General features: G+C 41.1%; 5 protein-coding genes across 5 annotated transcripts; 3 read left to right on the top strand and 2 right to left on the bottom strand.

Moving 5' to 3' along the window:
- The first annotated feature begins 9,474 nt into the window (after positions 1–9,474).
- On the top strand, positions 9,475–12,036 carry LOC137283752 (toll-like receptor 4). Its single transcript, XM_067815422.1, has one exon. It carries the CDS (start codon positions 9,475–9,477, stop codon positions 12,034–12,036), a length of 2,562 nt encoding a protein of 853 aa, XP_067671523.1.
- Positions 12,037–43,489: 31,453 nt separating this feature from the next.
- Positions 43,490–46,161, bottom strand: LOC137283240 (toll-like receptor 4). Its single transcript, XM_067814668.1, has one exon. The coding sequence runs from the start codon at positions 46,159–46,161 to the stop codon at positions 43,657–43,659; it is 2,505 nt and encodes an 834-aa protein (XP_067670769.1). The 3' UTR covers positions 43,490–43,656.
- An 8,122-nt stretch (positions 46,162–54,283) lies between these two features.
- Positions 54,284–62,219, bottom strand: LOC137284911 (toll-like receptor 4). The gene is made up of 2 exons (XM_067816956.1): positions 62,163–62,219; positions 54,284–57,235 (listed from the first exon to the last, which is right to left on the bottom strand). Exon 2 carries the CDS (start codon positions 57,213–57,215, stop codon positions 54,699–54,701), a length of 2,517 nt encoding a protein of 838 aa, XP_067673057.1. The 5' UTR covers positions 57,216–57,235; positions 62,163–62,219; the 3' UTR covers positions 54,284–54,698.
- An 8,304-nt stretch (positions 62,220–70,523) lies between these two features.
- On the top strand, positions 70,524–75,084 carry LOC137284912 (uncharacterized). The gene is made up of 3 exons (XM_067816958.1): positions 70,524–70,713; positions 72,543–72,695; positions 74,292–75,084. The coding sequence occupies exons 1-3, from the start codon at positions 70,524–70,526 to the stop codon at positions 74,558–74,560; spliced, it is 612 nt and encodes a 203-aa protein (XP_067673059.1). The 3' UTR covers positions 74,561–75,084.
- Positions 75,085–83,597: 8,513 nt separating this feature from the next.
- Positions 83,598–143,781, top strand: LOC137283922 (probable chitinase 10). The gene is made up of 38 exons (XM_067815597.1): positions 83,598–83,836; positions 90,323–90,371; positions 90,809–90,857; positions 91,160–91,352; positions 92,142–92,397; positions 92,876–93,000; positions 93,870–93,993; positions 95,059–95,244; positions 96,459–96,578; positions 96,909–97,039; positions 97,772–97,809; positions 98,540–99,718; positions 100,235–100,300; positions 101,363–101,737; positions 102,873–102,986; positions 104,024–104,241; positions 114,086–114,134; positions 116,231–116,423; positions 117,793–118,048; positions 118,899–119,023; positions 119,871–119,994; positions 120,580–120,765; positions 121,226–121,345; positions 122,097–122,236; positions 122,403–122,674; positions 123,158–123,336; positions 126,802–126,930; positions 127,145–127,199; positions 129,333–129,525; positions 130,697–130,952; positions 131,735–131,859; positions 132,649–132,772; positions 135,367–135,552; positions 136,784–136,903; positions 137,410–137,552; positions 138,944–139,020; positions 140,632–140,949; positions 143,557–143,781. Exons 3-38 carry the CDS (start codon positions 90,809–90,811, stop codon positions 143,733–143,735), a joined length of 6,723 nt encoding a protein of 2,240 aa, XP_067671698.1. The 5' UTR covers positions 83,598–83,836; positions 90,323–90,371; the 3' UTR covers positions 143,736–143,781.
- Positions 143,782–144,179: the final 398 nt, after the last annotated feature.

Raw genomic sequence — 144,179 nt, 5'->3', positions numbered from 1 at the left:
TAGTCCAGTTGGAGAGTAGTCGTATTGGGAGCTGTGGTTCCCTCCCATTACGACTACTCTCCAACTGGACTACTCATTAAATACACAAACTTAATGGACGACTGATTTCTAATTACTACCTGTCACCCCTATCATGCGACTCTTGGATCAGTTCATTTTCAACAAAAATATAAACACACGTGTAATCTCATGTTTATTTTACATACAACACATTACACATTTATCACACATTTATCACATAGCGCATTTAATTTGTCGCATAGCCAAAATAGTCATCACTGAATGTTGCTAGGTACAGGTATATCATGTGCACAGTGTTCAGTCTAATTTCAGCAATCTTCCTGCAGCGTCCACGAACTCCAAGGGTGTCTTCTGGTTGTTCTGCAGCTGGGTCTTCAGGTTCTGCAGACGAGTGTCCAGTTGAACATACTTCCTCTTCCTGGGTGGAGGGTTGGCACCATGCATCATCTGAGCAAGCAGTCTTCTGTTTGAGGATTCCAAGGACTTGATGGTGGAGATGAAACTGAAGATGTTGGGATGACAGCGCTGCACAGTTTGGTTCAGGTGATGGTGCCAACCCTCTAGGTGGTTGTTTGTTCTCGGCCCTTCAGTGTTGTTGTGGTTCCAGACAGCAATGGGGAATCTAGCACCGAAGTCCACCCAGTTGTTCACGATGTAGTCTTTAAACTGCTCGCACTTGGCATGACCAATAGGGCCGTCATTCATGCAGTCCACCCACACATCTTGGACATTCCCTGCAGGCAACAGTGCCAGTGCAGCAGCACGGCGAACCAAACGTCCAACTTCAGGGTTGTCCTTATAGGCACGTACAAGTTCCAAGTCCTGCACCTTTCTCCAGACACACTGGGAGTAGTGGAAATAACAACCTCGGACTGCGGTGGTAGGAAACCCTGCGTGAATAGCCTGGTGCACAGGACGTCGGCGACGGTCTGGTAAGAGGCAAAACATGAGGGGAAACATCTTGCCGCCGGCCATGGAGTGGATGACATACAGCTGGTGCCACAGTCCTGGACAAGAATAGAAAGTGCCATCCATATACAGAATGTTCGCTTGTTGGGCCATCTCAAGTGTTTCATCCGTCGCAAATACAAGAATCTTGTCTTCTCTGCCACTGTTAACTGCCAGGAATCGGCGACCGTCTTTGGTGTTAGCCCAGGAACCCTCTATGTTGACCGATGCTAGGTCCTTTGGAAGTGCAGGCGTTGTCTTGCGTCGGTGACGATACAGTCCAGACTTCACAGAGCACAGGGGCGGGACAGTGGCGGCAGCTTCTACAGGGATGTTGTTGATTTCGTCGTTGTAGATTTGTTGAATTGCAGTCGTTTCTTCACGGGAGCGCTTGCGGAGGTTGCTGATCAACTTCATTGATGTCTCATCTTCTGGTGGGTGGTTGTGTGCTCCTGTAACAGTACGAATGAATTCGCCAACTGTAGAGATGTTTCCTTTGCATCCAGTCTGAGCACATCTCCAGTAGACTGCAGTATCTCCAGTGCGGTTCAGCTTGTATCTATAGCTCTGATGTATAACATGCCGGGCTCCTCTCTGTGATATCACAAACTCTGCTCTCTGAACATTCGCCATAGTTATAACATGAAATTTCCATTCCAATCTTATATAGTTAAGTTTTGAAAAACTGAGACGTTGAGACATTTAACTCTCTACTACCTCTTGCTACTACTCCTTTGTTTTGCATTGAAGCTTGTTTGTTTGTTTATACAAGAATACTTTGATCAGTTCTTTTAAGGATCATCACAAACACAACTTTAAAGATGCAATCAGATAAAACTAATGTTTGTATAAACAAATAGCTGATCAAACAAGTGAGGACTATCAATCCGTCCTGTTTCCTGGTTATTTAATTATTTTTTTTTAAATGTTATGTTCTTTACTTAACTAAGTCAGTGGAATGAGTCCATTATTATAAAGGGTGCCTAATTGAAATGAGTATTTCAACAGTAGTCGAGTTGGGAAGTAGTCCAGTTGGAGAGTAGTCGTATTGGGAGCTGTGGTTCCCTCCCATTACGACTACTCTCCAACTGGACTACTCATTAAATACACAAACTTAATGGACGACTGATTTCTAATTACTACCTGTCACCCCTATCATGCGACTCTTGGATCAGTTCATTTTCAACAAAAATATAAACACACGTGTAATCTCATGTTTATTTTACATACAACACATTACACATTTATCACACATTTATCACATAGCGCATTTAATTTGTCGCATAGCCAAAATAGTCATCACTGAATGTTGCTAGGTACAGGTATATCATGTGCACAGTGTTCAGTCTAATTTCAGCAATCTTCCTGCAGCGTCCACGAACTCCAAGGGTGTCTTCTGGTTGTTCTGCAGCTGGGTCTTCAGGTTCTGCAGACGAGTGTCCAGTTGAACATACTTCCTCTTCCTGGGTGGAGGGTTGGCACCATGCATCATCTGAGCAAGCAGTCTTCTGTTTGAGGATTCCAAGGACTTGATGGTGGAGATGAAACTGAAGATGTTGGGATGACAGCGCTGCACAGTTTGGTTCAGGTGATGGTGCCAACCCTCTAGGTGGTTGTTTGTTCTCGGCCCTTCAGTGTTGTTGTGGTTCCAGACAGCAATGGGGAATCTAGCACCGAAGTCCACCCAGTTGTTCACGATGTAGTCTTTAAACTGCTCGCACTTGGCATGACCAATAGGGCCGTCATTCATGCAGTCCACCCACACATCTTGGACATTCCCTGCAGGTAACAGTGCCAGTGCAGCAGCACGGCGAACCAAACGTCCAACTTCAGGGTTGTCCTTATAGGCACGTACAAGTTCCAAGTCCTGCACCTTTCTCCAGACACACTGGGAGTAGTGGAAATAACAACCTCGGACTGCGGTGGTAGGAAACCCTGCGTGAATAGCCTGGTGCACAGGACGTCGGCGACGGTCTGGTAAGAGGCAAAACATGAGGGGAAACATCTTGCCGCCGGCCATGGAGTGGATGACATACAGCTGGTGCCACAGTCCTGGACAAGAATAGAAAGTGCCATCCATATACAGAATGTTCGCTTGTTGGGCCATCTCAAGTGTTTCATCCGTCGCAAATACAAGAATCTTGTCTTCTCTGCCACTGTTAACTGCCAGGAATCGGCGACCGTCTTTGGTGTTAGCCCAGGAACCCTCTATGTTGACCGATGCTAGGTCCTTTGGAAGTGCAGGCGTTGTCTTGCGTCGGTGACGATACAGTCCAGACTTCACAGAGCACAGGGGCGGGACAGTGGCGGCAGCTTCTACAGGGATGTTGTTGATTTCGTCGTTGTAGATTTGTTGAATTGCAGTCGTTTCTTCACGGGAGCGCTTGCGGAGGTTGCTGATCAACTTCATTGATGTCTCATCTTCTGGTGGGTGGTTGTGTGCTCCTGTAACAGTACGAATGAATTCGCCAACTGTAGAGATGTTTCCTTTGCATCCAGTCTGAGCACATCTCCAGTAGACTGCAGTATCTCCAGTGCGGTTCAGCTTGTATCTATAGCTCTGATGTATAACATGCCGGGCTCCTCTCTGTGATATCACAAACTCTGCTCTCTGAACATTCGCCATAGTTATAACATGAAATTTCCATTCCAATCTTATATAGTTAAGTTTTGAAAAACTGAGACGTTGAGACATTTAACTCTCTACTACCTCTTGCTACTACTCCTTTGTTTTGCATTGAAGCTTGTTTGTTTGTTTATACAAGAATACTTTGATCAGTTCTTTTAAGGATCATCACAAACACAACTTTAAAGATGCAATCAGATAAAACTAATGTTTGTATAAACAAATAGCTGATCAAACAAGTGAGGACTATCAATCCGTCCTGTTTCCTGGTTATTTAATTATTTTTTTTTAAATGTTATGTTCTTTACTTAACTAAGTCAGTGGAATGAGTCCATTATTATAAAGGGTGCCTAATTGAAATGAGTATTTCAACAGTAGTCGAGTTGGGAAGTAGTCCAGTTGGAGAGTAGTCGTATTGGGAGGACACCGTTTACGCAGACACACAGGTCCCCGTGCGATCATAAAGAGTTTGTACATCGCTTGTTTGCTTCTTCTACAGATGACTGCGAAGTTCTGGGTTAGATCTTTAGTTACCCACGCTTGTTGTAAATGGGATCCGGTGGTCAGGCATGCAGATTTGGTTGACGCATCCCAATTGCCCGATCAGATTAACTCGATCATTTACACACCGCCACCATAGAGCTGATATATACTCTTAAAAAAGTAGGGGATCTTTTGGGACGGCATCTTTTGTAAAAATCTATTTTATCATTCGTTTCAATTTACACGTGTTTACATGTTTCTCCTTAACAGAAACCTGTTTTCAGTGTCTCGGAAATCTCCGAGAAAAGATAATGACAGCTATAACCGAAATTGAACTAGGTTCTTGTTAAGTCAGGAGGAAACATGAAAATACGTGTAAACACTTTAACATTGAAAGGAGAAACAATGATATTTGCAAAAAATGAAAAACGCTAGTGATAAGAGAGTTGTGTGAGTTTCCAGCCAGCAAGACTTCCTGAATCTGTTTGAGTCAGCTGACAGATCTTAAATATTATTCCTCGCACCCGTAACCTCTATGAATCTCTTTGTTCCGTGCCTGCATGGAGTGTGGACAGCATGTTTCACGTATAAACAGCCGTTCAGAAAGCTTGTCAAATAAACTAATCTTCCGATAATGAAAACGTTCTCTTGTGAACAAGGCCTGCGTTTCTCGTTACTGACGACAACTCCTGCTTCGGCCCACAGCCATATTTGAAGGGAAGTAACTGCGACAGGACTGTTGTGAAACATACGTAGAGGACATCCGTACCCGCTGTTAGGTACCCACATCGAGCTACCCCACCTGGGCCTTACCCTGGTTCTACAAAACATACGCTTTCTCTGTTTGTTTTTGTTTCATAAAGTTAAAATACAACAAACCTATGAGCACCGTATTCTAAGAAATTCGTGCATATATGGTGAACGCATTTACGTTAAAAAACACCTAAAGCCAAAGTTTTACAACTTAATATGCCAGTTTCACGACCGGTGTAAGAATGTTGCCTATCTGATTAACTTTCCACGTAGTCATCATTGGTATGTTATACGTGATCCAATACTCTTATATAGTTGTGCATCGATTTCCCAATTGAAACTACTATATAAGTTCACCTGAAATCTGTTGACATTGTCATGTGAATTCAGTATGAAACCAACAACGAAATCATTTCGCAGTGCTTTTAGAACGTCGTCAAATAGAACGCATCTTATATTTGGGGTTACACTTTCTCAATGGGGTACAGATTCTAGTACTTTTATTGGGTTTACTTGCGTCTAGGATTCGACCCTTCAGAATCAGGTACCTATCTCCACCACACAAGTCAGCCATCTAACCAACAACGAAATGTTGTACAGCTAAATATTATCTAAAAGCATGACCTTGGTGTGCAAAGTAATACAAACTATGAGGAAATGAGTATAACTGAAGGAATGAAACAAGACACCAGATGTCAGTGAGCGAGTGAGTTAAGGTTTACGAAGCACTCAATAATATTCCAGCTATATGGCGACGGTCTGTACATAATCGAATCTGGACCAGACAATCCAGTGATCAACATCATGATCTACGAAACTGGGATACGAGTCAGCGAGCCTGACCACCCGATCCCGTTAGTCGCCTCTTACGGCAAACAGAGTCGGCTTTTGTGGCAAGCATGGGTTGCTGAAGGCCTATTCTACCCCGGACCTTCATGGGTTCACAAGATGTACGTACAAACATTCAAACAAACAGCACATAATTTAGAAACATTCACAACCCTAAGCACCAGTGGTAATAGCAATTATCAGTGACCAGTGGCCAGGGTGGATATCCTGTTTGCAATAATAATGAGTAATCCATCATAATAAGGGAATTTGTTATGCGCCATTTTCCATCCGTCCCGGTCGCTGACTATAATCTGATTATTATTACCTCGGATAACACAATAAAGCTGTTTTAGAAGGCGTTGGAAGGTTCACAGTCTTATGACTTGTCAACCCGGTGTCCAGTTCCTGCTGACTGAACAGAGGCAATTTTGAACAAACTCACTTGCCTAAGGTGAGACCACACTAGTCCCTTGTGCTTCATTGTGGGGCAGGACGGAAGTCCCAGAAACTCTTAGAAGTCGAGTGGCGAGGGACTACTCCTAGAGTTGCGTTACTTCAAATAATTTGTAGAGGCGGCGTGGTAGCTCATTGATTACAGCGTTCGTTTGCCCCGCAGAAACTCTGGGTTCTATTCCTCATTTGGGTGTGAAGCCCATTTTTGGTGTCCCCCAAAGTGATATTGCTGGAATATTACGAATGGCAGAGTAAAACTATGCTCACTCACTCAAATGATTTGTGACCTGAACTCGCACCACAAGAATCTTCTGTACATAGCCATATTTCCATGGGATGTGAAATGGTGATTTTTTTGTTAAATGCTGCATTCAGCAATATTCCAGCTTAAAACAATCGAGTCTGGACAACCCAGTGATCAGCATCAGGAGCATCGAATCTCAAGTATGTCTTAGATGGACGTTTCCGCCAGCTCCAGAAGCCCGAGAGTCTTAAACGTAGTAACTAGCACGTCCATTGAACCTGAACAAAATATGTTAAAGCACAATATATACACTGTTATGCAATGCATTACATTGTCATTAAACAGTATTTGGAGAGAATGAGTAGTGACATTTAGCAACCGGGGTTGGTGGATACCTTCATTCAATGTCCATGCCTTACTTTTTTCAGTATGCAGAAAAATACAAAAGAAAGTATACACGTTTTTCAAGAAGTTATTATCAATGACCCAGAGTACCTAGACACACAAACATGATACAGTAGTGTTAACAACATCTGTACTCAACCTGAGCTAAAAGTCACACGCATACTACAAAAACACATGGCGTCAGACACTTTTACTTGCTGTCTTCCTCTTCTTGGTCTTTCCCGTGTCTGGCCTGTCTGCCTATAACGTTGCAATAGTCTAGAGACGCTATATTCACGAGGTGCACGTCAATGACAGAAATGTTTCATCATTCTCATGTTGCAACGCAAAACAAAAACGAGGAACTAAAACACTTGCTAATAACCTGAAATACTTCCCGAGTTAAATCCTTGTCACGTGTCACGTGTAACAGGCTACGTTTTCGGATTAGTCTCCTTCCCTTCCCCGGGGTCTTCGTCCAATGTGTGAGTGCATCTGCTTTCTGTGCAACAGCTCTCACAGTTTACTTTTAGCACAACTGAGACTAACAACGCATCTTTAAAGGTAAGACAATGTTTGTACCAGTTCCTAATACAAAAGAATGTAAAATTTATCTTTGATGAAGCATGTTGTTTTGACACTCGTAAACACTTACACAGCGATTTGCGTATGACGTATTGAGTTTGTTCAGCTTGACCTGAGCTACTCTATATATGCGTGACCCGGGAGGTTATTAAATAGAGGAGCAGAGAATATTACTAATGTTGCTTTCGTGCGAAACATGCACACGTGGAATCGTTGCAGAGCTAGTCCTGCAAAACAGAACTTTTGAAAAAAACAATCATGTCCTGGTTTAACTGGCTATTGGTTTTGCAGCCATATGCTATCTGGTTTGGTTCAATGACTTTACAACTTTACAGACGTCAGTTTCTTTCACGAGCCGATTCACTCTTGCTATCAGTCTCTACATCCAGCTGATACCGCTTGCTTGCTGCACAGAGGCCCGAATGAGAAACATTAAATAACCTGTAGTTTCTTTATTGAAGAAAGTTAAGACATTGCTGACGATGTCTCGACACTTCGACACTGAAATGTCAGGGGACGATATAGTTTCGGGTGTTCGGACATGTTGACAGTCAACTGACAAAGGGGCACCCATTCACAATAATAGACCCAACCAGCTGTGACACGGGCACGTAATGCATTAGTATTTACTTGATCTGGTCAAGCTGAACAACCCGTAATCCACATTGAACTTGGGAAAGGTATATTTAATAATAGTGTTGGGAATTTAAATTAAGGCAGCTATATGGGATTTGGGGGTTCTCCGTAGGCAATGTGTGTTGATTTCCAAATTGAAATATGTATTTATGTTTGTATGTATGTGTGCGTGCGCGTGCTGTTGGCATACATCTATATATGTAGGCAACTGTATTGCTATACCGTTAAATATGCGGAAGTTCCTCAAGCTAGATTTAGACACAGTTTCACATGCTGCAAACTTGGGAACCGGATACAGAATCAATTCATTTACTTTATCAGCACGCAGAACTATTTGTGATTGTGTTGTAATAGAAATTCACTAAAGAATCTGAGAACCACGGAGCGTTGAAGGTTCAACGATGTGTGACTAGACTATTAGTAAGCATATGTTCATGGCGGGTGCCACACTGACACCTGTGGGGCATGTTACGATCCTCTACTTTTTACGAACACCTGGTATCATCACTACTTAACAGTGAGTCATAATCCCATGCTTCGTCATCATATCGCATGGTGATAATCGCTGGATTGTCTGCTCCAGACTCGACTTTAGCAGAGATTTAGCGGATATTTCGCCAAAATTTAGAAATATTTGCACCCTCCTCTGCACTAATATTGAACTTTCGAAGTCGGACACATTCCAGCAACTATCCGGATTGGTTAAATCAGTCGTGATGAATTAAGCAAAGGTTACATCTCCTAAAAATACCAGGGAGAGTATCGAAACTTTCAATTCCAGTCTTCCTCTCCTTGTGTAGAAGCCATCTCCGTACTTAAATCCTGCAGTTAGTGCTCTGGCGACAGTCAAATGTGTTCTGCTCTGAATGCAGACTTCCTGTGCTCGTGTCCCAAAGTATTATCTGTTGGTTCTCGGTTGGAGACGTTTGCTTGAAAGCGGGCTTTATGTGGTTGAATAATAGTCGAAATGGTTCGGGGTAATATTAACGTGACAGAGAGGATCACAGATCCATAGACCGTCTCTGTAATTACATGCAATAAATCGGACGTGGACACAGTTGTTCTAACAGGGTTCTAACCGTACGGTCACTCTGTTCCTGTCGATGATCTTGAATGATGTGATCTCATGGTTGACCATTTCAGGCAGGTCTGTATCTTTAGATAAAACTGGGGGTAAAGGGTCTTGCCAGGGGGAAATATTAGGCTGTAAACATGGAATATAACTGAGAAAGTATAACTTGAAGGCATCTTGCAAACATACGGCATTCTGGATAAGTATGAACGAATGAAATTCAAAAAGTTTCCAGTTTGGAACAAACATAGACATTATTCCCAGTTTGTGATACTCTGCCACTTATTTCCTTTTGTCTTATGCTCTGTCACTTATTCCCCGTTATCTTATACTCTGTCACTTATTTCCTTGTATCTGCCTACGGTTGTTTTGCAAACAGGTAATACCATTACAAATTAAACGTTTGAAAGATGATTGATGAAATATCATTTGCAGGAAATGGATGGACTGCCGGTCTTCACACTGACAATGACGATATCGTTTGTGATGATGCATATCGTTCACGAAGATGAAGGATGCAAAAGGATAAATGTCACAATGGGATGTCCTGTATTTAACTGCTCTCACTTGCATCGTAACACAATACCCCGGTCTCTTCCAAGGGACACCTGTAAACTTTATCTCCAAGGAAACAAAATCACAGTACTACCTGCGGGTTCTATCAAACGGTACAGAAAGCTGACACTCTTGGACTTGTCGCAAAATAAGATTCATGAAATTCAGGAAGGAGCATTTGACGGAGCTGAGAAGTTGCTGACACTTTTCTTACATGATAATGCTCTGCACTTTACAAATTCTTACCCAAAGATATTTAAACCTCTTCGAAAATTAGAAAGGCTGACTCTTCATTGCAACAACTTATCCGATTATGCTGATGAAGTATTGAGCGACCTTACATCCTTGCGGCAGTTACAGATGGATGGGCTCAAAAACAGATCCTTTGGAGCTGGATATGGAAATCTCTCAAATCTCCACACGCTGACGTTTTCTGGTAGATGCAACATTCAATGGTTAACCAAGGACACTTTCAGGAATGTAACCCATTTACGAAAACTCAATGTTTCATCTTGCAACGTAACCACAGTAGAGGCGGATACACTAACACCCTTGAAGAACCTAACAACGCTGGATATATCTAAGAATCGAGCATTAAAACTAGAAGGTCTTGAAAATATAACAAATGGCTTAAAGGACACAGCCATTCGAAAACTGTTTGTCAATGAGATAATGAATACCCAAAAGATCTGCAACATCATTCGAGCAGAGCACATAAGGAATCTGCAGAATACATCAATTTTGGAAATACACGCAAATGATAACGGTCTTACCGGATTTGGTGAGAAAACGCTTGAGGTGTTGCCGCCGACACTAAAACGTACTTACCTTCTGTTTAATCGATTTTCATACGGTCCTTACCTACATGACCTCCAAAACCTACTTGGCCTTGAAGTGCTGATTTTGAATGGTAAACTTGATCCCTATCACATACTTCCCTTTGGGACATTTTCGCTTCGTCGGGCACTGCACATGAATTATAATCTTCGTGCATCCAACTTGAATGACATACAGGTAAAATGTGCTGATGCCTCTGACATCATTGACAATCAGGGGGATGGTTTCGTCCAAACCTTGTCCTCAGGACTGCGACGTTTTAGAACCAGTCATAAACATCTCCTTCATGTCCCACCCAATTTGACAAAGTTCGAATACACCTATTCTGAACTTTCATTCTGTATTTCAGAGATCCACTTTGGAGAAAATAACTTACAAATTATTAATGTGTCAAGCAATGTCCTCACAATATGGCAGGGACCTATATATGGTCTCCACAAGTTAACTCATTTATCTCTATCAAACAACATAGCTCAATCAGTCTCCACATACTTCTTTTCACAACTGCCACAACTCATTCACTTAGATATATCTTTAAATTATTTAGGACTAAGCATTGCAAATGATCGCAATGGAGAAATATTTGAGAACCTAACTAGGTTGAAATTCCTGAATTTGAGCCAAAATGGCATTGAGATTGTACCCAAACAGCTGTTTCGGGGACTCCGGTCGTTAAGCACTTTAGATTTGTCTATGAATAGAATCAATAATTTTCCATCTAGTATTGCTCACACTAGTCTCCTCAGTACGCTCATTTTAAACAAGAACGAAATGTTGAATATAAATACTAGGGACTTAACATTAGTCGAAAAAATCGTGAAAAATCGCAATTTCACCATAGATGTATCTGATAATCCATTTTCATGTGTTTGTCAACTTATCCCATTCCTTAATTGGCTGGGAACGACGTCAGTGAAAATTGAAAATTATGACCGTTGTAACTGTAGTTATGAAGGTTCCGCCATGAATATAGAAGTGCACCGAGTTGACATTATCCGTAAATTGTCTGAGACGTGTAGCACACATTCTGGTCTTACAATGGGTATTGTTCTGCTCCTTTTCTTTCTGACCTTAATCGTTATTGTTTCAGCTGTAGTATACCGATATCGGTGGAAGCTTTCTTACTTGTATTACGCCACCAGATTACGGTTCAAAGCAGATAAAGCCGATGAACTTGAATATGATTACGATGCATTTGTGTCCTTTGCTGATGAGGACAGATCGTTTGTTTTTGATGAACTAATTCCGTCCTTGGAGACAGGGAAAGGGTTACATCTGAACATTCACAATCGGGATTTCCTACCAGGGAGACCTATAGTCGAGAGTATTATTGACGCTATACAGCGAAGTCGAAAGACAATTTTGGTGTTGACCCCAGAGTTCTTGAAGAGTACGTGGTGCAGGTATGAGCTGGAAATGGCCACCATGGAACGTGTCACTACTGATAGAGACATCCTGGTGATCCTGGTAATGGGGCATATCCCCAAAAGTGATGTTCCACCTGAAATCTTTTACCATTTACACACAAATACGTATCTAGAATACCCGGATGATGGACAGACTGGCCAATTCTGGACGGCTTTGTCACATTCGATCACAACGACCTAAAGTGGACAATGTTTTGTTATCGTAGAATTTGTATCAGTATCACTTGAGGTAACTCAGAATAGGCCGCACTGTCAACATTAATTTATCTTGCTGACATGCTTCGCTCTGTGACGTTATGAGATCAAACTGAAAGAAAACAGCTGTGGGACTGAGGTGAGGTTTACTTGCTGTGTTAGTAATGAATTTCAATGAGCACATCATTTTGAAGTTTCTTGCCTAGTAATATAGTGAGCAAGAAAAACTAGAAATCCAGTTGTAGCCTGGGTGTCCTCTTGAAGGGGAATACGGGATGATATCTGACGCTCAGAATGTGCTAGAACGTAATGATCGTGTTCACGTGATCCAATCAAATCGCAACATTGACAATATGTCTGTTGGGGGATCAGGTCTGATGATAAATTGGAAAGAGATCATACTGATACACAATGTATTGGTAACTTTCTTTTGTATATCCGTATTTTAATGACTGGAGTCGTTGGAACAATGTGCTTGAGGTGTTTAAAAACCACTTGATTTGTTGTTGAGGATTGCAACAACAGATTGCACTTGCAACCATTGAGTATTAGGCCGCTGCATATTCAATAGAACTTTACGCGGCAAGTATCTTTGGTGTCATCAACAGGGCATAGCATCGGTGCCAGACGCTTTGAACAGCTATCCGGAGACATACTAGCCCCCGACAACGTTCCATTACGTAACGGAAAGACGGCTTTCTCCTGACGTTATCACTTTGACATGACAACAGGAAATAGATAATACTGATGTACAGTGTATCGTTAACTTTTTTGTACATCTGTATTTTAGTGACTGGAGTCTTTGGAACAATGACTGGGGTCTTTGGTCACGCGGTCGCGATCATATGCTGTAGAAGGTCGTAGGAGTTAACGTGCTTCCTCTACCTATACTAACTCATCCCAGAAGTCACTAAAGTAACCTAAGAATGGGAGTTAAGGTTAACCTTTGTAAAGGATGCTTCGCAAAAGGAGTCCCAGGTCACTGACGACCAAGAGTGGGCTCCAGTACATTTCAAAGTACTGGATGATAGTGACGGGGATGGTGAGGTGCGGTTGTCAATCGTAATCCCCTTTGGGATCGACGGAAGGCACACTTAAAATTCAACGCACATGAGACCACTTGCTGGTGCGATAGCACCGTACTTTGTCCCCAAGGGTGATAAGACATGATCCCATTGTACAAAGTTCGAGGATTAGGCCTTCACCAACCTGCTTGCCATAAAAGCTGACTATGCTTGTCGTAAGAGGCGACAAACGGAATTTGGTGGTCAGGCTGGCTGACTTCGCTGTCAACGGTTCCCATTTGCGCAGATTTATGCTCATGCTGTTAATCACTGGATTGTCTGGTCCAGACTCGATTATTTGCAGACCGCCTCCATATAGCTGGAATATTGCTGAGTGCGGCGTAAAATTAAACTCATTTACTCACTTTGTAACCTGTAGCACAGGTATACGTGTAAATAGCTTGTAACGAAATTCGGTTTTATTCTAATTAAATTATTGATTTTCGTTATTTTGTGTAATTATAGTATTTGTTTTCCTTCCAGTGAATTATTGTAAATCAAGATTTTTCTGCGTCATGATATTTTTGCCACTTGTCCAATTTTATTGTCAGAATGAAGTGCATCTGAAAGTTCTACCTACTGTTAATGTAATCACATATTAGAGACTCTTGAATCTAATCTCTAATCAATCTCAGTTGAGTACTTCCATGTACGCATAATCAGTGATGATGTTTTCACAACAGTGGTGCCTGTCCGGATTATCAGACGAAAGAGTTATTTACTAACATTTGTTCAAGTATCCATTGTTTGCCATGTGACGTGCGAGTACTAGTAATGCTAGTAATTGGGTCTTCCCCCAATGTGTTCTCTAGAACTGTTGTTGCAATTCATAAAATGAATGAATAATAAAGAGATAACGATACACGCTATTTGCTGAATGTTTATTCCGTATGACAGGCTAATTGCATCAGGATATTTTTGCGAGTTTGTCATTAATGGTTGTCCTCGTCAACAACATGTGTACAGTGGTATCAGTGTATTCCAGGAACTGAGATGTTCCCGCCAAACGTAACATCACCTATTAACACATGTACTCACCACAGAGAGAGAGAAAGAGAGAGAGTGAGAAAGAGAGAGACAGAGACAGACACACACACATCCTTTCCCACAGCAGTGCTAATACTTATTTCTCAGGATCGGTTTCGGTGACAATGGCATGTAATCTGATTGACTTGGTAGTAAAACGTGAAACAGGCGTGAAGCACAACCACAACCGAGATGCATGAGATGTTGTCTCGTCACAGGTCACCTAAAAGTTGTCAGGCAATACATAGTTTGTCGTCTCGTCACAGGTAGCCTATAAGGTGTCAGGTAATACATACGTCACATGTAGTCCGATGACCCATGTGCAATCGTAAGGTCTCCTGATAATGATGAAAATCATTTACATAGTATCCGTAAAGATCTGTTACTGCAGCCTCCACAAGCAGATAGTTGTTCAGGAAGATTTGTCCGCAGACACTCTCAATAATCACCTGCACATGCCATGTATCCGAGCTGAGACGATCATACACAGAGACTATCGTCGCGCAGATCATACACAGAGACTATCGTCGCGCAGATCATACACAGAAACTATCGTCGCGCAGACCATACACAGAGACTATCGTCGCGCAGATCCTATCGTCGCGCAGATCATACACAGAGACTATCGTCGCGCAGATCATACACAGAAGTTATCGTCGCGCAGATCATACACAGAGACTATCGTCGCGCAGATCATACACAGAGACTATCGTCGCGCAGGTCATACACAACGTTTACGATTGGTCCGCCAGATTCACGGCAAACCAGGATTGTCGTCAGTCTGGAGCAAGTTTAAACTTATGTTTCTTTGTTGTTACACGCTGCTCTCAGCATCACTCCAGCTGCATCTACGGGGGTATTAAAATCGAGCATCGTGAGCCAGTGATTGTTACCATAGTCATCGATAAACGCGATTGATGAGGCATACTAGTCACCATGCCAACCACCGTGTCCTGTTTGTGGCCCTCGAGGTGTAGAGAGCCAATCCAACCCTGCCATTACAAATATATGACCTTTTCGTCATGTATTCTAATGAAAGGACAGTAAAAGTGAGTATTCACAAGCTATACGGCGCTAGTTCACAAATGACGATTTCTATTCTATACTTCATCTTTTTTCAAATATTGTCGATTAAATAAACAACAACAAAAAAAAAAACAAAAAAAAAACAAACAACCCGGAATATTCTGAAATAGCCAAGGTCTTTCGGTCTCAGTTTCGAGGTGACATGGTAACATGAATGATAAGAAAACACTGCCTCTTCTTCCCAGACAGGCTGAGTGGCAGTCAGTTGAAAATTCGTTTTGAATTGGGGAATGTCCCCAAATCTTTGTTGTCTAGCGGCATGAAATCAAGACAAGATATAAGTCTTATGGATTCTGTTCTGGGTCTTTTCTAGGCTCAGGATAATGTTGTGTGAGAACAGTCATATCAAGTAATTCATACACATAGCATCACTACATGAATATAATAAGAGTGACCATTATTGAATATCTTCTTGTAGTTCTTGGTTAACGGGTATATGGAGATATATGTCATGCCTAGGGTATGATCTCATGTGTTGTATGTTATGGGAAAACCGCTTATCTGCTTTTTCCGGACTGAAGAGGGGACAACTTCCTGTTCACCAAATTCTTAAATCTGAGAACAAACTGTTGTTTTTCTTTCCGCTTGCTATGAAACAATGTGCCTTTTAACACGATTCCGGGATGGTAGGGTAGCCTAATGGTTAAAACGTTCGCTCGCTCGAAAACCGGGGTTCGATTCCCACATGGGTACAATGTGTGAAGCCCATTTCTGGCGTCCCCTCCGTTACATTGCTGGAGTATTGCCAAACGCAGCGTAAGACCGTACTCAGTCATGATTCCAGCTTCCCGAGACTACATATTGCCAATATTGTTACGAGATCGACAAGAAAAAGCAGACACCACCCAAAGAAACACATGCGAAGGCAAATCAAGTCTTCAACTGAATATACTCAGGTTTATTAAACGCCAGAGCGTCGTTTTATGACTTGAACAGTTGGATATTGCAAGACAGAAAAGGAATGTTTGCTTCTGCTGATTGTCTTGTGGTTACCCTTTTTGTCACTTTAAATCTTCTACCTGAAATCGAGGCAGTTGTTGTAGCAAAGTGTACCACAAAATCACGTCTCCTAGATTAACAATATTGCTTTATAAGACTGGGCTTTCTTTACATCCACAGAGGCAACTGGAGACAGGCGAAATAAATACCACTCTCAAAAACAGAAAGAATTTGCGTGATTTTGTTTTTATCTCAGAGGGGGGCCGAGTTCTGTACAAACATTTTATTTTTCATCGTTGTATACCACTTGACAAGCTCAAAGGAAAACGGTATTCCTTGATATATGGGGCATTGTCAATATCCGTAGTGAACAAATATATACTTAATTATCACTCTGCACTTCAGGACATACTTTCTAAAATGAAAGCAAATTTCATTTAATGTTTACTGAGAAAGCAGTACGTGAAATTCTGTACTGCCTCAAGATATCAAGTAATACAGCGTGTGTTGTGTCAATGAAAACATCACTGATCACACGGGGAAGTACTCCACTCCGAAAGTGAGTTCAAGATTAACGGCAAACTTTAATATGTGATATGTAACTGAATTATGTTTTGAGAATGCGCAAGTCGCGAAAATATCATAACGCAAAAAGTTTGTGATTTACAGTATTTGGGAGTAAAACATTATTTTAGACAAGAAATAGGCATCTCATTGGGCACCATCTGCGCATCCCTCTATGCGGATGTTTCCCAATGCACATGAATCAGAATGCCTTTTCGGGCTGGCAAAGGCAAATCAAGGCAGTTAAGCCAAGGCATTTAACTTATTATAAGCTTCAGGTATATCGGTAATCTAATTCATTCAACAACCAGACTCGATTATTTACAAACCGCTTTAATACAACTGCAATAGTGCTGAATGTTGCGTTAAACAGAAAAGGAAGTGCCCTTAATACAGTACAGTCGATTCTGTACAAGTGTAAACCAGATGCGTTTCGTTTGCTGCTCAGTATATAAACTTCAAGCCAATATGTTAGACCAAGAAGTTGCACAAATCATCATTTATAAGAAATACACTTAAAAAATGTTCAATGTATATCTGTTGTTCATTTTCATACTGAAAGAATGCAAAGAGATTGTCGAATTCAGACCCCTATGTCTGAGTAATAGCAACGAAACATGAACAAGTCTCATAAATGAACTTTTGCCAAACAGCATACGTATGAAAAATAATAAATGCAAACAGTTTAAATGGAAAATCGTTTATTTAATTAAACGACATAACAACAGAATCATTTCTGAAGAAAAAACCCAATAAATTCGCCACACCACTAGTCCCACTATTAGCCATATGCAAGCACTCATTCTAAAATGTGTCCAGCTGTTATTAAGCTGAAGTAGATAAAGGGTAGTTCGTATTACACCACCAAAAGCTTATATTGATTTAATGCTTAAGTTCAAACATGTTCAAAACTGAAAAAAATAAATATAAAATGGAAAACAAACTAGTGTGTAACCTCAATAGGATCCCTTGAATCAGTTGACTAAGAGACAGTTTCACATTTGTTTAGCGTCACATTGACAGATCTCATCAATGAGCAGGGATCGAATCTCGGACAAGACGGATTTTGTTTCATGTAAATTGTCCCATCACTGTACATAATGTCTGCGGCACACAAATGTTCAGGGTTGGCGGTGGTCGTCATTCTTAGAATCCTGTCGTCGTCACCGTCATTTATGATGACGAAAGGTTCCCCAGCGTCTGTCACCGCATATGCGGCTGGAATTACGATCTCTAGTCGTGATATAGGGATTGCAGGAACGGTTGAACTGCGGGCCAAATGTAGTATATCTTGTATTGTGTAGAATGTTCGCATGCTCTCGACAACAATCTGTTTTGGACTATCCACGATTACTCTCTCAGTGATAATACCTCCTCGGTGAACAGCGATAGTATGGATGTCAACGATGTTGTGGTCCTCACCTTCAGACGCTTCAATGTTTCTCACATCTGGTGAAATAGCAACATATTTTATTAATATTCTATACTATAAAAAATAAGAAATGCTTCACTCTCTTGTTATATGTTACACTTATCATCATAGCGGATATTTATGCCTTTATATCACTGTTGACACGTTCGTAGTTATGCACACCCGGATGCTTGGTTACTATATCATGGACAGTGGAGACAGTGGAGTTGCTGGTCTTCTCTATACATCTCCAGGACATCCAGGATGCTTGGTTACTACGTCATGGACAGTGGAGACAGTGGAGTTGCTGGTCTTCTCTATACATCTCCAGGACATCCAGGATGCTTGGTTACTATGTCATGGACAGTGGAGACAGTGGAGTTGCTGGTCTTCTCTATACATCTCCAGGACATCCAGGATGCTTGGTTACTACGTCATGGACAGTGGAGACAGTGGAGTTGCTGGTCTTCTCTATACATCTCCAGGACATCCAGGATGCTTGGTTACTATGTCATGGACAGTGGAGACAGTGGAGTTGCTGGTCTTCTCTATACATCTCCAGGACATCCAGGATGCTTGGTTACTATGTCATGGACAGTGGAGACAGTGAAGTTGCTGGTCTTCTCTATACATCTCCAGGACATCCAGGATGCTTGGTTACTATGTCATGGACAGTGGAGACAGTGGAGTTGCTGGTCTTCTCTATACATCTCCAGGACATCCAGGATGCTTGGTTACTATGTCATGGACAGTGGAGACAGTGGAGTTGCTGGTCTTCTCTATACATCTCCAGGACATCCAGGATGCTTGGTTACTATGTCATGGACAGTGGAGACAGTGGAGTTGCTGGTCTTCTCTATACATCTCCAGGACATCCAGGATGCTTGGTTACTACGTCATGGACAGTGGAGACAGTGGAGTTGCGGGTCTTCTCTATACATCTCCAGGACATCCAGGATGCTTGGTTACTACGTCATGGACAGTGGAGACAGTGGAGTTGCTGGTCTTCTCTATACATCTCCAGGACATCCAGGATGCTTGGTTACTATGTCATGGACAGTGGAGACAGTGGAGTTGCTGGTCTTCTCTATACATCTCCAGGACATCCAGGATGCTTGGTTACTACGTCATGGACAGTGGAGACAGTGGAGTTGCTGGTCTTCTCTATACATCTCCAGGACATCCAGGATGCTTGGTTACTATGTCATGGACAGTGGAGACAGTGGAGTTGCGGGTCTTCTCTATACATCTCCAGGACATCCAGGATGCTTGGTTACTATGTCATGGACAGTGGAGACAGTGGAGTTGCTGGTCTTCTCTATACATCTCCAGGACATCCAGGATGCTTGGTTACTACGTCATGGACAGTGGAGACAGTGGAGTTGCGGGTCTTCTCTATACATCTCCAGGACATCCAGGATGCTTGGTTACTATGTCATGGACAGTGGAGACAGTGGAGTTGCTGGTCTTCTCTATACATCTCCAGGACATCCAGGATGCTTGGTTACTACGTCATGGACAGTGGAGACAGTGGAGTTGCTGGTCTTCTCTATACATCTCCAGGACATCCAGGATGCTTGGTTACTACGTCATGGACAGTGGAGACAGTGGAGTTGCTGGTCTTCTCTATACATCTCCAGGACATCCAGGATGCTTGGTTACTACGTCATGGACAGTGGAGACAGTGGAGTTGCTGGTCTTCTCTATACATCTCCAGGACATCCAGGATGCTTGGTTACTATGTCATGGACAGTGGAGACAGTGGAGTTGCTGGTCTTCTCTATACATCTCCAGGACATCCAGGATGCTTGGTTACTATGTCATGGACAGTGGAGACAGTGGAGTTGCTGGTCTTCTCTATACATCTCCAGGACATCCAGGATGCTTGGTTACTACGTCATGGACAGTGGAGACAGTGGAGTTGCTGGTCTTCTCTATACATCTCCAGGACATCCAGGATGCTTGGTTACTACGTCATGGACAGTGGAGACAGTGGAGTTGCTGGTCTTCTCTATACATCTCCAGGACATCCAGGATGCTTGGTTACTATGTCATGGACAGTGGAGACAGTGGAGTTGCTGGTCTTCTCTATACATCTCCAGGACATCCAGGATGCTTGGTTACTACGTCATGGACAGTGGAGACAGTGGAGTTGCTGGTCTTCTCTATACATCTCCAGGACATCCAGGATGCTTGGTTACTACGTCATGGACAGTGGAGACAGTGGAGTTGCTGGTCTTCTCTATACATCTCCAGGACATCCAGGATGCTTGGTTACTACGTCATGGACAGTGGAGACAGTGAAGTTGCTGGTCTTCTCTATACATCTCCAGGACATCCAGGATGCTTGGTTACTATGTCATGGACAGTGGAGACAGTGGAGTTGCTGGTCTTCTCTATACATCTCCAGGACATCCAGGATGCTTGGTTACTATGTCATGGACAGTGGAGACAGTGGAGTTGCTGGTCTTCTCTATACATCTCCAGGACATCCAGGATGCTTGGTTACTATGTCATGGACAGTGGAGACAGTGGAGTTGCTGGTCTTCTCTATACATCTCCAGGACATCCAGGATGCTTGGTTACTATGTCATGGACAGTGGAGATAGTGGAGTTGCTGGTCTTCTCTATACATCTCCAGGACATCCAGGATGCTTGGTTACTACGTCATGGACAGTGGAGACAGTGGAGTTGTGGGTCTTCTCTATACATCTCCAGGACATCCAGGATGCTTGGTTACTATGTCATGGACAGTGGAGACAGTGGAGTTGCTGGTCTTCTCTATACATCTCCAGGACATCCAGGATGCTTGGTTACTATGTCATGGACAGTGGAGACAGTGGAGTTGCTGGTCTTCTCTATACATCTCCAGGACATCCAGGATGCTTGGTTACTATGTCATGGACAGTGGAGACAGTGGAGTTGCTGGTCTTCTCTATACATCTCCAGGACATCCAGGATGCTTGGTTACTACGTCATGGACAGTGGAGACAGTGAAGTTGCGGGTCTTCTCTATACATCTCCAGGACATCCAGGATGCTTGGTTACTATGTCATGGACAGTGGAGACAGTGGAGTTGCTGGTCTTCTCTATACATCTCCAGGACATCCAGGATGCTTGGTTACTATGTCGTGGACAGTGGAGACAGTTGAGTTGCAGGTCTTCTCTATACATCTCCAGTGTTCCGTTGTTCAAAACATCATTAAGATTAACTTTAAACACTGAGGTTAGAGTTACGTTCACCTTAAGGTAAAGATACGCCCGTTGCATAAAACAACCTTAGGGCAACCTAACCCGGACTTCAACCTTAGCCGTAACCTTAACTAAGGCTGAACTCTTCAGCGCTGGAGAAATAGAAGCGTCCCTATGCGTCCAGTTGACTCGTTCTGTCTATGTATACTCTCTGCTTTCACAAACGTCTCTCAGTCTCGTTGTATGAAATAAAAGCAGCCGCCATATTGGTTGTTTCGTGTAACGGGAGGCTAACCTTAGTAAGGCCGAAGGTTGTAATCTTAGAGATAAGGATGTTTTGAACGGAGATTAGGATATCCAGGATGTAGCATTTATCTAATGGTTCGTTCAGAACATGTACCCTGCGATACATAGATATCCGCCATCTGAAGTGGGAATGAACTTATTCTCTAACTGCATGTTTGTCATGAAAGTGATGTCATGAAGAAATAGAGAGAGAGAGAGAGAGAGAGAGAGAGAGAGAGACTCTGTGATGCGTGTGTGCGCGCATGCGTGCTTACGGGTCATACCGAAACAAGTCTCATTAACCTACTTTTCAGCCAGATCTCCTGGTTATCTGCCTCCTCCACTTTATCAAGCTAATATTTTTCATGTTTAACAAAATTTCTTCCTTTGTTCATCTGATATACAAAACGGTATTCCACATGAAAAGTTCTCAAGTATATTCCAGTCTTGATTTTCGCAATGTTCTCTACGTAAATGATACACAATAATTCCACAGCCAATCCGAATTCATGACTCTGCAATTGGATGCATCGAGACGTTTCCTAGAATTGAACACGTCCCTCTGGCCCTCAAAACCGTGCGCGGGTATTTCGCGCCCCTTAGACGTCAAGATCTATATTATGATTCACATATTATGACTTCCACAAAAATGATAAGTAGCCTTCATAGTTTAAGGACTTGATCTTCCTGTACTCTCCTGATAATGCGCCTTGATCCTCCAGAACTCGAGGTGCTCTACAGAATCAGCCTCTGATCTTGTCTTCTCAGTCTACAGTCCTTAGTTATGGAACTCTCTCTGCCATCTGAACTAAGAAACGCCAAATCCAAGAACCTGCTGAAGTCACTCCTTCAAACCTACCTCTCGCGCTCAGCATTGCAGTAGACTTTCAGGACTGTGTGTGTATATATGTAACAATAATAATGAGAGTACTTACACCTCGCGATACTCCACACAACAAAGGGCAAGCTCAAAACACTCACAATATTATTAGCCGGGATACTCCAAGCTGCCCAAGTTGGGCGCTAGGTTATGGCTAATGCAAACAGGTACCAATTTTCGACTGGGTGGCCAGAGGCAATTTTAAACAAACTTACTTGCCCAAGGCGTGACCTCATGCGTCACACGTTCTTTGCCGTGTGGCAGGAATGAAGTCTTAGAAACCATTAGGAGTCAAACGCGGTCACTCATCCAACGACTCTTCGCGCTCAACGTTACTTAACTTCTATTGATATGTTATTTGAGCTCTATACACAGGACAACATTCCGCCATAATACTTGATTTGTATTTAACTTTGTGATAACGCCAGTGTGAACCTGCTCATGGATACTGGGCCCTTCACAAATCAGTTATCATGATAGAATCCTGCTTGAACTCAGTATGTTGTTACAACTGGAATTTTCAGATAAATTCGTCATATTAGGAACGAAAGGAAATACAAATGACCCTGTTAATGAAACCATTTTATTCATACCATATATGTCTATAGGTGCAGCATAAACGGTTTCAGACAAAGTTAGAATACTTAAAATATGAAATTGTGGATCAACAGGATTTGTCAAGACATGCTTACCTATTAACGAGAACTGAGCAATTGTTTTTCAATATTAGTCAACTTTACACCTATTAGTTGGAAAATCGAATTGCTACTTGTACATCTTTTCATCCAACTTGTACATGTACAGTATGGTTCAAAATTATTGAGAATAGCTAAAGCATTTCATATTATTAAACGAGACCAAATCAGATAAAATTGAATGTATTGTGAAAGTGAACTGACCTTTTCATGTTGTGTAGGTAACAATTTAATATTTTATCAAGTCTCCTTGAGCTTCACGGCACAGTCTAAGACGGGTAGGCATACTTCCTATCAAAGAGGTTAGTGTCTCGTGAGTTATGCTGTCCCAGTATCGGACCACTTCTCTCTTCATGTCTTCAATTTTTGTCAACCCCTTTTGATTCACACATTCCTTCATCATCCCCCAAATGTTCTCAATGGGATTTAAGTCAGGACTATATGCAGGAAATGGTAATGCAGTCACATTTTTCTCCTGAAACCACTGCTTGGCATGTTTTGCGGTGTGTTTAGGATCATTATCTTGCTGCAAAATCCAGTCATTTCCATAAAACACATGTGCACTTGGAAGGAGAAAATTATCTAATATGTTAGTGTAGCGTTGACTTGTCAGATTTCCCTCAAACACACACAGCGGGGTCGTTCCTAATAAGGATATCCCTCCCCATACATGAAACTTTGGGCTGTATTTAGGTCGTCGATACAACGGTGCTGACGCAGACTTTGTCCATATTTTCACATTATTGGGACATACCCATATTGAGCTTTCATCAGTAAAAATCACATTTTCCCAGTCAAAGTTTTCATGTGCCAAACACCACTCAACACGCCTGTCTTTATGTTCTTGTTTCATGAGAGGAGAAGGAATTCCAGTCTTTTTCTCCCATCCAAGATCAATCAAATTTCTTCTAACTGTAGATTTTGATACAACTGTTGATCCCCTTTCTATCATTTCATACCTGATGTTGGAGATGCTTGCCCTTTGCTTTTTAGACGCTAACATTCCCAGCCGGACGCGATCTGAGAAGTCCAATTTTCTGGGTCTCCCTGCTCCTTTCTGGTGCCCAAAATCTACTCCCTCTTTAAAATTCTTCCTAATCCTATACACAGTAGAAAGAGGAGTTCCTGTTCTCTCTGCCAGTGTATTTACATCATCAATTCCTTGATTACACAACTCAAAAATCAACCTTCTTTTATCTTCAGCAGACATTGTTGACAGTGCTGAGGAAAATGACGTCTGCTACAAATTCAGGGGAGGTAACTCTAATTGTACTATACTCAGTAGGCCAAGAAGAGTTACCTCCCTTATACCATTACTTAGTTTTAAGTGTCAGTGAATCAGTTGAGGTGTTAGGATAGCTCAAAGTAAGAAGAAAAATTCTCAATAATTATGAACCAGACTATATATACTCTTGGGCCCCGAGGGACCAGTGAACAACCTATGTATCTTACCGAACACCTAAGTGTTAATATTGAAATGTTTGAGGTGCGGAAATTGGATCATATTAAGCATGAGCCACCCAAACGCCACCAGCAGGGAGTACCAAAAAAATTCGATCGGCACAGTGAGTGGGGTACATTGACTGGCTCAACCATTCAGAAAACGACATTTATGTATGAGGTAAGATAATGACATGTGTCAACCAAGTTAGCGAGCCTGCTCATCCCATCTAGTTTGTCGCCTCTGACGGTAAGTATGGGTCAAAAAGTGTGGGTTACATGAGATAAATGAGGATGAATGTCATATTTTATTCCAATGTCCACTTTATTTTGATGTCATACGCAGTTTCTCAGTCAAATGTAAAAATTATGTCACATTTTTAATTGTTTTTAATGTGATTGTGACAATTTACGTTTTATCATATCTGACGTTGAGATGTTCTATTTAGCTGACAAAGCACGCAAACTTTTAATACCAAAGCGGCAAGATATTTTATATCATGGCGAGTAGTCTTTTTAGAATTTGTAGTATATATTTATCCATTATTGCTTTTTATCATCATTAATTAATTGATCTGTATTTACATTGTACATATAATCTCTTGTAACCCTTAATGGACGGCCAGTAAAGGATGTTTTGTTTTATTGACGTGTCTGTTGATTTATATTGTACATACGAGGTGAGACTTTAATAAAGTATCTGTCTGTCTGTCTCGACATATGTTAGAATTTTCAACGTATTTCCAGCCCTGAAAGTACATTTTGAGCATTTTTCTGCCATAGCTATACTTGTAGGGCAGGACTGATTGCCACAAAGAAAGTCTGGCTATCATTTTCTTCCCATGAGGATGTTTTCCCAGCCCCCCAAAATGCAATAATGTAAATAATGTTACAGAGAATACTGTGCCGTGACGAAAGGTTTAAGAGTACCCTTTAAACAAGCAAACTAGAACAGACACAAGTTTAAAATATTCAGTAACATATCAAGCAAACACTGAGCAAGTTACAATGAATGACAACACAGATTTCAAGTGCAACACAGCGGAGTCACAAATCTAAAATTTTGGGTTACAAATATAACTTATTAACCCACAGTGATATTTCCAGTGCGAACAGTGTACTAATGGAAGCTTATTGACAATGGCAGCAGTTGAATAGACGAGGAGTAGTCTATACAATGGTGGTACGAGATCACTTTTGACACAAACCTCTGTAAAGCTTTATGTATTAAGTAAAGTTTTTATCAGGCCCTTGTCTCTTTCCGCTACTGTGTATACCACTTTTTGCTTGCCCCGCCAACTTCCTGGTCCCTATGACTACAAACTAACACTTCCTGGTCACTTGATTGTGTTGATCTTAAGCGAAACTATTTAATGTGCACCGCCTATGATTTCTTTCATTTTCATAACGAAGGCGTGCTGGTTTTGTGCTATGTGCTATCTATTGTGCTATGTATTTTTTTATCGTCTTTGTTGATGGTAGTGTTTTTACAAGACTTGGTTCAAATTTCGTGTTCCATTCTGTGATATTTTGCTAGTTTAGAGAGTACTAAACGAAACTTTTCCTCTGAGATTTTACTATAAAATTTGTAGGGTACTGTGAGTTTCAGCACCCCCCACCAAAATGCCCAACTTTTCAAGATTTTCCACGTAGACATTTGGTGCCCAAACAGACATAGAACAACCTTTTTGTATTTCTAGAAGAAATGGCAGTCGAAGCAACGTCTGTAAATATGGGCTTGCGAGTCGAGAAATGCGGTGGCATACCTCCTCCTATTGGAAAATACCAAGGGAAGCCATCTTCTACTGGACATTGCCTGAGTAGAATATTTATGCGGCAATCTCAGCAAAACAAATATCGAAACCCTGGAAGGTCTACCTACATTTGTGGATGTTTGGCTATCTTCAGCTAAAAGACTGTGTCTGTACAGAAGGAGCTGTGCATTGCACTATCAGAGAAATTCGACGTATCCCTCCTCATTCTCTAAAGATTGACATACTGTACTCGCTATTTTTTTTAAACTACAATAGATGCCATTCCTTTTTTCTCTGATAGTGCAACACACAGCTCCTTTTCTATAGCCACAGTCTTTTTTCTGAAGATAGCCGAACTTCCACAAATGTAGGTAGACCTTCCAGGATTGGTTCGACTGCCATTTTTTCTGGAAATGCAATACCTATGGGGGAACTAAATGTCTAATTGGAAAATCTCAAAACGTTTGGCATTTTGGTGGGAATTGCTGAAACTCCCATAACAAAGCCGTGCTGCTTTGCGGTCATAGTGACCAGGAAGTTGTCGGGACGAGCAAAAAGTGGTATACACACTAGTGGAAAGAGATAAGGGCCTGATAAAAAGCATTATTTAATAAATAAAGCTTTGCAGATCTTTTGTCAAAAGTGATCTCGTACCACCATTGTATATACCATTCAAGGACTCTCGGTCTTGACACGTTGATGTACGTGATGACGGTAGTAGTATAGGGAATGATAGTCCGAAAACACTTTTCAAAACCCCCTATAAAAAGCCTCATTTACTAAATGAGGCTTTGGTGGGACCCTTAGCTCTTGATACTATTGCCCCTACTACAAAGCCACGCCATCACGTTTACCGTGACTTGGCAGGCGGTAACACTGTGCCGTACGGTACGATCAATAATTCTTCTCTTACAAACCCCCTACCCGGCCCATCCCTCAAGTAGTACAAGTTAGGTTCGTCGGCTTTCATATCCACTTTATCTATGTTGTAAGTTTTGACCGACCATATAGGATCGGTGGCTCGCTTACGGCTATCACCCTCGTGTTCCCCAGGCTGGTACAGATACCTCACTAGGGCCCTATCCGGTATCTGTTTCTCCTTCCCACGCAATGGAGCGGCCGACTCTGCAACTATTGATTTTAGTTTGATAGCGTCTGCCGGTTTCTTACCGGTGAGACGGGTGACTTCATGGTTGATTGCCGACACCACCTCGGGTAACCTCGTGACCCATTCGGTCGATCGTTTTCCAGGGGTGGCCATCTCCCTAGCATACTGATGACCGAACAAGCGCTCAGCCAAAGTCCTATTAAATCTCTCAACTATAGCTTGACTGCGATGGGCTCCGGCCGTGCCACGCCTGACCTTCGTATCGTGTTTGGCTAGCAGTTGTGACACGGCACCCATGAACTCCCGTCCGGGGTCAACTTGCAGCTCTGTTGGCCACGTCAGCGGACTGCGTTTGTATATACGTTCGAATCCTCTGGCTACCTGGGCCGAATCTTTCGTGGTCAAGGGTTCGGCTTCCTTGTAACGACTGGCTACGTCCACTACGGTTAAGGCATACTTGTACCTCTTATCGTGGGGTAGGAACAGTAGGTCTGCCTGGTGAATGCTATTAGGTATGTTAATACCGAACCTCCTTCTAGGTACGTAGCGTGGTGCAGGCAAATAGATCTGCCACAAGGCTTGTTTTTCAAGCCACGCTTTGGCTTCCTCCGGGGGTACTCGCGCTAGTTTAGCTAGCTTATCTACTGCGCTAGCTCCTTTCCAGTACCCACGCGGGCTGTAGTAAATAGACTCAAATTTTTTCATGTCCATACGCGTATGTGTTTATACCATCAATAGCTATCCAACGTTTCGTGTCCATAGGCGATAGGGACGTCTTGTTTATAGTCAGTCCGTATATCTTGTGCCCATCACTTCTAAGTGTGTTCATTTTATGTCTAAAGGTACGGGTCTTGAACAGGGCTTCCTTGAATCTGACGTGTTTGATGTGTTGTTTCACCACATACTTCTTAACCCCCTTAGCCTTCCGGATCTCGCTATTGTCGGCTTTCAGTATGGAGTACATCTTAGGCCTCAAACCTATGTACTCGGCTATAGGCGTGCCAGCACACTCGTCCTTCATCTTACCTAGGACCTTTTTATTTACCGTACTGTGCATGGCATGGGTCTTAGGGTAGTCGCTGGTGTCGTATAAATCGATGTGTTTTTTCATGTCCTCGTACACGTCCTCGGTTCGAATCTCCATCAGCAGGGAATCCGTGTCAGTGTACAGCACTTCGCACCTGTCGCCGTATTGTTTCTTGAGCTCGTTGTAGTAAAAGTCGTACATCAGGTGTTTGGATAAATCTAGGATGCTCATCCCCACGTAAACAGGTCGGTTGAATTTTATGTGGCTTTTCTTCATGTGTAGGGCAGCCAGGTCGTCTGTGAATATCTTGCTACGGTTGAATGCCGGACTGGCTATCAATTTCCTGAGCTTGTCTTCCTCACTAGATCTAACCAGCTTCACGGTCACGCGTTTCCTCAGGTTCTCCATAGTCTTACCAAACACCGAGTTGTTCATGAGCTTGTAGAGATTTTTCTCGAAATCACTGGTGGCTTTTTTTCGTAGGTCTGTGTTCATTCTGATGTAGGGCTCCATCCATGGGCTCTGGTCAAACATGAGCACCCTGTGTATTTTGGCCAGCCTCATACCCAACGACAGGTACAGCTGTAGGTTGCGATAGTGAACGATGTACTTGGTCTTATTCATTAAGTTAGGCACGAGTTTTTCAACGTCTGTCACACGACCACCTGACAAGTTATGTTGGTACTCAGACATCCAGTCTGGGTTAACCCTCATACGTTCGGGTGCAAGGGGATAGCTGTTGTGCGATGCGTGTAATGCCTTGGGATACTCTAAGTCAACCTCGAGGATATAACCTTTGTTCGAATCTGGTGCAACCTCCATAACATCAACGTGGGGTACCCATTCGAATCCCCCTGTAGGTAGATACTGGCTCATGGCCCAGCCGTACAGGTTGTTTGCGTCGAGGTATAGAATGTGATTGGTTGGTTTGTTAGGATCGTAACCTTTCACGTATTGATTATTTGCTTTAGCGTATCGTTTGGATGCCATGGAAATCCCACCTCGCAAGCCTTTCTCAATGAATAGGTGCATGTCGTAATCTGTGAGCAATTCCAAATTAACTCCGGTCTTTCTAAGCAAGGCGTCCCACGACAGACCTGGGCTGGTGTAATACCATGCGGGGTCGAGTTTATACTGCTTTAAACAGGTCCGCCTGAACGTTTCAAACACGTCGGCTAACAGCAGTACATCTGTCCTCAAGTACAGGTCGTGATAATCACCCAGGTTCTTACAACCCAGTTTATTCCATACGTTAGTCGCGTGCGAGTAATCATCTCGTGAGACGGACGCCTCATTCAGCTTGCTATAAAAGCAGTCGATAGGAGGTAGTCTGGTCTCGGTGAACTTGACCCAACTATCCATGTACTCATATGGGTACACACCCTTCCTCATAAGCAGGGGTCTAGTCTCGGCGTCTGTGTATCGATCGGTGATAGGGAAGGTATTGTTAGCCTTGACCAGACTGTCGAGTGACGACAGGAGGAATTGAAACGAGTCAATGAACCTAAGTCCGTTTAAGCTGAAGGAGATGTATCTCTCCATGTTGTTGGGGATGCACGATATATTACCATCGATTTTCGCGATGGCCTGCATGATCAAGTGTGAGTCGTAGCCTCTCAAGTTGTGAAAGACAACGGGGATGTTTATTGTCTTAGGATTGATTTTAAGCTTGAGGTTGCACGCGTTGTGAGCGGCGCCTCTATACTTACCAGTTATGTGACAGTGATCTCTCACCGAATCACCGTTAAGCGGTGAGTCACACACGTGACACTTAGTGCTACTAGCGTGAGCTAGCCTGTCGGCTCGGGTCATACGCATGGGAGCGATTTTATACAATGCATTCCTAATAATTTTTTCTTCCTCCTGCAAACACTTTAGAAACCTTTCAGCCGCGTCAGGACCCCTATACACTACCGGAGCTTTCGTTTCCCCGTCACAACGGACGACGATGTATCCAAAACCGCAGGCTATATGCTCTTGTGTCTTGTGGGTGAAACTCCCACTGGGGGATGATTCCCCTACCACCAAGGCTTCGAAGTCGGCGTATATGATATAAGGCACAGACATTTGATTCTTGTGATTGTCGAATTTTAGGATATTTTCGCCTTCCTTAGGCATGTCGACTCGTATGGCCGTCTGCCCCACACCTTGGCAATCCTCCCGGTGGGATTCTAATAAATCGGCCCGACTGAAACCGTGTAGGCATCGTACACAAAAGTGTTTTTCCCCAACGTGTTTCGACTGGTCGTGCAACAACCGGCTGAGATTTTTTATCCACGTGTAGTGATACGTTTCACCTCGCTTGATCATGAATAAATTAATAACTTGGCGATCCTTCACCGGGCTGACCCTGTGTACTATTGTTGTGTTACCTTCGTGTCCAAAGACATTTATAGCCAGATTATTCTGTTTTTCTACTTTAGTGATCTGGGATATTGGGGTGGGTTCATCTATACCATCCCAGTTGAGCCCATCGTCCTGTGGATAATTAGAAGGCCTGTTCGGATTAGTGGCAGCTGGAAATAAGGCTGACCTGATAGCTAACCTCAGGCAATCGTTTCCTCTATTCTTAACGTTTACTATGGCTTGTTTGTTCTTATAGTAGGGAGGCAAGGCTAGGTATGACCCACCTCTGAACGGCACGTAGTTAGCTATATCTAGATAGACGTTATCGATTTTATCTACAGCCCACCCGGACCCCATGTGCGTGTAGCGTTCTAGGTATTCTCGTATCTGCTGAAAACTATTATCGATTGATGCGTCAATGGTCTCTGTATGTGTGACGACCTCTTGTTTGCCTCGGAAGTAAGGTTGAACATACTCAGTGACCCCTGTGGTGCCCTCCTTATCGAGCGACATTTTCACCGTGATCTGAAACTTGATACTTCCTAGGTTATTTAGTTCCTGGTTGACCTTATCAGCTATCAGAGGTTTGATATCTGTAATGTCTATGTTTCTATCAACGTGCATGCGCCAACTTCCCAAATAGTTGCCTACGGCGTGCTTAGTGCGCACGAACTGCAGGTCAACAGCTCTATTCTGTCGTAATAATTCTAAAAGCTGTGGTTTTCTCATACGGGAATACCCGCCTAAACCCAAATCGTGTGCCTCGGTTTTCAGTTGTTTTACAGTGGGTACGGGGGCATGTGATAACAATGCGACTAACCCGGCTCTCCTCAGTTTTGAATAACCCGTGTGTCCAAGCTGTTTTGCTTGAGCTTTTAATTGTTTTACCGTAGGAGGGGCTTCTAAACCTAATAATCTCAACAATGCTGACTTCCGCATTCGAGAATACCCGATAACACCTCTCTGTTTTGCGACCCTCTTGAGCTCGCTTACAGTAGACATCGTGTTTACACCTAAGAGAACTAATGTCTAATTGGTTCACAGTAAGGGGAGGTAACTCTTAAGTGGCTATCTTGAGCAGTCGCCTACGTTCTTTTATGTAGCCTTTTTTATTCTCGTATATGAGTTGATGTCTGACTACGTTCGCTCCGTGAGCTTTACATAAACAGTAGTGCCCTTTAACCCCGATACCACACACAGAACACGTGTAGTTAGGACTACCCATATGGAAACAACAGAACCCCTGATTCCTGCATTTCCTACCACAGGCCTCGGTCTTCCCCATAAGTATATATTCGCATCGGTATGGAGCGGGTCTCATGTTTACTTATATAGGTATTTTAGTTTAATTGCTTCGCAACCAACGCAGTAGCTGCTATACCCAACACTATGAAGCCCAGTTCACGATTCATTTGTCCCTTGGATGGTGTGTAGTACTGAGCGAGTGTGGGTTTATTGAGCGGTTCCAATTGTTTACCAGTTAGTAGGTAGTATTCTTTCATTGCTTCATCGACATCGTTGAATGTTTGAACGGCATGGTTTTCACGCTGTAGTTGTTCGTTAATAAAATCGATCCTCTGGAGGCGTTTTTTAGCGTACTCAGCCTGTGCTCTTTGTAATTTCTCAGTAGCGAGATCGTGTCGCTTCCTTTCTTCCTGTATTTCAGCCGCGTGATCATCTCGTAGTTTCGAGAAGAGGAAATTACTCCCGGAAAATGCCAGGGCATTCACTAACGCCCCACCGACCATCATAGCTATCGTAGCCATCCCTATATTTATTTCATTATATTATCAGGTATTATTCCTTGTTTTACTAGGATGTCTTTTGTGGCCATCGCCATACCAAGGTTCATTATGAGCATACCCATATCCTGCAGGTTGAAATCTAGCTTGATAGTTGGTTGTTTAAGCACCATTTTAGTCAACCGAGCGTACCCTACGGCTAGACTGGCTACCACTGTGGCGTGGTATGCGTCGTTGACGAACGTTTTCCCCTCAGACATTATGTATATGATATAAAATATTAAAATTATAACATGATATGCGGATCAATAGTGGGGCCTGCCGGCGGCGTGGGGGTATCCACCTCACGGTTAGGGTTTCCCTCACGTGTATATAACCACGAGATAGCCAAGGCAGCAGTTACACCTACAGCCAACAACAGTCGGGTTGGGTTGGTCACTTTATGTTGGTTACACCACCGTTTTTTACCGGCAGCTACTCTCTTAGGATTCTTCTGTCTGGTTACTGTTGAAGTGGTCTCCACCGTCACCTCGGGACTCACTGTTTGGGGTGTGGGGGGTACCACCACTGGGGTCTCCTCCTGTGCAGCATCCATCTATACTATTATTATTATTCTTTCTCTCAAATTGACAATGTTTTGCCGTGATAATCGCCGCCGTCACTGGAGCCAACAACATACCATATTTGTGGTACAGCCCGCAGCTGATAGAGCTCACGGCGTGTTCGATAAAAGGGTCTTTATCTAGGTCCTCCCACAGGTAAAGTCGGCGCTCTGGTGGAATGGGAAGGAAGTGTGATACAATACCGGTGTATATCTGGGTCATAGCCGATCCTATTGTCTTTGTCATTTCTGCTCCGAGCCGGGACTCGTATCTAGCGTACAGCTTATCGATTTCTTCGGCTGACATTTTGTGAATTTTATCCGGGGTGTAGTCTCCAAAGTAATGTTTGGCTTTGCCGCCAACAGCCAACGCCACCAGTTTCTCTCGCTTGGGGGAATCCCCCACACCCCCACTGGGGGAACCCTCCAACGACAATTGTTCGAGCAATTCCTCACACTCCATCTTATAATATAACAAGTAAGATTTAGTTTTAACTATATAATACCCGATGCAGACAAAACACAGAGAAATGAAGGTTAAGTTGCACACGACAAATACTTCAAATATCATAGCTATGCTTAGCATTTGCTTAGCTTTGCTTAGCTTTGCTTAGCTTTAGCTTAGCTTTGCTTAGTATACTCTATATGCTACTGGTTGGTCGGTCTTTAGTACGAGCTTAGCGTGTTTAGTTTCAGCGAGCTGTTTCTTCACCCGTTCCCGTTCTAATTTACTCATCACATCGTTCTCTCTCAAACACTCCTCGAACGAATCCCTGTCCTTGCAGTGAAATAAGGCCACCCATCGCGTCTGCTCCCTGAGGTCTTTCAACACCGAGTTGAACTTCTGCGTTAGCACCCAGACGCTGTGATTTGCATGCCGGCCGGAGAAGGCCAGGTACGATAGCATGTCTCTCTTTTTTGTTATCTCGCGATTAGCGCTGCAGTCGTCCAGTATGAACAGCGTCGGTTCCCCTTTAAATTTCTCGTGAAGAGCTTTCAACCAGTCCTGCAGGCGTGTTCCAGGGTTGATTTTGTGTACGTCCGGGTCCGTCATCACCCAAGGTCGCGCGTACGTTTTATTCATGCTCAGAGTAGGGCACATGATAACGATGTTATCGAACACATCCTTGTAGTAACCCTCCAACATATCCAACACGAAAACGGTCTTCCCACAGCCAGTCTGCCCGCATATGATAGCGCAGTGTGGGTCAGTGGGTAACCCCAGGGGGTCTCCCCCACTAGTAGATGGCTTGCACAAATCTCCCATTGTCTATATTAAGTTGCGCGTCCATAATAACGTACAGATATAATTTCAACTTACCAGCGGTTTGAGCCTTCTTATTAATCTGGATGGTTATCCCTTCGCTGCCGTTATCTATACGGCGCCCGCTACCGTGCAGTTTATCATCATCCGTGGATCGCATGTCCAACCATAGGGCGTACTTGGTGGTCAGGTATTCACCGATCTGCACGGAGCCGAGGTCCAGGTCCTTTGTTATGTAATCCCCCACTGGTAGCTTTTTTATCTCATCCCACTGCTGGTGTGGCCTCATACCATGACTGAACAGCTGGTTGGGCACGCCCTCGATGGTAACTTCCACCTTTTCAATCTCGGGGTTGAAAAACTTCTCGCTGTCCCTCCGGAATGGATCATAATCCTCCACGGGGACGACCAGGATACCTTTCATCGATCGCGCCGGCACGTTCAGGTTGATATTCCACACAGTGTCGCTCTTGTCTCGCACGACTGATCTATGCCTCAGTACACGATCGTACAGGATAGCCATCTTCCCAGAGTACTGGCTTCGAACCTGCCTGGCCAGCTCCGGGCTAGTGACCATGTCGAACTCCAGAGAGATGTTGTCTATGGCATAACTGGCCTCATCACCGTTCGGCGTACGCACTACTTTGCTATAGTCGTTAAACGTGAGCTCGTATTCGAGCCTATCACCCAGCGCGGCCTGGTAAAACGGCGCGTGTCCCGTGAGCAACTCGAAGTCGAGCGGCACGCAGAATCGATTCCCGTATGCTAGAGCGATAGCCTTTTCACCGTCCGATAGCTTGTCTTGCTGGTCTGTCGTGAAGACGTATCCTATGCGCGCCCGGGTTGATTTGCTGATGCCCTGGTACACATCATTGACTCGTTCTCTCTCGCTTTTCCAGAGATCCTTGTAGCAGTGAAACACGTCGCTGTCGTCGATGCTCAGTACCTCGTTACCGCTGATCTTGACGGTCGTTTTCTTGATGATAGCTCGACCCACGTTCCGCACTAGCTCGCGTTTGTCGTTGTCGGAGGTCAACGTGATATTGAACGCCAGTCGAACAGTGCCTGGTACAATGAGGTCATTCTCACCAAGGTTTGGAAATCTAACCAGCAGAGTTTGATTCTGGTCTATCTTGCTGGGGTTGTTGGTGATAGTCACCGACTGGCGCACGGCTCTGGCACCTAATGGCTCTCTCAATCTTCTGAAAGGATCTAATTTTCTACCGTACATTGTTATATAAAAGAAATATATTTTTAATACTAATGGATGAAGACATACCTATGGATGATATGTGGGACGATAGTGCCCAGGCATTCAATGATGACCAGGAGACCTCATTCTCGCAAGGTGACGAGCTCCTTAAAGGCGCCGTCGACGATTATTACAACGCAGTTGAAAATAAATCCAAACTCAAGCCGTTGGGAAGGAACTATTCCGATTTTACCCTCAGCAATGGCACGCTGCGTTTGAAGTCTCGCCCGGGGATCGATCTCATGAATAAACGCACTAGAGAACCGCTTGCTTTATCAACATTGGCCGGTAAACATGGAAGTCAGTTGGTCCAAGATGAACTAGGTTTCATAGATTACGGTGGCGCGCGACCTAAGCAGTATCCTCCGAAGTTAGTTCAAGGTCTGGAAGGCATCAGGGACGCCACATCAGATCAAAACATGACTTATGATATTAAAAAGATGTTGGCCGACTACGAGAACGAACCCTTCCCGGGGCTCGAATTTACCGTTCGGGAACTGAGGGGGTTGGATCTGTTGATGCAAACCATTCGTGGTCAGCTCTGGAAAAGCACAGCCAAAATAAGTGAGATAGACGACCACATCGCCTATGAAAAGAAAAAACTCGGTGAAACTGAGGACGAGTCTATGAAAACCACCATCGAGGAACGAATACGTAATTTGGAAGATGAAAGGCAGACCTGGTTGGAGACAGCGTCCGGCTACAAAGAAAAGCTTAGATCCCAGGTCAGCCGTATACGGGAAACCATCAATCAAGTCCTCCACCGAGACACCACGTTAGCAGACAGGATTAGGATATTGTTCCGGGAGCAAGGGATCACCATCGCCAGCATTCTGACTGCATTGGGTTTCATTATATCAACCCTGGTGGTGTCACTGGTGGGGGGAACCCCTGTGGGTCCTGCAGGCGGAGGGGGAACTCCCAGCGGTGGTGGGGGTGTTAAAGACTGGATTAAAAAACTCGGGGAAGGCCTAGCTAAACTGGCTGGTAAAGCCGCCGAAGCCCTTCCCGGCATCCTGGGTAGCATCGTCTCGTGGTTGTTGAGCGCTCTGTCTAAAACTGCCATGTGGCTCAGTCAAAACCTGTGGGCAGCCATAGTCGCCGTGGCGGGTCTGGTGTACGTAGCGGCTAAGAAATCTTTAACCAAATAAGCCCCAAAGTTACCCCACCAACCACTAAGGCTGTTTTATTATCAATATGCTGCTGATAGGGGGGTACCCCCACATGTATATGGGGGTGTGTGGGGGGCACATGAACTTTAGACTCCGGGGGTGGCGCAACTATACCCGTTTCACGTGGTTGGGTGTGTGGGATATATGGGGTGTTAATATCGGGGTTGATACCCAACTTTTGATCCTTCGTGGCTATAACTATTTTGTTGTTATAACCCACCACTTTTTTTATTCTCAGTTGCATATCACTCGGGGCCATGTACAACCCCACGCCGAACACGTAATTGACTTTCGATCTGGCGTATTCTAACACGTTTTGGTAGCGTTCGATGGCCCTCGGGAGATCAACTGGAGAATTGATAGCATCCTCAACGTTGGAAACGAATTGTGTCTGAGCGTCGTAAGCAGTTCCCTTACCGAGGATGTTGGAACGCGTCATCGACTGCGCCCCCAACAGCGCCCACACGTACGTTCGAATCGAGTCGTTCAAGCGTATTGTACCAGCACGAGTGAATTCTTTCGATGTTTTTGAGATCATTTTAGTCCAGGCTGTGGCTGCATCAGGACTGGTTTGCTTTATACAGCTGACATGGATCTTTTCATTCGTTGTGGGGCCTGTAAATGTATGACGGTTTGGGTTGTATGAACCATCTTTAGAACCGGCATAATATTTTCCGGACCTGTAGAAGTACACGAGAACTATACCGAGACCATGGTTCACACCAGGAAGGCGAAAGTCTTTATTCGTTGGAATCTCAAACTCACCACAAACACGTTCATAAGCGCGTCTATCATAGGGGTTATTCGTCATACTCCACGCTTTATCTTGGGGAAGAGGAGCACTTATTTCCTTCAATATTCGTCTCGTTTGATAATAAATATGAAACAAAATAACCGCCTTACTCAGTTCGTCTATACCGTAGTCTGGTGTCACACCCGACCCTGTCGTCGCACACCACACAGCAAAGTTGAGTTGGTTCTGCCAAAACTGCATTGGGTTTTGATTCCAGTTTACCACCGCCTGCGCGTTATTAACGGACACGACATACTTTTCAAAGATATCAATAAAGGTTGTTTTAAACCCCGTACCATCTGCATTCACCACGATTTTCAAGTGTGCTAAATCCATATTATAATTTATAATTCATATATTATAATATGTACATAACACTTCCAGGAATAACGAGCGGTGAGGCCGTTCAGCTGACGCACGCGATCGATAACACGTCAGGTCAACTCGAAGTCGCACTCTGCGATATCACCTACCTACCGCAATGGACTAACATTAATATCAGCAACAATAAGCTGTTCGTCAGTGGAACTCGCAGCCAGATAACTGACGGCTACTACAGCGTGTGCTCTCTAAACGACGAGGTCTTCAAACCCCTGGGAGCCGAACTCAAGATGAACGACTCAAACGGCACAGTGGTGTTAATCAACAACGGAAGAACCTCCTTGAGGCTCGGCCGACCATTAGCGAGGATACTCGGTATGTCTCCTGACGAGATAAAACCAACAACAACCGTCACAGGCACGAAGTTACCCGACCTAGTACCGTACCGAGAGCTGTACATTCATCTCAGTCAGGTGAGCACAACGTATAACATTCAAGGAGGTCACCCTTCCACTATATTGAGAGCAGTGCCGGTGAAAACTGAGAAATTCAACGACGGTAGAACCGAGTCATTTTCACCACGGCAGTATAAGAGATTAACCCAGGGCAATATACCTGAGCTGACAATATCGGTGTTAGATATAAATCATAATCCTGTAAATATAGGATACCTCAGCTTAACGCTTCACGTAACATGACCAGCGCACAAGGGCCCGGAGTGAAAAAATGCGTCAATATCGGGATCTCCGACCTCGGAGACACACGCGGTTTCGACGCTCCCGGAGTAGATGGTAAATCGTATGCCTTACAACTGAAAAACAACATTTACAAACGCGTTGAAATCCCCTCCGGTGGAACCCTAAGTGATATGATAGATACCACAAGAGCAACAGTAAACACTAAGTACTCCCTTGTCAACACCGGTGATAATAGTTGGGTAATATACCCATCGTTCGGAGGTAAACTGTTCGACTTAGACGATGTTGAGAGCACTACAGTCGTCAAAAACAAACCATATATGCTCGTCTTCACCGAAGATGACAAGTGGGTGTTGTTACCCGATAACAAATGGTTTCTCAATATTAGACTCGTCTCCCCTTACGTGTTCACGGATAACAAAGACAACCACCTAAACAAAGTCGTGAACAATGGAACCCTGCTCGTGGCTTACGTCCCAACTCAGAGACGTAGCATAGTCGTCAGCCCAGTCAACACTATAGCAGCCCACATGCTATCGAGTAAACCAGCCATACAAAACGTGAAATTGCAGTTGGTGTCTGAATTCGAAGGCGTGGTCAAGATACTAGAGAGTCTACCGGCAAACTCAACACTGTTCATCAAAGTCTACCTAGGGGAACCATCGGTGAATGATGTCGAGATCGTGAAGGGGATCAAACTCGGGTGGGTGAAACGACACCAGTATCAAGTTTGCAACGTTTACGTGCGGGTGGGTGTCGACTCCAAGACCAGTCTGCAGGGGGTCAACGTGATCGTGGAAAATAAGATATCACTAATCAATATCTTCCTGCCTGACAACATACACTTCATGGGTATAAAGTTAACCCCTGAATTATTATCAGAAAACCAGTTGGAAATTATATCATAATAGTATAATAATGACTAGTCATCATCCCAACACTACACTTAACGACCTGGGAGATACAGAGGGATTCGATCAGCCTGGTGAGGAAGATGAATTATACATCCTGCACTTCAAAGACAACGTGTACAAACGGGTGCCGTTATCAGATTTTAAAGAACCCAAATGGCTGATCAACTTAACACCAGCCTCACCTTATATCACAATAGGTGAAAATGGGGTGATCTCTAAGATTAAGAACAACGGTAGTTGGGTCGGGGATTTCATTCCGGAGAGGTCATTAATCATGATAACTGCTGGTCCCGGGAAAAATAGGTTAAGGACTATAGTAACAAATAAATTACCATTTCGCAATAATCATTATAACGTATATCTTGATATATCCCCCCCCTTCACACTCATCATAGAAGTCTTCTTTTTCTATTTAGGTAATGAAAACACCTCAAAAGAACAACAAATTTTACCCGGGGTGTCAATACACTGGTTTGATGAACACACAGGCCAATATTGTCGTATTGTTATACAACAGGATACCCACGGGGCCCCTATAAACCGCTTAATAAGCCTCAGTGGGGTTTTTATTACAACAGAAAAGTCTATTAGCCTCTCACCTATTACCCTGATTGATGGTCTAGATCTTGTAGGCTTCAAATACATTGATAGATTTTTAACTGAACCCCAATTAAAATATCTTTCAAAATATATATTATAGGATGGGTCTGTACCCAGTCGTAGAGGAAGTAGCGAAGACGTTGGAAACCGTAGATGGGTTCCGCTTGAGGCAGTTATGTGATGTAAAACGTCAACTAGAACAAGACCGTGACACGCGGAAAGCATTATGTAAAAAGTACAATAGAGCTTTCAATATCGTGGATGGGGCTGACACTACCCTTATGGCAACCAGCATGGGACTAGGGGCGGCAGGCGTTGGGTTGTTAACCACCATCGTGGCTGCACCTATAGTGCTAGGTATTGAAATAACGGCTGGGGTGACAGGGTTGGTAGGGTTGGCGCTTAAGTTAGTATCACGCAGACTTAATCGTAAGGCATTGAAACACGACGAGATAAAGGTTCTGGCTGAAGCAAAGCTAAACACAGTGAGTGAGCGAATTTCCACGGCACTATCTGACAGTAAGATCTCAGAAGAGGAGTTTAGTTCAATCCTCTCTGAACTCAAAAAATATAACGGAATGAAACAAGATATTCGATCTAAGTCTCGTAAGTCTGCTATCAGCGAGGACGAGAAAAAAAAGTACATAGCACAGGGAATACAAAAAGCCCAGCAAGCCTTTATTATGAACACCAAAGAGATCGTAGGCGGTTCACGTTAAACTGTTTCATCGATATAAACATAACATAGGGGCGATAGCCGTAAGCGAGCCACCGATCCTATATGGTCAGTCAAAACTTACAACATAGATAAAGTGGATATGAAAGCCGACGAACCTAACTTGTACTACTTGAGGGATGGGCCGGGTAGGGGGTTTGTAAGAGAAGAATTATTGATCGTACCGTACGGCACAGTGTTACCGCCTGCCAAGTCACGGTAAACGTGATGGCGTGGCTTTGTAGTAGGGGCAATAGTATCAAGAGCTAAGGGTCCCACCAAAGCCTCATTTAGTAAATGAGGCTTTTTATAGGGGGTTTTGAAAAGTGTTTTCGGACTATCATTCCCTATACTACTACGGTAGACAGATGTGCATAGATCCGAAGTCCTCAGAATCATGTGTTAGTCTCGTTAACTCAACAACAATCCTATATATACACAGTTCTCGAACGACACTTGGCTGCATCATTACTCGAGAGGTATCCTGGTTGAAGTGCCCACTCGTCACTCAAGAGTCTCGGGTTCGATTCCCAACTCAGTGACTGCATATGGCTTTATAATGCTTTCAATAATATTCCATCTATATCACTGTGGGACGCACCAAGAATGGGCTTCACGCACTCTACCTATTTGGAATTTGAACCCGGATCTTCAGGCTGACGAGCAGACGTTTTAACCACAAGGCTATCCCACCGTCTTAGGGTGCAATCACGTTGATATGGATCAATAATAATATTACCTGATTAATGTCTCTGTGCAAGCTACGCATGTTACAACGCTGGCCAAATGTATTCATCTTAAAGTATTTGACAAGCATTTAGAACTTTGAAGAGCATGATCATATGACATGATTTATGGATAACAAATATCTTCATGCTTCGTCACGCCATTTAGAATACTCCTTGATCATTCATGAGGTGAATGCTGAACTGAGTGCATTATGTTATCAGTGACATCAGATTGAAATACACTCAAATAAGGACGTGATATGATTTCATGCTGATACCTACCAGGACATGAAAACCATACAATGACGTTTATGACCCCTTGAAGTTTTCGTCATAGTTTACCATGTGAAGGAAAATTGTGTGCTCAAAACCCTTCCATACCATTCCCTCGGTAAGGTGTAGCACTTTGTTCACCCACTTAGTGGTTGATTCAGCGCTATGTACATTTTCGGTATTATCAAATTAAATACACCTTATTCCTTGTATGGCCAACTGAGTACAATAAAAAATAGCCTACTGTGGTAGAAGCTAATTTATCTACACATAGGAAACTGAGTTTTAATAATTGAGCTAGCTCAATGGTTGACGTTTACCAGCATCACTCAAATGAGCCGGTTCGATCCCCACATGGGTCATTCTATAAAGCCCAGGTCTGGAGAAGCCCACTGGTGTTTTTACTCCCTCTCTCCCTCAGCAACTCATCAACACAGTCTAAGTAAACTTAGCCCCAGTACTTTTCGTTACACTCCACTACTGAGTCTAACAAAACCTTATGGGAGGTCGCGTCATGTAATCTTTGAGATTGACCATTCGGAGCATAGCTTACCAAATCGCGAAAGTGGACATTCGCACATACCTTTGGAACTTTATATCTCGAAAAGGTTCGTACCCGAACGATTCCGAATACTGTTTGGCGTATGATCGCCTCCGGGTGATGCACACGGTGCACTTTACAACCATGACAACGTCGAGTAAACAGTCGCTGAAAATAGTGTTTTGGCAATGTTCAAGGATGTCATCTTGCGGAAAGTTTTGCTAACGGCAGCCATGTCAACAGAAACACCAAAGCGTATATACTGAAAGTCAAATAACTGCGTCATATGCTGATCTTTGTTTGTGGAAAGATCTGTGTCAGTGACCTGAATATTTTGTAAGTCCCTACGATCCCTAAGTAGTAGCCTTTGTCTGATTGGTCAAATCTATTTCACCGTTATTGATTGGACGGTCATAGGTCCCTCAAAGGTTACCTGACACGACTTTCTACTAGAGTGTGTTAGACTGAGTGGTACACTGTAACGAATAGCACTGAGACTAAGTTTATTTAGACTCTCACAAACCCTCCCTCACTTACTCAAGTTTTAATTTTACACCAGTAGATGCGTGATGATTCTTAGGTTGGAGAGAAACCATCAGCTATACGGCAGATTAATTTGAGGTAATTCAAAGATTCTAAATAAATGCATGTATCTGGTTCTTATTAATAAATCTTAAATGGTGATGGCCTACACACCACGTGCCATCAACAGTTTGTTTCTTCCGACTGCATGTCCGTAAACATAGTAATAACATGTCGTTTATGTGCAACATTTTATTCATACAAGCATCTACAGAACATGTAACGTGTAGGAATACAATATGTTCAACATCGATGTGCATCTACGAAGTTACAACTTAACTTTAACAACTTATGCAGCATACAAATTGCAATAATATACATGAAATTTGCAATACATTTGATCCATTTGGGATGTGTAACGTGTGTGACATACATCGTGTTGATTCTTTTCATCTGGGGATACATCTGAATCTACATCAGCCTCTCTTGGTTTATTTAAGTGACGTGCATGAGCTGTAGCTGTTAACGCAGCTGTTCAAACCTTTTCCATTGTGTTTCATGTACTTTGTCGGAGACATGTTAGTACAATTCTGCTCATTCTGTGCTCATTCGGTTGCTCTCATGTCCAATTCTAAAGCATGTGATCGGGCTGCTTAATCTTTCAGACTTCCAATAAGATTTCTCCAGAACATCACCTTCTCCCCTTCCAGTGGGTATTCAAGGTAAGAATCAGATTGTATGTGATACAATATTTCCACTGGAATTTCTTTTGATGGAATGTGCTCCATCAAAATTATCAGCAGTACGTCCCTACCAGTAGACACACCCTCCATGTGAGCCATCTGAAGCTCGTGGACACACCAGGAGCTCTTTAAGAAATGACTGGACAAGATAACCAGCGTTCTTTTACTGGTTTTGACAGCTTCAATGATATTGTGAGCTATAGGGCGGCCAGGTTTGAAGTCTCGCTGATGGAAGTTCAGTCTCATGTCTGACTCTTCCTCTGCCTTGACAAGGAGCTCATTTACAACAAACTCCCGATCTTCTTCTGCGAAGGAAACAAAGGCATCATACACGAACGTGTGGTTGGATGGGTGTGTCGTAGTGTATTTGTGACGTGCTGCATAATACACATATTTCAATTTCCAACGAAATCGATACAGTAAAGAACAAATAAGCATACTAAACGTAACAAGGGCCATTAAAGACATTCCAACGAACAACCCAAAATGAACAGAGACATTTTGACATGATGACGTTAAATCTGCAACAACCTTTTCCAAGTTATCAAGATGCACAGAATGTCCATCTTCGTAAATGCAGACATAGTCTGAAAGATTTCCAAAGGAAATGGCGCCTTTAGCTTTAGCTGTTATCATCCATGACAGAAACCAAATGTTGATACAATAGCAATGAATAGGGTTTCCAGATAGGTCTACCGTTATGTTATGATCATCCGAGAGTTTGTCAAGACTGCTTGTAAACGTTTTAGTTAACCAATGTATTTGGTTCCCAGAACAATTTAAAACACTTAAGTTCTTCATGTGACTTACATCAAAGTGTAAGGCATATATCGTATTCTTAGAAATGTTTAGCACTTTCAGTGATGATAGGTTCGAAAAAAGAAGGTAGGAGTAGTTATTTATGTAGTTTGCTGATAGATCCAACGTTTGAAGTTTGCTTAGAGCACTAAACATGTTACCATTGGAGAGATTCCCCAGAACCTTTCCCAAAAGATTGTTGGAAAGGTCCAAATGCTTAAGGTTCTTGAAAGACTCGAAAAATTTGGAAGTGGCAAAATTCGCAATGTTATATGATAGATTTAAGGTTTCAAGTTTTTCAAATCCAAACACTTGGCCAATCCACATGGTAAACAGGTTCCGTGAAACATCAATGTCTGTGATGTTGTTCTCACCAACTTGAAAACTTGTGATATGAAAATACAATTGTGACACAGAAAAATCTACTTTCTGCAGGTTAGGAGGTAGATGAATAATCCAAGGATTATAGTGTGAATAGTCACCATCAAAGTAGACAAAATTAGGGCTCTTAAAAATTCTTAAACCGTCATATGACGGAAACGGCATTATTCTATTGCCATAACCTCCAATATCGACCACTTCCAAACCTAACAAAGATGAAATTTCCCCAATGTAAGGACCATACTTAAAACTGCTTCCTTTCATAGAGACATGTTTCAGTGATTTGGGTAAAAGGCTCAGTGCGCCTTCCTGAAAGATTGTCACGCTGTTATTATTCGCTTGCAGTTCAGTGAGACTAGTGTTTTGCAGGTTTTCACAAAACGACTTTCTAATGATAACGCAAATTGCAAATGGACTTTCTATTGCATTAATGGATAGCCCTTCAAGCGATGAAGCTATTCCATACGTAGCATTTGTAACACCTTTGAAAGTTAGATCATGATTGAAAGACAGATCTAAAGTTTTGAGATTATCTTGATGAGCAAAAGCTCCTTTTGCAATATAGTGAAGACGACATTTAATAATTTTTACATTCTCAAGATAGGGTAAGTATTTAAACGTATCCTCTGTTACACCATACATGTCACACTTATTTCCTCTACTCTGGATTGTCAAATGAGTTAGATATTTTAGTTTTAAAAAACCCGATCTAAATGGTTTATTCCTTAGACCATCAATATACAAAGTAGTAAGAGACACCAGGTTTTCTAGGGTGTCACTTGGGTATTCCACTGTGGGGTCATCTGTGACAATGTTGTCATCTATTATAAGGGTTGTAAGGTTGTGCAAGTTTTGAAACGTGGAAGGGGAAAACGCCTTGTATGTGAAGTTATTTCCTTGCAGTGACAGACTGCATAGGTTTGGCAACGTATCAAATGCTGCCGTTTCGATGACATTTACATTGTTATCTGTCAAATCTAAATGTACCAGTAAAGTTAGATTTACAAAGCAATCATTGTTGAGTTCTGTCAACTTGTTTCCACTGAATAGCAGCTCTTGGGTATAGTTCGGAAGTGAGGCTGGTATCTGATGCAGGCCTTTGTTCCTGCAGTCTGCCGTTCCATTGACCATGCACTTGCAAGGTGTACATGGGTCTTGATTAAACATAGTATCAACAACAACAACACTGGCAAGAAGCAACTGTAACCACACAGCATCACTGGACGGCAGCATCATCGTCGTTTAGAGATGTGTTCCTACGTCAAAATGAAACTGTACATGTAATGTGACACATAAAATGATCTACTCGAAGACATTCTGATCTGTTCATTCTAAGACAAACTGTGACAAGGATCAACATCAATCATAACTGCTGATAAACTTTCATCAAAGACTTAAAATAGTTTTTGTGCTATCTGAAATTGAAGTTCTTTTCTAGATAACTCTGTTCAACAGAAATGAAGGTGGCTGCAACGGTTGATATATATGTGGGATATTCAAATACTCCATTTCCTCAGCTGTAAATCCTTTGTAAAAGTTATTTGTACATTATAGACTCACTAACTGGTGGACGATTTATATAAGGGTCGTGCATTGCACTTGTAACAAACTTTGCCGAGCCCCCGTATCCCCCGTATCCCGAGCCCCCGTATCCCCCGTATCCCCCGTATCTCGAGTCCCCGTATTCGCACTACCAATGGATAACACAATTCTGTACCCTCGCAAAATGTACCTTGCCCGTTATAGAGCAGAGATGTAAATCCCAAAGTCAGCATTATCTCGCTATTGCGTAAATCCACTACCATCGTGTACTGTAAGCCCTAAAATCATCAGAAACTCTGCCTACGTAGCCATAAGAGTGAGCGAGTGAGTTAGGTTTTACGCCACTTTGGCAATATTCCAGCGATATCACCTCAAGGGACACCGCCCCGCACAGCTGTAAGTAAGTTTAACAAATTTTGCAACTCGCCTCATTGTCTATTTCATATCACTAGTGGCCATCTAAACTAGTTACTAGGACCACTGTATGTATACATTTGCCATAACGAATAATAAACAGTATAAAGGACTACAAAATGAGAAATATATATTCAGATAGGGACTTTACAATGTTGTGCGCTGAACAAATGTACCATGTTCGTCAGTCATAATATTTTCCTTGTGTCACAGTGGTTAACGAACGCTCACGTCCTACTGAACTGGGATACAGGCTAACGCACATGACAGGTAGGTAGTACGCGATAGCGGTGTCCCAAGAACATTTCATTTTCAAATGAAATGAACGTATTCATATAACTTACTCATGATAAAAACAGTCTCAAAAGTATGCATTGAACTCACCCGGCTGTTTTCACACAGAGCTAAGGCTTTGTAGTCTTTCTGGGGCGACCTGTGTCCTCATAGTGTTTTCGGCGTGCTGTAGTTCTAAAGGAAGTAAATTGATCTTTGTTGAAACGATAAGAATTTCCTCGTCACAGGTTTCGATTTGAGATATGAATATTATACATAATGGGTCAAACGTATCTATAACGCGCTTCTTACATTCTACCTGTGTTACAAGCATAATGTACTTGAAATGTAATAATTACATTTGACATTATATCTTCCAAATTCTAGTTTTTATACTGTCGAAAAACGGATAAAGGTTGACATTTTTCGAACAAGAGATGACCAGTGTGCATTGCTAATAGTATACGGCTTTCTTCACTCAGTGCAGTATATTGGTTGGATATTTTGTTGATTAACGCCGCATGTAGCAGTATTCCAGCTACATGGCGGCATCTGTAGAAATCGTGTCTGGACCAGACAATCCGGTGATCAATAGCATGAACCTCACTGTACCTTGGGACACGTGTCAACCAAATCAGTGAACCTTACAACCCGATCCCGTTAGTCGCCTTTCTAACCTTCTTCGTCGGGGTTCACTATAGAGTACCCATATAAAGACCCGTTAGAAACACTTTAAATAGATAGATATCATTAGCAAACCATAGTAGTATCTTGTTACTGATTTTACATAAAATAGCTCCACGAAAAACACTTTGACCCTAGGATGCTTGAAAACTTGTAAAAAGGACTAAATAAGGCGGGACTAACTGCACGACCATGGGGAACACCGGTACTGGTTTCAAAATACGGACATTTATCAGATACTGGTTTTACATCGGAGGATACACGTGTATATAGAATATAATTTATCATGACCATCTTTACTATGATGATGATAAAATTCTTAATAATCATCAACATAAGTCAGTGAATGCGCCGTATTTCGGTTTGCGAACGTTTTACGCCTCTTAATATTTGTTTAATGGATAGTAAAAAGGAGATTCTCTGCAACAGTTTGGATCACCCTGTTCATCAGACTTGAATAATGTTACTATCATGTCTTTGTTCCACGTGACCAGAAATATGACTTTGTCTTATTGAGCAGATGTAAAATTCTTTTCGCCCTTCGCATTCGTTTCGAGTTTTCACTGCATTCTGTCTTATTGTTTTACAGAGAGGACGGTTATCAACCTGGAATAGACTTTTAATTAATTCAGGGTGGTTAATAATATCAGATGCATGTCCAAACAAGGTATTTGATATTGCAAGTAAGTCCTCCGAGGTTTTTGGACATAAGTCATCCGGTAAGTCTGCCCAGAGTCGATCATTTATGGATATATTTATAACTTTGAGAGTTACAAATATTCAACATTAAATGGACTCCAGTAAGGTGGGGGATTAAGAACCTTAGTAAATCTAGTCTTGCTTCATTTAGAGTGTAATGAGGCAGTAGGGTAAATATTGTGGCTCATGGACTGTGGAAACCACTGCACCGTGTGTGTGGAACAGACTAGCAATCCTAGCGACTCCCTCTGCTGGATGAAGTTGACTGGTTTAAAATGTGAAAAAGAGGGCTTCTTTGTTGCTGTCAAGAATGAGTCACTTCCCACTCGCAATTGCAAAAATGTCATAGTCAGAGAAATTAATATGAGAGAGTGAGTGAGTGGATGGGTGTGGATTGCTTCAGCAATCTTCCAGTAATATCAACCCTTGGGACACCAGAAATTGAGTCTTAACCCACCGCCCCCTTGTGAAGGCATTAATTATTCTTCAAACAAAAGCTAAGAATACCAATGACTTGCCAAGAGAATTTTGTCAATAGCAGGAAATGCAAATCTTAGAATGCTCGTTGGGTCAGCCACGTGATCATGTCTTGTGGGGGTTTTCTGCACCTGCACTGGAGCGATCATAAATGTATGAAATACGTGATAGGACAAAACGTGACAAATGGACATAATGTGACAAAGTGACCTTTTGACTAATTGTAATTATGTTGTTGGTTTTTTTTCGTGGTAATGCAACGACAGCACTGGGAAAGTGTTTTATGTGTGTTGTGTACATTTAGATGGCCAAACAGCATTGAGATGTCATACGTCAAAATACATCGTCGACTGTCTGTGCAAATCCTCAGTATCATTTATGCAAGGGCACTTTCAAGCCTTGATTTCCGTATGCCAGGTTTCTCATTCACACAAGCTGGCGAGTACACACAAGGAAAATAAACATATTGTACCACTTTTTATCAAATAGACATCGTAACGAACATCTTGCAAGCATTTTGTCCTGTTACACATGTTTATTTGCATATAATCTAAATGACGAATCTATATATTTTCAGCTACATTAAAGTGAATATGGGACAGAATCTAAACTTTTCTTTGATACTACTCTTGTGTCGGTCGAGTCTCTATACACATCCATACAAACTGTTTATACACACCCATACAAACCGTTATGGTATATATGTACGTGGTCTCACCTTAGGCAAGTGAGTTTTTTTCAACTTGCCCTTACAAAAATGGGTACTACATGTAAGTCACATAACTATTAACCTTCTGGCGCCTCACAGGCAGACGGAGTAATAATAAGCAGATTGCATGTTAGCACTTTGAGCATGTTCCTTGTACAGGGAAAAGACGCATTATAAAATCAAAGGTATTATGCTGCTTTTCCTCATCACAAATATAAAAGACAACAACGAGGAACTGCTACGAGTCGACATAACCTGACCTACCTCAACGTCTCCATGACTCTGTCACCAATTCCGTGCTATCCAGCCTTATGCAAGCTGATCACGGCGTGAAGTTAAATGGTGCTTGACGCTGCACTCAAGGTTATTTCATACACGTAGCAGCATGTACTTGTATCTGTTTGTATTAATACTTCCTCTTATGTCGGTTTCATAGTGCTTACCGCAGAAATACCATACAATAAAAAAATATTACATTCAAATTTAAAATGGGACGTGGTCCCTGGGTGGAATAGATCTACGAGAAGTTGACACCGTTTAGTTGCCATGGGACGATTGCTTCTGTGTGTGGTTAATTAGAATGAATTACAGGGTGTGCTTTAAGAAACCGCCATCGTATACATTATTATGAAGAAACAAATAAACAAAATACTTGTGCTTGGGTCTACTACCCACGAAACGAGAGAGTGAGTGAGGTTAGTTTTACGCCGCGTTTTAGCAATATTCCTGCAATATCACGGCGGGGGACACCAGACAATGGGCTTCACACATTATACCCATGTGGGAAATCGAACTCGTGTCTCCGGCGTGACGAGCGAACGCTTTAAACACTAGGCTACCCCCCACCCCCACGAAACGAAGCAGCTGCGATACCGAACCCAGTCAGAGCCTTTGGGCGTGCTCTCAGGTGTGAAGAAGACTTCCACTGGCTGATTGATTTGCCGATACACTGACATGGTTCTTTGTGTGAGTATAGACATGTTGGATTTGTAAATATATGCTCATTTCTTCATTTCAGATCAACAAATAAGAAGATGTTGAACTACTGCGGGGCTGGAGACTGTTCGTCTAAGTACAAGGCAGAACTTGAAACTGAAGATGTCTGTTTGTACTGCTTTTCGTCGGATCCAGTAATCTGAACAAAATGTGGGTGTATAGTCTGATAGGTGTTAAGTGCAAACTGCAAGTAGTCAATGACTGAATTTGTGTATTGCATATTGTCATTAGCAGACAGGGAGGCAGACACATAGGTGTCATAAAAGCACATTGAGTCTTGTCTGCGACAGAAGCTGCTTATCACAATCAACATGTCTTTCTATGTTTCCAAAGATATGAATCAAAACATTTCCGTTTTCAAGCTGAGCAGTTGGTTTTTTTTCAGTGACATGAGTATTTGTAATGCTACAATGCTACTACACATTCTTGAGACATGGTTTGCAAATCTGCCAAACCTCCCGTGCGTTTGTTGACATAACGGCTCTCACTGGTGATCTTGATGCTTGTTGTGGTGGTTGTACGTTCGCTTCCAACAGTTTTAGTACAATGATATTGTAAATCGCATTGGGTTTCAAAATAATAATATTATATCTGTATGTACCTAGTAAGCTGTAATATGTATATACACTGAACATGTATTTCACATCTCTGGAAATATTTTCAATCTGACGTTTTTCTTGGTCATATGGTCAGCAAACAGCAAATAATGTTGTGATGTTCCCTACGCCAATATGAAATCCAAATCTAATTTCAGTATAGCCTGCGACCTCGTTATATCGCGGTACTTGACATATCCGTAATCGGAAATGAAATTCTGAACTTATGAGCCCGATTAACATGACATTTAATCAACACATCTGTGAAACATTTTTATTGTAATAGTATTTCAACGAAAGTCATTAGACGAACGGAGCCAATTGACATTTACCAAAAGAGAGAACAATAAAATTCATTCCCCGAGAGATAAATATAGCTAATGACATCACTTCCGCTACATCTTTGGCAACAATGTTATGCAGACGACGTGTCTCAGATGAAGTGGGAAGGGTAAAATATGAAACGGAAATGTTATAGCAGGTATTTCATGTTAGGGGCCAGACATATTCCAGAGTTTAATATTAATAATTCTGCTGGATAAAACTTACGGGGATTCGATAAATTCTGCCGGTTTTTAAAACGTAAACAGACCACTAACGTTAGGCTGTCTACTTACATACCTCAAGGAAGCATCTCTAGCGTGTAAAACGGGAAATAACGATTTGCCTCGATACCATGCATACCGAGGGCTGAGTATACATCAGTGTTTGAGGATATTTATAATTTAGATTGTGGCATTGAAGTGGATGGATGGACAGCTTGTTTACCCTTATATGCAGACGATATTGCTGCGTTTGCTGCTGACGAAAAATCTCTACAGCGTATGCAAAATAGTGTCTCTTCCTAGTGCAAGAAGTGGCGTCTCTAAATTAACAGTATGAAGAACCCAAAACTGTGCACTACAGACCCAACTCTATAGTTCAGTCTCGCTTTATTTTCAGTTGTGGTTCAATCAAAATCATACACATACATGCATATAAGTACTTGAGCACTTGGTCACATGAGCATTTGGATTTAATTTTTACACCCAATAGCCAAGTCAGCGAGCAGAGCATTACGTATTATTATGAGTAAGTTTATGGCAGTTGGTGGTCTTTATGATTTATGATGTTTATAAATCTTTGTATTATAACTTTGTGCAGCCTATCTTATCTTATGGTTCAGCTATTTGGGGATCAAAGAATTCAGATGCATTAACACCGTTTAAAATATGGCTGCACGTTTCTTTCTTGGTGTTGGCAATAAGACTGCAAATCTTGCAGTTTAGGACCAAATGGAGCCGCTCTCCCATATTTAAAAACAATAAATTGAAATTATCTGTTATTGGAGAAAATTAAATATGGCTTAGCCATCGAGACTAGTTGCTTTAAGCTTGCTCTTTGAAAATCCTGGGATTACTTTGTCTACAATTTCCTCAGACAAATTAATTTCCAATCTGATAATGTTTTCGCAGTTACTCTGAGAGATATTCTTGTTATTCGAAATAAGATAATTAGCACTGGTATCGAAGTTTATGGAATGTTAGAAAGCAGGCCCACGGTAACAAACTGCATTTGGCCTTTGAGGTTTTTGTTTTGGAGGGACGGGTTTTACTTTTCGCCAGAACGACCTTTTCCCAGATTTTACTTTTCGATAGTAAGACCGTTTCCCAGGTTTTACTTTTCGTACCTTTATATGAACTTCAACATTCAGATGATACATGAGTGTTTGAGATCTAATGAAAAGTAACTATTAACACAAATGTTTTCCCTAGAGGCATTAGAACCGCAAATCTCAGATACGTAGGTAGACACTCTACCTCACGGCCACCGGACCGACGAAAGTGGTGGGGTACACGCGCTTCAGTTATTGTTATGTAGCTTCATTAAATGATCATCTACAATGTAATTACCCATCATTGACGGTGTATATGTTAGAGAAAACACTTCTCCTCCGTTCTGGTAGACAAGGAAACTTTCCCGACCACAGTGGTTTTACATTGTCTACCAAAACCTCGGAGGCGTGTTTCCTCCTATATTTAAAATATAGGGTTTACACATTCTGATCAGGACTCACGACCTGTTATGGTCCTTAGAGCCTGCAACTTTTCAGGGTTAAAGACAAACACTGCCCCTAACTGTGATGTTATCTATTATGAAATCCTGAGATCGTTCAGCAATGATGATCTATGCAGTTTAAAGTCTATCGAGATTCATCAGCTGAAAACACTCGCATCCAGTCCCGATTTGTTCAGATTCTCTTCTGCCTAAAGCAAACTTCGAACGCCATACACGTGTTTTGATGCCGAAGAAGAATATATAAGCACTCACCCCTTGAAATCCTGCTGCAATTCCATCAGGAAATACTCTCTGGGACATATATGAGATATCATACCACGAGATATCAAGAACCAGATTCACATCGTGTGTGACTTCTTCATCGTGACACCGAGGTCCGGGAGGAGATACCAAGTGAAACATGATAATTTCTATCATTTTGGTGGGATGATCGCATGGTATCATCGAAACTAGATCCAAAGAAACATCTAAGTGGGGCATTCAATTTTCTAATGCAAATTATTTCGACTTTATTGAGCTATTATAATGAATCACGAGACGTGACATTTAATTGCTGAGTGATGGTGCAAGGTATTTACGTTCGTCTCAACTTTAAGATCGCTTTGTGCAGGCGGATCGAGAAGGACAGTTCTGCATGTATTTTGCGTGCACTCGACCCTAATCCCTGACCGCATATTGATATTGTATCAAAACAACGATTGTTTCATAACGCCAAACAAAACAATGAAATCGGCATTATTCTGAATTGTGATCGGTACATGAATTATATGATATAATTAAAAAATAATGCATGATGTTGTATGCATAGTTGTTGTCGTCATTTGAGGAGTAGCCAAACACTCGCTACAAAACATGTTTGTTTCTTGCGACTGTGCGTCTCCTCTTGAGTTCCAAATATAATAACATGTCGTTCAGCTGCAACGTTTTAATAAATGGTATCTACAGGACAATTCACATTGTAGAAGCACAATATATGTAAATATCGATGTACAAGTAAGAAGTTACAATGATAGCACAAGGAATGAAGAAACAGAAGCAACAAAAACGTAGAAATAATATGTATGCTATTCGACATAAATTTGATCCAAACATTAACAGAGGGAAGTGTAACTTATAGTATGACATACATACATTAATTCATTCTATTCATCAGTCTCTTTGCTTATGTAAGCGATGTGTATGAGCTGTAATGTACAACTGGTTAAATGATTCATCATAATGTCTTGCAGCTGCACAGCTGTACACTGTTTTTAATGTACCTTGAATACATGCGAGTACGATTCAGTAAGTTCAATGTCCAGTTCTAAAGCATGTCATCGGGTTGTTTAATTTTTCAGACTTCCAATAAGATTTCTCCAGAACATCACCTTCTCCCCTTCCAGTGGGTATTCAAGGTAAGAATCAGATTGTATGTGATACAATATTTCCACTGGAATTTCGTTTGATGGAATGTGCTCCATCAAAATTATCAGCAGTACGTCCCTGCCAGTAGACACGCCCTCCATGTGAGCCATCTGAAGCTCGTGGACACACCAGGAGCTCTTTAAGAAATGACTGGACAAGATAACCAGCGTTCTTTTACTAGTTTTGACAGCTTCAATGATATTGTGAGCTATAGGGCGGCCAGGTTTGAAGTCCCGCTGATGGAAGTTTAGTCTCATGTCTGACTCTTCCTCTACCTTGACAAGGAGCTCATTTACAACAAACTCCCGATCTTCTTCTGCGAAGGAAACAAAGGCATCATACACGAACGTGTGGTTGGATGGGTGTGTCGTAGTGTATTTGTGACGTGCTGCATAATACACATATTTCAATTTCCAACGAAATCGATACAGTAAAGAACAAATAAGCATACTGAGAGTAAGAAGGGTCACTAAAGACATTCCAACGAGCAACCCAAAATGAACAGAGACATGTTGACATGATGACGTTAAATCTGCAACAACCTTATCCAAGTTATCAAGTTCCACAAAATGTCCATCTTCGTAAATGCAGACATAGTCTGAAAGATTTCCAAAAGAAATGGCGCCTTTAGCTTTAGCTGTTATCATCCATGACAGAAACCAAATGTTGATACAGTTGCAATGAATAGGGTTTCCAGATAGGTCTACCGTTATGTTATGATCATCTGAGATTTTGTCAAGACTGCTTGTAAACGTTTTAGTTAACCAATGTATTTGGTTCCCAGAACAGTTTAAAACACTTAAGTTCTTCATGTGACTTACATCAAAGTGTAAGGCATATATCGTATTCTTAGAAATGTTTAGCACTTTCAGTGATGATAGATTCGAAAAAAGACGGTATGAGTAGTTATTTATGTAGTTTGCTGATAGATCCAACGTTTGAAGTTTGCTTAGAGCACTAAACATGTTACCATTGGAGGAATTCCCCAGAACAGTTCCCAAAAGATTGTAGGAAATGTCCAAATGTTTAAGGTTCTTGAAGGACAAAAAGAATTGCGAAGTGGCATAATTGGCAATGTTATAAGAGAGATTTAAGGTTTCAAGTTTTTCAAATCCAAACACTTGGCCAATCCATCTTGTAAACAGGTTCCGTGAAGCATCAATTTCTCTAATGTTGTTCTCACTAACTTGAAAACTTGTGATATGAAAGTACAATTGTGACACAGAAAAATCTACTTTCTGCAGGTTAGGAGGTAGATGTATAGAAAAGGCAGAATAGGGCGAATAGTCACCATCAAAGTACACAGACCTAAGGCTTTTAAAAAGAATTAGCATGTATTTGAAATCGTCATATGATTGAAACGGCAGTATTCTATTGCCATAACCACCAATATCGACCACTTCCAAACCTACCAAAGATGAAATTTCCCCAATGTAAGGACCATACTTAAAACTGCTTCCTTTCATAAATACATGTTTCAGTGATTTGGGTAAAAGGCTCAGTGCGCCTTCCTGAAAGATTGTCACACTGTTATTATTCGCTTGCAGTTCAGTGAGACTAGTGTTTTGCAGGTTTTCACAAAACGACTTTTCAATGATAACGCAAACCGCAAATGGACTTTCTATTGCATTAATGAATAGCCCTTCAAGCGATGAAGCTATTCCATACGTAGCATTTGTAACACCTTTGAAAGTTAGATCATGATTGAAAGACAGATCTAAAGTTTTGAGATTTTCTTGATGAGCAAAAGCTCCTTTTGCAATATAGAGAAGATGACAATTAATAATTTTTACATTTTCAAGATAGGGTAAGTATTTAAACGTATCTTCTGTTACACCATACATGTCACACTTATTTCCTCTACTCTGGATTGTCAAATGAGTTAGATATTTTAGTTTTAAAAAACCCGATCTGAATGGTTTATTCCTTAGACCATCAATATACAAAGTAGTAAGAGACACCAGGTTTTCTAGGGCATCACTTGGGTATTCCACTGTGGGGTCATCTGTGACAATGTTGTCATTTATTATAAGGGTTGTAAGGTTGTGCAAGTTTTGAAACGTTGAAGGGGAAAACGCCTTGTATGTGAAGTTATTTCCCTGCAATGACAGACTGCGTAGGTTTGGCAACGTATCAAATGCTGCCGTTTCGATGACGTTCACATTGTTATCTGTCAAATCTAAACGCACCAGTAATGTTAGATTTACAAAGGAATCATTGTTGAGTTCTGTCAACTTGTTTCCACTGAATAGTAGCTCTTGGGTATAGTTCGGAAGTGAGGCTGGTATCTGATGCAGGCCTTTGTTCCTGCAGTCTGCCGTTCCATTGACCATGCACTTGCAAGGTGTACATGGGTCTTGATTAAACATAGTCTCAACAACAACAACACTGGCAAGAAGCAACTGTAACCACACAGCATTACTGGGCGGCAGCAGCATCGTCGTTTAGAGATGTGTTCCTACGTCAAAAAGAAAACAAAACTGTAACATAATACATAACGTTTCATTCTGAAACAACAATGACCTGGATCCGCAACAATCTCGGTCGCTGATAAACCCTCATCAAAGACTTAAAATAGTTTTAGCGCTTAAGTTGCCGTGTGAAATGAACTGAAAAGCATTACAAGTATTCCATAAGCACATCTATGTTCATATATGTTTTCAATTCTTTTCGGATAGCCCCGTCCAATAGAAATTGGTCGCTATATCTGTGGGTTATTTTGAGTTGGAGTAATTAAAAAATGCTACTAAATTCATTTTGTTAATTTTTGCCAGCTATAAACACTTTGTAGGTTCACGGCAAAAGGTCACATGCCCATTTAGTATACCTACTGATTAAGACCTCGAGTGCTCACTAACTTCCATACATTTCGCATTAACCTCACCGAGTCGTGGCACCATTTATGCTGTTTACTGCACCAGTGATATCATATGCATGCTTTGTTAGGGGAGTGCATTCATTCATTATCGTTGTTTGATGCTGTTTATGCACAGATACTGTATATAAACGTATTGACTGTATGGACTAACGCACAGCTACGGAGGATGATATGTTGGCCGCATTAAGCACGGTTTCAGTTGATTGGCGGAGTTGTGTAAATAATCGAGTCTGAACCATACAATATAGTGATCAAGAGCATGAGCAGCGATCTACTCCCAAGTGGTAGCCCAGTTGTTTAAGTGTTCGCATGTTACTCTGAAGGTCTGGGTTCGATTCCCGAGATATGCACTATGTATGAAACCCATTTCCCATGTCCCCCACCCTGATATGGATCGAATATTACTAAAGGCGACGTAATATCCACCTCACTTGTTCAACACAGAAACACGTACTGGTGTCAACATGTGCCAGAAGATGGTTATGCAATATATTTGTATTTCTTAGCGGTGTCCAACGCACTTACGACTATCTCCGAAAATCTAGGCCCACATCTGTAATTCCCAAACCCTATGTTATCTCTCTGTTAAGCAAATGCACTGTCACCGTGTACGATAAATGCTGATTAGCCTAAACTCTTCAGAAACCTTTCCTAGACAACCATAAATTGTACGCTTCTTTTCAACAATTTCGCAACAATATCATGGCAGGGGCCACCGATCTACGCAGCTGTAAGAAGGTTTAATTAATATTGCAACGCGGTTCCATGTCTGCTTCATATATTTAGTGACCCCCAAAACTATTGGTGTGTAAACGTATGTTATCGCGAATAAAAAACACTGTAAACTGCGATAAAATGCAGAATACAGCCGTTAGAAACAGTTTAAACAGAAAAATATCATTAACAAGCCATAGTAGTATTTATGTGTAAGTGTTTTAGATACAGTAAGTCAGCCGGAAACAGGTTGGCCTCATGCTGCTTGGAAAGTTGTGAAAAAGAATAAATAATACCGGACTAGATGCACGCCCTTAGGAGACACCAGTGCTGGTTTCAAATAATGAACATTTATCAGATACTTACTTTACTCACTCCTTGACATCAGGGGATGTACAGCTAATACAGTGTACAATATACCATGACAATCTTTTGAATGAAGATGATAAACTGTTTAAAACTTATCAACATTATCAAAGTCCAACAACAACGTGAACTTTTGACTAATTGTAATATTATATTTTTGCCATGGTTATACATTGGTAATATAGCTTGTGTTTGTACATCTAGATGGCTTAACATAATGGTGATTTCATACGTCAAAATATATCTTCGACTGTCTGTGGAAACGCATGATCTGTTTGCCCTGTACATGTGTCAGTCTCGGTCATCATTAATGCAAGTGCACCTTGACACCTTGACCGATGTATGACAGTTTCTCATTCAAACAGGCATAATGTTGAGTACACACGAGGAAATTAAACATCGTCTTGTCAGTGAGACACCGAAATGAACATATTCCAAGCATGTTTCCCGTTGTGTAGAAAGGCTTCATAACCTGCATATGTTCAGTTACATAAAGATAGTTTACCAGTTATTAGTTTATTGTGTGTAAATGCATATGGAATCGTAACGATTACAATATAAACAATACAATCATCATGTGACAGTTAACACATAGCTTGAAATAGATTTTCTTGATTTACTTATGTTAATGCCTCCATTTTACACACAGTTTCTAGGATTTCATTCATATCCAACGTTGATAAATGCCCACTTTAACAATAACCAACCATTTGCCATTCCTACACGTATATTGTTTGTGAACACAGAATAAATAGAAACAACACAATAGATGTACTTTAGAGTCACAAGTTATAGAAGAGAATCGTGACTTTTACTTTTAGAATACTTTACATCTATCGAAACCATGCATGCCGTTATCATAAATATGTATGTTCTTTCATCTTAGTCAAATGTGATTTTGCTTAAACTTGCCTTTACCCAGCACAAAATGGGTTGCCGGTGGGATAAGTTATCTGACTATCAACCTACTAGCATCTCGCACGCACTTAAGGTAATCCGGGGTAATACAAATCAGATGGAGCGTTAGCGCTTTGAACATGTGCCTTACACTGGGAAAAGGCGCATTGTAAAATCAATGTTATCATTGCTTTTCCTCATCACAAATATAAAACACAACAACAAGGAACTGCTACGACCCGTCATAACCAGACCTACTCCGACGCCTCTATGACTGTTTTATCAACTATAAAAATGCGTTACCCCACAGGAATGCATGTACTTGTATCTATTTGTATTAATACTTCCTCTTATACCCGATTCGGGTTCATAGTTCTTACCACGGAAATACCATACAATTAATGAATATTACATTCCACCTCAAAATGGGACATTACCTGTTGTTACCTGTCTGTAAGAATATCATGTAATCAAAAGGCAAGGTGACACATTTGGTATTGGATGTGTAATATGGTTGGGGATCTACAGGACTGCAAGGACACTGTCGCATATTCTTCATGGAAAGGTCGACCCGTGAAGCTCCCGGAGTAGAATAGGCCTTCAGCAACCCATGCTTCCCATAAAGAGTCGTAAGAGGCGACTAATGGGATGGGGTGGTCAGGCACGCTGACTTGGTTGACACATGTCATCGGTTCCTAATTAGGCAGATGCTCATACTGTTGATCACTGGATTGTCTGGTCCAGACTCGGTTACGTACAGAACGCCGCTAAATAGCTGGAATACTGCTGAGTGCGGCGTAAACCTAAACTCACTCACTCACATATGGGAAGGTCACTTAATTGTACTACCTGGGCTACAATCAATATGTGTATTAACATCAGCAAGTAATTATGCTCCTGTCAATGTTTCACCTTTGAAAACGATAACGCTTGTGCTCAAAATAAAAAAATAGCCTTTATCTGTTCAACCAAACATTTCCTGTTTGAAACTAACAACAAACATATCAGGAATTCAGGCCCGGTTTTACCTCATTATTCCCAAATGAATGAAAATAGAACAGTTGATTAAATGGGCAGTAACAAGTAAGAAGCACATTGTATTTAGAAAATCACTCTGATGTGTCTTATCTCAACGGTTCATGTGTTTGTGGGTTTTTTACCCAACCTGTTGGAAGCTAAATGACTGGTTATTCATCATAAAACCCTATTCAACCCAACAACCCTCCACAATCCTATACAACCCAGCAATCAGGAGGATCAGGGGACATTAAGTTTAAATGCCACGCATGTCTTCTAAGAAAACTAATACATCTGTACATGACGCTAAAGACCTGTGAAGGTCCCGGGGTAGCATATGTCTTCAGCAACCCATGCTTGCCATAAAAGGCGACTAAGCTTGTCATAATACACGACTAACCGGACCGGGAGGTGAGGCTCGCTGATTTGATTGACACATGTCATCGGTTCCCAATTGCGCAGATCGATGTTCATGTTGTTGATCACTGGTTTGTCTGGTCCAGACTCGATTATTTACAGACCGCCGCCATACAGCAGGAATATGGCTGGATGTTGCATAAAACTCAGCTCACTCGCTCACGTGACGCTGATGGAAAAATGGTGTGATAGCCTCAATGCCCGGCAGGAAATATAGTTGTCGTCTCTGTAAGTGAACTATTCCACGATGAGGCATCAGCAAGCGGATTTGCATCGTGTATGTGACTTCCTCCCGTTTCCGTTTATTACGACACCAAAGGCGGGAGGGGGTGGGGTGGGGACACGTGCCGAATGAAACACGATGCTTGAATTTGTATTCATCTAGGACTGGATGGTACCATGATACAATGTTCCCAATTTACGTTGCGTGCGTGCGTGCGTGCGTGTATGTATGTGTTAGGGGATCATTGTATACATCCACTAGGGGGGTGGGGGTGGGAGGTGTAGCAATGTGTATAAATATATAATATATGTGCTGAAAATTTATGGAAAGAGGAAGAGGGTCATTGACTTTAAACACGATATGCAAGGTGGTGCCGGTGTTTGTGTGTGTGTGTTGGGGGGAAGAGGGAAGGGCATCATTCACATCGTACATTCTTCTATAATGTACGACTCAGCTTAGGAACTCGAAACCAGTACCCTTCCTGCAAGTCTGTACTGAGGGCTAAAATGGTGGATGTATACTATATCTAGTATAACGAGGCAAGTCTAGATAAGCGGAGGGACGCCAGGCCGTTAGAGTCTTGTTTACATATACTGTAAATTACCATTTCCATGTATATTGTCAATGAGACTGTGCGAGTCTAGGAGATCACGGACATTCATATAAAATCCATAAATAATAGTTTATGTCCAGATAGTATGTATGACTTGCCTAACCTCTTTAGTAACAGTCATGTGTAAGCCCGGCCTTGTTTTCATTGGTAGCTACGCCCCTTGCCACAGTTCCCCAGAGAGCACATTATTACGAATGTCAGCATGCTAACGACACAGTACACTCCGTCAGCGAAATGTTTCACACACTTAATAAACTCACCTTGTTGTTTTCAGATACGTTAAGACGTGCATGTGCTTCTTGCGGTGTCGTGTATACTCTGTACTCTGGCTCGTGGCCTGTTGGTACAGCGATGCTTGAGCATGGCTTGCACAAGGAAGTTGTCATGTGGTCGTGTGTAGGCTATTAACTGCCTGTAAAGTTCTGATCTACATTTATCACATAGAAAGAGGAATAATAACATAGGTATGAGCTATCAGTTCATTTAAAGGTGAAACTAGCACTGTACATGCTTTAAACTATATTGTAAACCAAAAGTCACTGTGTTCTGTAATCTGATTGGTTAAAAAACATGATCAAATGGTATTAGATTCGCGGAAACTGCAAGACTATTCACTGCGTATTGACAGGTAGAAACATCGCAAATGATTGTTTTGTTGTGTCATCAACAGTTGTCATTCAAATCATATTGTGACGTAAATTCAGAAAGACGTCACAAATGAGTAACTCCAGATGATACCATGGGAACCAGCCGAAACGGCCTGCTCATGACACGTCACTGTTGTACCCGTACTCGATGTTTATCTCCTAAATTCCGTTCGTATGTGGCATTTGTAGCACTGCACAGTGTGCTGGCCTGTGAAATGAGTATTTCGACCCGGAAGCAGTTTCTTGTGCAGCAAGCACTGCATCCACTGTAGAAACATCCATGAGGTTTTTGCCACGTGAATCAACATGCCATACTGTTTGTTTTTAGTATATTTGTTGGTAACAGAAGATATTTTTTATAATAAAGCCTTGGGCAAAATTGTTCATTGCCATGTTTCCTAGAAAATTATCTTTGGTTCCAAACACATGCCATTCAATGCATCTTACCATTCCCTACTTGTGTTCTTCCAAGATACATTGGTGATATTTAGAAAAAAAATATCCTTAGGTGAAATCGTTTGTCTAAAATACGGATAAAGACACTTATTAATAAATGTCATTTTCACTTATGAGGACCGAACATTTGTTGCTTATATATAATTAAATTCATGCACATGTTAAAGATAGAATAAACTCGATTTTTTTGCTCTCTTTTAACCATTTCATATGAAGACTTCTGGCTTAGGCTTAAGCAGAACACCAAACTGTTCTTTAAACAAAATGTGGTTAATTCATACCGACTGATTAAAAGTTGCCAAAAAGCTGTCTGCTTCACTCTCGCTCGCCAACGAAACCACAGACTATCAGAAGAAAGTAATTTTGATTTTATACAAACTTACATAGTATTAAAAATTTTATACTCAGACAGGGCGTTTTTTGAAAATCGTGAAGTCACGGGCTAAAGTTCGTTTGAATTATTGAGATTATGGTTTGTTTCCATTAGAAAATCAAAACTACTTTCTACTAGTAGTTATATGTATTTGAATCATGACCAAAAGGATTGTGCATGGCACAACTTGCAACATAACGACTTCTTCCACGGAAGCGAGGTGGGGTCGAAGTGAAAATAATGCGCTATTACTGGCAAAAACGAGTGATATACCATTTATCTGCAGATTTCCCAAGTGGTGACTTTTAACAGTCTAGCAAACGAAAAAGTGATGTATCGTTTAAGGTGTATAGTCTCATTGGTCACCCAAGATAGCACACCTGGCGACTAATTGCATAATGTATGTCAATTTTTTTAAAAAAAGTAATTTAGTTATACAATAATGAGCAATCAGTCAATGTATTGGCGGTTAAACCTTTGAAAGAAGGGTGTTGTTTTTACACGAAATGCGCATAGACAGATAGACACTACCTTCTGACAAATCCGCATTTAAATCCGCATAAAAGTAATAAACCAATCAGCGTGTTATCGGTTAAATGCCAAGTGGGCCCTTTATCGGGTAATCTATGTGGCGTTACCACTAATTATACCTCTTATAAATTCATTACCTGAGCATCAAGTGAACAAATAACGTGTAGGTTTGTACCACCTAGCACGGGTGATTTTGAGAGAATCGTCTATGAAAACAAGGGTTGTAACTCGGAAACTAGGCAAAGCAGGAGACAAAACTAAATGATAGTAGATTGTGGGAATACATAGCTTTCTTTTGTCACAACAGCTGTCGCGATATCAGGTTTGTATAAACCTGTAAACGAAATCGTTTACCACCTGAAATGTAGATGAATTCTGTACAGGCCCTCATATCTATTCCTAAGACGCCATGGACACGCGCCGCGCTGATTGGTTGAAATTACCTTCACGGCTGAGAATTGTGCACTGTTGTCAAAAAGGTCCACTGAAAGTAATTAAAGATCGAAATGAATAATTTTAATGACGTGGTTTCATATATGACGGCCCCAATGAGTGATCTATGTATTTTCACCCCCCCCACCCACCCACCCACCCCTAGAGTATATGTGATCTTTAACATTCAACCGACGTGTAAGTCCAAAACGAGATATTACCGGTCGGCTTTCGAGATAAATTACTATTTAATATCATACAATAATCCTTCTTTCGGGTGAGTGACTGAGTGAGTAAGTTTGGTTTTTCTGCCTTCAGGAACATTCCAGCAATATCACAGTTGGGGACAACGGAAATGGGCGGCACAAGTGGTTCTTGTGTGGGGAATCGAAACTCGGTTTACGGCCTGACGAGCAAATGATTTAACCACTAGGCTACCCCGCCGCTCCTCTTCCAAGGTTGCAGTTTACGATACTGGAACCTTGAAAAGGGTTATGTTGTAATGATAACATAGATCAATGCAACTGTGAGTGAGTTTAATGCTAGAGAAAAACGTGTACGGATTTGGGTTTACAAAATTTCACTTCCAAATGAAGCCATGAAAATTCACTAATCAGTCTGTGATGTTTTACTGGCCCGTCAGGATGTTTACTACCCACCGACAAACGGACCAGTGGCTATTTCGGACACTGCTGACAAGTGACCGTGATACGAAACCCGATCGTACCGTTTAGGTGTGCCCAAGGGACGCAACTCTGTGCAGCGTATTGCGGCGCTTCAAATGACTGGGCCACCCTTGCCAAACATTCACAGTAATATTTGCTGAAAGCATTGGCCATTATACGATTCCGGCTTTATCTCATTTTTTTATGAAATGGTGGTGATATCAGAAATGGTTTTGACGTCACTCGCCATAAAAACTTGCAAACGACTTTTTCCTGAAAAATACATCTAACACAATAAACAGTTCAAAGTCAACTAAATGACACCTTCAAAGCCTTTGGTATGGTTCTTAACAACACTGACGTTCTAGTTCACATATATGTAATCGAACATAACCCGATGGAGCTAACAAAACATAAACAAAAGACAAGAAATAAACAAAAAAATACTAGCTTAATAAAATGCAACACATACCATAAAAATTAACAAAACAAGTACCAACTAAACCGTAGTTCATGCCTGGCAAAATTAGAAATTTCTAGTATTTAATCTTTAACGCTATTCCTCAAATGTAACAGAAAATTGATCCCGTAGTATTCGCGCGATGCGTATTACACGCGTTCTGAACGCATCCAATGAAATTTTACGCAGTAGTGTAGGGCATATTGTCGAAGTCAAATTGGGATTTACATTCGACGACATCACAGTCACTATTGAGTCAGCTTTTGCTTTCGCATTATTAGACACGTTTTTATGCATTTGTTGAGACAGTGGCGCAAATTCACTTGCGATGGGTTGACGTCGTTTCTGATGCGCTCGTTCAGTGCCATCAGTGACATGAGGTATAAAATAACACCTGAGTAACACTCACTTGACGACACATTAACTGATATCAGCTGATATCACCTGTATGCGTTGCTGATGAACGTTGAATCTACATTTATTTCTATTGTGCAGAGCTCCAGATAATTTTTCAAGCAACTGGGTATTTACTCCCATGTCTCTTTATGCATGAGTAATTGCATCTTTTGTGGAGTAACTAGCATTTTGTATACCCACAGTGGTCTGTAAAATTGGGTACTTTCACACAGAGTGTCTTTTTCTTATTGAGTAATTCACACTTTTAAATATGTAAATACAAATGCTTCTCAACAGAGCTAAGTTTTTAGCAATTCTTTTATTCCCAAACAGTTGGCAGCCATTTTTGAACAGGCAACACGTGTCACGTGGCTACGGTTATATTAGTATGTATGAATGAATGAATGAATGAATGATCGTGCTTTATTTCCTCCATTAAGACGGACGGTACATACATGGACACATTTCAGAACACAGTATTAAACATATTTATGAATTCAAACATAGTCGCTGACATAATCTCAGCTTCTCGATGCAGCAGGACTTCGAGGTTCCAGGAGCTGATGCTTTTTGCTGTAATGTCAATAAACACAGCCCAGTCATTCAGTGACATGTTTTCAATGAGTGGTGTGATTCCACCTAAAAGAGTCTCTACATATGCATGACTTAACATTTACTAACGCTGTTGTAGAGCACGGGCTCCACGATAAGTAGTGTGCTCAAGCTAATTTAGTTCATTGAACAAAGTAAGCAAGGTAGTATTGACCAATTGGTGATTCTTGTGTGTTTCTGTACTCCCAGATTTGTAATTAATTGAGTAAATGTGATTTTTGGTGAGTAAAATACGCAAATACACGCCTTTATCTGGAGCCCTGATTGTGGATCCGCGAGGTAGCCTAGCCTGGTGGTTAAAGTGTTTGCTCACCACAACGAAAGCTCGGGTCGACATGTCGACACAATGTGTAACGCATCCTCCCTCGTGGTATTGCTTGACATCCAGGGCATGCTCGGTACAGCAGGACAAGCCTGTCCTGTTTCCAGCTTTTAACTTTCATCAGTGGTATGCCCAGCAAAACGGAATGTCCCCTACTTTTTTGTGAGTGTGACATTTGCACATCAGTGGTCGATGTACGTCGCTTGGTAGTTATGAGACATTGCGAGATTTGTTATTGTCTGCTGATAAACCCACACTATTATGTTGTTTAGTGGCAAACGCCGCACCCTTGGAATATTAGGCTCTGTGGGACCGATATGAACAAACACACACCGACGATGATCAACTCCGTCCTTGAACAAAGACCAGAGGCCGCTTTTAGAAATATAGATGCCAGAAATGGGCTTCACACATTGCATTCTGAGCATCGAACACGGGTCTTCGAGCGAACGCTCTAACTACTAGGCTACCCCACCGTCCCGGCAATATATAGTGACCTGACTGTATATACAGAACAGCAGTATGTCCACTTCATTGTGTCAGTTTTGACTGCTGGACAGCTGATACGGCGGCTATGAAGTAGGAAGTGAATGCAAGCTTAATATACGTTATAAGCATAATATGCATTTCTGGTTTACATTCTTAACTGTGTTCGATAACTTGATCAGTTTATAATTTAATAAATTAAATTAATAAATTGCATTGAAGCCAAGTAGTCTACTGGTTTTGTTACTGCACCTGAATATGTATGTAATGTTGAAACTTTCATCTTAGGATAAAAACAAATCACCTACGTACCCACAGTTCAAGAAATAAGAGTATTGCCCAAGGTCTTGCATTATTAATTTAGTTAATTTCTGGCAGAACATATGATAATACATATTGTACTTCTATGTGCTCAGTGGTAGGATAATTGATATGCCTGTTAACCCTCTTGAGCCAGCATGGGCTGTGTGGGGTAATAATGTGCATCGCCCTGCATGCTTTTATAGCATAGACGACCGCTTTGACGTTCAACAGTATTTAAGGGACATTAATGTACAGGCCGTACTCTATATTAAGCCTGTATCAACATATCACCGTTGATGTCGTCAATATAAGTCCACACTCCCACGCGTTCTGCTGACCAAAAGTTGGACCTGACGTTGGAGGAAAGGCGGTTGGAAATGACGTTATGTACGTCATGATGGATGGTAAACATGTCTGAACCAGAAGAAAAAGGCATGATGGCGTGCCTCGAGTCCTCGAGCCGAGCAGAATGTTATACTAAAACATCCTCACCCAGTGACTAAGAAAATATACACCACTCATTGTTCTATATACACACACAGTATGCAAGCCAAAACATATACTGTCCGTTTTTATATACCCCCAATCAAAAGTTTAGACTCACTGCTGTTCGAAACTAAATTTCGCAAAATATTCCATTCTTAAAACTAATGTTTACGCATGACCTGGTGTATAGTAAACCAATGGTAATGTTTAGAAGATTCTCAAGAGCTCAATAAATGATAAAGTCAGAAAAAAAACTTATAGCTGGAACGTAATACTAGCAGACAGACATCATTACATAATATTAGATACACGATGTTTCGCTAAGAAAGGTAAAATAGGCATTCTGGCGAAAAGGCTGTCGTTGATTTGTCACTGATGGACATACTCTTTGGACATGGAATGTTTATTACAGATTGTTAGATTATGCATACAACACATTTGATGTTTTACCACCATGTGGTCTCAGGAAGGCTGCGGTTTGTTGTTCCCCTAGCGTAAGCAAAATATACTCTTCAAAAAAGTAGGGGATAATGGACTTTCAATTTGGATAGGAAGTGTAAACGTTAACAAACGTTCAAGGACAGATATCTCATGAACGCATCACCATTTCCCTCTATTATCACCCCTAAACACAACTCATGATGTGCACGTGCACAACGCAGTAGCCCCGTGCATGGGGTCCCATTCTTTATTTTGACGTTTTTTTCAAGAAGTTCGAGAAATCACTAAGAACATTCATTTTGACACTCATCTTGCATCACACATTAGTTAGTGTTTGTTTCTAGACGTTTGTTTTAAAATGAAAATCGTATACATGCAAACTACATGCCCTACACCAATCTTTCAAAAGCGACTACATTCCAAATAACTATGGTTGTAAGGACGTGGAAATGGCGATAAACTCTCAAAACATTCAGCAATATCAAAAAGTCAATATTGATTGACTCCGATAAATCTCCTAAATATTTTTAATCGTAAATAAAAAAAGGAAGAGTATATGAAATGAATGGCGAAATGGTAACAAGCATTGAAGTTGTGAAATATCTGCGTGTGGAAGGGGTTAACGATTCCATTACGACAAACATGGGTTGCTGAAGGTCAATTCCATCCCAGATGTTCAAGGGTTAGGTGTAAACTTGAGATAAGGAGCACATAGTGATGGGATGTTTCCCAGATTACCGTCAAGAAGTTGCCGTTTAGAGTGAGCAGTTACGGATAAGGAAACGGATGTTGATTACCAAAAGAATGTACTTGGTGGACCACTGCCTCACAAATGTCTTTATCATCACTATTGATACATTCCCACATGTTAACGATAAGATAAGACAAGATAACATACTGTCATGACAAACTCAAAGGTACTCCTCATTTTAGTTTATTATATCAGTTGTGTGTTTTACTATAATTATAACTAAAGTATAAAGCCAGTGCACGTGACAGTGACAAGAACGTTCGTCAAATCCGTGTCAGAGGAGTTCGGTATAAACGTAGTTTCCTCATATCAGAATCAGACGCTCGACTCTCGACAGTTTTAGTGCTTACGGAATTAATATTGTTGCGACTATTTATGTTTATTAATTATAATGATGAATGAAACACAGTGAGCAAAATGACATGACTTGACATGAGAAATGGCATGCCCGTCATACATGGCAGGAGTGGCCGAGAGAAACACCCACAATGAAAATTAATACTTCCACGGAATAATGGACAAATTATGACACACTGACAGTAGCCGTTTCTAGATATGACAGACGACAACATAAAATGACACCGAAAATGAAGATTTCGTGATACCCTGATTGAGATATTATCATTCAGCTGTTGTGTGCAGAAGGGTCATTGTCGCTGTGTTTAGCTACAGGGAAGAGCGTTGAGGCTTTAACATCTCTGCAAATATACTTTACCGTTAGATATTTCTTTACACTGGTAGCAATTGCATGCGTCAAGAAGACCGCCCTGTATGACACAGTTCGTCTATTGACATTGCATCTACAGGGATCTAATTGAATACCCACATAGTTAATCCAGTCTCTTTACCTAGGTGATGATGAACTGTACTGTGGGTGTGACACAGTGTCTGCTGATACATCGCAGTTGTAACATGGTAGACACGGTTTTTGCCGCCGTTGTTTGCAAGCATTCGTAAGACCGGCATCCGATTAAACTCTGGACATCCACGCAGATTATGGATGTGTTAAGGCGAAACCTTGCTGAAATGCAGATGATGGGATATCATATCTACATATATTGATGCCATGACATAGAGATGTGCTAGAGTCATGATACCTAACGGTATAGCATGAAACACGCTCACCTGCGTCTGTACCAAGGATGTCAATGATCCTGTTTATGATGGAAAAGGGTTTCAAGGGACAACACAGAGCACCGTGATGTAACGTCTACCACGTATGATGACATACTTATTAATGACTTTGTATGACAACCAACGATGAAAGGCTGGGTTTTAAAGTCATGTAGCTACAGACTGGCTTGCGGTGGCATTGTTCTTGGATTTCTTCAGTTCGTTGTTGGCTTCGGCCTGCCAGCGTGGAAGCGAGATGCTCATAACATTTCCGGATTGTGGCAGAACTGCACCGACTCTCTGAAGTGTGAGTCTTACTCTACACACTCAAGAGGCGGTATGTAAATCAAAGTGTATATTATGATCATTAGCACATGAAATTATATAATTCTAACCATTTTGGGATATTTTTAAATAAACAGTTTACGACTGTTACCATAATTTCATCTCCCAAACGTAAAAGGGCCGTCTACTAATTGGTACTCATGAACCCGCGTTTGTCGTAACAGGCGACAAACAAGATCGATACTCATCAATTACATGTTTGTTTCTCCCAGATTCGATTACTTACAGATCACCATATTTGCATCATAGCTGAATAAGATTCTACGGAAAGAAATGTTTTCACTCCTGTGGAATTCTTTGTCACTTCATGTAAAACTTTCTGAAACAACTGATTCCTTCAAGAAAAATCTTAAGACTCTTGACTCTGGCGCATAATATATTTTAACACACACACACACACACACACACACACACACACACACACACACACAGAGAGATATATATATATATATATATGTGTATATATATATATATATGTGTGTGTGTGTGTGTATATATATATAATTATATATGTATGTATGTATGTATGTATGTATGTATGTATGTATGTATGTATGTATGTATGTATGTATGTATGTATGTATGTATGTATGTATGTATGTATGTATGTATGTATGTATGTATGTATGTATGTATGTATGTATGTATGTATGTATGTATGTATGTATGTATGTATGTATGTATATCACAATTTCACAATTTCAATATCACTTACAGCCACGAACAGTTAAACTATTGTGACAGCGACTATAGCACTTCAACCTGACTTTCAAGCATTTACACCTGTTCGTTTGACTGTGTCCAGTGAAGTGTGCAGAGCAACCACACTTCACAAACCCCTGTCCACCACATGTGACTTGAAATGGCTGATCCTCTTACTGTCATTTCACGAAATGAGTCACTGTGACACTTTCAGTGATATCACGAAATGGCTGATTTCACAATCTGACTGTAACATAAAGAACTATAAGGTATTTTGTACCCGTAAATTAATTATCATATTTATTTGCGATTTTATTTTGGTGAGAGATTGAGTTCCGTATAATATAGTTTTTGACGGTATTTCTTTGAAATGTCAGCTTGTCTGCTCAGTGCGGGAGACTTGACCGACAAAGATGAAGGTCTGAGACGTTTAATACCTTGTTAACACACAGGCGAGGGAATGATGTTGTCACACCTTGAATAATTATAAGACAAAACCGGTCCGAAAGAGAAGTAACTCCGCACAGCAAATGGCGTGCCTTTATACTACAAGGGTTCCGACTCCTTTTCGGGACGATAATCTCTTAAAAGATATATTAATATTTTTTTCTGATTTAAAACTAATGTGATACTCGGAAACAGAATTAATTCTATTATAATACTATGTCTCAAAAAGTCAAAGCAGTCTGTCTGTCTGTCTGTATGTATGTATGTATGTATGTATGTATGTATGTATGTATGTATGTGTGTGTGTATGTATGTATGTATGTATGTATGTATGTATGCATGCATGTGTGTGTGAGTGTGTGTGTGTGTGAGAGAGAGTGTGTGTGTATGTGTGTGTGAGTGTGTGTGTATGTATGTGTATGTATGTATGTGTGTGAGTGTGTGAGTGTGTGTGAGTGAGTGAGTGTGTGAGTGTGTGTGTGTATGTGTGTGAGTGTGTGTGTATGTATGTATGTGTGTGAATGTGTGTGTGAGTGTGTGTGTATGTGTGTGTATGTATGTATGTGAATGTGTGTGTATGTGTGTGTGTGTGTGTGTGTGTGTGTGTGTGTGTGTGTGTGTTGGAACTGTAGTAGCAGTAGATTTGCCACATATATATTTGCGTGTTTTTAGGTTGGTTTGATGCTGTGAGAGCGGTGGAGGCCGTCGCTCTTGTCAGCTACTGCTTATGCCTGTTCATCTTGTGTGAACTGAACTGCACTTCGAGAAACATCCACACCGTCAGCTGTGACAGGATCGGCCTCCCAGCTCTGTGTATCTGTACGGGTAGGACTGTTTACATATCCTCCGTTTTCAGCCTACCGGCATTGTTGGAGATGTTACTCACATGTTAATAAACCTTATGTTTGATCAGTAAACTCCCAGATGAACTCAAACATCCTATTGCTATTTCCACACAGCAAGCCCTTATTGCATATCAGTTTCCTAGCTATTAATGTAACACTAGTGATTGACAACTCTGGCAATTATTGTGTGCATATATTAACTGTATTGTCAATATGTCAATAGAGTGGGCATATTTTATATGTATACCTGCTGATTGGAATCGGACTGGTTCCAGTATTGGCCATGAGATAATAAAGGATTTGTGGACATATAGTTAAATTCCTTCCATTAGTTTGCTGCATTAGATACAATGACAGTGTAATCCGTGAATAAACCATAAAATAACATCCGAAGGAATCTTTATCAAACCCCAACGGCTTCTCCGGCCGCCAATTAATGTTCTATGAATTATTCATGATAGTCTGTAATCCTATGCTTCGGACAGGAATGGCTATTTGGCTTCACGTAACATTGTTTATTAGGTAATAACGTATTTCGTGTCATGATATATTAAAAGTGATGTGGTTGGATTGATCGCGAGTCTTAACGTTATACCATCATGATGTGGTGGAAAGTTCGAAGCGATGCAGGTCTTGCACGTTTATCGCAGTTGTGAAACCCTGTGATGTATGATGCTTGCAAGCATAGGGCCATGTTCGGAGCGAATCGGGATTCGAACCCTTGGGAACGAAACCAGAGTTTGACATCCATACCAATTATGACATTTCACAACACTTCATGATATGATGTACTGACGGCATTGTGGGAAATAGTTGGAATATCTTTGATTAAATCACCTGTTTATCTTCCATATTTGATTTCACGACTTGTCCTCAAACATTTTGTTTGCGTTCACCGGACTGAATTTACGGACGAAAAATTGTTAGTATTCGTGGCTTTATGCTTGACAATTTCACGTAAAACAACGCGTTTAAGAAGCCTTTGTCATATCTGCATGGTTTTCAATTAATGACCTACTGTCTCGAGGACGTAATCTTCCATGGAGGCAATGTCCCAGAACGGCAAGGTGATGAAACTTTGTCATGTAGTAACATGGTACATTAGCAATAGAATATGAACTGCACACCAGATTGTCACTGTCAATATACATCTTTAGCAGAGAGGATGTTTGATAGCCTAGTGGTTAAAGCGTTTGATCGTCACACAGAAGACCTGGGTTCTAATTCCCCCGTGGAGACAATGTTTCACGCCCATTTCCAGTGATATTGATGAAATATTGCTAAAAGCGGCTTAAAACCATACTCACTCATTCACTCGCAGTGTGTCACATAGGTTTGTATTGATCTTCAGTATCCGGTGCTTGATGTAAGAGGCTACTAACGGGATAGGATGGTCAGGCTCCCTGAAACATATCATCGGTTCCCAGTTGCGTCGATCGTTGCTCATGATGTTGATCACCGAATTGTCTGGTCCAGGCTTGATAATTTACAGACCTCCGCCATATAGTTGGAATATTGCTGACTGCGGCGTAAACCTAAACTCACTCACTCATATCGTTACTTATGTATTTTGCAGGTGTTATTGGTCTCGCTGGAGCGGTAGTTTATGCAGTGTACGAAGCCGATGGACATTCAACATTTTCTTCCGGTCTTTACCTTGTGTTAGTTGGCTCTGCGTTTTGCCTATTGTGTGGAATACTGTTGCTGTGTCGGAGGCCAAAGCAGGATGAAGATGATCTTGATGATGACAGTTTCCCTAGCTCGCCTGTATACAGCTCCACGATCAACCCAGTGTTTGTTGAATCGACGCAACTTCAAGCTCTTGAAACTGAAGTGTTTTACTAAGCGTTTTGAATGGAGAGGTTGAATAATTCATCTTTGAATACACATTCAATCAAACCCTATTGTGTCGACCTCACCGGGACCTAGGGAACAGTTCGACTTATCCGAGTATTCGACATATCCGTCAGCATAGAAATAATGATAAATATACTGAAAAGCATGAGAAACGTAACTATGGCTTGTTTGTTTTTTTACATAGAAGACTTCAACATGAACGCTTCCTTTGGTTTTTTAACACGTTGCTTTTCTTTTGCTGGTCGGTATACAAGAGATGAGTTCGGCCCAATCGAGAATGCGTCTCAACCAATTTCGAGACATGGATTTCGACTGACGTTAGCACCTTATAACATGCTAGTCATGTATAGCCTGGTGCTGAAGATATTTTGAAAGATTTCGATGACAATGAGTTGAAGATAATCAATTTGACGCACAGCAAAATCCCAGCAGTGTTGTGCATGCATATTCGTGTGTTCACATTGTAATATCATTAGCCTAAACGATGTGTGTTTAAAGTATTTTGCAGTTAATAATTTGTGTTTGTTTTTGTTTTGCTGTGTCATCATCAATGCAACTACAATGTGTTTTAGGAAGTGCATGAAGTATAATTATGTGTGCAACTATTACGCGTCAGTACCATCTAGAATGTGAAAGTACATGGCAATACATTAGACTGGGTGAATGGATCAGTTTTCAATCGATTTTCGTTCTCAGCTCCCTTGTGAGTATCCGACACAAGTTGATGATGAATCCCCAAATGGCTATCAATCACTGGCTCATCCTGCCGGGCATCCAAACACACGTGGCTGATTAGAGACATATCACGAACAAAGTCGTTTTCTTAAAGTGACACCACATGTTTTTTGAGAAACGGGATCGGGTGGTCAGGCTCGCTCACTTGGTTGACGCATGTCAGTTGCTTAGATCGATGCCATGCTGTTGATCAGTGGATTGTCTGGCCCAGGCTTGTTTATCTACAGACCGCCGCCATATAGCTGGAATATCGTTGATAGCGGCGTAAAACTAAACTAACTCCCTCACTCTTCTGTGTATGATGTGACTAGACAGAGGACATGTTTAACAGTAACGTCACAGAGGAAAGCCCCCAGTCATACAATTGCTGCTGAAGGATGTGGGAAATATTTGTTTCACCTTGTGATCTGTACGGCTGTAATCTATGGGCAAGACATTTGCTGAGTATGGATTATGAATACTTATTAACATTACAACGATACGATTATGAAAGGACTCCCAAACACACACGTAACGTAATTGCTGCAGACACGACGTATATATACCTCAACGTGCACTTCCTCTTTGGGGGAAGTTTCTTCAATACAAAATTTAATTTCATCTTCAAACAACTCCTAACAGGACAGAGAGAATGTCCACACTGAACATTGCAACAGTTGTGTCACGGAATAAAGCCCTAACTGGTGTAGCCCTTTATGTAAACGGGACGGTTGGGTAACGTATTGGTTAAAGCGTAATCTCGTCACGCTGAAGATCTGGGTTCGAATCCCCACATGGCTACAATGTGTGAAGTCTGTTGCTGGAATATTGCTGAAAGCGACATAAAACCACACACCCTCACTCACTTTATTGAAGCACTGGCGCGATTAACATGGTCATATCAAATCTTCGATCCGCTGCTACGGTTAAAATCACAATTCATAAACCTTCTTTATGTGGGGTGGTGAGATACTGGTGTTTAAGCTCATACTTTATTCACAGACAGACTACTGTGTGATGGGCGGGTTTGGGGTCGGTCTTTCATGTGTTATTCATCATCGTCACGTTGGGACTACGGAAGCAGAACATTGTGAAGTAAACCCCTCACATAGCATGTGAGCTGACAGCCGACCTGTCATGACGATAATTTTATGTCTCATGGTGATTCAGATTACAGTACAGGTTTCGCCTATTTTCCACTTCCTGCTATGAACAAAGGCGTTAATTCTTTTTTTTTTTTTTTTTTTTTTTGGGGGGGGGAGGGAAACGTTAAAGCAATAATGACTACTTATAACCATAATGTCCTAGCTCTCTTGAAGCTGTTTTGACATTTTGCCTTTAATGATTGAGTCCATATATCGAATGAATATAAATAATATATATTAATTTTTTAATAGCCATAACTTAGCATTCAACTTATTTTTGTTACAATGGATCCAAGTTGAACTTGCCTTCCTGAGTAACATGTATTCATTACCTGAAAATGTAACATCTGCGTTATGATCAGGTGTCAACGCCTGTACTCAGGTTGAAAATATAAGCCACTCCTTTCCGAAGCTTTCCACCAACATCGTTTTAGAGCTAGTCACCATGTATACTTGAATATCTTGTAGCCTATCAAGCTGACATTAAACATTATTTCTCCAGCTATTTAGATGACGTTTGAACGCCGAAATCTTAGTGATATTTGGGATATTTTCGTAATGCGCCATAATCATACAATTATTTAAATATATATGATCAACACAACGTATCCACCTTGTGTGAATGATGTAATGTCTTCAGTATCCTGTTCATCCCAAACTGACTTTAGGAAAAGTTTGAGTCTCACACGATACTGAATTGTATCACTGTTAATTACAGAGCGTTGTGGTGTCAACGTTTCCATGACGACATCCTTTGCGCTCAAGTATTTCCCTTGCAGTGAAACTGGTCACCTTTAATTAATCCCACATGGAAACCTCCATTACAACCTGAAATCTTCGGAGGTTTAAATCATTACTGACAGGCAATATCAAGATAAGAGCGACAAAACGTGTTCAACATCCCTTAGAAATTTGGGTTATAAGTAGCGTCGATTGTGGAATGTCGATTTCATCATGAACATTTGTTTGATGGTTGATTTCTTCATCGCCTCACTCTTGGACACAAAGACACTTAGATGAGATGCTCTGCTTCATTGTCCGGGAGTGTCTCTTACGTCAGGCAGATATCACAACCGCACCGCACCGTCAGGGGTAGCTTTTGACAGACTGACTGACTGGATGAGTTTGGTTTTACGCGGCTTTTTGGCAATATTCCAGCAAAATCACGGCGCAGAACACGAGAAATAGGCTTCACACACTGCACCCAAGTGGGGATTCGAACCCGGGACTTCGACGTGACGAGCCAACGCTTTAAACACTAGGGTAGCCCCCGACCCAGCTTTTAACAGAAGCAAATCCAAAGTGATGTAATTCTAAGAAGTTTACTGCTTGTGAAATTCACGAGGGAGGGGTGAGGTGACAAATCAAGAGATGTAATAAAAGAGACAGGATTTGAACACATAACCATACATTAGAAAAGTTTTAACGTGCCCAAGGGACGTAACTCTATTGAAGTGAAACAGATAGCACATTTACCCTAACTCATTGCAGAGCCCACAACGTGCCAGACAAAAGCTAGATCTCATGTCTTGAATTTCATCAAACATAAGATTTCTCCACTTCACGTTGGCCTAGAACCACTTACTGTTGATGCTGTTTTTAAAAAAAATTGGACATACACAAATACGTAATTCATAAATGAAAGTTACCTGATCAGATTTTTGTAAATTGTTTTTTGAGCTCATGGGACATTTGGAGATTTGCTAATGAGAGAAGTAATTTTTAACATTGTAACCTGTAAAAGAAATGTAGAATGAGACAAACAGGTGTGTTCCGAGTGCAGAAGTATTCATACGTAACTGAGCGTGGATTCAGGTGAACTCCTGACCTGCCAGTGACGAAAGTATTCTAGGTGTACACGCAAACAATGCTAAAGGCGGGATATCAGGTCGCCAGGTGATATAATTGCATGTGGAATGAAGACTGTTTGGTTGACCATTGACCAAGAAGATGTAGGTCGTCATGACCTTTCCCGAAGACATCACGTAAACCCTGTTTAATGTCAAGGTTTATTCGCTTGTCGTGTTTTTAAAAGGATTTATGGGACATTTGACATCCATGACGTGGCTAGATAATTCGGTTTCATCAGTTTTACACGGTAAGGAAAATGTGTATGAAAGAACATATCTTGAACATTCCAGTTGGGATTCGACGAAGACAGTATTTTTCTACATTTTGTTTGTTCTTTTGGGCTGACGATGTTGTTTACTCCTCAATCAGAAATGTTCCAGCTATGTGATGGCAGTTTGTAATCCAGAACATTCCACTTGAAACGTGAGGGGAAACAGGGTGTCGTCTACATACTGAAAAGTTCCATTTCCTCATGGGAATCTTGATGTTTGGCTGAACTAAATCGCTCTACTAGACACGTGTTGAACAGTAGCGGTACTAATTTAACGCCACGGTCAGCATGTATTGCACGTGCGCAATCGCCAATCTATCTGTAGCAACCAATTGTATTCGTCCAGATTACTTGCCCCGCCTGCTTGTCACAAACGCGTTCACTGGCCTGGCTCATCTAATACCTGTCAAGCAGTAGACGTATCAACGTTTAAGATCAGAACACAATTTTGAGGCATAAATCACACAACCCCTCCGATATTAATGTTTCAATCATGTCATATGCGACAACGAAGTATACGCTATGTGATGGAGTTAGATGGGAATAGCTTCTTTCACCTATATCTGCAGAACCTGGTTCGTTGTGTCAACGATGTTAGCCTAAACATTTTTAAAAATGAAAGCCTTTATCGACAGCCCGAAATCAGTTATTTGTTCAAATGTTTTTTGATTCACTTAGACAATGTTCGTGCTAATTATTATGGTCAACAACAATCAATACACTCGCCACAGTCCTAGTGACCTAATGCGTCAGTATCAAAGATTACCCTTTGTTATCTTCAGAAGCAGATTTCAGTTCATAAAAAGAGCAAAACCGCTGTCAAACATGGTATCAACGGACCACTCATACGTTATATGAGTGGTCCGTTATAACATTGATATGTATTGGAAAAAGGGCAATCATATCATAGGTCATGGCTTAAACAATCAGTCCATGGCATTACAGCCACTTCACACGAGGAATGAAACTTTCTGGACATGCCTGTCAATTCCAACTATCTGGGTCAATTCTTGCAACATGCCCAAATGTTGTGAGCATATTCAAAACTTACGAGGTACATTCGAAGTGAAAAAAATATTGAATGGCATATGAGGTGCATTCGAACTGCATTCTAAGCATCCTTACTGCATTCTAAGTATTCTCAATGCCTTCGAACTGCATTCTAAGAATACAGAATACATTCGAGGAATAATAGAAAAGAAAAGTCACTTCCAAATCCTGTCAGAATGTCTCGAATGCGCATCGAATGAGTTGGAAATGTATCTCGATTACTGCCGGACTTCAGGTGGAATATGCTCCAAATGTATCGGAAGATTTCGATTTGAGCTGGAATACAGCTTAAATGGACCTCGAATATGGCTAGAACACCCTGAAGCCTCTTTAGATGACCCCTGCCGCCATCAGAACGCCGAATCGCACAAACATACTTCCACATGTCCCGGAAACGACTGATAGTATTTGGGAATCGCATTGCTATAAAGCTTGACAGAAATATTTATTTTGACATTCCCTTGCGAATGTGGTTCGAATTTTGGAAACATTTTTTTCTGGCTGATTCTCCTTGATTCCTGTCAATTCGAAATAAGTGTGAAGGGGTCTTGAGGTCGACTGATGTTTTGCTATACACATGAAAGTGTAGCAGACCCAGTGGTGCTGCTCGTCAACATGTACCTGACCACACATGGCTACTGGATCTCTGTAATATGCACCAACAGCTACAGGTTATAACAAATCTTCCTCTTTCCATGTCATTTTCCTGTATCTGATTAATACTGAAATTATTTACCTCTAACAGTCTGTCTATTCCACTGTTGTTCCAACCACATTTATAGACGATGTTCTGGAGCAAGAATCTTGTGTTAAACTGTTTAAAATCAACGTTTCCATCATCTATTTGCAGAGGGTAATGTGCTTGTCAAATATTGGTTTCTTTGTACATGCATATGGTCAGAACACTAGTTTCTTGTGTATGGTGTTTGTACGCTTTGTTCCCGTTTTTTAACAGGTAAATGTTTATTTCTGCTTTGGGTGAAGGGATGTGTTTACCGTTTGGCGAACACTTTATGTTACAATCATGTAGTTATTAACAACGCTTCCTAGAAAAATTGCCCGAGTTGTCTGAAGTTTATATATTTGCAGCTTTTAGTCCAAGTTTAGGTATTTATTTTCAGATATATTATGTGTTTGGTGGTTTAACTGCAAGTGTATGTATTTATTTATACATTTTGTGTTTGGCAGGACTACCATGATAATTCAACTAAAGCAATATTGTATTCGTCCATTCTGTATGATCCACTGTGGTGTAATGTGTCGCCCACAGTGTGAGTGCATTGCTGGTATATACTACGTTTTGTAAAACATTGCAATTTAAAGGTTCGGGTTGGCACTTTCAGCAGTTTTTCAGTGCAAGACCATTACATTTTAATTGAAACGCTGGACCATGAGTTCAGTCCCAAACATAAAACCCACGACCACAGGATTCAGTGAGTGAGTTTGGTTTTGCCAATATGCCAGCAATATGCCAATATGACGGACGCGGGACACCAGAAATGTGCTTCAAACACTGTACCCATGTGAGAAAGCGAACCCACGTCTTCGGCTTGACGAGGGAACGCTTTAATCACTAGGCTTCCCCAGCATCCCCTATAGGCGGATGCATTGTTCTGGATGACGCTCTTGCATCAACCTTCATTTATTTGTTGGTTCCTTATACTCTAATTATTCACTGAAGCCCATGTAATATATTAATGGGCTCTACATGGTCAGAGCACAATTACCTTTCCATGACCCGTGAAGATCCGGAGTAGAATAGGCCTTCAACAACCCATGCTTGCCATAAAAGGCGACTATGCTTGTCGTAAGAGGCTACTAACGGGATCGAGTGGTCAGACTCGATGACGTGGTTGACACATGTCATCACTTCCCAGTTGAGCAGATAAGCGCTCATGATGTTCATCACTGGTCCAGACTCGATTATTTACAGACCGCTCACTCACCTTTCCAACAGACATGTCCTTATGATATAACTGAATATTTTAAGAATATTCTCCAATTATATTCCAAAAATTCCGTTGCAGCAAACAAGCAGTTTACCCTTCCAGTGATCCGCCAACTGGCGTATGTTGAAACAGATGTCTCAACTCGGAAGTTAAGTAAGTTACAATTGTTTTAACATATCACATCCGACGTTCTCTTTCTGAATATTTGTGTCACGTAAGCCACGAAGCCTTTGTCTGACCTCTGCATTTTATCTTTGAATTAGCAATTATTATAAGACATGTTTGATTTAATAACAGGTTAATGTGCCTTAAAACCCAAGGGTTTTAACTCCACGTACATAGACGTGTTTTGCGACGTGAAAGAGTTGATTTTTATTTAAGTTACCTTGAACGGCCCTATGCATCATGTAACAGAACGGAAGCTATTTCTTCACCATTCAAAGAATATAACTATCGGCTAGTGTTCTTTCGGTTTCGACAGTAAAAACTCTGCATAAAATTTCTGCATACTATTGTCCCAGCATCTTCCAGAGTGAAGTAGGTATATGCACCAGCCTTTGCAACTTTGAGCATATCCTTTAAAGTTCTGAGTGTGTCCTTTGTAACTTTGACTGTATCCTTTGTAATATTGGCCATATCCTCTGTAACTCTGACCACATCCTTTGTAGCTCTGGTTACAACAAAACCGGTTACAACGCCTTGTATTTTTTATCCTTTGTATTTTTAGTCGAAAAAACGCATTTATCGAACTTCATATATAACGAATAATAATAACTGATGCCATTGGGTTTTTTAGTTTACTGAATATCATTTTCTATAGTTACAATCGGTTTCAAAAGTTCCAGTATGGTTTAGACCATGTTGTAGAATGAGTACTGTATTCACACGCTATCGTTACAGTGATAACGGACAAATACAAATAGCCCAAGATATCCTGTATTCTAAGGGGATCACAAAGTGTCGAGATTGTGAAGAGTTAAGGTTGTCAAACTGCCCGAAATGTCTCAGTATTACGGCTTGTACCTAACACCCGACACAACACTGTCAATCAACGTCACTATCCCCTCACCTCTGTGTCCGCTCCTACAAAGGGTATATCTTAGGATGGACACACTACACGCTGCAATGTATCTAACTCCCTATTTGTTTCACTGTTATCCACGAATTATGTGGGGTCTTTCGTTAAAGTGTTTCTCTTCATCACGAAGCTAAACTGTCTTATGCAGTACCAGTACATATCATCTAAAGCCCGTTAGCGAATACGCTCCCGGGCCATGAATAACTGATTACTGGTCCCTGAATTAATGGACTCGACTTCTAAAACATATACACAATTCGTTATGTAAAACATATTCCCATGTACATAATTTTCACAAAACTTGAATCAAAAGAGTATATTTTACCAGACGCCATTCAATATATATTTGGACCTCACATACACACTGACTTGAAAACACTGTAGCTTGTTCCCAGCGAGTCGAAAATCCGTCAGTGCCTGAATTCTTGGTCTGTATTAGAATTTTACAGTTTTGAAACAGATATGAGTATGTAACGACTAAAACAAAACAATAGGTCTGATGATTTACATTAGTAAATATGTTTAATATTTTAAAAAAATACCAATTAACGAACTTAAGATATATAGCATCGTTTCAATCACTTTTGTGAATGGTACTGTTAATAAGTCCTCGATACTCGAAAACGTGTTACTTGCATTTTCAGTGTTTTAAAGTAAAATTCCTCTGCCTTAAAAATTGCATTGTCTGGTTTCCTATTAATGACACATAATCACAATGGGTAGTCACGTGGTGGCCTTCTGAACTAATCATATCTGCATGCAGCTCTGTTTCCTGATGTGTTTTATTTATACACGACATTGTTGTGTGCTCCCTGTCGTAACTCCTGGCGTTACACATGGTTCGGACACATCATCTGGGCATTTATAGTCATACTATCCTGTTGTACATACAGCCCAAAGACACACTATTTGTGGTTACAAAACAGAAATATATTTCAACAGTGCCATTCTCCGTAAACGAAGATGTAAGAATTACAAATAATAGATTTTTTATTAAAATCTACGCAAACCTTAAAATTACGTATGTCTTTTTGTTGAGGCCTATCCATCCATTTTCTCACGCATGAGAAGTTTCGAGATTTATTGCCTGTCCATCCTCCAGCTCGTAAGCTCTTGAGATCTTGAGAAGAAGGGCGTCCAGTTTGGAATCTTACAGGTTTTTCGGGAGATTCAAATGTTGTCGCGCACGTTTTGGAGATACGGTCGGTAAGTGGCTTATGTTTTGCTACGACAATTCATTGTTATGTGTACTGGTTTACTATAAACAACATAAATGTCATTTTCAAGCCTTTTTGAGGAACATGAGGATGATCTTACACACAAAAAAAAACACACAGATCTCCCCCAAAACAAACATGAACACACACACATAAACAAAATCACACATGCACACATCCATCCATATATACGTACATGCACACACACACACACATACACAATATACATGCATACATACATACATACACACACACACACACACACACACACATACATACATACATACATACATACATACATACATACATACATACATACATACATACATACATACATACATACATACATACATACATACATACATACATACATACTAAAGAAGATCGAGAGTAATTCACTATTGCACGATCTTTCATATAAAGACTGAGATATTTCACAAAAAGGTAATCAGAATACACTAACAGTCTAGACTGTTCAGATTTATATTCAGGGAGACTCGTTACTATGTATCAAACACATAAATTAATGGAAAATGTATGTGATACAAAATCTCCGCGTTTTTTAAATTCATACAGCAATCATATTGTGGCATCATCTGGGTGTGCGGTCAGGTCTTTAAACGCAGTAATTGTCTTCTGTACTTTTACGTGGGCATATCCCTGTATACTATCGTTACTTTGTTGTGCACAGCGACCGTGCTGTCGTTTCTGAATTGTCCTACTTTGACCATTGCTACAGCATGGCGTGGCGTGGCGAGTGACCTGATTGTAGGGGGTTGAAGTGTCGTGCAGCAAACATGTTTTTCAAATATCACTGTTATGTAAAGAGACATCATGATATTAAACAAGAAAACGGGGAAACAAAGGCATCAAAGATACAGAAATACCTCATGTGGGACTGTTCAATATACACATCATGTCACTGTGACGTCAGCGTTCCGGGTTCACTTCCATACATGGTTAAAACTATCTGTATCCTCAATTTTCCAGATACATATAAGCGCCGGACATAGTGACCCAATACTTTGACTGTGTTCATGGTTCATGCTCAAACAAACAATATTCAAACATGTAAGTAGCAGATGCTAGTGACTGAACAGGACATGCTTATGTCAATGCCTGGAGTCATCCCCGATTATCATTCAACCATTTATACCATTCCAAGAAGGTGGGGTATTTTGGATTTACAAGAATGACAAAATGTACATGATGAAGTCAAGGAGGAAACAGATGATGAAGAGACGGGAAAATGTGTCAATGTATTCCATTCCTTTGGACATATTTCATCTGTATCGATATATATTACTTTTTGTCCCATATGCATTGGCATTAGCAAGAGGTGTGCTCGCAAAATGGAATTTCACCTACTTTTGTAATGGTATACATAATTATTTTTTATCTTCATTAGTGAAGTTTCTTTATTGTTAAATCTGTCAAGTCAAGTAATCGACATTTACTGTCTGACATTGCCGTCATATTTTCATATACGCCTAAGTCGGATGAACCTCTGGTTGATTAACTTCTAAGTAGAGGCAACAGACTTTGGTAGAAAGAGTGTATGCCAAATAGGAACGTATTGTGTCGTGTGGAAAAGTAACATTAAAACGGTGGTGGAGTAAGTTTAATTTTAATGACATTTCTTTTAATTACTAGTATTAAGCTGGAGGGACCCATTGTGAGGCGTATTTTCTTGACAATACCTGCATAGGTGGGATACACACGTCACATTTCACATTATGTCTGTTGTCAAGAGAAGAGGTTCAGGTTAAATATTTAGCAGCTGTGCTCATAAACGGGAGACCCGTGATGAATTACCTGCAAACAACACGTCAGTTGATAAGAATATACAAGCAGCCCCTGAGTGGACTTTGACAGGGGTATTTATTTAGAAAGCGCCTAACACCACAACAACCGACAGGCTCATATTTAATATTTTAAAAGCAAATATCTAGAAGATACCGTGGAATGACATGCATTATGAGAGAGAGAGAGTGAGAGAGAGAGAGAGAAAGAGAGAGACACGCATGTACACACATGTGCAGATGTACACATACATACACATGCACACGTTCGTGCATATTGCAGTGCGAATGAAACCGTCTTCACCGAAACAAGTTCCCTTCCCATCATCCCTACAGCAAACTATTGGTTCATCATTTAATCCTCTTCGTTCTAAATAAATAAAATGTTGTTTTTCCCACCTGATCTTATGCCATGAACACACACCCCATCCACGATCCCCCGCCCTAACCCAGCCTCTTCTTCTACTTCTGCCATGTTTTCAGCAAATTCAGCAAAATATTCTTGACCTACACAAACAGAGGTTCCTGAAGGGAGTTTCGAAACTCTGCCAACTGCATACGTGTATTTCACTGCAATGTCACATACGAACGCGTGTTCTGCAGGCGATGAACATGCATCAGAAGCGTGTTGCCTGGCCACACTAACCTTAAAAACAAGGATTTGTCATGTACTGTCATGTTTTTCTCAAGAAGGCGGTGAGTTGTTCTTTAAAAGTCATTACCATTGAGAAACTAGTTCGACTTTTATGTGGAATTGATTTATTTATCTCGGTGCAACCGTTAACTCATTTCTTTAAAGTCCATCTGACGTGTTGTGCATGTACAAATTATGTGGAAATACACTTGGTAAAACCTAGTTGTCAGGGTGGTACCAGATATATTGGGCTACTCATATTAACCTGTCATTCGATAAAATGTTACATGTCTTGTATCATTTATGACACCGCTTGTTCATTTGGTGTTGGCTTTCTGATGGAAGTGCAAAGAAATTCTTCACATGAGGGATGACAAATAGCTTCTTGAGTCTAAGATGGATGTGCACGATATGCACGTCACTGATTCGTATAATATGTTTTTGAGGACAACAAATACAATGTTAGCATAATGTGTATCTTAGGAAATTATGAAACTCATATGTTCCACCTTCTTCAACATTCAGTTCAGTATCACAAAATGTCAGTAACAACAGAGACACACCATATGTGTCTATATGGTCACATGGTCACATGTAAAACATACAAGGTGTGTGACACGCTCGGCCATCGAACACAAAAAAAAGAAAAAAAGAAAACGCAAACATAGAAGTGGGTGAGTTAATATTGCAGGTAAGGACGGCTGATCTGTTATTCCATTGTGTACCAACAATCGTGTAAAGTCTGACTTTTATACGTGTTTGAATACTGGATTATAATTATTCCATGACATTTACTTTAGAATTAGTTGGTGTATTCAGCAGACTTTCTTGACAAGTTCTAAGGAGGACTCGTTTGATCTCACACAAGCGATATCTCTGGTGGAGCACAGTTTGGGGTGATAAAAGGATGTGATGAATGTGTCATGTATAAATGGGTTAGGGCAAGTGCCTCTGGACTCTAGTTTGTATGTAGGTAATGGAACATACATATGGAAATATGATGTATATGTTTTTGCATGTGAAAGTATGTGCTGGAGTATGGAGAACATTGTCACAGGAAACCGACTTTTATGCGCTATCATTTTGTAAGAAGGTGCTTACATGACATTTCCTGCAGTAAGCCAAGCTAATGTCCATTTATCTCATATTTGACATCATGTTTGAGCAATAAGTTGAGGCTGCCTGTACGCCCTCCCAGGCAGCTGGCATCGCATTGATGACATTACGTTTACTGAGTGACTGTGGATTGTCATACTCGTGGCTTTGTTTCATATCAGTTCACTATCAAGGTAGTGCATCATTATTTCCTTAATCGTTATGTAACGAACAGTGATTAAACTATGAACCTGTTTCATTAAATAAGTGTATCCAGTCACGAACGGTGACGATAGTCGGTTAATTCTTTGAACTGCTGACACAGAACAGGCTTCATTAAGGTAAGGCCTTTGTATGTCCTTAAGTGCTTAACATGTCTGTTTATTTCACGTTTAAAGAGATTTTGACTTTCTCCTAAAGCTCTCACTATATATCTTACATTTTATATTCTATTTATTTAGCTTCGATACCTTTTAAGACTGTTTAGTGATCTAATTTGGTGAGCGAAAAATTAATGTTTCCAATAAATGCCAGAATACTCTTCAATGATATATTTCACGCGTCTTTGTTCAAATATTGTGAGAAGGTGATCGACTCACATACGTGCCAAAGTGAGACAAGTCATGTTCAGAAGAGATGCAATAAAATTCCCGATTGGTTTTTAGCAAATAAAATTTGATTTTCATGAGAAAACTAAGGGTTAATGCCAACAAGCAACACCTATAAAGCTTCAACTTGTCGATAGCTTATCAGAGAAGGGGACCCTCGGGCTCACTGGCAGGTAAGGACGGCTGATCTGTTATTCCATTGTGTACCAACAATCGTGTAAAGTCTGACTTTTATACGTATTTGAATACTGGATTACAATTATTCCATGACATTTACTTTAGAATTAGTTGGTGTATTCAGCAGACTTTATTGACAAGGGCTAAGGAGGACTCGCCAGATTGTAGCTTTTGGTAGGTTTTTAAAGGTGGCTAATAACTACACAGAGTTTACATAAACAATGTTTGTATTCGGAAAAATACTACACTTAAACAAAAACCGGACAAAATGCAACTTTAACAGCAAAAAAGGTACACCAAAGTTATTTTGGACTTCCTTGTGTCAGTTTAAAGTTACTTTGGACTTTCTTGGGACAGTTTAAACTTATTTTGGACTTTCTTGGGTCAGTTTAATTACTTGAAACAGGAAAAAAAAGAAACCACTGGACACAATCGTTTTTCAAAACAATATTAGTTATTGCTTAGTTATTGACATGTACTCCTCTGTGTTGCTGAATTCCCAACAGATGATATAAACAACAGGGTTATTAGAATGAGAGAAATTCCACCTACCATGTGAATGCCCTTAGCACAACACTACCCCGGTCTGTGAATAACTTTGCAATCGATTTTCATTCTCAGCTTCCTCTGCAATATCACATTTTAATTTGTGTTATTTATAAAAAATGAAAACAGTGACGTATTATATAATAGCAGCGAAGCTTCAGGTATAAGGAGGAACTCGTTTTGAACGCAAAGGCCCGATAATTCCATTGAGCTGTTGACCTAAGTGTATGGTGGCTATATAATCATCGATGCAAACTGATTTATATAAAATAGTTCGTCTTATCAAACGGGTCTGAAGAAGGGAAGGTAGCTTTCTTTTGTAGTCAGTGCAGGCATTATATTATTCAAACAAGCAAAGGAATGGGAGGCACCGATATTTAGAATTATTTGTACCGCTACGAAGAAATATTGTAATGCACAAGATTCTTATTCTAATAAACAAGTCTTTCTTAGAATAATTGCAACATAGTGTCACACACACACACACACACACACACAATTATGACTGATGTGGATTTAGTGCGTGGACTAATTGGGGTTATACAAAATCGAACACTTGTTTCGGCACTGTGTACAAATGCAAAATCGTTTATAAACAACATTCACTGATCTACAGCAGCAGAAGCTTCACGCATTCTTTGCAGAGCTCTCCCCGTCCGGTCACAAAGAACCATATTGTACTAATATTTCTTGAAACATGTGCAACTAACAAATATGACTTGGCTCTGGGCGACGTGTTGCTACTTCTTTCTTAATTTTCATTTGGGAAAACATCTCGATACATCTGGGTTCATAGCTCCTTTGTCGGAACATCCAGTGGAGGATCTTTTTCGTTAGACGTAAAATCTGCTTCCCAAATTACTGTCGAGACTGACGGGATCGGATGACATTGACATATGTCATCGGGTCCCAGTTGCATGGACCGATACTCAGGCACAGACTCGCTTCTCTACACGCCGCTGCCATATAGGTGGAATATCGTTGAGAGCGGCGTGAAACCAAACACACTCGCTGTTCTCAAAGTCATCTGTGCTTTCATTTTCGTGTAACTCGCGGTTCACGAGTGCTAGTTCTTATTTGTCTTTCGGCTGTGAGCATTTCTTTTTTGAAAAAGACGTCTTTGTGACACCTCCGACATTAATCACTGCAATAAGAATTTGATAATCTGAAATGAGGCAGTCTGCTTGGCGACACCTGCAATGATGATGGTGTGCGACCATAGTTCAAGACACAAAGACAGAGAAGCTATGTTTGTCAAATGGAGGATTATGTTTTGATGATCATTCGGACATGCTGTTTTACGAAGATTTCAAAGAACGAAACCATTATACCCGGTGCAAATCAGATTATTGCACATATTCCATCGCATCTCAGGCGAGCAACCCCGTTCCTCCATGCAACGTTAAAGCATCTCCACTCATGCATTCAGTGAAGGGGACATGTATGACACATGTATTGACATATACTGACCACCAAAAAAACGCAGCGCTTTTTGTCATGTTTTAAATAGAAGACATAAACGCGAACGCTTTCATGCTTTCGAAACTTGCGTTTCTTTTACTGTCAGTATATATACGGCTTAGTGCAATCAATACTTTCCTTTTAATTTACAGTTAGCAATACATACCCATACCGGTGTCATTGGATCGTTAAACACTAACCGTAAGTATCCAATTGCAACTTAACAATATTAAGATATAATATCAAGCGCTTAACTCTGGTAAGGGAGGATTGCATTCAGAATCTACGCAAAATTAATCGTTTGTTGACTGGGTGGGTAATATGAATAGTCTGTTCAGTGTAAATTACCCTAACGTCAAGCTGTTTATGTACTTTAGTTTGTTGGAAGAACAAATATGAGAAATGGAATTGCTTTAAATGCAATTTCATGATGAATGATCCCTAAATCTACTTACACGAAAAAGTATCTTTGTTTTATATACCATGTTACATTTCTGTTCTCTTCTCAATGCGTTAATACTTCCATTCTGTATTTATTTCATAGCCAATAAAAGGAGAATTTAAGATGAAAGATACCATGACATATTTCTACAAGATGTAAGCAAACATTGTCTTGAGTGCTCTTAAACACTTTTCAGATGATAACGTTGGTATTCGTGTTGGCTTGCTTTGCTGCTTCAACTTACGGTGAGTTTAAATCATTTAGGATGCGGAGACTACATAACAGGAAAGCACCCAAATCAAGCCTCATCCTCTTACATATAGGTACAACATGGCTGTAGTCATGTAACAATGGATAGTTGCAGCTTTTATGCTGATAGGCAGCATGTCATGTAAAAGACTTTATTCCTGAAAGATACTTCTATTGTGTTCAGGACACTGCATTTCCTATTGCAATTTCTTAAATGTAGTCGTAATGAGTGTTTAGATGAGCTGTAAATGGGTTATTATTCAAGAAATATGTCTATTATGTATGCATTATGTTTTAGCTCAAACATGCGGCAAAGTGGTGTGTTATTACACCAACTGGTCCCAGTACCGCCCAGAGCCTTTCAAGTTTTTACCAGAAAACATCCCTTCTCATCTCTGCACCCATATCAACTATGCCTTCGCCAAAATGAATGGAAATCAGTTGGCTGCCTTCGAATGGAACGACATGTCTGAGTCATGGGCAAAAGGAATGTGAGTAGACGTGAGCGGTTTGTTTTGTTTTGTTTTTTGTTGTTGTTTTTGTTTGTTTGTTTGTTTGTTTTGTTGTTGTATTGTTTTGTTTTGTTTGTTTTTTGAGGGGAGGGGTAATGCCAGGATGTGGAACTGTGCACATATATACGATTCATACCTGACTATACCCGATTTTGGGAGTATTTTCAAACCGTACCAGTCATAAAAAAGATACTACACCAACAGTTGGGCACTCCTACCTTTCCTACCACCAAACGAATGGCAGGATCAAATCCGGTACTAATATTAGGAAAGTTACATTTGTTACACTACTTGTACAAAATATACTTTGTGTAATGCTGTTTATGAACAATAGCAGGTTACTTGTGTGTCTCCCATGAATCGTAGCTAGAAGCACCGTATTCATTTCATTACGTGTTTTTTTCTAAAACCACTGACTGCCTGTAACACTGGTTGTGCTTGAAGATATCTTCTTAACGAAATCTTGTCACCAGTTTTATGAAAAGTATACTCTTACATATTACTTGTAATCCCTATTTTCGAGTCTGTCATGGAACATTCATATTATGCAGTCAGCAAATTATCCCTCAAAAGGTCATTCTGACTTGATGAAAAACAGGAAGATCCATTGTAGTTTTATATATAACATTTTAAACCGGATCGTCCTCATCCCGAAGAATGTGCCGGAGACACCGAAATGTTAACATCTAACAACTAGACAAATTCCCTGAGGCACAGTTGTCGAAGGATGACCAGATATGTTCACACACAACTTGAGTTTTCCTTCAGGTATGAGAGAACGGTGGACCACGTCAAAGGTGGAAACCCAACTGCCAAAATACTATTGTCTGTTGGTGGGTGGAACATGGGGTCAGAGCCATTCACAGCCATGGTTCAAACACCAGAAGGAAGGATGGAATTTGCAAACACCTCTGTTACATTCCTCCGTCAGCAAGGATTTGATGGTCTTGACCTCGACTGGGAGTATCCGGCTAACCGAGGTAGTCCAGCTGAAGACAAGCAAAACTTCATTACGTTGCTTCAGGTTAGCGCCAAAACTGTATATAACACTGTAAAGTTGTTTATACGCCTCTAAGCTGGAACATTGTGCTGTGGTGCATCGTCTCATTTCACTGCGTTGTTATATTCTGGGAACATGGCACCGTGTATCGCGGGATCTCATTTCATCGTGAGGTCATATTCATGGGGTTCCTTGCCATTGTGTTGTTATTTTCTAGGAACGTGACACCGAGTTTCGTGAGGTCTAGGAACGTGACACCGTCTATCGTGGGGTCTCATTCTATTTTGTTGTTATATTCTAGGAACGTGACACCGTCTATCGTGGGGTCTCATTCTATTTTGTCGTTATATTCTAGGAACGTGACACCGTCTATCGTGGGGTGTCACTTCATCGTGTTTTCATATTTTTGTTTTGGGGGGTCTGATTTCATTGTTTTGTCACATTCAAGGTACGTGACACCGTGTGTTTGGGGGTCTCATTTGACTGTGTTGTTATATTCTAGCTACTTGACACCGTGTTCCGTAACGAAGCAGCTGCAACTGGAAATGAAAGGCTGCTGCTAACTGCTGCCGTTGCCGCCGGGAAGACTACCATCGACAGTGGTTACGACGTCCCCGCAGCTGCAACGTAAGTATTGACAAAAACCCGTGAGCGAAAAACCGATTTCAGACATGTGGTATCAAAGATATGAATTCACCATCTCCTCCATAGTGGTGACCTAAGGTCTTTTCTCTTTTTCAGTGTAATGCATTGATTCATTGCTATTTCTTTAATTGAACATAGACTTATTACTGGTGCGAAGCATCTTTGTTCCTGTTATTTTCGTGATTGTACTATTAACAAGTATTTTTTTAAAAACAACAACTGAAGTTAGAATAGATAATACCATGCACACTATTGTTTCGTTTCCCGTTTTCGTTTGCTTGAAATAAATTTGGCTTGAGTATTCACTAATATCAATTTTGTAAAAAGCTTCTATAAAGACGAAGGGACACTGTTGTCCACTCAGAACAAAGAAAACGTGAACAATACCTATCTTTACTAGATATGCAAAAGATGCATCGTCTTGCAAAACATCAGTGCCTGAAGATGACTGCAACTTATCACTGATGATGCCAATGACTCTTAACTAGTAGTGTATGTCAGATACCGTTTACCTTACAAAGAGTTGTTTCATCAGTTCTATTTGGCTGGTTTTGAAAAAAACGACACTCGTTAGATACGTTTTGAAACAACTCGTGTCAACATAAATAATATCTGGCAGATAGTCATGTGGCGATTTTCATCTGGTAATATTCATCCGCTGTCTCCATGCTCATCCACCAGATGTGCTGTTTGTATTTCGTTGTAAGAGTCATCCAATCCAAATGCCTTTGCATCTGCTCTGAGGCATGTAGAGATAAGATTAAAAATCTCTCTCCATTTGAACTGTGTAATTTATCCAAGTATCTATGCCACTAAGTCTTAATGCTGCAGCCTCAGGTGTGATTCACCAGGTACCTCGATTTCATCAACATCATGACATATGACCTGAAAGGCGGCTGGGACAACATCACTGGACACAATAGCCCCCTGTATGCCGATCCATCCGAGACGGGGGATCGGGCCTACCTCAATGTCGTATGTTTAATTATTTCTGTGGCTTCTTTACAATGATCAAGATTCTCCGTGAAACTTTAATTTTGGTAGTAACCCATAATAATTACATGCGGTACATATATACCATGATATAATTATTCGGAAAACTAGATTTAAAAATGTAATTCCTGAGAGACGAAATTATACATGCTGTAATAGTATATACTGAAACAATGCTACAAAAACCTGACCTAAAATGCAGCATACCTCAGAGAACTTTGGATTCTTAATTTGTTGTTAAACTGGCAATGGAAACGGCAGCACTCAAACTCTAATAGTTTAGAGTTTGTGAAGTCTTTCAACTAGTTAATGTTGTCTCGAACACCCAGTGGGTTGTATTCATAATGGACATCAACTAGTTAATGTTGTCTCGAACACCCAGTGGGTTGTATTCATAATGGACATCAACTACTTAATGTTGTCTCGAACACCCAGTGGGTTGTATTCATAATGGACATCAACTACTTAATGTTGTCTCGAACACCCAGTGGGTTGTATTCATAATGGACATCAACTACTTAATGTTGTCTCGAACACCCAGTGGGTTGTATTCATAATGGACATCAACTACTTAATGTTGTCTCGGACACCCAGTGGGTTGTATTCATAATGGACATCAACTACTTAATGTTGTCTCGAACACCCAGTGGGTTGTATTCATAATGGACATCAACTACTTAATGTTGTCTCGAACACCCAGTGGGTTGTATTCATAATGGACATCAACTACTTAATGTTGTCTCGAACACCCAGTGGGTTGTATTCATAATGGACATCAACTACTTAATGTTGTCTCGAACACCCAGTGGGTTATATTCATAATGGACATCAACTACTTAATGTTGTTTCGAACACCCAGTGGGTTGTATTCATAATGGACATCAACTACTTAATGTTGTCTCGAACACCCAGTGGGTTGTATTCATAATGGACATGTTTTTAGCGAACTGGCGGTTTTGGATTTCAACCTATTTTGCTGCATATTGTACACGAAATTCGTGTAAAGAGCTACGAGCGCGCTGTACTGTAGTTTACTGTGTATCGTAGGATTGGGCCGTCCGGTATTGGGTGTCTCTCGGTCTCCCCAAGGAGAAGCTTGTGGTTGGTCTCCCCACATACGGAAGGACCTTCACCTTGGAATCCGCTACTCTCAACAGCCTTGGAGACAAGTCCAAAGGATATGGGGTCGCAGGACAATACACCAGGGAGGCTGGTTTCCTATCTTATTACGAGGTTTGTAAAGGTTCCTGTCAGTCAGGAATTTGTATTACTAATTATCAACAACAATTCTTACTGTTGCTGTCGGCAAACCCTTAATATCATTACTTGGATGAAGAAGATCAATTCTTGATTATTGGACTCCTGAGGATCCGGGTTAGAATTGGTCTTCAGTATGCAAGTTGCGTAGATCGACACTCATGCTGTTGATCACTGGATTGTCTGGTCCAGCTTGGATTATTAACAACGTGGCGCCGGAATAGCTGGAATATTGCTGAGTGCGGCGTTAAACTAAACTAAACCCATCCTTGGTTTAACAGTTAGACTGTACCATATCCTTGTTCAGTAGTAATGGAGACCCGCATGACCTGTGCAACATGTCATATAATGGATTTCACTTTCTTAGTAGAGTACAAATTCTAGTACTTTTTGGTCCCATCCGGGATTCGAACCCGCACCCTCGGATTCAGGCACCTAATCGCCAGCACAAAAGGTCAGCCGCTCGCCCGCTCAGCCACCGCGACTTCCACTACTCTATGGGTACGGGTTCGAATCCCCGATGGGATTCAACCAAAGAAGTACTAAAACAGTAGTACTAGAAATTGAAATCCCAAATATGACATGTTGTATTTGACCACTTTCTAAATGACATTATGTAATCCTCATCACCTACGGCTGACACACTGTGGAGTTACTACAATATTGTTCCGAGTAGCATTAATCCAGCACAGGTAGTGGATCTTGGTACACCAGCACTTCCAACCGTCGTTCGGCATTTCCTTCTGTATAATTACGACAATTAGCAGGAAGGATGTTTGTAATGATGATGATGGTGGTGTTGTAAGTATAATAATGACCACACATCTACCCATCCCACCCCCAACCCCCACCCCCTTAAAATGTGCAAAGTAAGTGACCCCTTGTTTGCCACGTAAAAAATTAATGGACACCCCTCAAGAACGTCTGTACAAAATTGATGCACCCCCACCAACCCCATAAAATCATCAATACCCTACCCCACCCCATCCGCAGCCATAAATTATGAACGGTCCCTAAGTGTACATTTACATCTGTGAATATTGTACGAGTTAGTTATTTGCTAGTTAGTTAGTTAGTTAGTTAGTAGTTAGTTAGTTAGTTAGTTAGTTAGTTAGTTAGTTAGTTAGTTAGTTAGTTTCACAAGTTAGTTAGTTAGTTTCACAAGTTGTTATGTTATTGATTGTGTTTAGATCTGTGCTAAGATCAAAGCCGGGACTCCAGTTCAGAGAATCGCCTCGCAGAAAGTTCCCTACATTGTGTCTGGAGACCAGTGGATCGGTTACGATGACGAAGAAAGTCTGAGGGAAAAGGTAAAGATGGTTTTGCCAATGTGAAAATATTTCGAATTCCAAAATATTACCCAAACCAATTATTCGTTAAAATTGGTTTGTGTTTTCAGGACATGAGTTCTTTGATAGGAGTTCAGAAAGAAACGGAAACAGTGGAACAGTTTGCTACAGAGTTATGGCACTTGTCTGGCGTTTCTGGTCATATTGCACGGTTTCCCTTTACGATTTTTTGTGTGTGTCAGCTTATGCATAGGTATTTGTCGGACGAATGAACTGTTGTCACAAAAGGATCAAAACACTGTGGCGGGGGATATTGATGAACATTTCTTCTTTATGTTTGTTTCATGTCAGGTGCGGTACACCTTGAACAGCACCTATGGCGGAGTGATGATCTGGGCGCTGGACCTGGATGACTTCACAGATTCCTGCAATTCTGGAGCCTATCCTCTGATGAATGCTATCTTCAACGAATGTGGTTTGACGTAAGCAGTTACATATTACCTATACTCAATAACGCTAACTGCGAATATATAACCTGGTTACAGTTGTTCTTGATAAATGGGATCGGGTGGTCAGGCTCGCTGACTTGGTTGACACATGTCATCGTGTCCCAGTTGGGTAGATCGATGTCCATGACGTTGGTGACAAGGATTGCCTGGTTCTGTTATGTACAAACACTTAGCTAGAGTATTTTCGTCAACATAAAGCAAACATATGAGTTTACGTGGCACTCTCTTTGCAATATCAGTAATGCATCAACAAAACCTACTTGTGTTCTTGCTTGAATGGAGCCACATCGGCCACAATGCGCCACAATTCGTAAAAAACAGTTGCGTCTCGAATCATCCTATGATGGTTTCTTTTACTACATTTACGTGTGTCAGCATTATACCTGAATTTCGCCAAAAGTCAGCACCACTTCTGGCATTCCTTCAAAATTGAGCTAACATAGTGTAATATAACTTGAGAGCTCCTAAATGATGTATTAAACTCGCTTTTAAACAAAGTACTTTGTGGCGTCTTTGTCAAGAGATGCGTCCCCTTGATCTGTCACAATCTTGTAATAACATTATTGTGGGTTCAAATCTTGGCTCATGACTTGTCAGAACAAGTCGTGTGTTATCCAAGAGATTCCTTGCTTCGGGCATTCCTCCCACAAACCTTCTATGATCCATTTGAATCCTGGTCATAACCAATGCTGAATGTTCTTACAGTGCTCCATCACCGGCCGCCCCAGCTGAATCTGGCGTCAGTAAGTTGCAACAGTGCCCTCTATAAGGACTTTAAAAAGCTACCACAGTCGCGAGTAAAAAACTTATTTTTATGACTTAAACAAAATAATTTTCTAAATTACTTTGATATGAATATAATTACATTGCTTATATAACTTGTTTAGTTTTGTAGATGTCTTGCAGATAGACAAGTATTTCAAACCCTTCTGATAGCATGTTTCTTTCTCTCTATTTCCAGCTATTTTCACTTTGTACACTCTACATATACTGACAGCAAAGGAAACGCAGGTTTCGAAAAAATAAATCTCATCAAAGTATTTAAGGGCTTGACGGAAAACACTGGTGTTTCTTTTGTAGTTCAGTATATTTCTATACTCTTGGTGCAAACAACATCTGTCCAAACAAATGGATCGAACACATCTCCGAAACACATCTGTTGTTGTTTTGATGAAATAGACTGCAGGACATGCTTTACGATAGGAATGGTACACAAATTTAATGTACTGAGGCTGTGTACGGATTTGTACAAAACTCTGTCCTTTACTAATTATATGGAGTTTTCTAAGTTGGATCATGAAACAGTTTCCCATGATCCATGGACCACTCTATGGTCTTTTTTCAAAATCTCTTTCGGCTCTGTATCCCCTGGCGTAGGTTTTCAGTAGTTTATAAAATAGTTTATTGTCACACGGAACAGACAGACTTCTTTGCACCTTGTTCATGCCTTATGTCTCTTGCTTCCTCTTTAAGCTCTCCGTAAACCTGTCATAGTGTTCCCGACTTCGAGCCCATCCAGTCAACATGCATCTCGGTCATCATCTCGTTCGTCTGGTTCGGTAGAGCTGCAAAATCCGAAAACCTCTAAATCCACTTTTCAACCATCTCCACTTTATCAAGGGTCACCTGCATCTACTCCCAAACCAACCTCTCTGTACTCAGCTCTTCAGACACTGCAACAATACCCTGAACAATCAGATCGACACAAGCCCGATGGAACACTCTTCCAAACAGGACCCAGCGAGCAACGTTCAACGAATAATCAACGGAGACCTGGTGATCTTCAATCGAATCAACCATATGAAGTGAGAATGGGAGCTCTTTTCCCGCCAGAACCAAATCCATCAGTTCCTCGACCATACCAAAGTATACTCGCCTCTCCCCGACAACCGTATTTAAATCCCGGGTTATTTTCACAGCAATGGCAACCATATCACATGGCAACGGGGACTCTCCATCAACCACGCCCATCCCTTTCTTCGTGGGACGTCCGTACCTCACAGCTTTATGAAATGCCGGTTGGGTCTCCTTCCCTTGGGTATCCAAAGTCATCTGTGGTGAATCCCTATCCAACTCCGGATTACCAAACCCTTCATCAATACACGCAGTCATTAATCTCGCTACTTCAGTCTGCCCGGCATTATGAACAACCCGCAGTTCAGAAATCTGTTCAGATGTTCCGTATCCCGAACTACTCAAGAGGTTACACAAGCCAGTCCTTTTCAGGTCCAGGCACTGTTGTTCAACAAAATGTCCGAACGTCACCAAAGGTAAACCATGTGCTGTCCCAGACTGAAACTCCGTCTGTCCCAGGAACTCCAGGCATGCGAACATCTTTTATCTCAGCTAATACTGTATCCAAGCTGACAGGAGATGTTCGAAAAACAGACGATAACACGAACAAGTTCCAGCCAGCGGAAATCAACTGCAGAGGGAAACCCGATGGTCTTTACCCAAGCACTCTTTCCTGTCAAACTTTCTTTACCTGTCTTAACCACATTTCATATAAGAAATCCTGTGGGAAAGGCTTGGTTTACAATCCCAACAAGAAGTACTGCGATTGGCCGTATAATTACAAATGTCCACTTGTTGTTGCAGCTGAAGCACTGGTAGCAACAACACAAGCACCTGCAGCCGGAGGTGATCCTGTCGGTACGTGAACGCGACATTACAACTACGTTACACAAATACTTTCAAGAAAAGTAGACTAAAGTTTATTTCCCACAACCACTCACAGTGCTGATTCAGAAAAAGTACGTTATATAAAGAGGCCTCTTTAAACTAAAAATATATACTGGCTCTGAGCATTTTAAAAATGTAATCGTTTCATTTTCTAGCCTAAATTAAGTGTGCATATTTACATGAACAGTTTACAATGATGTACTAAATGTAATGGTAATTTGTTTTCAATGGTGTATTAGCTAAAGTTGCTTATTTAGCTAATGCTGCACATTTTTATGTCTATCTGTTCTTGTAGTTGCTAGTTCTGTGCTTTTTCATTAGCTGCCTGTCTCCTTGATCGACACTCTAAATATAACAATCTCATTACATACATGTCAGCGAGGGTTCAACTTTGCTTGAATGACAAAACAAAATGACATTAGAACTTCAAGCAATATCTCTGTTATTTTTTTTTTTATGCATAACTGGTTTCACACTTTGTTCCAGTATTGTGGCAGTCGGCACCTCTTGATTATTCTGACTGGAGGCATCGAATGCATTCAATGATTCAGGGTATTTAGAAATGAATGTTACGAGTATACTATATTCCACATTGCGACTGTGTACATGGGACTTAGTGTGTGTACTTGGTACCTAGACGTGCTTGAATCAGCCAGTCACAATACTAACACTACGTTTAATAATGTTATCTTACGTCCATTGGTTCTACTGGTTGTCAATGGCGTACATTTCCATACCAGACTGGGGCACGTGGAAAGTGAATGTAACCCCAAGCACGTAACAAATTGACGCTTTATCATAATTCTAATACTGATACGTAATACTGATGATTCTCAACATCTCACATCAAGTCAAAGTCGATCTACTTGCCAAGATCAAATACGTCCAAACTGGGTTCTGTCAACAATTTTATTGCATTGAAAACAAATTGGACACAAATGATGATAATGTCAATTCAAACATATCATTTCAAACCACTGCAAAAGTTCGTCAAAACAGTTTGAATCCAATTTCTTGCACTTTCCTATTGAAATAGTTTCCCTACTTCAGAATGTGCTCTGATGGACTCCGGTACTGTAAGGTCAGGTGGAATATATATTATTCTACAATTATGCTGGTATGTTTCGTTTTTGCTATTATATGACAAAATTACATGTTATTACCCCTATGACGTGTACAAACAGCTGAAACTGTAAATATGGCCAGCCCGTGAGTAGCTGAAGGCTTGAATACAGACGTGGTCATTTCGCAGAGATGATGGCTCGTCGCCAGTACACAAATACTAACATCGTGAGAAAAAGGTAAATTCAAATGTTTGCGCACTATAGCACTAACAATTACCAAGTGTAACCAGCGTAGAGGCGGTTATGGCGTAACGACTTGTTTAAAGTGTTATCTAATTCTGTGTTGTGTCATCTAAACCTATTTGTATTTTCTTGATAACGAAGTTTGATAAATGTGAGCTGGATCACTGAATATCCATCTGGCAGTTTTACATAACATAGCCATTTTCTCAAAGATGCATGTTAAAGGATACTCTCTGTTAATTTTAGCAATAAAATCGAAATTATGAAGTCATATTGGAAATACTGATTTGTCTTCCATATGTTTCAGCTCATCCTCAGACTCAAACCCAGGCACCGTATCAACAACCGTATCAAGCACCCTATCAAGCACGGTATCAAGCTCCTTATCAAAGACAGTATCAAACTATATATCCGGCTGGACCTCAGGTACAGACTCAAGCACAACCTCAAGCACAGCCTCAAGCTCAACCTCAAGCACAGCCACAAGCACAACCTCCAAGACGCTCGACGCCTGTATCCAACTTCTGTAATGGAATGGCAGACGGCAGATACGCCGATCCCACGAATTACAAGAAGTTTATAGACTGTGTTAGTTCAAATACCTATGTGATGCCCTGTGCCTTGGGAACTGCGTACAATCCCACCACGAAAGGATGTGATACTGCACAGAATGTACCCAAATGATGGGACAATTCATCTGTTGTGCTGGCAACATGTGTAGATGTCATGCTTTTAATTTACAGCCAGGATGATCACTGAGGTTACTCGCATAACACACATAAGAGATCATTATTCCTGTTAATGTAACTCATTCATCTTAGGTAACAGTACTGGATTTGTAAAACGATCTGAAACATACTTTCATTCAAAAAGAAATGTGTCAGTGAAACCGAAGACCCTGTGGAAACTTCGAGTAATGACACATACATTGCTTTCTGTTCCGACAGCACCAAATCTGGACTCGCTGGTTTCTTCAAATCGGTCTCAATATTACCTCATTATAAGCCACACGTCGTGGTTTAACTGAAATACCGATCGCAACGATGTGGAATACCACTCTCTCAAAAACAGTGTATTGTGACGAAGTCTGTATACCAACTAGCCTTGAATGATTGAATGTTGTACTATTTCATAGATAACTGGTATTCAGCAGAATCTGTCGCGATACAATCTTGGAAGTGTCACACACCATCAAAGAGCTGTCAGTTATCTGGACGCTCGAGATTCTTATCCATGACCATATTTGTATTATTGTGATGATAACGAAATAAAGAGTGCATAACCTTTCTCGTGTTAAATATGGATGTATAATGTGTAACATTGTAATGACATCTTATTCATCCCACTCAGTGCACTTGATGACTTACGGCCTGATTCAGAGCAAGTTACAGGTAACTGACTCAAGAAGAGGTGTGTAAGACATTAACGCGCCGTCTACTTTAATGTCGTCTGCTTGTGACAATGTAAAACCGTCTCTACGTCATCCACAGCTCAACATTCTGGCTCACTTAACATATGTAAACTCACCTAAACCAGATTTTGCTTAGTTTCGCTTGCCTCGTTTTGTCTGCTTGTATGCTTTGGCTAAATTCGTGGAAACTCTCTCTACTCTGAATAACGATTATCGCATTTTTTCTCTCGTTTTCATTTTATTGAGATAATTGGGGCTTTATAAGAGGGAAAACTGATACAACTTTATGTCATAATATTTGTCTTCTCTTAAGAACATTTTCAGTGAGAACAGCGCTCCTGTTTAGTTGATTTCAACTATGTACTATATGTGCCGGAGCCTAATTTTGTAAACCTTTTAGTTTCAGGGGATGGGGGTTTCTGTGACGGCAAAGCTGACGGCCTCTACGCTGATCCCACGGATTGTAACTACTACTACAACTGCGCAGGTGGCAAGACACACAGGATGCAGTGCGCCAGCGGTACGGTCTACAGTGCTGCAGGAGGAAGTTGCGACTTCCTTGCCAACGTGCCAGAATGCGCATAAAGACCGGATGATGAGGTTCAGCACCAGCCAGTGTAGCGTCATGTATACAGAACAGCTGTTTGACAATCAGTTAGAACCCTAATCGTAATGTGTCTGATTATTTTTGTGTGTGTATTAATGATGGTAAGTATCGAATGTTAAAATTGGTCATATGGCTTTTTGTTATGCATTCAGAGCATGTAGAAGGGTTATTTTCTGAATCTCCATACATTTTCAGAATGTCACTTTTTGCGGAAAAAAGAGCAGAAACAATACGTTTTCATTAACAGAATACCTGAGTAAAACCCATAAATATACCTCTCTCTTCAATGGTTAAAACATATCGAATGTAATTTACAAGGCCATATGACTCAGTACTTTTCAGTAATCAATAATTTTCCACATAATGTACGACTGCGATTTAGCGCCAATAAAATCATTTGCAGCACCTGTTTTGTTTGTTTGTGATTAACGAAGAGTGCAAGGTCATGTGTGTGGTTGATTCAGACAATGTAGTTGGAATATGAATGAAATACGTCAATCATGTCGGTATATGGTACACGGGCATTTACTATGTAAATGCCATGACGCCTATGTATAAGTGTTCTCACCAGCTGCTTATCATGTCACAAGCCTTTGTCATAAGTCACTCTTGTACTTTTCATATCAATGCTGCAACAGAAATTAAAGAACACCTTATTGTTTCATGTGACAACAGTTAATCTGCTATTCTTTATCAAGTCAAATGAAACACGTGGGTGCTCTTTAACTCCGATTGAGTTTCTGTACAGATATGTAGCCTCAGTGAACGCATGGCATACTTTTGTTTATAGCTTCCTCTCAGTTCATTTCTGTTGAAGCATGAGTTGTGCGTGTTTACAGTCATACAAGTGTCACATACTTTGTATTTGGCGCATTGGGAAATATCGCAATTCCGTAGCTAAGCAGCACACATATTTCTGTCATAAACGCCATCATTTTCTGTTTTGTCAGCAATCGTAAAATCTGCTATAGTTCCTGCCAGTGCACCTGGAACCGGCTTCTGTGGAGGAAGGACGGACGGAGATTACCCAAGTTCTGTGAGCTGTGGGGAGTTCTTCCACTGCATGCATGGTATCACATACGTCCTGGCCTGCGTTCCTGGCTCCGGGTTCAACCCACGTTCTGGCAGCTGTGACGGAACTGACACCTTCAAGTGCACCAGTGATCCTGTTGACGACAATTGAACAAGGTATCAAAAATATATATCGTTTTGAGGTCTGACAAAATAACTCGCCAGTGGTATTTTCACATGGATACCTGATGTAAATTTGGAATGCTATTGAAGAGAAGTACATAGTGGACAAAAAGTTTTAAAGTGACTTTCTTTTGACTACATATATCACTTTTCTATTTTACAGGAAGTGGGCTACTATTATGTAAGACACTTCCACAACGATCTAGCTGTATTAAATTTGAACATGTCAAATAAGTGACCGATAGAATGAACAATATCCCTCTCACTAATACACAAACAGCCCGACCACCCATGGGAGTCTGTGGAACTGATTCTGACCCCCGCTCCTCGTGCTGTCATATGAACAATGTATACTTAGTTCTTCGGGCAAAGACTAATACTTACTACCATGTTCCCATGACAACCGTGTCCCGTCATTCGCATAGCGGTGTCTATGTGCCCTGACAAGAAGTGTAATTTCGTTAATGTTTGCAAGTATATCATAATGCATCAATGCATAAATTGCCGGATGCCAACTTCTTCATTTGAGGAACACGACGTTTCGGGTCATATTCTCCTTCATTAGATTCCGCAGATTTCGAAGCTGACGTTCATTACTTATTGTATTACTTCCAAATGCCCCTCAAAGACTCCATTGTTGAACTGTATTTTTCAGATGTGACGTCGGTTTACGACAACAACCTGGATGATTCAAATTCAAATGGCATGATGTCTTCAAAGCCTCACGAGTCAAACGTTCAGTGTGTCATGTTCTCCTGGACTGGTATTCGATATTAGGGATGTCGTGACGTCCCTGGATGTAAATACGTCAACGGGAATGCTGGCTAAAGGAGATTTGTAATCTGACACACATGTGCATTGCGCACTTTTCTTAGATAACAGTCCAGTCGTCCTCACATCCGCTCTAGTGCACCTCAACTATGTTGTCTAGGCAGGATATAAAGGTTTACTGAAACATTACTTCTTGTTCAACATTCCTAATATTCTTTCAATGGTTATTATGTGTTGAATAAATTTTACATCAAATTGGTTTTGTGCACTGTTATAAATGCAATTCACTATTGCAAGGAGGATCATCAGAAAAAAAAAACAAACGTTTCCTGTAGTGAACAAACGCTCCTCACAGCGACAACATTTTCCGTGTCTTGTTGCTGCCAAAACGTTGTTCTACTTTGTGCTCTGTTTGAGTTCACACCTCACTGATCGTTATATTTCCAAATTAGTTTTGACTGTCACGAAGCCGAATACCGCTCACCTAAATATTTTCGTTTGTCAGTTTCAAATTCTATTTCATTTCAAGTGTCACGAAATTTACAAAGTTACTATGTAACGGGGAAGCTGGGTGTTTTTCCTGTTAGTTTACAATCTCGAGCAATCAGAATACAAATAGATCTGGGAAGTCGCAAATCATGATCAGTCATAAACCTTTCCACAGTCCCTTGTGACAGCGACACCAAATGCACAATGTGTTCGTCAGTATAATTTGGGCTAGAAGGAAAGTTTCCCAAACTCGTGTTACACTTTCCTGGTTTATAGTGAGTGAGTGAGTTAAGACGTAACGTCCCGTCGGTAATATCTCAGCCATATCGTGACGAGTATACATTTGAAATTGAAATGGAATGTGAGTATAACATAAAAAGCTGTCATCAAAGGAAGTAAACAACTAGAATACCATGGCTGCAACTAAAACTAGTATGGAAAGTTAAAAGTGATATCACTATTTGGACAGAACATAATAACTGGCTAATAGATCGCCAACAACTGAAGTTAGATCACCATACTAGGGACCATGGGTAGAGTAATGGTTATAAGGGAATACTTGTTATCTGTTTTAGCTATATCTAAACGACTGCAAACATACACATGATAAATCAAAGATAACATGAACATCCTTGAAGTAAATGTTTGTACAGTGTACCAATACGACTGTGTTATGTACACAACACATCGTTTTTCACATGTATTGGTGATCTCACATAATCATCACCATGATGTTGCAATATCATATCAAGACATTAAATCTACACGCAGATTGTACAGTGGAAGCTGTCAAAACCGCCATTTGTCTGATTCGGCAAGTTGTCAACACTGGCTTAAAATCTCAGTCCCGCCTGTGCCTTGTACATTTATCATCGGCTGTACAATCCACCACATTGTCTAAACCGGATTATTCCTTCAGTCCCAATGAATGCCGGTTTAGACAGCTTCCACTGTATATTAAGAACTGAACATGATGAAACAAACATCTGTAAAGCTGAATAGTAATCCACATTATAAAGGCCATTTTCCTCCCAGCCGTTACTTCGTGTATATTCCTACGAATCTCTGTTATATAACGGCCATGTTTCCCTGTTCTCATAAAATCACCTAGCGGTAAGGAAATCGCAACACGAATTATCTCCCTTCTTTCTATTAAATCAGAACAAGTGTTACTTACATACAATTTGAGAAATGCAAGCATATGTGGGGCTACAAATATCCCTCATATGCCGGGACTTGCGTGAATATGACACTTAAGACACTTAATGGTCAGCTTGTCCTTTGTCAACGAGGGCAATAGATAAACCAATGATCCGCCATTACATGACTGAGTTCTGTCTAGAGGAAACATGTGGGCATCGCGTTGGAGAAGAGATTTTAGTTTTCCCGAAGCATACGGAAATTACCGAGGCCTTACGAATGATCAGTTTTGAAACAACGTCGCTGATTGCACAACTAAATCTAAATGCAACCAAACAACGTCGCTGACTGCACTATTCGTAACTACGTATACTCGCGTCATTCTGGCAAGCCGAATGGCGTCTCATACCCCTCTCATAGTCATGTTTATAAGGGTCCTGTCAAAGCGCAAACAGGTATGAAGATGAAAACAATCTAGTACTATTATCAATGAAAAAGATGGCTCTTAGAATATCCTACATCCCACGGACAAAACAACAATAGGTCATTCCTTTTGCAAATATGCTTCATTGTTGACAATGTATGTTATGTTCTGACATCGCAGAACTCCTTTCGGTCATATTCGTGTCAATGATTTTCCCTTAGTTTATCATTGCTGAGGCAATTGAAATTTGCGTGAAATATTATTTTTTTCACAATAAGAAAAAATAATTATGAACGAAATATGTTACACTTAGGTGAAATGTTGTATAAATGTAATGTTCGTAATGATTATGTCACTAAATCTAGCCCCAGATCTGTTAAATGTATTTATCAGTATTTCAATATTTTCATAAAAATGGATTGGTAGTTCGGTGGGTGCAGTATCACATTCTTGGCTAATAAACCAAGACAGTTGGAATATAGTACAATATGTAGTTATCTTCCACGTAATTGTTTTCATTAAAGATTATGGGCTTTAATTGTTTTGTTTTTGTTTTTTGTTTGAGGGAGGTGCGTTTGAGGGAGGTGTTGTGTTGCGTGCAGTAACCAGTTCCACGTTTTATTTGTGCAGCATATTATACGCTCTTGCAGACAACTGTAGACAGGAGTCGATTTTAAGAAATTGTACCTCAAAAGTTGAAGAGTTCGATCTTAGTTAAGATCGCGATGTTAAATTCATGCTGTCTTAAGATCGTCTTTGTGCAAGTGGATTATAATTAGGGCAATTGTATGGTGATTGTAAAGTTGATTGTAGGGGCCTAAAATTGATTGAAACTAAGAGTGCTCTGTGCAAGCGGACCCAGGTTATAATGGGCTGCTTTTCAAAGTCAATGAGGTTAATTATTGTCATCAAAATTATACTTATTCAGAGAAAAGGCATTAGTCTAACCTGTAAAATTGCGTATCATTATCAGGATTCAGCTTCATTTGTCCCGGACCCGTAAGCAAAGTCACAAACTTTGCTGTCGTCCAACTAACAGGATCAGGTAGTCATTGTTGTTGACTTGGTTGACACGTGTTATCTATCGTATGACATTTGCGCAGATCGATGCTCATGCTGTTGATCACTGGTCTAGGATCGATTATTTCAGACCACCGCCACATAGATGGAATATTGCTGAGCGCGCCGTAAAACTTAACTCACCCACTCATCCAAATGACTTACCTTTTATGCTCACTGCCATTCACACTGGCCACGCCCATGTTTAGCTGTGAGATTGAGCGCAGTGTATAAACAAAATAGCCTCTGAGTCATTTAATTATAATTAAGCTGGTCATATTTTTTCCATTAACTAAATCATAGTGTGTATTATGTTTATAATTTTTGTCGTGCTGCCGGGACACATTGAAAATATTTCATCCATGCCACTTCAGTGTTTCGATTATTGAAATTGTATCTTTGGAAATGGATCAGTAAATTAACATACACAGCTCTGACTGAAGGACACATAAATATAGGGGATACAATATTATGGGTGAATCTTCTGTTTCCATCTATGATGACTGACATCTCTGCTGCCACCGACTAACTGCTTGGGTGCAATATGTTAAGTATATTCTGAAACTATAGTGTCAACATTAATTCAGTTCAATTCAAGGAGCTGCCTATCAAACCGTAGCATTGATATGCATACAATTGTGCGTCTTTGCCTACCATGAAAACATGTACTGATGTCTTCATAGGTACGAAAACAGATTTGGACAGATATGTATCCCGTCGAGCCACGTTAGGTGGTTGTACGAGGACGGTGAGTCCCATGCTGGGGTGTGCTACGTATGTAACGTATGCATGCATGCACACTAGTACTACGTCACGGTGATACACAACATGCCGTTGTGCTTAAAGCACTGACTTGGAGAGAAACGTGATTTTCAGCTGAATTTGAACTGCACTGCTATCACACTCTTCAAAAAAGTAGGGAAAACTGAACGTTGAAGTCTGATAGAAATAAATCCCATTGAGGAACGTTACGGTGACATTCATCTTGTGTATGAAGCATCGTTTCCCGTTATCACATGGGAAGAACGTGAAAAATGTGGGAGCTTCGTACACGTGCATGGGGTGCCATTATGAATCTTGACCTTTTGCAGGCAGGTTGATAAATCACTGTAGATTTTTTTTTCCGATAATTTTCTTGCATCTGTGCATGGTCAGGGTTTTCAGGGTCAAATCACATAATACTGACTGAAAATTGTAAACCTGAAATTCTCATGTCATACTCTAGTCACCTAACAAGGGGGAAAACTGAACGAACAGCTTTGCTTTGAATGAAAGCCATGTAGTAATGCATTCTCAAAACATTCATTATTATTATATCAGCATTGATTCAATCCCATGTATCTACCAATTTCGACAATCGTACATTGAAAGTACAGTTTCCCTACTTTTTTGAAGAGCATATATCCGGTGTGTTAGAACCGGGCATTTATACCGGTAGTAGGTTCCCAGGCAATATACTGGCGGTGTGTTCACAACACGTGGGTATACTGGGAGTGGGTTCACAACACATGGAGTATACTGGTAGTGGGTTCACAGCACAAGGAGTATACTGGTGGTGGGTTCACATGGAGTATATGGGGCCACATGGAGTATATGGGGTCACAACACAAGGGTATGCTGGTAGAGTTTCACAACACATGTATATTACTGGTAGTGAGTTCACAACACATAGATATTGCTGGTAGTGGGTTCACAACACAAGGAATATACTGGTAGTGGGATCACAACACAAAGAGTATACTGGTAGTGGGTTCACATGGATATTACTGGTAGTGGGTTCACAACACAAGGAGTATACTGATAGTGGGTTCACAAAAAAGGGTATACTGGTACTTTGTTCAGAACTAGGGTATACTGGTAGAGTTTTCACAACACATGGATATTACTGGTAGTGGGTTCACAACACATGGATTTTACTGGTAGTGGGGGCACGACACAAGGAGTATACTGATAGTGGGTTCACAACACTAGGGGTGTGCTAACAGTGGGTTCACAATGGCTATGCCGTTCCCGTAAGATGTAATGGCAATGCTTTCGAACTGGTTGTACTGGTTGCAACAGGTCCGTTAGTGATGTGTCCCATCTGCATGTAACCTTATTCCTCGTGGTTCGCTGTAAGTATACTTGTGAAGGATATACAGTCACAGCGTATACTGGCGCTGTTTCTCGGCGTTATATCGGCGTTTATTAGCGTTTTGGTATGATATTGATGTGTTCACACAAGTATATTGACATTGTATTCCCACAGGGTATACAGGTGGTGATCAGAAAAGGTGTATAATACAGGCTATGTGTTCACTTCAGGCATACTGGCAATGTGTTCGCACATGTTATATGGACAATTCTTATACCAGTTCTGTTGGCATTTGTAAGTACTGGTTACTACAGAAATGTGCTCCCAGGGGGACACCAAACGCACGGGAAGAGTGTGGGCACCTGCATTTCTTCAGTGCATATACCAGGTATATGGGTAGCGTGCTCACGTCGAGTTCACGGGTAGCATGTTTGCACCGTGAATATTGACACTGTGTCCTCGTCGGGTATATTGGACAGATGTTCGCATCGGGCATACTTGCAGTATTTGCACCGGGTGTATGCGATGTGTTTTACTGGTAGTGTGTTCAAGCCAGGTTTACTGGTTCACGCCAGGTGTGTTCGCACCTACTGTATTAACGACGTGTTTTCTCAAAGTATAGCTTTAGTGTGTATATTAACTACATTGTAACTAGTGTGTAGCCTAGTAACACAATTATTCCGACTTACAAGCTGAACTCCACGCCACAGGGACACGCTCAAAGTGTATACAACACGTTGGACTCTATCACCACGGATAAACAGAGCTGTCTGTGCGGCGCAAGGAGCTTAATACCCATGTGAATTATACCACCGGGTACCCATGTTCGGCTGAGTGAAGGGACAAATTTGAATAAAATCACTGGCCTGAGGTGTGACCACATATGTGTTTCGTTTATATGTTTATACTAAGAGGGAAATCAGGAAATTTAAGAGCGGTTGCATGTGATGGAAAGGTCGATAATCAGAACTGATGTTACACAAACAAGCCGCTAACAAAAGTTTGATGGCCTGCATAACAGTCGAAATGAGGATGTAAGAACATTTTTTCATATGAAAAGCACTTCTATATCATAAATATAAAGTCAGCGAGAGTATCATAAACCCAGTCCCGTTGGTGTTGTCATGATGTTATGTTTTGCAGAGGAATAATTCATCCAGCTGAAATTATATATAAATACTGTAATGGTGCCTTAGGTGAATATCATGTTCGTCTGGTATATGATTTTACTCATACCAGTTGCCAGTTTAGAAAACACAACACATTTAATGTGTAAAATTTATATTCTACTCAGAGAAAGTTAAAGAACCCCCGGATTTTTGTTTTGTTGTAAACTGTTTTATTGTCCAAATAGGGATTGGGCACAAGTGCCCCACATCTTGTGTTGTTATTCTACATTTTTATACTGCTTTGATCTAATTCTGTGATCTCATTCATTTTTATCTTTTGAAACATCCGGAGCAAATATATCTAATAAAAGCCCATGCAAGTCTATAATATGTCACAAGTCCCTATGACTGCAGAAAATGAAGAAAGTCTCTAAGTTTCTTATATTTCATTAAGAAAATTTATGACAATATTCTGTAGAAGATCTTCACCATAGAGGCTAGATGTAGTCTACTAAATTTCCTTTGAGTTCATGCAAATTTTGTCAATACAAATCTGTGTTACACAACGCTGGTTGCACTGACAGAGTGGTGATTCGTTTCACTCTGTTCTCAGGACACGGCTGGCTATGTCGAAATTAATTCGCCCGGCTGAATGCAGTGAGTCTTGTAAACTCACTGGGCAATTAAACCGGGTAAATCTACAGAACAAAAGTGGTTCAAAGTGTCCCACCTTACGGCCTCATAACCGATAACATTATGTTACCACAGAGTGCAAGTTGCATACATTACAATCTAATTGAACAATTGATATGGGTCCCTCAGCTGTTCCTCATGCACGGTCACACACCAATCAGTCACGACCTGCTCGTAGACAGTATCACATGTTTCCTTTGCGTCATTAAATGTCTGTTTCATCCCGTCTTTATTTCCGGGAGTTAGCTGGTCATCGTTATAGTGCCAATAAACCACGAGAGATTTTAATCACGTGACAAGCTTGTCCACTCCCGCTGTCGTGTTATATAATTATTCAATTATTTGGAATATCGTGTCAGATTGATCGACCCCCGTGTGTGATACGTCTGTCAGATCGTATATATAAGCGTGTGACTGTCAGGCAAATCTGACCTGACTACTTAATACATGGTGAGTATATGGTGACCGTATATGCGTGGTTTTCAACGTATGTCATATAAAATTGGTTTGTTATTTCCTAACCGAAATAGAGCTCGACATATCAATGCCCATTTAATGGCTCTACATGTACAACCTGAACTAACCTGATGCATTGCCAAATATTATGTTTCGACTGGAACGTTTGAGGACCAGCATCAAGTAGAAAAGTACTTGTTTAACACTAACATTTGATATTTCTGCTTTGAGAAGCCGTTCTGTGTACAGAGCATTCAAATCAATGTTTTCCCTGTTTTCCTTTGGCAGGGCGCAGTCCCTTGCAGTTTTTATGTGGCGCCTGTCCTTTTTAGTTGACTCCTGTTTTTTTATATAATATTGAATATATGCTTGGTGTTTAGTTTCTATGTGCGACATTGGAGTTGAGTGGAATAAGAGTGTTTCTTTTGGAAGTCGTCTTGGATCCTGGGGGTATAGATCTCTTAACTACAAATGCATGCAAGCTTCATCGCACTGAGTCTTCTACTATTAAATGTTGCGCTCATGGGTATTGTTTATAGATCGACTAACCAGGAAGTGCATAGCTACGTCTTAAATGCACCCTTCGCTGTTGTGCAGTTAAAACATTCTCATATTCCTGCTAAAAAGAGGTGTAATACCTCTCCATGCTCTGTCCGCGGCTTCCTCGAATACTAACTGGAAACAACCTGTTATGTATACACGTTTGACTATTTATCAAGAATGTATAACATTTTTAGTCACGATATGGTTGAAATATTCACGTTGTGACTACAAATCTTTACTCACTCACCCATTCACTCACTGACACACTCGCTGACTCACCCATCGACTCGGTTATAATTGAGAATTGACAATTACGGTACAGTGTTAATATTTCCGTACAGTGAAACACAAAACCCCACTGTCCGTTACTTCTTGTGACCAATAAAATAGTGTATGAAATAAGGTCAGTCCGATAGCCTGGGCTAGATTTCTGACGTACAAGTATACAGCTTATCAGCCCGATTGTCTGGTAAAAAAATAGATCTTCCATAATATCTGAGTAAATTCACCATAATTTGATGTCTGGTCTGGATACATCCTTAACATGTTGAAGTTACCAGCTGAGTTACCAGCTCAGGTCTGGCCGGGTTTTTGGTTTATTTCGTACAATGCCATAACCCCCCTTTAATAACCTGGGTTCCCAGTTTAGTGTCTCATGATAACTGCATGTTATCAGGCTCGTTAAAACGTTTAATCATTTAAAGTCACAGTGTATCCATCTGAACAACTCTCCCACATGAGAAGATTAACGCATTGTTGAATAAGCACGTATGTCGCAACCAGTACAACCATTCATGTCAATTCCATGCAACAAACTTCAACTGAATGGATCAAGCTGCCCACTCCCTTTGCTAACAAGCAACAACACATTCGGCAGAAATATTTTGTAAAAGGCAGCCTTCAGCTTTTATCCTATGAGCAAATAAAGGTTTCAAGCAAATATTTGTTCACCAATTTCAAAGATTGTATCCTAAAGGGTTATGTTATTGCTAGCGATATTAGTGTTTATTAGGTGTAAAAAGTTTGCACATGTCGTATCACGCGTACCGTGATGTTGCAGATGCTGGCGCTGTCCTTCATTCTGTCTTGTCTTTGGCTGGCTACATGCGGTGAGTACAAGTTCCTGGAGGTGAGTTTCGTTAAACGGACTTGGTCTTTAAAGAATCCTTGGTAGGGCCATGGTGGGAAGCTCGTTTGGCCGATACGATCCCCGATTACTGGTAAATGTTGTCAACAGTGGGTTTATTGTTTTAGCAGAATATACACACGTCGTGAGGTGAGGTAAAATGAAGTTTAGCGTCGCACTTAAGAATAATTCGCTCATATAACGACGTGTATGGGTGTGTATGTGTGGCTGCTTGTACTAGCCCAGACTTAAGCTGGTTATATAGTGCTGAATCAATGAGATATGATGCCGCATTTAAAGCATTCTCTTCCCACAGAGGTTACGATTTGGGTCCGCTAGGGGATTTTACGAGAAGTGCCAAATAGGGCCGTATTAGAACAGAGGTTGCGTAAGATGATATGACAGGAGTTACCTGTACGGGAAGAGAATGAGTATCACGGGGCCGGAGATCGAACCCGCGATCTTCCGCTCTCCGGGCGGACGCACTAACCACTACACCACAGAGAAGGTCTATACACTTCGATATGGAGCAGATGTCACTGCCTTTGTGAGAAATACATAAGCTACTGTTATAACGAATTCAATGTGCTACTAGTTTTACTTCGGTATAGCCATAGTATGTTATAACGGATTCGGTGAATTAAAGCAAATGGCGCAGACAAAAACAGTTCGATATATCCACCAATCCGCCAATAGTTGTTGTTGTAGTACTCGCAGCAGTAGTAGTTGTAGGAGGAGGAGGAGGAGGAGTAGTAGTAGGAGTAGCAGTGGTAGTAGTAGTTCTTGTTGCTGTCGTAGTAGTAGCCGCGGTAGTAGTGGTAGTGGTAGTTGTAGTCGCGTAGTCGTAAAGAAGTCGTAGATGATGTTGTAGTTGAAATACTGGCTGCTTGCAGCAGCAGAGGCAGTGCTAGCGGGTGTGGCAGTTACTGTAGTAGTAACAATTCTTGTATTTGTAGTACTAGCTGTTAACGCTGTAATGTTCACAAGATCTACAGTGTGGTCTGCAGTGTGGATGTTCTTATGGTTCTGAAGTACAACAGCTACCGTAAAAAAGCAACAAAATCGTAATCGTAGGATCGAACCCGAGGGACATCACATTACACACCCTTCTCTGACAGTAGCGGACTGCAGATTCACAGTCTGAACAACCAGTTACCTCCCTTCACACGGAAGTCAGCGGTCACAGCGAACTCCGGCGACCGAAGTGTAGCATCCATTACAAAAGACAATGCAACGATGGATATTGTGGGTGTTGATGAGCGCGTTCTCCGCCTGGTGACTATATGTGTATCAGCATGGCCAGGCCAGCAAGGGTATTTATTATTAGTCTATGAATAATGTTGTATCTGAAGCGGTGAATCACCTGTACAGCCTACAGGTAAAACTTCACTTGCCCACATTCAGTGTTTGTTCTGCTTGATGGGGAAGTTGAAAAGCGGTGCAGTGTTTGCTGTTACAGGGAGCTCCCATGAGCTGTTAAAAATCTCATTTTAGTAAATGAATATGATACATGCTGACACAGAAATACATTCGGGTGGGCGACGATTTTGTGCGACGGGACAGGTGAGTGCGACATTTGAACCTGTCCCTCGGTCTAAAACCACTATCCATGGGGATTTATCATTCGATTTCTGTTACGAGTCTGTACATTTACATTTTACGCATGCTTGAGGTCGGGCTTGATAATAAGTGGTTGATTATAAGTGGTCGTTATTCAGCTCCGTGCACTGATACTCGTGATATCAATCACTCGATTTGTAGATCGCTCAGATAAATTATTGTCCTTACGCAACAAAAGTTATCCTGAAAATTGTGCTCCGCCTCCTGCCCCCCTTAAAACATGTTTGTCGTAAGAAACGACTAACAGCATCAGGTGTTGAGGCTATGCTGACTTTACCGACACATGTCAACTATCTAAGTGCTCATGAAGTTGATCACTGGATTGTCTGCTTCTGACGAATTTTACAGAGCGACCCAATATATCTGGAATATTACTGAGTGCGTTAGACAAACGAACAAACAAAAGCATGCCTTCTGTGTAATGTTGACCTGCATCTGACCTCAGTTGTTTGTTTCCAGCCATGACGTGTGAGCGTGTCGTGTGTTACTACACAAACTGGGCCCAGTATCGTCCTGAGAGACAGAAGTTCTTCCCGGAAGATGTGGATGCCACTAAGTGCACACACATCAACTACGCGTTCGCCAAGCTCGTTGGGAACCATCTGGCACCTTATGAATGGAACGACGATTCTACAGACTGGTCCGAAGGAATGTATGTTGTGGATTCGAAACTTTCCGTTATACAAAGTTTAGTGTTAAGAATATAGCTATACTGAACTGCAAAAGAAACGCAACTCAGCTTTTTGGTCAGGTTTTTAAACAGAAGACATAAGCATAACCTTTTACTTTTCACTTTTTCGAAACATGCGCTTCTTTTGCTGTTCAGTACATGTTGTCAGTGTGACAAACAGTATTTGCAAGCAGCTAGGACGGGTGATTCCAAGATCACCAAGATCTTCACTGCGTTACCGTGATACGGGCTGCTTTGCAGTAACTTGGGTGTGATGAAACAGCTACATCGACCTTTTGAAACTAACAATATTTTGCTTTTCAAAGGGTTACCTGTGTTGGAATTAGCGCAATGCTTGCCTTAAACATTTTTCACGGTCCGCAGTGATCATACTTTAATCACCGAGTCGTCTGATTCATAGGCAGTGCGGCCCGGCGTAAAACAAAATTCACCTCAATACTCCCGCCTCACTGTAAAAGCCTTGGAGATTGTGATCACGTATATCGTTAACATGATAGTTATCAAGAACCAGGGCCGTGTTTCACGCTACGACTGTCGTTAGTCCATGTTACAGTGTAGGAAGTACGACAGTTTCGTGGATTCTATTGTGGCGTCAGCGTATCATGCATGTGAATGCGTTCAGTAACGCTCGGGCTGAATTACGAAAAATATATATCTACGCTTCTCACACTGAACGCATAATATACAGAGTTTGTAGGGTGTCCCACTTAACACGGTATTTACACTGACGCGCACAGGCTAAATCAGTCTATTTGGTCATGTGGGCGGGAGGATGACAGCCTTTAAGTCGGGTTACTTTAACACGGGACCCGTGAAAATCTCGGTTAGAATTGGTATTCAGTAACCCAGACTGCTAACGGGATGGTCAGGATTGCTCACATGGTTATCGGCTTCCATTTGCAGAGACCTATGGTCACGCTGTTGGCCACTGAATTGTCTAGTCAAGACGCGATTATTTACAGACATCATATAATAGCTGGCATATTGCTGAGTGCGGCGTGCTGAATTCTGTCACTAATACTATAACACAACGTCATAAACAAAATACAAACATGCTATTTCTGTACGAATACCTCGAGGCAATCTCATGAGTTTTTTTGCCTAATAGTAACACATTTGAAAGGATATTTGGGTTCATTCTGTAGAATAGATGTGTACGTGCGTGTGCTACATAATTCTACACATGTAGCATATGTATTGTCACCACTTGTGTCAAAATATCACGAAGCAACAGTTCGTAGAAATGAAAGTACTCCTCTTTAAATACGTCAGTGGTCAGAACTATGACGACGGACTGCACTGTTTCATCGGTCCTTTGCCCTACACCCAGGTATGAACGGCTACACAAGCATGCCAAGGAACAAAACCCCGACGTTAAGATATTGTTGTCAGTCGGTGGCTGGAACATGGGGTCGGCAACGTTCACCTCTATGGTGAAAACAGCAGCCAATAGACAAGATTTCGCAAACAGTTCTGTGAAGTTCCTCAGAGCAAGAAAGTTCGACGGCCTTGACCTTGACTGGGAGTATCCAGGAAAGCGAGGAAGCCCTCCAGAGGATAAGCAGAAATATGTTGAGCTACTTAAGGTAACAGATATTCATCAGTACCTGTTAGCTTTGTCTAAAGCTTAAAAAGTCCATCGATACTAATGTGTCTTGTACAGCAACGGCCAGTATCTCTGTTTTACCTTTCCAATCACAAATGTCTTCGCAATAGGCTTATATACAGCCTCAGACACAGGCAAACCAACAAGCCCTATCTTGCCATGTTTTATTAAAAATACAATTAGTTATATCATTGAAGGTTGTCCCTCTTGGTAGAAAATTTAATGTAATTGACAGGCTTCGGGATTTTCATAATACATACGCAGACCTTGCCTTTAAAGCATCTTGCTTGCACCCCAACTACATTGTTGTTCGACTCCTCATTGTTCTTGACCCGTGAAGATCCCGGTTAGGATTGCTTTTCTTCCACAACCCATGCTTTTGGTCAAGCTGGGTGACTTGGTTGACTCATGTCATCGCATTCCAATTGCTTCGGTCGATGATCGATGGTCATGATGTTGATCACTGGAGTGTCGGGTCCAAGCTCGATTATGTACAGACCGCCGCCACATTGCTGGAATATTGCTGAGTGCGACTTACCTTTAGACTCACTCACTCCCATTATTCTCGGTGCCCTTGGCTTGGTACTTAATTCAGAAGTGATACTAGTTTAACCAAGACATGATTGTAACAGATGGCATTATCTGTGTTCTACCAGCATATTTACTTATAAGAGTTGGGGCGTTTAGTTTCAGTCAGTTTACTCAAGACATAACTGCTTAGCTGTCGAATTTGAGCATATAATACGTGTCAGGTTACATTTGTTCCGTTGCCAGTGCAATCCACTGCAGTGTTTCCTGAAATGGTTACAGAAACTTATCTGTATTAACAGACGCTGGTGAATGTGTTTGATGAGGAAGCGAAGACAGCCAGCAAGCCTCGTCTCCTGCTGACTGCCGCGGTGCCTGCTGGGAAGGGAAATATCGATGCTGGCTATGATATCCCTGCTATTTCAAAGTATGCAGTGAATACGTTTTTGGCATTAACCATAATGGTTTGTAATAGCCCATTCAAAATCTACTTGTCATGAACAGATATAAATAACATCAGTGGCTTAGGCTGGTTTTCTGGTTAAGGTGCGCTTCCGCTACATTGAAGTGCAAACACAGATTCAACAGGAGGTCTTTAAAACGTCAGTTCTAGCAGAATATTCTAGACCATTCTAGACAACACGATTTGGAAATACTAAATACATATGTTGTTCCACCAGGTGAAACGTGAGTAAAAGAGTCAGTCGTTCCTAATGCCTTGCTTAGTCTCACCATGTTCGGGAAACACCTGATTCTCAACGCGGGTTGACGTTACAAGAAGGGTTGATTCTACGTTTAGGTTGGGTGGTGGGCTAGCCCAGTGATTAAAGCTTTCGCTCATCACGCTGAAGTCCCGGGTTCGATTATCCATATGGATACAATGTGTGAAGTCCATTTCTGGCGTTGCCCGCCGTGGTATTGTTGGACTATTGCTAGAAGCTTTGTAAAACTCACTCAATCACTCAAAGTTTAGGTAGTGAAGCGTTATGTAGGAGTAAAAATTGATCTTAATCAATGAAGCCAATAATATTTGATTTTCTTGGGACCATATGGATATTGAACTCTATGTTTATATCCATTTTCTGGAATACTGAGCACAAACGTTGTGTGACAAACCAAATATTGTAATGAGGCGAAACATGCAATCTTACGCCAGGTTACAGGATCCTGGAATATGAATGTGTGAAATACTGGACTGTCTCTATGGAATGTCCCAGCCAGCCTAAAGGTAATTAGCGGCACAGTGTTCAATTATCCGACACCTACAACTTCAGATACTTGGACTTTATCAACATCATGACATACGACCTTCACGGTTCCTGGGACAAAACTACCGGACACAACAGTCCTCTTTATGCTGATTCCAGTGAAAAGGGGGAGAGCCGCTATCTTAACGTCGTGAGTGTCATTCATTTATATTCGTTCCCCATACTTATACTGTGCTTAAAATGAAAGTAATCGTTTTGTATTTATGAATCTGCTATCGACGCTGCATAACGATTCAAATACGTATGTATGTGTTTGAGATTCAGAGAGAGGGTGCGATGGTATAAAGAAATGTATTTCGTCTTGTGGAATGCATGAAACAATGGTAACTGTAACAGTACTTGATTTTTCAACAAAAACACTATTGCAAGATATTTGGGTGTTTTCTTTAAAAAAAATAATATATATAAAAGAGCACTGAGTCTAAGTGTAATAATCTAATACACCAAGTCTTCATTGAAAATACCATTCGATTCCGTTATCGCTACAAGAAAGGGGTGCTGATTGCCCCGAAAGTGTTCTTACATTAGCATGACTCAATGGTCTGTCTCTTGATGTCGAGGGTCTTTGTCAAGGAATAGTCAGTCCCGAGTCACTACAATGTTACATCGCGACATAACATCGATGAATTGATGGATGGATGACGTAATTTGGGAAAGTTTTACTGAATTGTCAACAAGCATCAAGTCACTGTCATCATCTCTGAATGTTCTTCAGGCCTGGGCAGCTGAGTACTGGGCCAAGAACGGAGCTCCCAAGGAGAAGCTGGTGATAGGGCTACCCACATACGGTCGGACCTTCACCCTGGTGTCCCCCGACGACAGTGGTCTGGGGGCACCTGCTCGGGGACCGGGCACTGCCGGGAGGTACACCAGGGAAGCAGGCTTTTTGTCCTACTATGAGGTGAATTTCTCGTAGCAGCATCTACAGTGTTTAGTTATATTGGTTGGAGATTTTACATTTGTCAATGTTTTTCATCTGACTGCGAAGACAGATATTGAAGAATGCTCATATGAGTGGTACTGTAACATTATTAGTAGTTTTACCCTAATTTTAAAATTCTTTTTAAATTTCTTTAAGTCATTTTTCCAAAAAGCAACACGATTGGTAGATATTTTTTGAAGACTATGTATCATTGATAAATAATCTCTATATTTTATATACGTAATGTTTAGTTAATGTTAAATCTTACAAGTGTTTTGTATAATTACATTTCAAACGTCATGGCCTAAACATCTTTTGTATACCATCAGAATACCCTATGCTGTAATCAAGGTGAAATTTCACACCTTTCGATATTTTAAATCATCTTGAACTTGTAGCTGATATGCAAGGAATTATTTAAAATTTGCTTGAATCCCAGATCTGCGAGTTGATAAAGGAAGGCGCGGATGTCCATTACATCGAGGACCAGAAGGTTCCATACCTGGTCAGCGGCAACCAGTGGGTGGGTTATGACGATAAGAACAGTCTCGAGACCAAGGTACGTATGCGAGAATGGTCTTCCAGATTCTTCAGTGAGAGTGGTTTTACTCCGCTCATAGCAATACTGAAGCAATATCACGGAGGGGATACCTGAAAAGGGCTTCACTCATTGTACCAATGTGGGGAATTAAACCCAGGTCTTCTGCCACACTAGCGAATGTTCTAGCCACAAGTCTACCCAACTACCCTGCAGAATCTAAAAATCTGGTGGCGTATCCTGTATGTAGGATGCCGATCAGAACAGTCTCGAGACAAGATTACGTATGGTAGAATCGTTTGTGGCTGGAGATAATATTTTTAAAGTTAAAGTTTTAAAGTCTCGAATAATGTCGAATGTGTAGATTTCCTCAGCTCTGGGTTTCATTTGGATTGTTTATTTTATGGATTATATGAAAATAATGTAACATAAAGTTTATTTCTGGGACACAACGTGAGCTAAGATCAAGGTAAAGTATCGGTGATAGATCAAGGAAAGTATTGGTGATGTGCCCTTCAAGCTTAGTTGGATTTATAACCGACTAACCAATTGGTTACTAACTGTGGTTTATCAGAGTAAACCACATTGAATCATTGCAAAGGATACTGCAGGTATCCAGTAGTTTCTGGAATGTGAAATGTTTGTGATATGACATGAACAGATTTGGGAATCGACACTACTTCGGGGTAGCCAACACTGAAAGCCGTATATGTGAGGTTTCTGAAACGCTTCTGACAGGGAGATGATTTGACACAGTATAATATGTCCACAGGTAAAGTTCATGAAAGACCAGGGATATGGTGGAGTGATGATGTGGGCTCTAGACCTGGATGACTTTACGGGATCCTGTGGAGGAGGGCCATACCCGCTGCTTAGTGCTATCAACGGGCAGTGTGCCCCTGAGGGTGGGAGGTACTGATTTTCAAGAATTGTTGATCAGTCTCATTATTCAATTGTTGGAGATTAGCTACAACTGTGCTTGATTAGGACCAATGAATATGCTTGCTGAGTGTGTTTCGAAACAGTAAATAATAGGTAGATGCTGACATTCTAACCATGTTGTGTTGTATATTTCAAGAACTCCCAAACCCACTGTTAAGCCACCCCAGGCTTCCACGACAGGCTCATCCGCTGGAGTGACGAGTACACCAACTTCTTCAACTAGTGCTTCATCTAGTATTTCGACAAGTGCTACAACTAGTGCCACAACTGCTTCAACAAGTACGTCAACAACTGCTTCAACAAGTACGTCAACAACTGCTTCAACAAGTACATCAACAACTGGGGTACCAACGACAGCGCCACTCCCAACAAACAAACCCACAGACAAACCTACAACTCCAAAGCCAGGTGGGCACCACGGATAAATGTTGTTGGTCGTGTGTGCACGTATGCGTGCCTGCGTATGTGTGTGTTTGTGTGTAAATCTCCTGGAATTTTGCTAAAAATAATGGAACCGTACTTACTTCCTCACCCAAACGAGGTAGCATATGTTCCCATTCAAAGGGAGACAATTCATGAGTCGCTGCAAGTTATGTTTATTGTCCTACGCAATCTGAGAATCCTCAATATGACCTCTACAACCTATTTATGTGGCTTGGTATAGGAACGTGAAATGTCAATTACATTTAGCAAATTAATTTTGATAAAACAATATTAAATTTACAAACTCCAATGATGTGATGGAATGTTTCGTGGGTATCAATAATACCCACAATGTCCCCGTGCCTGATTTTGATTCTAATCTTACAAACGTCTCACATTTTTGGTATCTAGACAATGCTGAATAGTTGCAGTCCAGCATTACAGTTATAATGTGAAAACTTTTTTCAGATTTAATGAACTTCTGCGAAAACAGACCAGATGGTCTATATGCTCACCCTGCAGACGACCGCCATTTTATTCAATGCTCCAACGGTGTCACCTACATTCGCTCCTGTGCCCCCGGCACTGTCTTCAACCCACTGCACAACGTGTGTGACTGGCCACATAACGTCCGTTCAGCTGAGGATGCATAGAATATAATTATCACCGTTATTTATAAACATAACACTGTTTAAGTGTATTACATGAATTACCTTCCCCGCTGTTGTTTCTCATATAACTTGCCAATATTTATATACAGGACAAAACAAGTTACGGATATTGGTATTTTTATAATTGATATTTTATCAGTGTGTGAATGAGTATATAGATCATTATTCAAAATTAAAAATATTCTTAACTTTTTTGTCAGAACAGTTCGATAGTCTTAAATTGCTTCGCCAAGGAATGGAGGTTAGTGAATATTGCCAGTGAACTTAATTTCGTTATATGCAGCAGGCCCTAGATCTAGGACAACTACCAACATGAAAAATACATTGTACAATTTTACCTATCAAGGCTACCCCATAGTATATAATTTCAATTTGAGATAAGTGGTTTCCATGGTACGTGGTGATTTCGTAAGAAATTACATTCTGTTTGCACTAGGATAGGAAAGATAAGTACAACAGCTAGGGCCTTGCTTCATATAGATTAATCGGATACAAGCCGCAACCCCTTAATTAACGAACTTAGACTCTCCCAATTTGTTACCACGGTCTGAAATTCTATCGATTACCACAGATCCACTCCAGCATGATTCAGCGGATCGGCACTGCTGAATGTTCAAAATTCCATGGATTAGGCCGTAATCGGTTAATTGTATGGGATATGAGTCTTGTCAGGGTGGGCTTGGGTTGGGTTGTATGTATTTGTTTGTATTTATGTTCGTTTGTATACTCGTTGATCTTGTACCACCGGTGGTGGTTTTGTGAGAAGTTGAAGTGGCTTGGGTTACATAACCGTTAAGATATTTTATACACGATGATCATAGCTTATAGTGTCATATGTTATCGTGGAACATCATGACATAGGTTCAAGGTAAAACAAACCCAAAATAATATTACATCATGACGACAGTGTGACGAGACCACTGAGCAAAGTTAACCATTGCAACGTGTAATACATGCATTGTCGCGAAGTGTGGTACATTGTGTATCTTTACAATGAAACGTTAAATGCTCTATTAGTTTGGGAAGCAACCAAACAACTAACCAAACAACCCAGCATGTTTACATGAACTGTAACATCACTTGTAACTAAAGGAAACTTATCTTACTAATGTCCAGTCTGTTTTACAAATGTCCGCTTTGGAAATTGTTGGAAATAAATTTTATGTATGTACACGAACGGTGTCTTTATCACATCACTGACGCTTGTGAATTATAGTAACAATCTGAACGGACATTTTGCTTGTGATTTGAACAGACATTTTGTTCTGCTTTTAAAATATAACACAGTCAAAGGAGGGGTATTGGCCGCGATTATTTAACAAGAAACAGACTGCACTTGGTGCTTTAGGTAAAAGGTGAACAGTTCTGTCCACTGAGGACCACTGAGGATCAGTGATGACACCAGGTGTTCGTATAAAGGTTGCGCAGGTCCTATAACTACATGAGAATTTCTGTATAACGACTTCCTACTTCTCTGTAAGGACGTTTCAAGACTTCTTCTTCTCCCTTAGCAAAGGGACTGAGTTTAGTTTTACGCCGCTGTCAGCAAAATTCCAGCAGTATCATGGTGGGAAGGGGGTAGGTGGGGCACCAGAATGGATTTCCCACATGGGTACCGAACCCGGGCCTTCGGTGTGTGTGACGCGCGAACGCTTTAACCACTTACCAGTGCCATCACCCCATGTAAAGTGAATTCTCAGTGAGGGTATAGAGTTAATGCAATCATTGATATTGATTTGATGAAGTGGATAGGGTGGAAGAGGGTTTGCATTGGACATGTGTTATGATGGGAGGTGCCACACCACCAAACGAAGTATAGCTTGTATAAGTGAATAGGGGCGGTGAGGTAGCGATAGTAAGTTAATGTTAACGTATGGGATCTATCAATATCTTAGCGATAAGAGAGCTTCGAAAATCTAGGCCCAGGTGGTTAAAGCTTTTGCTTGTCTCGCCGAAGGCCCAAGTTCGATTCCCCAAATATGTACACTATGTGAATCCCGTTTCTTGTGTGATATTGCTGGAACATTGCTCAAGCCGATACAAACCCACTATTGAGGACAGTTTAACCTTTATTGATTGCCAGTGCCTTTAAAGCGGACACTCGGGAGCTGGTTAATGGTAATACGTTATATTGGTTTAGGACAATGTGCATGCCCAAAGAATCACACATAAAATCATGTAGAAAACATGGTTTTCAGTGCAGGGAATATGCGATATTGTTATTGCATAGGATTCATGTAAAATATTTTTTGTAATGTGTTGAAGAAAAAATTAAGAACCATTTCGTCATATGTACCTATATACAGTATTTTCTGAAGCATTTCAACCGTTCATTAATAAAACATTAGATTCATCACATGTTCATGACATTGAATGATCTCCTATCAAAGCACGAGGAGTTGTCTCCCTTCACCTTGCCGCGATATTTTGCTATTAGGTCAAGGTTATTGACGGTGTGAGTGGGCGGAGAAGATAACGAGAGTTAAACTGAGTTAAATGTCAAGCAAGTTACAGGATCGGATGAAAAGGTTATCATTGAGCACAGACGAAGAAAGGACTAGGTACTTTTGAAGGCAAAATGAAATAAAACATGCAGATTAACAGACAAGCCACTGTTTGAACTGACCAAATGATTAATACACAAGAACTTTGGACAAGCGTTGCAGTTTGCTTTGCAGGAGTATGTTCATTGGGTTAAGAAGAGAACTGACTGTTATTGATCGTATTTCAAAATAGTGGATTTGTTGGTGGTGGTGGTTGTTCAACATCATACTTAACAATAATCCAACTACATGGCGGCAGAGAGTAAATAATGGACGTTTTTGAAATCTAAAAATGACTCCACATAAATAGCTGTATAAGTAAATAAGTGAGTTTAGTTTTACGACTAAACAAAATTCCAGCAATATCACCGCAGAGGACCCCTGAGACTCGCTTTATACATTGTACCCATGTGGGGAATCGAACCCGTGTCATCGGCGTGACGAACGAATGCTTTAACCACTGCTCTACCTCATCACCCCATTTAGATTACAGATAAGATCGAATGAGGAGTAGTGGCCTAGTGATTTAAGCGTCCGCCGAAGACCCGGGTTCGATTCCCCATACGGGTAAAGTGTTTGGAGTCCATTTCTGGTGTCCCCGGCAATGATACAGATGGCATATTGCTAAAAGCGGGGTAAAACCAAACTCAATCACTCACTGTTCTAAAACACCTTACGACGTCCCCGGGTACTACACAGGGGCACCTTAACCCATAGGTAAAAGGTAAAATAAAAAGACCGACACTGAAACCCTACAGTTATGTAATCGATCAAATTAAACGATATAGCGTACTTTACGACATTGAGTGATGACGCTTTTCTTTCGGTTGTGATTTAGCCTCTGATCCACACCTTACCCTTTAGTATCTACACGCTTGTGAATGTTTTCTAAACGTGAAATGGAGCGTGTGACAAATGGCACTGTTCTGCTTACCAAAGCATAATCTTATATCAGATAATCGTTGACCTGGGTCGGACTGATTCGGGTTTAGTGCTAAATAACCATACGGCATCATCTCACGACAAGGTAGGTACACAGTTCTCTATCCTACAATCTTTCGTGTAGTTTTTCGTTTTGGACAGACATATTTTTGAAAATATAAAGGCGGTCGTATTCAACGTGTCTCCTGCAACTGTTAAACTGAGTAATGCATATGGAAGAGCGTATATTTGGTTTCCAGAATCGATTTCAGAAAATTAAATAATAAAGCTGTCTGTTCTTAAATGTTTGAATGTTTCAGATGATGAAATTAACGCTGCTCGCCGTTTTGGCTTGCGTGGCAAGCACAGCATATGGTAAGTCTTGTGATATGCGAGTGAGTGAGCGAGCGAGTATTGTCTTCAGCAAAAAAAAGTCACCCGTTTGAACACTCGAATGTGTACCTATATTGTGTTAGGTTAAAAATACGAAAAATGAAATATTATGTTCAGAGTATCTGCTTGAACACTTCTGTATCTGCTTGCCTTACTGGCAAGTAAATGCCTTTTGCAATCAAACACACGAAAAGGTGAAAATGAAATGCTATGGTCAGTGGATCTGTTTACATTCATACACCTTACTGACAAGTACATGTCTAAAGGTCATGACAATGAAATATTATGTTCAGTAAATCTGTTTAAATTGAATCCATACACCTTACTGACAAGTACATGTCTAAAGGTCATGACAATGAAATATTATGTTCAGTAAATCTGTTTAAATTGAATCCATACACCTTACTGACAAGTACATGTCTAAAGGTCATGACAATGAAATATTATGTTCAGTAAATCTGTTTAAATTGAATCCATACACCTGACAAGTACATGTCTAAAGGTCATGACAATGAAATATTATGTTCAGTAAATCTGTTTAAATTGAATCCATACACCTTACTGACAAGTACATGTCTAAAGGTCATGACAATGAAATATTATGTTCAGTAAATCTGTTTAAATTGAATCCATACACCTTACTGACAAGTACATGTCTAAAGGTCATGACAATGAAATATTATGTTCAGTAAATCTGTTTAAATTGAATCCATACACCTTACTGACAAGTACATGTCTAAAGGTCATGACAATGAAATATTATGTTCAGTAAATCTGTTTAAATTGAATCCATACACCTGACAAGTACATGTCTAAAGGTCATGACAATGAAATATTATGTTCAGTAAATCTGTTTAAATTGAATCCATACACCTTACTGACAAGTACATGTCTAAAGGTCATGACAATGAAATATTATGTTCAGTAAATCTGTTTAAATTGAATCCATACACCTTACTGACAAGTACATATCTATTACAACCTATTGCTGTAACTTTAATACAAGGACTTTCGTAAGGGTGGTTTAATTTCAACCGTCCTCCTGCTAGGTGTGACACCATCGTCTCTGCTAAAGAAAATTCCCCCAGTAGCACAGATCGTAGACGTGAGTCATACAGGTGAAATCCAGAGACATGTGTATGGAGATGTCAACATGACATTCGAAAACCAAACCGACATTCGAACCGTCGAGCAATAGAAACCAAGGGCCATAACTCTGATAGTGAGCGGTAATGCCCCAGACCACTGTGTCCAACACGCCCAACCTAAGAATCAATCTACTGCAACTTAAGCACAGTCATGACACGCCGCTATCGACCGTTACTCTCAGATAACCGCATTATGACTAGGGACTGGTGGGAACTGGGGCGGTTGAGTAGCCAAGTGGTTAAAGCGTTAGCTCTTACCACCGAAGACCCGGATTCGATTCCCCATACGGGTAAAGTGTTTGGAATCCATTTCTGGTGTCCCCGGCAATGATACAGATGGCATATTGCTAAAAGCGGGGTAAAACCAAACTCAATCACTCACTGGCAGGCACTTTGACCTACTCCACTCGCCCAACCATATAACACAGAAGGCCATGTAATATTATTGGGGACATTGAAAATTCAAGTACTTAAGGCACTTTCCTTTTGCATGCTGTGGCCTTTTACAAATATAGCAAATATATAGAAATTGCAAACTATAACAGAAATGACACAAGCTGGATCATTTTACACATCTGTGCTTGTCGTCCTCTACTTGAGGTCTTTTCGCATTTTGACCACAATGTCTCCGAACGGTTACGTGATTTCAATTCATTGCCACACAGAACATGTAACTGCATTTTGTTTTTGCCATCTATGCTGTGATCCAACGTGTCGTTTTATAAGAGTAGTTCTTTTGCTGGTTCGTAACGCAAGCTCAGCTCTCTTCATCAGACTGAAAGACATAATCCCAGTCTCATGGCACAGAGGAGAAACGTGCTGTCGTTGCAAACGCAATCACTCTGGCGGGAAAACCGGAGGATTACCAGTACAAATAATCGCTGACCCCTGTTCAAAACATCACAGCACCAAACTTCATTAGATATTTGTTTACGTCTGATTCATGTTTCTGTACTGATGGCTGCAGGTGCGGGTTGTCCTCGAGTTGTTTGTTACCACACAAACTGGTCCCAGTATAGACCTGGAGCCGGCAAGTTCACCCCTGAAAACATCGACTCGTCCTTGTGCACGCACATCAACTATGCCTTCGCTAAACTACAGGGAAATCAAATCAAGGCGTTTGAGTGGAACGACGAGTCCACTGACTGGATGAAGGGGATGTAAGTTCATATCTACACGCTTGCTTTCGTAGCCATGGTCACACAACACCAAATGTTTTCCCATGTATTATTATATTATTTGTTTTAAATTATCTAGGACATCAACATCCATTCCATGCCTACATGGATACAGTCTGGCCTTTCAACTACAATAAAATACAATTTCCGGTCAACTTGTCCAGCTAACTTTCCAACTACATGAAGCAGAACACATCAAACTCAGTCCCTCACGAAATGTCATCTACCTGAAAATATCTGTACATACATACGCATAAGTCATGTTATAAAAATGACAGCACTAAATGCTTTAAATTGTGGTCGTCAGTTTTAATTACTGGATTGGTGTGCTTTTAAAAAACATTAACATCTTACAACATTTCATCCAATCACAGCTGTCATGTCTCTGTTTTTTCCCCTGTTTAACGGTACTAGGTCAGGGAGCATGTGATTCTGATTCAGTTCACAAAACACAATGAATATTCAGGGGTTTTTTTTGCCTGCAAACAACCTTGTTTATTTTTATCATGCCCAGTGACAACAGGGCAAGGGGGCAAAAACTGAAGAAAACATTCCATCGCGTCTTTACGCCATTGTATATGAAAAACGGTACAACGTATCATACACTGTCTACTGGTACACCGTATCATACCTGTGTACTGGTACACCGTATCATACCTGTGTACTGGTATACCTTATCATACCTTTGTACTGGTACACCGTATCGTACCTGTGTACTGTTATACCTTAACATTCCTGTGTACTGGTATACCGTATCATACCTGTGTACTGGTATACCGTATCATCATAACAGTGAGGTTAAAAGACTGATGTGGAGGGACTCCGTAATGTATACATATTCGTTCGATATATAACCAAAGCAAAAGTGACTGTGATCGGGTTCACACCATACCCAGAGGTTTCCATAATCAACCATTTCAAAATGCGCCTCTTTTTCTCGTAGACACAAACCGTACTTAGTTTTAAATTAACATTTCTTTCATGAAATATTTTGTATATTTTACACGTATAAAATGTGTAAGATTACACAATGCCATTTAGAAAGTGGTCAAATGCAACATATGTCATATTTGGGATTGTACTTTACTAAGAAAGTGAAATCCCAAATATGACATATGTTGTATAATGTGTAAGTCTATATTTTGGTTCAAAGGTATGAGAAGTTCCACGACTCCACAAAGTCCAAGAACCCGAGCGTGAAGATCCTGCTATCGATAGGGGGCTGGAACATGGGATCGGGCACCTTCACGCAGATGGTCAGATCGTCTTCCAGTAGACACGAGTTTGCAACCTCGTCCGTCAAGTTCCTGCGACGTCTTAAGTTTGACGGTCTAGACATAGACTGGGAGTATCCCGCCAACAGAGGCAGTCCCTCAATCGACAAACAGAACTATGTTGAGCTTCTGAAGGTAATCCTGGAGAGTCATCATTTCTTACGTGCTGTGGCGTCACGCTTTGAAGATCCGGGTTACACATGATCTTCAGCAACTCATGATTGCCATAAGAGATGTATGTATGTATGTATGTATGTATGTATGTATGTATGTATGTATGTATGTATGTATGTATGTATGTATGTATGTTTGTATGTATGTATGTATGCATGTATGTGCCTATGTATGTATGTATGTAAGTGTGTGTGTGTGGGTGGGTGCGTGCGTGCGTGTGTGCGTGTGTGCGTGTGACCAGACAATCCTCAATTAATAGTATTACTAACAATAAATCATTTAATGTCAACGTAGTGCTGAGATAGTTCAATAACTGTCAATTTGCAAAAAGATTGATATAGTGATTTTACTCAGATGTATAGCAATTTTCACCGGACCATGGGGCTGGGTACCTGTAATTGTGGGTCCTCCGTCAGAAATCTTCCCCCGTCTCTCGCGGTCGGGCGGGCCTTATTTCATACAGTGGATATATGTTAGATATTTAAAACCTTACTTCATACACGGGTATTGCAATTAAAGTCGTCACTGGTGCCAGAGTTTTCTCATTAAGTAAAACAAAATTATGTGGTCATGGGTTCGAGCATTTCACTATGAGTGTAAATGTCTATACGCTTTTACTCAGAACTTAAGATCAAATCAGTCTAAGACGACATGATCTGAAATATACATCCCACCTCACTCACCCACCATTTAAGGCATTTACGTGTCTACACTGTATGTAAACTGCTGTTTTTGTAAATCAGGAAGTGAAAGCGGTGTTCCAACAAGATGCCCAATCCACTGGTCAACCCGAGCTACTCCTTACTGCCGCGGTGGCTGCCGGCAAACCCAACATAGACACCGCTTACGACATCCCTCAAATATCGAAGTACGTACACCTACAATACCTGTCCATCACCGACGTCGTAACGGGTGTGTTTCCAGTCATATATATTTCATCATTATTTATATTGTTTGGTGTGAATTTTGGGTATACGAGTGTATGTAACGGGTACTGTATTCTTGTATTTGTACCTACGGAGATATAAGATTGGTATTTGTTACGCTGCATCTATATGTAAACGCTCGTATATTTACGTTGGAAAAATACTTATGCCTGTCTTATAAAACTTCTTTTACAAACAAAATACAATTTACCAAATGATACTAATGTGTACCTTTAGGTTAAAGTGATGTCACAGCATGATTCAGATCTCATTTGCATCACGTTACGGTAGAATAATGGTTAAAGCATCCGCTCGTCACGCTGAGCCGAGTTTTCGAAGTTCTCTTAGTGTTAAGATAGCCTTAAGTGTCATACATTAACATTAACTCACGACTGTCTTAGCGCTGAGAGAACTTCGGAAATCTAGGCTCTGATTTCGATTCCTCACATGGATACATTGTGTGCAGCTCATTCCAGAGTGCTCTTCCGTGATATTGTTGGAATATCGCTGAAAGCGACATGCAACCATACTCACTCACTCACTCAGTCGTTTGTATTACGGGGGCAGAGCAAAACTTTATGAGGATGTTAATAATTCTTCATGAAATGTACATGTATTTATTCACAGGACGAGCAGGAACAATTGCCCCCCTCTGATGTGTTCCCACAAGGGCATGAGGTCAGAAGGATTGATTCGATGGTTGTTGCCCTGACGATTGGAATGTATTTCAGGTACCTTGACTTCATCAACCTCATGACCTATGACCTCCACGGCAGCTGGGAGACCCACACTGGTGAGAACAGCCCCCTGTACCCCGATCACAGCGAGACTGGGGATGACCGTCACCTCAACGTGGTAAGGGTTGAGTTTTGTTTTACGTCGTATCGGCATTTCAGCCATAAAGCGAAGAGACCAAGTCTGTATAAATAGACATTTTAAGTGCAAAGATTAAACGATTTGCGTTTATAAAAGCGTATTTGTTCATGACATTATTATTTATAAACGAAAAACACGAAAAACGTCATTTGCGTTACAATTTACAGTTCAAGTCAACTAACTTCCCTGAAGTAGTTACCAAAGACATGTCCGCTCACGTGAAAAAAAAACCAAAAACTGATTAATGCAAAGCTTGTGTTTTATTTGAGTAAGAGGGGGAATAACAATGATCTAAGGGATGGGACGAATATACATTTGGACTAAATCTTCCTTTGGAGTGTAGTGGATTAGTTTAGAGGTTACTTAAAGCCTTCGTTCGTCACTTCGAAGACACGGGTTTAATTCCTAACATGGGCACATGTATGAAACCCACTCTGGTGTCCCCCTGCCACGATATTGCGGGATAATTACTAAACGCGGCGTAAAATTATACTCACTCGCTTATACTCCGAGCGGCTGGAGGATATAAACTTCGCGCTATACCCACTCAGTCATTTCCTTTGGAGGATATATTCCTCGTAATTCCAACCCGCATACTGATCGTTAAGTCGGAGGTTTCAGTATATCAGGACGCCATCTCTCGCACGAAAAGACGTTTAATATCTAAGAAAATCACGACGTGGAACTATTTCCACACCAACTGACAGATGAATCGTGACATAAAGACTCAGCCATCATCAGTTCGTCGGCAACTGTTTGAGGTCAAATTTAATTCTGTTGAAGTGTCAAATAGCATCAACTGAGAATTCTGTCGTGGGATTTTACTAGAAGATTCTGAAACGTTATATCGAGATGCTCTGAAAATGAATAAGTGAGTATGATTTTATGCCGCTTTTAGCAACGTTGCAACAATATATATTGAAATATTGAAATATATTGAAATATTGAAATATTTTGCTCGATGGCGTCTCGATAACCTTAGTGTACTGTAGATCTTGGTGCTGGATTCTGATGATGTAGTACAAGGCGATGGCAAATTTGTATCTGGTACTAATAAGCTGGTGGACAGAAATAGATCCAGGGCGAGTAACTCTAAGTTGTGGATAAATGTCGAAGTGTGATATTAGTGCATCGTGTATGCTGTACAGACTGTACATCAATGTACATCAAACGTGTCTCTAGTGGGATAGTGGTGATAATGGTTACGTACCTCACTGCAGGTAAACTACACCACTAACCACACGGCACAACAGAGGTTACATCCAAACACACGTCACAACAAAGGCTATAGCCAAAAACACAGTCCAACAGAGACTACATCCAGAGACTACATCAAAATCCTAGGCCAGTTACTACAGTCTAAACACTGCACAGCAGAAGCTACATCCAAACACATGCCACAACGGAGGTTATATCCAAACACATTACCAACAGAAGCTACATCGAAAAACACGGCACAGAAGAAGCTTCATACAAACATCATGGCCCATTACAGGCTACACCCAAACACTGGGACCAACAGAAGCTACATCCAAACACACGGCACAACAGAGGCTACATCCAAACACACGGCACAATAGAAGCTACATCCAAACACACAGCTCAACAGAGGCTTCATCCAAACACACGGCACAACAGAGGATACATCCAAACACACGGCACAACAGAGGCTACAACCAAACACACAGCACAACAGAAGCTACATCCAAACACACGGCACAACAGAGACTACATCCAAACACGCGGCACTACAGAGGCAACATCCAAACACACTGCACAACAGAGGCTACATCCAAACACACGGTCCAATAGACGTTACAGCAAGACACACAGCACAACAGAAGCTATATCCGCACACAGGGCCAACAGAGGCTACATCAAACCATACGACTTGAAAGAGGCTACATCCAAATACACTGTTTAACAGAGACTACATCCAATACATGGCCCAAATGAAGCTACATCCAAACATACGACCCAACAAAAGCTACATCAAAACCCTAGGCCTGCTAGAGGCTACATCCAAAACACTACCCAACAGAAGCTTCATGCAAACATACTCCCCAACAGAAGCTTCATGCAAACATTCTGCCCAACAGAAGCTGCATGCAAACATTCTGCCCAACAGAAGCTTCATGCAAACATTCTGCCCAAGAGAAGCTTCATGCAAACATACTGCCCAAGAGAAGCTTCATGCAAACATACTGCCCAACGGAAGCTTCATGCAAACATTCTGCCCAACAGAAGCTTCATGCAAACATTCTGCCCAACAGAAGCTTCATGCAGACATTCTGCCCAACAGAAGCTTCATGCAAACATACTGCCCAACAGAAGCTTCATGCAAACATACTGCCCAACAGAAGGCCCATTACAGGCTATATCCAAATACACGACCCAACAGATGCTAGAACTAAGCGCACTACTCAATAATGTCACAATCAAACCACACGACCTAACAGAGGCAAAGGCTACATAATAAAACACGGAGGATGTACTCCTCCGATGAACAAAATGTACTTAACCGTTGTCTAGTCACCCAACAATTGTCAGTTTATTGTATAACACTGTTTCAGGACTGGGCAGCCAAGTACTGGGTTTCGAAGGGAGCGCCCAAGGACAAGCTTGTGATCGGAATGGGGACATATGGGAGGTCATTTACTCTCAGGTCATCCTCTCAAGACCATGTCGGCGATCCCACCAGAAGTAAGGGGCAAGCAGGACAGTACACCAGAGAAGGGGGATTCCTTGCTTACTACGAGGTAAAAATACGCTGAGCGTCTACCCTTTGATAAAATAAAGATTGCCACAAGACGCTAAACGCTGGAAGAAATAGGGTTTGTTCGGTTAAATTATTCGTTACTGCCCAAAAGGCCTGGGTTCGATTCCCGAAGTGGAGCTGGGTTCGATGTCCATTTCGATCTCTTAAGCCGTGATTCTGATGTTCAACATACTCTCTGCTAAATGTTGTTATCATTATGCATAGTAATTCAATAGCTTAATCTGTTATGACGAGGCTCTCGCTCTAATTACCATTGTGCTGGGTTTCTATTTGGAGACCAAATGCGAATGCAAGCAAAATATTGTCTCAGTGCACAGAGCTGTAAGAATTAACGTCGTCAGAACGTCACACCATGTCAAAGCGTATTGTTTCTCGTACTCTCATCCACTGGTTTGTGTGCTACATTCTCTGTGATTAACGGGTTGTAGATGATATTGCAGTTGCTTAATTGATAATTCTCTCACACAACACATTGTTATGACATAGTTTCCACAGCATAAACCTCAAATTGTCACATGTTTGGTGTTCGTCTGCAGTCATTGGCATTCTAGGCCGCGTCATAATAAATGACCATAAAATATGATCCTTGTTGTTCCTTGCCTGGCACTCAACATTAGCTCAACAGTTTGATCAGCTGATCAGCTTGGAGTCAGTATAATGTGTTTGAGTGGAGTATTCATGCTTAACTGCGGCATGGTATCCCAGTAACCTGGCGCCATAACACCGTTAGCTTACTGGGAGCCTGGGCTAGTCCAATCAGTCACACATACACGCACATGCACATCGTCATTTGGTCGAAATATTCTCAAGTACGACTTTGAACCCCATTTCAACTCGCCTCACCTCGAGATACGTGATGACGGTGCATGAAAATAGAACATCAGTGTAAAGGATAGCCAGTCTTGACTACCCCAGAAACAAATTCCGTGTGGTGTGAAAGAATATATAAATGGAAAACGGAGCACCAGGTGTTCGCAAAAATGGTAGCATGTGTTATCCTCTTAGCCTGTATCTCTATCCGCCAAAATGGAAGTATCTTTTACATGATGCAGCGAAACAGTAACACCTGCCTAGTGACAGGACCTGGACCAGATTATCCAGTGATTGCGACCATGAGCATCGATCTACATAATTGTGATGTGATGACATGATGGTTTTAATAGCATATGTATTTTTACACATGATGAATATGATTCGTTTTCGTTGTGTAGATCTGTAACATGATCAAGAGTGGAGGTGTTGTACATCAGGACACCGACCAACAAGTGCCATACGTGGTCAAAGGTGATCAGTGGATCGGCTATGATAATGAAGAAAGTCTAAGACAAAAGGTACGTTCTTGACCAAGAGATCCATTGACACCTACCTAATGTACATTTACGGTCTTTGCGTATATTGCACCATAGTTATCTAGTGTGAATCTTAGGTTTACGTATGTTTAATTACATTAAGTATTCCTAAATGACATCTGCATCCATCCTTCAGACTCCTATTACATTTTGTGTGATTAAAGATTACAGTTGAAAATAACCTTTCCAATAATTATAATACATCCATTACAATAGTCACGAATCACCTTCGGGGCGATTGGGTGGCTTAGTGGTTAAAGCTTTCGCTTTTCATGGCGAAGGCCAGGGTTTGATTCCCCTCATGGGTACATAGTGTAAAGCCCATTTCTGGTGTTCCCCCGTGGTGATAATGCTGCAATATTTCTAAAAGCGGCTGCATTCTCCTGCTCACTAATACAGTAAATTTGGGAATTCCTCCTACATGTCAAATCAAAAACACAATCAAAAACGTTTTCAGATAGATTAAAACGTATGTTCTCTTTTCTTAGGTCCGCTACACAAAGGCTAATGGCTTCGGTGGCGTGATGATCTGGGCTATAGACCTTGACGACTTCCACGGGACTTCATGTGGAAGGGGACCATACCCACTCATGCACGCTATCAACAACGAGTGTGGGTCATCCGGAGGAGTGTATGTTAAAACAATTCATGCAGTGGTCATGAGGTTCAGGGCTCCGTTCGAAGCGCTCAGATGATCGTAACTCCCATACCTTAACATAGACTTACGACAGCAGTAGACCTGCGATCGCCTTGATGAACGGGGCCCAGACTGTTTGACGTAATATGTTTCCAAATAACAGACGTGCGATGCCCATTTCCGCCACAAGTTTCCCGAACCCGAAAAAAAGTTCGTGTAACTTGTCTATTCGTTAGAAGCGTGTTCTTTACAAACGTGACATAATGTATTCACTTCTTGTGATTACACTTTCTTAGTAAAGAACAGTATCTTGTACTTTTGTTAAGTTGAGTCCTACCCGTGATTCGAATCCAAACTCTAAGAGTCAAGCACCTGATAGCAAACATGCAGCAATCTAACCCACTCAGCCTCTGCACTTTCCACAATCCCGGATAAGACTAATTCAATGAAAGTACCATCCTCGTTAACTCCAGGGTATACGTTTCGTTAAGTCTCCACTATACCCTGGACTTGACCTTTTATGACTTCCCTTGGCTGGCTTTTTATCCAATCGGGTGTCTACGCTGGAAAGTTGAGCGAACCATTCACAACTCACTTCCGCTTTTTCTATTACAATGTATCTAACCGATTAAACGTGGCAAAAGTTTTTCTGAAAGAGGTAGGAGTTTTAGGATACATTTTGTAAAGTTTCTGATCTATACATTTGTCTGTATGATTTCCCCCAAATCTGAGTAGCACGGTGGTTATAACGGCGGCCTAGCTGATTGGCTACTGTGAGAATGCGGAACCAGCAAAGGGAGGTAATAAAATCATCGGACCGACCCGTAGATGCGGCCAGGGTATAGTGGACACTTATCGGAACGTATACCCTGGAGATACCGAAGATGTGAAAGTACTAAAATCTGTACTTCACTGAAAACGTGTAATGTAACAAATATCAAATGCACACGGGTCTTTTGTTCTATGCTGCGATGTTGGTGAAATATTGTAGAATGCGACTTAATCACAACTCGGTCATCGCTATCCTTCGAATCTCTGATCTGTAGGGGCAGTGGGCAAGCCTTATGGTGAAAGCGTTCGTTAATCACGCCGAAGACCCGAGTTCGATTCCCCACATGAACGCATGTGTGATGCCCACTTCTGGCGTCCCCCCGCCGTGATATTGCTGGAATGTTGCTAAAGGCGGCGTACAGCTATACTACTCACCCACTCTAATCTGCAAAATGTAAATACACAACACTGCATGTTAAGTCCACTTATCAAATATTGATCCCAAGTGAGAGCTTATGTACGTTTAGAAACTTCAGAACCTCATTTTCGGACACAGTCCAGGGAACAACTAAATTCTTAATTTACAAAACTAATTGAATTCGTTCCCACTGCAGCCTGAACACTCCCGCTCCGGCAGTGACCACGGCTAGACCTCAGCCAGGGGCTTCCACACACCGACCCCAGGTCACAAGTAAGTTGTTTCTGCCGTTTACATCTATTGTTTACTTTATTTGTTTGGGATTTTTTTTATCGTTACACTAAGCAACATGTGAATGTGATGATGCGATCACGTGATTGATATCATGAACACAGATTCACGTCGTTCAGTGATCCACTTAACGTTTGTTTGGAACCTATAGAAACCAACATTGCTAATACCACCAGTGATTCCTCCCTACCTTTAATACATACATCACAATAAATATGAGTTTTCTTACATAAAGATACTGTCTATTTGTAATCCTGTCGTGACCAGACCTTGATCTTGCAGACAGATATGGCAGTCTCTCATATCTCATGAGATCATGAGATTTCAGTTCCTTTGCCAACCTCAACTCAGATCTTTGTCATATAAATTTATATTACATGTATGTATGTATGCATGTAGGTAGGTAGGTAGGTCCGTACGTACGTACGTATGTATTCTCTGTAATCCATCAATTTAGCTTTTGGAACATATTTTTTGCGTTTGCGTTCAACAATAGAAGGTATCCAAGTGTAATCTGATCAGTTAATTCTAATATCTGACGACCTATGGATGTAACATTTTCATAAGGAGTACTGTAGTAGCTACCAACGATGTTGCAATGAATGTCACACGTTGTAAAACGGTGGTATATTCCATTGTTCATATGTAATATAAACCACAAGTTCCAAAAGTTGGTTAAAACGTTAGTTTGAGTGTTCAGTTATCAGTCCTGTAGCATTTAAGTATGTCCTCGTGTAAGCTATCATCTCTTGTTTACGGTGAGCGATTATCGAAGAGCTAAACGTATTCGTTAATGTACATCGTAAAGTACAATAGGTGTCCGTAATGGTTGAAGATGAGGCTTATGCTCGCATTTATTATACATGTACAGCTTGACCTGATCAAGTGATTACTAAAAATAAATGCATTGCGTGACCGTGTCACAGCTGGTTGGGTCTATTATTGAGAAAGGGGTGCCCCTTTGTCAGTTGACGGTCAACATGTCACCCTTTGGCATCTCAGTGTCGAGAAATCGTAAGCAGTGTCGTAACTCTCTTTAAGCACTAGCTTCAGATTGTTTAATATTTTCTATTCGGGCTTTCATGCATTAGTGAATCGGATTCTAAGAGCAACTGAATTTACGTTGTAAAGTTAGTAAACCAAACTAGATAGCTTAAGACTATAAAAACATTTCAATTGAAACATGAAATGATTGTTTTTTTCCAGAAGAGTTATTTTCCGGGGCAAGTGTCTGCATGTTTCGTACTAACGCAACAATAACATTCTCAGATCCCATATTTAACGAAGTTAACTCGACCAGCCTTTTGTGGTATTTGACCTCCCGGATTATGCATATGTAGTGTAGCTCAGGTCAAGCTGAACAAGCTCTACCCCAACACATCCATGACGTGGATGGCAACGGGGTAAACATGATGGCAACAGGGTAAACATGATGGCAACGGGGTAAACATGATGGTAACAGGGGCTCAAGTCTACAGCAGTCTACATGTATACAGCCCGGTGATCGTGTCTTCCGATTGGACAATGCTTCAATTCTGTAAAAAGCGGAAATCTCAGTGCCACACACTGTGCTGTTAATCCATCTCTTTTCAGCCCACGGATCCCATCACAGCAACATCGCTCATTCCCAAGACTTCGTCTGCGGTGGCAAAGCCGACGGCTTCTACGCCAGCCCCTACGACTGCCAGGAGTATTATATCTGTGCGGGTCAGACAGCGTACAAAACCATGTGCGCGGAAGGTCTTGTCTTCAATTCCAACACAGGATTCTGTGACTGGCCGAAGAACTTCCATTGTACCATTGGCGGCAACACCTACACACAGGCCCCAGTGCAACACACCCACTGGCCATCAACACCAAGGCCCACAGTCACTAACGCCCCCGTACAAACCCAGGCTCCTGGCAACGTCAGTAAGTGTCCATATCTAACGGGTGTTACTTAAACAGAACACTTACCCCTGTATGGCCGTGTTACGGTCTTAACTGTTGCATGAACAATAATCATATGATCTTCTATCTCCTAATGTTGAGCGGATGAGTTTAGTTTTATGTCGCACTCAGCAATATTACAGCTATATGGCGGCGGTCTGTAGATAATCGAGTCTGGATCAGGCAATCCAGTGATCGACAGCATGAGCATTGATCGACGCAACTAAGGTAAGATGACATGTGTCAACCAAGTCAACAAGATTGACCATCCGATCCCGTTAGTCGACTCTTAGGACAAGTATGGGTTACTGATCTTCTCTATCACCTAATGTGTAATAGGTGGGTGTGATAGACTATTAGTTACGGCGTTTGCTCGTCACTACCAAGATCCGGGTTCCATTCCCCAAATACGTACAATTTGTAAAACTCTTTTCTGGGGTCCCCCGATATATTGCTAAAAGTGGCGTCAAACAAAACTCATTGTACATGTCTTGATTCTAATAAGTGATTGATATGTGCAGAAACACGGACGCATCGTTTCTGAAAACTGACAACGAGAGTACACATTCATACGAAGTAGACATTTAATTATCATTTAACACGATATATGGTATTGACGCCAAGTACAACCCAGTATCACATTTCTCACAACTGTCATAAATGTTAACGTTAACGTCAAGGGCTATCATTCTTGGCGTCACAACCCCCTCTGTTTACAAAGGTCAGTACAGAGTTAAGTGTTGTTTTGCATGATATAGAGTGGAGTATGTGCGAATGTGTTTCATAGCCATACAATAATAATATCAACTGCTTTCATTAGAGAAAGTGACAAACGTAGGGGATCTGATGATATCTAAGACGGTAAATAATTGTTGCTTTTTGCTCAGACTTACAAATCAATATCCGACTTTTCACGAAGTTGTGCGGCGGATACAAGAAACCATGATGCCACTTTTTAATTAACTTAACCGTGTTTTTCCGGTTTGTTATTAACCCCGCGACCTGTGTAGATCAGGGCTAGAATTGATCTTCTGTAACCCATGCTTGTCGTAAGAGGCGACTGGCGGAATCATGTGATCATCCTCAGGTTTGGTTGACGCATGTCATCATATCAAATATTGTAGACCACCACCATATAGCGGGAATATTGCTGAGTGCGGCGTGACACTAAACTCACTCACGGTCTGATAATGCCGTGACAAGTAGTATTTCAGTTGACGGCGGCCTTAAATAATCGCGCATGGACCAGTGATTGGCCATGAGTATCATTTCATGAACTTTGGAATAAGATAACATGTGGCAACCAAGTCAGCAAGTCTGACCTCAAATGACATGTATAGATTGTTGGAGATCACGTATGAGCCGGACCTACCTGGGTAAGTTGCTGTTGGTACTAGCTGCCAATTCACCTGAAGTGCGTACCTACCTTAGGTCCCTCTGGTGAGAGCTAGATGCTCGAGGACAAAATCTATCATCATAGGAAGCCGGTGATGGTTCGACACCATGTGTTCTGGCACTGCCATTTTGCATTTCGCGCTGCCGATAATCCAACTGTTGGTATAGCGACACAACCTAAGATGTCAAATGTCAAAACCTCAATGTCCATCCTCACCAACCGTATCTGTTCATATGTCAAATGTGACAGCCAATCTAATCTCTGTCTGCAGGGTAACACCTTTCAGACGAGGTATGGTACCGTTTGTTAAATATGTAAACTGAATTTCGGCTTTTTTCATATCACGAAATTCATTATTAATAACGGGAAGATATTTAATATAATGTGTAGAACAATGGGAGGATACGACCTTGTATTGGTGTCGTATTTTACACCTAACCCTGTTTGACGGCATCTGTCTGAAAATCTGAAAATGTCGAACATGTGGTATACCAAGGTCATTCTCCTTTTCACCTACAACCCACACTCAACAAATCTCCTACTGTGTTCATTGAGATTATGTCTTGAAGACATTTGTAGTCACGTGACTAGCACAACTGCATTGGTGAATGTGAGTTCGCCTCTTTTTGTGCACATCTGCAGGATGATGTCCAAAATTCATTATGCTCTGTTTATGCATGATGCAAAGATGTCTTGTGCTCTGGGGTTCTTTCAGATGCATAGGTACGGCTTTGGCAACGCAGACCTCAGTGGAAACCACATTCGATTCAATAGTTCTCTCTCTTACTTTATGTACCATTCAAAACAGTAGGGGATATTGGATCTACAGGACTGATCAGATGCAAGTGATGAAGCCAAGGAGGAAACAGATGGTGGAGAGAACTTAAGTGAAAATGTGACAGTTTATTTCATTTGTTTGGAAAAGATTTATCTGTATGGATATATTACCTTTTCTCATATACATTGGCATAGGCTAGTGGTATGCTCGCAAAATGGAATATTCCCTACATTTTAATGGTATAACTCATGACAGCCACCCGTCCACTTAAATGCATGTATGATAGAATTACGAGGACTATCTCACAGATGCCAGAATCTCAGCTACAGCGTACTGAAGCATCTAGGCATTTTCTGTATTCAAAGAATTCTATGTTTGATTTTTTGTGTAATAGATTCATGATCACGCATTTCAGACATACACACGTACTGCGCCAACAAGGACGATGGCGTGCACGCCGACCCCACCGACTGCAAATACTTCTTCGACTGTGCCAACCACAACACCTACAGAATACCTTGTGCTCCTGGCACAGCCTTCAACCCGGCCATCAATAACTGCGACATGGTGGCAAATGTACCAAACTGCCATTGACGAACTGCAAAACATTCGGTTTGAAATAAACAATTAGTCTTATTAATTTGTTGAATGTTTTTCATCGTTTTTTTCGCTGCCACGTGATATGTAATCGTCAGTCAATCATTGCTTACTGCACGATATTTAAGTGGTCTTAAGGGAACGGGCATAAGAGCAAAACGACATTTAATGTCATGTGCCGTGTCTGCAGAATACTTATCTTTCAATAAAAAGGGGATTGCCCACAAATGTTGCTTGGCAACAACACTCATGAAACATATACCTCGACTACGCGATAATTTTATCCTCTAAGATTCAGAGGGCTTTTACCTCAAACTTTATCATCTAAATGCATGGTAAAGAAGTAAGATAGGGTCGATTATTTGTCGTGTAGAAGTAAATTGCGGGTTGACATTTGGGAATCGATATTAAGACTACATTGCTTTTAGCTCAAAAGTGGAC

This window comes from Haliotis asinina, chromosome 5, assembly GCF_037392515.1.
Source record: "Haliotis asinina isolate JCU_RB_2024 chromosome 5, JCU_Hal_asi_v2, whole genome shotgun sequence".
Classification (NCBI taxonomy): domain Eukaryota; kingdom Metazoa; phylum Mollusca; class Gastropoda; order Lepetellida; family Haliotidae; genus Haliotis; species Haliotis asinina.
This window is presented reverse-complemented; position numbering and strand designations above follow the sequence as displayed.

What these genes read in the sequence shown, in the direction of transcription:
- LOC137284912 (XM_067816958.1), top strand. Translation starts at nt 70,524, where the DNA reads ATGAAAGGCTGGGTTTTAAAGTCATGTAGCTACAGACTGGCTTGCGGT. An exon ending in CTCTACACACTCAAGAGGCG is followed by an intron (nt 70,714 to 72,542) that starts GTATGTAAATCA and finishes GCGTGTTTTTAG; the next exon opens with GTTGGTTTGATGCTGTGAGA. An exon ending in AGCTCTGTGTATCTGTACGG is followed by an intron (nt 72,696 to 74,291) that starts GTAGGACTGTTT and finishes TGTATTTTGCAG; the next exon opens with GTGTTATTGGTCTCGCTGGA.
- LOC137283240 (XM_067814668.1), bottom strand. Translation starts at nt 46,161, where the DNA reads ATGATGCTGCCGTCCAGTGATGCTGTGTGGTTACAGTTGCTTCTTGCC.
- LOC137283922 (XM_067815597.1), top strand. Translation starts at nt 90,809, where the DNA reads ATGATAACGTTGGTATTCGTGTTGGCTTGCTTTGCTGCTTCAACTTAC. An exon ending in AGCCGGAGGTGATCCTGTCG is followed by an intron (nt 99,719 to 100,234) that starts GTACGTGAACGC and finishes ACTTTGTTCCAG; the next exon opens with TATTGTGGCAGTCGGCACCT. An exon ending in CGTGGCAAGCACAGCATATG is followed by an intron (nt 127,200 to 129,332) that starts GTAAGTCTTGTG and finishes TGATGGCTGCAG; the next exon opens with GTGCGGGTTGTCCTCGAGTT.
- LOC137283752 (XM_067815422.1), top strand. Translation starts at nt 9,475, where the DNA reads ATGGATGGACTGCCGGTCTTCACACTGACAATGACGATATCGTTTGTG.
- LOC137284911 (XM_067816956.1), bottom strand. Translation starts at nt 57,215, where the DNA reads ATGCTGCTGCCGCCCAGTAATGCTGTGTGGTTACAGTTGCTTCTTGCC.